At 42.7% G+C, this 144,179-nt stretch overlaps 1 protein-coding gene across 4 annotated transcripts; it reads right to left on the bottom strand.

Moving 5' to 3' along the window:
- Positions 1-22,974: 22,974 nt before the first annotated feature.
- Positions 22,975-142,877, bottom strand: AFF4 (ALF transcription elongation factor 4). Of its 4 annotated transcripts, XM_075856454.1 has the most exons (22): positions 142,482-142,876; positions 92,488-92,575; positions 62,712-62,838; positions 57,223-57,966; positions 53,427-53,471; positions 44,320-44,406; positions 43,725-43,761; positions 43,547-43,595; positions 41,996-42,050; positions 40,257-40,294; positions 38,798-38,960; positions 36,967-37,878; positions 32,955-33,037; positions 32,272-32,497; positions 31,636-31,724; positions 31,135-31,198; positions 30,029-30,165; positions 28,376-28,447; positions 28,003-28,096; positions 26,757-26,800; positions 25,003-25,223; positions 22,975-24,909 (listed from the first exon to the last, which is right to left on the bottom strand). In XM_075856454.1, exons 3-22 carry the CDS (start codon positions 62,832-62,834, stop codon positions 24,782-24,784), a joined length of 3,411 nt encoding a protein of 1,136 aa, XP_075712569.1. In that variant the 5' UTR covers positions 62,835-62,838; positions 92,488-92,575; positions 142,482-142,876; the 3' UTR covers positions 22,975-24,781. The 4 variants fall into 4 exon arrangements, with proteins under 4 accessions (XP_075712569.1, XP_075712570.1, XP_075712571.1 ...); XM_075856455.1 differs by lacking the exon at positions 62,712-62,838; XM_075856456.1 differs by lacking the exons at positions 92,488-92,575; positions 142,482-142,876 and having other exon boundaries at positions 62,696-62,766.
- Between the last annotated feature and the right edge of the window lie 1,302 nt (positions 142,878-144,179).

Here is a 144,179-nt window from a genome sequence, read left to right as displayed (position 1 = left end):
ACCTTTTTTGATATATTAGAATTTTTTTTCAAAAGGTTTGAGAAAATAATAGTAAAAAAATAAGCTTTTTTAAGTTTCAGCTATTTTTTTCCAGGTAATTCCATAGTTTTACCCTAAAATAGACCTTTTATTTGTGATCGTCATTGTCTACCGTAAATTTTAATATATTACATGTCTATATTAGGGTAATTGGGTCAGCGCTAGCGTTACAACAATGATTGGCGTGGGGAACGTTTTTTTTGGGGTGGGTATTTTCTGTGTATTTATTATTTAAATTTTTTTTTTGCACTTTACTTTACTAATTTTTTATTACTATGGTCTGTCCCTCAAAGGTCAAAAAAGACCTTTGGGAAACTTTATATACTTTTTTTCTTTCTTTTACAACAGGCTTTTCCCCTGTAACTGGGGCTGCACTGCAGCCCCAGGTACAGGGGACATCAGCCCTCTCATAGTGACGATTGTCACTAACTGGGCTGTGCTGGGTCTAGTTAGACCCAGCAGCAGTCGGTCAGTAACGGCACCCGGCGATCATGTGACCAGTCACATGATCACCAGGAGGAATAGAGACAGCGCCGCTGCTGTCTCTATTCCTATACACAGCGTTCATTGAGCACTGTGTAAAAAGACATCGGAGAAGACAGAAGCAACGAAAGCTGCTTCTATCCTCTCCTCAGGGTCCCCGGCAGTCACTGACAGCCAGAGACCCGACATTCAGCTGCCCGATCGCGTGGGCAGCAAATTAAAACCCGAGGCGTAAAAATACAGCCAGCGGTCGGGAACCAGTTAAAGGGAAGGTGTCATGAAATTTTTTTTTTTTTATCATATTGCTTTTAAAATGATATTAACATAAATTTTATTTATTTGTGTTCTCATAGTCCACTTTTTACATTGTTCTTACTTTTACTTCTCTATGGGGGCTGCCATTTTTTTTCATCTCTGTATGTGTCGATTAACGACACATACAGAGATGGAATACGGCAGATACAACCCCATAGGGAATGCGAACAGGAGCCGTTCCATTCTCAGAAGCGTACGCCGTCTGTTTGGGAACGGTGCACAGACCAAAATGAAGCTCGTTCGCAGAGCGAAATCCATTTTCATGTGGACCGGAAGCCGCTGCCGGACAGTCAGATGACTTCTGGCGGCGGCTTCCGGCCATATGTTCAGGCGCAAGCAATAGGAGCGTAGACCAGCGGAGGCGGTGGCAGTTAATTTATGTTCGTGTATGTGATGTGTGTATTATGTTCGTGTGTTACGGTCTGCTGAGCCCTGTATCTAATCCTCCTACACTGTGCAATCGCTCAGAAAATGGCGGCACACAGTGTAGAAGGTTTGAAGATCCTTCTCTTGGCACTAGCCAGAAGATGGGAGGGGGGACTGTGTGAGGACACTAGAGAGAGTGTGTCCACCCCAAATTTGCAGCATAAATCAATGAGGTTGCTTTACCACAGTGACCATGCTGCAATTTTGGGAACTGCTCCCTCTAGTGCCCAGCACATGGAAATGTTATAAATTAGAATCTAATTTATAATATTTCCTGACTTGTGAAAAAATTAAAACAATGTGTAATCACTTAAATACTAATTGTTTAACTGAAAAAAAAATAAAAAATTCTAGCGACACATTCCCTTTAATGACCACCATGAAAAAGCATGTTGGTGGTCAATAAGAGGTTAATATATCATTGACAAGGTTAGCAAAGTGCTTGACTAATCTAGAGAATCGGTTTACAACCCAACAATGTAGACTGTGTAATCTGATCCTGCAGTCAGGTATTATGACCCTGCTTCTTGCTACCGGTTACTGTAGAGGAATCTGTGGTCAGAGCAGGTTATTATAATTCACACACGTACAGTTGCAAGAAAAAGTATGTGAATCCTTTGGAATTACCCAGATTTCTGCATTAATTACTAATAAAATGTGGTCTGATTGTTTTCTAAGTCACTATTATACACAAACACAATCTAAATAAACTAATAAAACACAAACATTGTACTGTTCATGAGTAAACATTCACAGTGCAGGGAGAAACAGTAAGTGAACCCCTGACTATAATAACCTGTAGATCCCCCTTTAGTGACAATCACACCCAAACGTTTCCAGTAGCAGATAATAAGATTTCCATCATGTTGAGGAGGAATTTTGGACCATGCCTCTCTGCAAATGTATTTCAGTTCATCAATATTTTTGGCGAACCTCGCATGCACAGCGCTCTCCATGTCACACCACATCATCTCGATAGGGTTGAGGCCAGGACTCGGACTTGGCCATTCCAAAACACCATTCTTTTGGTGATTTACTTGTCTACTTTGGGTGATTGTCTTGTTGCATCACCCAACGTCTCCTCAGCTTGAGGTCATGAATTGCTGCCCTTACATTCTCCTGCAAAGTATTTGGATACACCTTTGAATTCATTCTTCCGGAAAGGGATCCAGGCCCTGAGGCAGCAAAGCTGCTACAAACCATGAGCCTCCCTCCACCATGCTCAACAGTTGGGATGAGCTTTTGGTGTTGGTGTGCAGTTTTCTTTTTTTTCTCCTAACATAGAATTGTGCAATTGTGCTAAAAAGTTCCACTTCTGTCCATGGAACATTTTCCCAGAGGCATTGTGAAACATTCAGGTGGTCTCAGGAAAAATTGAGACAGGCTGCAATGTTTTTAGTGGGCAGCAGCAGCTTCCGTTGTGGTGTCCTTCTATGAACATCATTCTTGTTCTGTATTTTTCTAATAGTGGACACAGGAACAGAGGTTTTTGAAGTTTGTAGAGTCTCCCGTAGTTCCTTTGCTGTTAACTTTGGGTTCTTTCTCACCTCTTTCTGGATTGCCCATTGTGCTCGTGAAGTGGTCTTAAAGGGAAGGTGTCATTAATTTTATTTATTTTTTTATCATATTGCTTTTAATATGATATTAACATAAATGTTATTTATTTGTGTTCTCATGTTCTACTTTTTACTTTGTTCTTACTTTTACTTCTCTAATTCTCAGAAGCGTATGCCGTCTGTGTGGGAATGCGCATGCCGCGCTCCCACACAGATCAAAACATAGCTCGTTCACAGAGCGAAATCCGGCGCCATTTTCATGTGGACCGGAAGGCACTGCCGGACAGTAAGATGATGACTACCGGCCGCGGCTTCCGTTCATATGTTCAAGGAAGCGAAGGCGCAAGGAATAGGAGCGGAGGCAGGAGAAGGTAATTTATGTTCGTGTATGTGATGTTTCTCACCGCTGCGGTCTGCAGAATGTCCCGCTGGGCGCTGTAGCTGTATCAAAACAGCTGATCGCTGCCGCTAGGCGCCCTGCATGCCAGACGTCAGCAGCAGCGATCAAAAGAAGGCAGGAGTCTTGCGGCGGTGTTCTCACTGGGATCGATGCCGGCACGGGAGTGGACCAGTCCAATCAGGTGACAGGTCAGGGGACTGGACTGGTCCACTCCCGGGCCGGCATCGACACCAGTGAGAACGCCGCCGCAAGACTCCTGCCTTTTGACAGTGAGTGAAAGAGTGGAGAGTGGCAGCAGTAGGGCCGGCTACCTCTTACAAGTGGGTTGTGTTGCACTACCTACAGGGAGCGATCTACAGGGGGGCTGTGTCTGGCGCTATCTACAGGGGGGCTGTGTCTGGCGCTATCTACAGGGGGGGCTGTGTGGAGCAATCTACAGGGGGGGCTGTGTGGAGCAATCTACAGGGGGGGCTGTGTGGAGCAATCTACAGGGGGGGCTGTGTGGAGCAATCTACAGGGGGGGCTGTGTGGAGCAATCTACAGGGGGGGCTGTATCTGGCGCTATGTACATGGGGGCTGTGTGTGGCGCTATCTACAGGGGGGCTATCTACAGGGGGGGCTGTGTGTGGAGCCATCTACAGGGGGGGCTGTGTGTGGAGCCATCTACAGGGGGGGGCTGTGTGTGGAGCCATCTACAGGGGGGGCTGTGTGTGGAGCCATCTACAGGGGGGGGGCTGTGTGTGGAGCCATCTACAGGGGGGGCTGTGTGTGGAGCCATCTACAGGGGGGGCTGTGGGTGGAGCCATCTACAGGGGGGGCTGTGGGTGGAGCCATCTACAGGGGGGGCTGTGGGTGGAGCCATCTACAGGGGGGGCTGTGGGTGGAGCCATCTACAGGGGGGGCTGTGGGTGGAGCCAGCTACAGGGGGGGCTGTGGGTGGAGCCATCTACAGGGGGGGCTGTGTGTGGAGCCATCTACAGGGGGGGCTGTGTGTGGAGCCATCTACAGAGGGGGCTGTGTGTGGAGCCATCTACAGGGGGGGCTGTGTGTGGAGCCATCTACAGGGGGGGCTGTGTGTGGAGCCATCTACAGGGGGGGCTGTGTGTGGAGCCATCTACAGGGGGGGCTGTGTGTGGAGCCATCTACAGGGGGGGCTGTGTGTGGAGCCATCTACAGGGGGGGCTGTGTGTGGAGCCATCTACAGGGGGGGCTGTGTGTGGAGCCATCTACAGGGGGGGCTGTGTGTGGAGCCATCTACAGGGGGGGGCTGTGTGTGGAGCCATCTACAGGGGGGGGCTGTGTGTGGAGCCATCTACAGGGGGGCTGTATCTGGCGCTATCTACAGGTAGCTGTGTGTGGCGCTATCTACAGGGGGCTGTGTCTGGAGCTATCTACAGGGGGGCTGTGTGTGGAGCTATCTACAGGGGGGGCTGTGTGTGGAGCCATCTACAGGGGGGCTGTGTGTGGAGCTATCTACAGGGGGCTGTGTGTGGAGCAATCTACAGGGGGCTGTGTGTGGAGCAATCTACAGGGGGCTGTGTGTGGAGCAATCTACAGGGGGCTGTGTGTGGAGCAATCTACAGGGGGCTGTGTGTGGAGCAATCTACAGGGGGCTGTGTGTGGAGCAATCTACAGGGGGCTGTGTGTGGAGCAATCTACAGGGGGCTGTGTGTGGAGCAATCTACAGGGGGCTGTGTGTGGAGCAATCTACAGGGGGCTGTGTGTGGAGCTTTCTACAGGGGGCTGTGTGTGGAGCTATCTACAGGGGGGCTGTGTCTGGAGCTATCTACAGGGGGGCTGTGTGTGGATCAATCTACAGGGGGGCTGTGTGTGAAGCGATCTACAGGGGGGCTGTGTGTGAAGCGATCTACAGGGGGCTGTGTGAAGCTATCTACAGGGGGGCTGTGTGTGGAGCTATCTACAGGGGGGCTGTGTGTGGAGCTATCTACAGGGGGGCTGTGTGTGGAGCTATCTACAGGTGGGCTGTGTGTGGAGCTATCTACAGGTGGGCTGTGTGTGGCACTATCTACAGGGAGGGCTGTGTGTGGAGCTATGTACAGGGGGGCTGTGTGTGGAGCTATGTACAGGGGGGCTGTGTGTGGAGCTATGTACAGGGGGGCTGTGTGTGGAGCCATGTACAGGGGGGCTGTGTGTGGAGCCATGTACAGGGGGGCTGTGTGTGGAGCTATCTACAGGGGGGCTGTGTGTGGAGCTATCTACAGGGGGGCTGTGTGTGGAGCTATCTACAGGGGGGCTGTGTGTGGAGCCATCTACAGGGGGGCTGCGTCCGGCGCTATGTACAGTGGGGCTGCGTAAGCCGCTATGTACAGGGGGGCTGCGTGTGGCGCTATCTACAGGGGGGCTGCGTGTGGAGCTATCTACAGGGGGGCTGCGTGTGGAGCTATCTACAGGGGGGCTGCGTGTGGAGCTATCTACAGGGGGGCTGTGTGTGGAGCTATCTACAGGGAGGCTGTGTGTGGAGCTATCTACAGGGGGGCTGTGTGTGGAGCTATCTACAGGGGGGCTGTGTGTGGAGCTATCTACAGGGGGGCTGTGTGTGGAGCTATCTACAGGGGGCTGTGTGTGGAGAAATCTACAGGGGGCTGTGTGTGGAGAAATCTACAGGGGGCTGTGTGTGGAGCAATCTACAGGGGGCTGTGTGTGGAGCAATCTACAGGGGGCTGTGTGTGGAGCAATCTACAGGGGGCTGTGTGTGGAGCAATCTACAGGGGGCTGTGTGTGGAGCAATCTACAGGGGGCTGTGTGTGGAGCAATCTACAGGAGGCTGTGTGTGAAGCAATCTACAGGGGGCTGTGTGTGGAGCAATCTACAGGGGGCTGTGTGTGGAGCAATCTACAGGGGGCTGTGTGTGGAGCAATCTACAGGGGGCTGTGTGTAGAGCTATCTACAGGGGGCTGTGTGTAGAGCTATCTACAGGGGGCTGTGTGTGGAGCTAAGGGGGGCTGTGTCTGGATCAATCTACAGGGGGGCTGTGAGTGAAGCGATCTACAGGGGGGCTGTGTGTGAAGTGATCTACAGGGGGGCTGTGTGTGGAGCTATCTACAGGTGGGCTGTGTCTGGCGCTATGTACAGGGGGGCTGTGTGTGAAGCAATCTACAGGGGGGCTCTGGTGGATGATTTTTCCATTGACCGGTAGCAGAGTTACACAACTGGAAAAAAAAAATCCCCATCATGTAACTCTGCTACCTGTCAATTGAAGAGTCATCAACCACAGGGTCTCCCTCTTGACTTTCAGTGTTCTCAGCCTTTTGATTTGTCCTGCAGCGGCTGCCGCCGTTATGAGCAAATGTTATACCCAAGATAGGAAAAGTAACATAAAGACCATATAACCGGATCCCTAATATCTGTGATATCCAGACAGTCTAGAGATCCACAGTGACAATGTGCGCTTGTTATTTGCAGAAGGATCTGGCCGTGATTTGATGTGTTTATGCGGGATATTGGGCGTGGCTTAAAATGTCCCTCTTTTCCGAATTCAAAAGTTGGGAGGTATGGTGTATGTTAGTGTTATACTATCTGCTGAGCACTGTATCTAATCCTCCTACGCTGTGCAGTCACTCAGAAAATGGTGGCACACAGTGTAAGAGGTTTGAAGATTCAAACGCCTCCTTCTCTTGGCACTAGCCAGAATAAGGGAAGGGGGATTGTGTGAGGACACTAGAGAGAGTGTGTCCACCCCAAATTTGCAGCATAAAGCAATGAGGTTGCTTTACCACATTGACCATGCTGCAATTTTGGGAACTGCTCCCTCTAGTGGCCAGCACATGGAAATGTTATAAATAATCTAATTTATATTTCCTGACTTGTGAAAAAATTAAAACAATGTGTAATCACTTAAATAATAATTGTTTAAAAAAAATATAAAAAATTTCTAGCGACACATTCCCTTTAAGGGTGCAGTCACACACGGCATATGTGCCCTGTGTTTCCACGGCATAAGAATACGGTGTGGAATAATTTACAATCTCATCACCTTACATGAAACACCTTTTGACAATCAGCTCTTGGAGAAGTCATTACCACAGGTTCACTTACCTTTTTCTCCCTGCACTGTGGATGTTTACTCAATAAAAGACTTTGACCAGTACAGCTGAATTCACACACAACAGAAATGCTGGAGAGTGTTTGTAGCAAAATCTGCATCATGTGTTATGTGCAGAGTTTACCTCTTCTACATTGAAAACCGCAGTAAAAATCTAGAACAGAATAAGGCTGGGTTCACACGACCTATTTTCAGACGTAAACGAGGCGTATTATGCCTCGTTTTATGTCTGAAAATAAGGCTACAATACGTCGGCAAACATCTGCCCATTCATTTGAATGGGTTTGCCGACGTACTGTGCCGACGACCTGTCATTTACGTGTCGTCGTTTGACAGCTGTCAAACGACGACTAAAAATACAGCCTCGTCAAAAGAAGTGCAGGACACTTCTTTGCACGTTTTTGGAGCTGTTTTCTCATAGACGCCAATGAAAACCGCTCCAAAAACGGACGTAAAAAACGCGAGTTGCTCAAAAAACATCTGAAAAGCAGGGGCTGTTTTCCCTTGAAAACAGCTCTGTATTTTCAGACGTTTTTGGTCACTACGTGTGCACATACCGTAAGGCTGGGTTCACACGACCTATTTTCAGAAGTAAACGAGGCGTATTATGCCCCGTTTTACGTCTGAAAATAGGGCTGCAATACGTCGGCAAACATCTGCCCATTCATTTGAATGGGTTTGCCGACGTACTGTGCAGACAACCTGTAATTTACGCGTCGTCGTTTGACAGCTGTCAAACGACGACGCGTAAATGGACTGCCTCGGCAAACAAGTGCAGGGCACTTCTTTGCCACGTAATTTGAGCTGTTCTTCATTGAACTCAATGAAGCACAGCTCAAGATTTACGAGCGTCTCAGAGCGTCTCAGACGCCTCGTAAATTACGAGGAGCATTTACGTGTGAAACGAGGCAGCTGTTAACAGTCTGTCTTTTCACACGTAAATGCCTCATCGTGTGAACATACCCTAAGGGTATGTAACACGCAGTGTTTTCAGACGTAATTCGGGCGTTTTACGCCTCGAGTTACGGCTGAAAAAGCTTCCATAATACGCCTACAAACATCTGCCCATTGCTTTCAATGGGTTTTACGCTGTTCTGTTCCCACGAGCCTTAATTTTACGTGTCACTGTCAAAATACAGCGCGTAAAAAGACGCCCGCAAAAAAGAAGTGCATGTCACTTCTTGTGACGGTTTTGGAGGCGTTTTTCATTGACTCCATTGAAAAACAGCTCCAATAACGGCCGTAAAATACGCCGCAAAAAACGAGAGTTGCTACAAAAACGTTAAAATCAGAAGCGATTTTCGTCTGAAAACAGCTCCGTATTTTCAGACGTTTTTGGTCATTGCGTGTGAACATACCCCAAGTATAACAAAAACATAGGTCCAACACCAACACGCATAAATGGATCCAGTTTAGGTGCACGTCTCTAAAATCTTGACTCCTGATCCCAGAACGGTCATTGACAACGAAAAAAAGTTTAACCCGCACTCCTGGTTCAAAAAAGAAAAAAAATTGTGTTTATTAACCCATGCAGCGCCGTTTTAGCCTCACACTGGGGCTTCTCTCAATAAAGAGAACAGCCAGTGTGTGAGGGCTGAAATGTCGCTGCGTAAGCATAGATTGTAAGCTCTCGCGAGCTGGGTCCTCACTCCTTGTTTGAATTTTACGATTGTTTGAATTGTAAAATATTTTTGTCACTATGTAATGTCTGATATTGTCCGTACATGTTCCCTCTGAATTGTAGAGTGCTGCGAAATATGTCGGCGCTATATAAAGAGTATTAGTATTATTAAGCCACAGTGAGAGGGCTGAAACGTCGCTGCATAAGCCCCAGTAAAGGGCTTAAACATCTCTACACGGGTGAATAAACATCATTTTTGTATTTTTTCTAACCTCGAGTGCGGTTTCAACTTTTTTGTGGTCTAGAATAGAATGCGTCAGATTTTAAATCCGCCGCATGATCTGATTTACGTCTGGAAAATGTTCAGCAGCATGTGGATGAGATTTGTTCAAAATTCATCCACATCGCTGGGGAATTTCCACACAAAAAAAAAAAAAATCGGCAGCATTTCCGCCATGTGAATTAACCCTTTAACTGATTATCTAAATCACAATTGTAGACCCAATCAGACCACATTTTATTAGTAATCAATGCAGAAACGCAGGTCATTCCATAGGGTTCACTTACAACTATATACACGAGGGGAGACTTCTGAACATTTTATCTTCGAGATCCCTTCCTGCACAGCCACATCAGTGAGAGGTAGGGAGGGGAATCTCAGACACACATGCTCTAGTGCTAACAGAGAAGAGGGGGGCGGAAGAATGCTTCACTCAAAACACCCGAGCTCTAAACTGGCCTCTCCACAAGCAGGCATGTTTAAACACTTCTCGCTGCAGGCATTTTTCAGATTTTAATTTTTTCCTCCCCACCTTCCAAAAGCGATAACTTTTTTAATTTTTTCGTCTATATAGTCCTTTGAGGGCTTGATTTTTGCGGGATGAGTTGTAGTTTATCATGGCACCATTTATTGTACCATGTAATGCACCTGGAAACTGTAAAATTTGTGGGGTAGAAAATGAAACAGCGATTCATCCATTGTTTTTTTGTGGGTCCATAAGATTACGGCGATACCAAATATATATTGTTTATTTTTTTATATTTTACTACCTTTACAAAGAAAAAGAAAATTTATTTTGTGTAACCAAAATCTGAGAGCCATAACTTTTTTATTTTTCCATTAATTGAGCAGCATGCAGTAATTTTTTTTGCAGGACAAGTTGTCGTTTTTAATGGCACCATTTTGGGGTACATGCAAGGTTTTTATCATTTTTTTATTCAATGTTTTTGTGGGAGATGAGGTGACCAAAAACAGCAATTCTGTGGATTTACATATTTTTTACGGCGTACGCCTTGCGGGTCAAATAAGGATATATTGTAACAGTTCAGAATTTACGGACGCGGCGATACCAGTTATATTTACTTTTTACAATGCTTTAGGGGGAAATTGGAATAATTAAATGTAACCTAGGGGACTTGAACCAGCGATTGCTTGCACTATGTACTGCAATACTGATGTATTGCAGTATTTAGTCTTTCTGACAGACTTCTACTAAGCCCTGCGGGAGGCAGGGCTTAGACCCTTAACGACCGCCAATACACCTTTTCACGGCGGCCGTTAAGGGTACTTATGCCAGAGCGTCACCATTTCACGGCACTATGTCATAAGCCCGGCACGGGTGTCCTGTGCCGCTAAAGCGGGTGTCGGGCGGTCTAAAGACAGCCGGGCACCTGCTCTAACGGGCGGGATCAATTTCAACATCGATCTCACCTGTTTAACCCCTTAGATGCGGCGCTCAATAGCGATTTAGGATTAGTGCCTAAAACAGCGCAAACTATAAATACACCCTTGTTTGCAATCATCAGCAGATCCTCCCTGAAATGTATAACTTTATTTGTATTTTTCTTGTAAAAAAATAATTCCTGCCTCCATTCCGTCTACCTTAGCTTCTCCGTCCACGTCTCCGTTTTCTGCATTCCTGCTGCCAGATTACTCTTGTTCCCGAGTTGAAACCCTCCTGCTACTCCTTTACAATAAAATGTCTAAAATATATATATATATATATATATATATATATATATATAATTATTGAAGGCATAATTGATGAACCAACTAAAACATTTCTAACTATAGACCATCCAGTGACTCCCAATCTTTATACTTTATCCAAAACACGTAAAACACTTGTACATCCACCAGGACGTCCAATAGTGTCGGGTATAGGGTCTATTTTCTCTGCTGTGGCCATCTTTCTGGATAGGAATCTCAGGACCTTTGCAACAGACACCTCTTCTTATATCAGAGACACTATTGACTTCTTACTCAAAATTAAACAGGTGACTGTCCCCCCAGGAGCTATCTTAGCTTCATTCGACGTAGTCAGTCTATATACATCTATTGAACACCAGTGGGGCCTCAATGCTATTGACCAATGTTTGCAGAATAGTAGTTTATCATGAAAATGTAGGTTTTTTTTCTCTCTCCCCTGGCCATCATTTTGCGATACTATTACTTCACATTTCAAGATGTATTCTATATACAGCAACAGGGAACAGCCATGGACTCTAATATCGCACCTACATACACTAACATTTACAAGGCTATGCTAGAAAAATCATTCATTTACCCCTCCCCACACTTCTCTCAAGTATTGCAATGGTGGCACTATATTGATGATATTTTCCGGATTTGGACAGGCTCCACTGATGAGTTATCTACCTTTCACATGTTCCTTAACACCATAGACCCAAGTGTAAAATTGACGCTACTCATCCTCTTCAATTTCCTTCCTTGACACCTTGGTTTCCATATCTGACAATCATTTATCTACGGACTTATTTGTTAAACCCACAGATGTGAACAACCTTCTGAGGTTCGATAGTAGTGACCCACGAGGCATGGTGCGCTCACTCCCCTACATCCAAATATTCAGAGTGAAAAGGATAGTCACTGATGATTCAACTGCCACTCTCAGACTTAGGGAGATGGGCAATAAGTTTAGGCAGAGGGGTTACCCGAAATCCATTGTAGAAACCAACATGGATAGAACCACTACCATCTCTAGAGACACACTCCTCCCTGACAACACAACTACTACAGTGACTAAAAGATTAACTAGAGTCCCATTTATATCCACTTATACTGAACAAAGCAACAAGATTGCCAACATCATAAGGAGACATTGGCCTATTCTTCACAGCAGCCTTAGACATGTACCTGAATTTGAGATTCCACCACTATTCTCTTACAGACGTTCAAAGAATTTCAAAGACAGACTGGTTAGGGCATCCTTTGAGCCCAAGGTCAAAAAAACAGGACAACGTTTCTTGACAGCAAGTAACACAGGGTGCTATCCCTGTTTATCCTGTTTGAATTGCCACTATATGATTAAAGGACGCTCCTTTACACATCCCATTACGGACAAGATGACCCAAATCAAGCATTATCTCACCTGTAACTCATTTGTGATTTACTTACTGGAATGTCCCTACGGACTGTGGTACATTGGGGAGACCACCCTAGAACTAAAGGTACGACTCAACAACCATCGTTTCACCATTAGAAATAAAAGGTTAGACTTGCCTGTTTGCAAGCACGTCGCTGAAGAACCATACGGAGAGTTAAAATTCAGTATAAATCGACCACATCCCACCCCTACGTTGGAGGTGGTGACAGAGTGGCTTTTTTGTTTTTAAAAACGGGAACTCGAATGGATATTCAGGCTGAATAAGGCCATAGGGTCTAAGGGTAATGTTGATTTCAAGGTGGGCGCTGATGGTTTAGGTTGAGGACTCCTTTGGATCCCACTGATGTGCTCTCTTACCTTCGCTTGCTAATGGTTTAGACATGTACTGACATTCTTTACATTGCTGTTATCAAATTGTATTTTGTTATTCAATATTTCTCTATTATTTTCTAGGGATTCGTTTTCCCTGCTTGCTTCCAGGAGTTTAACCCTCACCCCCGTTGGACACACATACAAGTTATGTTTCCCCCCCCCCCCCCCCTCTTTTTTCAGTCTGGCAACTGTATTCATTTTTTTTGTCACCAGATATGCCGTACCAGGACCAAATAGTTTGCATTATAATCATTATTATTCTGTTTACGGTAACTCAATAATTAAAGCATACTTATTACACTTTGTCTGTTTTTGCATTCTTGAATTGTAAGTGCCTCCACAATATCTACACTACCACCCTATACAGACACTGGAAGTTGGGATACTCACTTGTGTATACGAATGAGTTACCCCTTTTTCCTTTGTACCCCTAGGAGTGAACCCCATCACGTGGGGACCCTGGGACGGGTTGTGTTCTATTCAATTGGGTCTTGGTTTTTAATAAGTAATAGGCCTTCCTAGGGTGTCCCCGCTTTTTGCCATTTTCATAGGACATAAGTGTTATAGTTTTAAAGGGGAATGTCACCCAGCTTTCCCTGACTCCTGAATGGCAAATCTGCCTAAGTATGCAGGAATACCGCAGCCGTTAGTAGCATTGTCTCGAAAATTGGTTACGCACTAGTTCCGATTATTTACCTGGTCCTGTTATCCGCCGTTCTTGGTACTCTTTCTTTCCTCTTTTACCCTGCCGCACTGAAAACATCATATTAGTGGTGCGCATGCGCAGTACGTTCGTACTGTCATCGCCCGTCTCCTCCCCTTATGCATCACGTGCGTGCATGCTCATACGTGAGCCGGGGACGCTGATGTAGTGAGTTTCACTTCATGGAGTGTCGTCCAACGGTGAGTATCGTCTTTCCTGTACTGTACATTTTATTGTAAATCTGCCACTTCACCAATGTTTACTAAACCCTGTATACACTGTACTGCTATACACTGTTATAACAGAGGGCTCTCTGCGCAGATGCCTCACGCTCACTTAGGTTGTTATGCAGTAACCACTAATCGATCACCTATTCCTACTTGTTAACTCAGGTTGAATCACTGATTGTATTACCACACTGGGTTATATATACCCTGTTAAGATTGTTGGTCATTGCTTGACAAAGATCCCATCGAGACAGAACGAAACGTTGCCTGCCTGGGATGAATAAACACACCACTTTTTTTCACCAATTTCCTTGGAGTGCTGCCTCTTCATTTTTTTGGGGATTTCATTAACAAGGGTTCCTAGCCTCAACCTAGGAGGCCTGCACCCACTGCTGTTGCTTTGCTGCTTTATTCTTTTTCTCATTATATATAGTGTATAAAGAAAACATGCACATTTTATATTAAATTGATTACACATCTCAAAATTTGGTATCCCCTAATCTAAAATAACCCGTTATCCGCACCACGACGCACTATTGCGTCATGATGTTTGGAGCGGGCTCATCCACTGTGTATCATCCGCAGCTGACACCCGGGACTTCCTGGCCAATTAACCCAATCAATCATGATCGCAGGATTTAAGTAGTTAAAAATAGGGAGGCACCACCACCCCCCCCCCCTCTGACAGCTCATAATGAAGGCCCCCCAGGGCTGTCTCTCCATCTCATTTTTACAGGAGCCTGTAAAAAAGACAATATACTGCAATACATTAGTACCCGCAACTGAAAATCAACAAACACGCAGCATAAATTGACACGCTGCGGATTAAAAATCTGCACCGCAGGTCAATTTACTAACATTTTCGCTGCCTTTTTTTTCTGCAGCGTGGGCATGAGACTTTCAAAATCTCATCCACTTTGTTGCTACTGTAAATGCTGCGGAATTTCTGTACACAATTCAATTGAGGAAATTCCGCAGTGTTTAAGGTGCACAGGAACCCGGCCATAGGCCACCAAAGCAACGGCCACAATTCATGGAAAATTTCGGCATTACCACAACTTGTGAAAGACTTCCATGTTTCCTTATGGGAACGTTAGGCTTTTGGTAATGGTCCGTGCAACTTATTTGCACACAGAGAATAATTTAAGTCACCCACATGTCATGGTAATGCTGAAGTTTTACCCTGAATTGTGCCAGCCTTAATTGTAGGGAAATTCACTTTGTCTCAAAATTCTCACTTTAAAAAAAGTTGGTCATTTGCATGTACCATCCAATACTCTCCCCCCCCCCCCCCACACCCCGAAAAACACAAAATTTTTCAATACAGAAAATCTATGATATTTATTAAATGTAGTTTCTCCAGTTACAGTTTGCATTTTACAAAGCATTTTAATGACAATTAAAAAGGTTTTCTTTTTTACAAATTGAAATGCAATACCCTTTTCTCCCAAGTATTTGAACTGCCATACATTTGTTTAAAAATACACATTAAAACTTATGCTTCGGACACTCTAAACTTCCTATATTCTCAAAAACCACAAAATACATATACTATACAGGCGTGGGAGAGAAAAATTCTAGTTAAGTATACATTGCTTAACATTACAGCTTTGTGATGTGAAAAGCTCAAAACGCGCATATAAATTGAAAATTTGAGCGCATAAAGTACATTTTGTAATTTAAAAATGTATTGCAACAAATAAACAATTTTAATTAAAGATTTGGTTAAAAAAATGACACATTTTGGATTGAAGCACAGTACAAAATTTGGATTAATAAACATAATAATAAAAGCTTTTTTTTTTTATTCTGGAGTACCTTACTAAATAAATGTAATTTTCAGTGGTAAAAATTAATTACTAAATAAAAATATGTATACTACATTTCAACAATAAAAATGATTTTTTTTTAAATAAATACAGACACATTCCCAAGCCCTGATTTGACTGGATTTGGGAAACATTCTAAAATACATATTAGAAAACGTTCAGGGAACTAGAAGCAGATCACACATTTGAGTGTCACCAATAAAAGTCCTCCCTTTTACGCATGGATACCTCCATTACTGCAATACTTTGTTGGTGTCAAGTGGAAGGGGTACTGGGTGTCTGTGTGAATGGGCATCATGAGATCAAAATGGTGGCAAGCTCTTTATAACGGAGGATACCTTCAAATGAAGATATGCTGCAATACACGAAACCACACACCAAATTAACCCATTACAATATTGCTACCAGAAATAACACTGGGGCACAACACTTTGGAGGCCTGAATGGCAAACATACCTCTAAACACATGATGACCAGTATGAAGCATCTACATGTGCCTCAAGGGGTCTTCACCTTTTCCAATTATTTTGACCATGAAGGTGCATTTTGAGGTCACACATTAATAGTATTTTGGTCTTTAAACTTTGAGTCCTTCAAGTTCACTTGATGCCTGCAGTAAACAGAAACGGCTATTTCTTGAGCTACGATCGAATAATCTGAAAAGTCAACCAGTTGTGGCAGGTGACATTGATGGCTCATATGTTTACTCAGTTCTTCTGTAATCCCTATTAACTTTAATTTAGACATAAGTGGGGAACATGCAGTGGTGACCTACTGGTCAGTAGACGCTGTGATCAGAAAACCGATTTAGATATTTTTAAAAAACTTTGGACAAGAATGGTGGACAGACTATTCCCATGATGGCTGCATTCAGTGAGGTCATATATATGGACTACAAAAATGCCATTTCCATGCGCTCAACCAACAGGTGAACTAAAAAGTTTAGGTAGAAGACAACCAAGCTGGAAAAAATTACCACACACAAAGCAGAGTTCTTTATTAACACTGCCAAATCGGTAAACCATTAACTGTGATCTTCAGACTGAAAGCTTTATGGTAGTAGTTCACAGTTGCACGTCACCTCGAGGTATAGAGTGAGGTCCTACCAGCTTCCTCAAGACCTAACCATACAGGTTTTAATGTAGGAAAGACTGTTCCAATAACTGCAGGACAAACCACGTAAAGTGAAGTGAAAATTTACTACATGACAAGTGTTATGGACGTGGAAAGTCTAAGACAAGATCAAGAGTGAAAGTTAAGAGAGCACATAAACCATTTTATTTCATGATATATGAACACTGGAAGAGAAAGAGAGAACCAGAATCATTGTATAGACATCTACTTCCCCAGACAAGAAACATGCACCCAAGTTATGGTCTTTGCTTTCATTCATAGATAACAGGCATAGTCTACGCTAAGCGAAAAGGGACAGAGTCATGGGTCCAGCAGCCTATGAAACAGCTTTGACTGTTAAAAATATCAATCCCAAAAAGAAGACCGCCAGTAATAACATAACGTGACAACGCAAAACCAGAGCATTCCATAAAAAGTATTAATATTGGTATACATGAAATTGTAAATAATCTATAAATTTGAAAATACTTTTTAGTTAATGCTAGTTTCCTGCAGTGGAGATATTTTGCCACATTGTAGCAGAGAAAATGAGAAAATATGGGAGACAACTTTAAGGTGAATGTCTAATCTGTTTTAGTATAAAAAAAAAAGTCCAAAGTTCTATGCTGATTAATTTTGATATATGGATAGATATATATATATAAATATATATATATATATATATATATATATATATATAAAACCATTAGAGCTCTATAGTTCTGGTACACCGCTCCAAAATGCCTACAGACATTTATTTAAATTAAAGCCTCCAGGCTACCACTAACCACCACTAGAGGGCGCCTTAGAGCTTAGTGCATACAGGCCTATTATTGAGTGCAATGTGAAGCCAGTATGCAACCTCCTGGGCTTCCTCTAGTGGTGACTGCAGGCAGCCAGCATGTTCTCTTTTAAATCTATAGTTATGCAGGGGATTTAGACCTCTATCAGAGAAAGCACCTACATTAGCACAGAATTTTGGACCTAAAACGGACTGTGCTAAAAGGTGGACATTCACTTTAAGTATTGTAGAGATCGACGTGGAGCTGCTGTTCTGTACTGAACAAAATGACAGTACGGAATCACTGTTCCACGGGGAGGCAGAGACTCCTAGCATTAGAAACGTCTAGTGTCAGGAGTCCCGTTCACCTGTACCGTGGTCGGGCCGGAAAATTCGGCCGAGACACGGACCGATTTTCACGGCCCAATATCTGTTGTGTGCAAGAGCTGTTAGCAGGTCTCCATTAGATGCATCCTGGGACTTGTACTTCAACATTTGTAAGACCCATATATTTTACCTGTGATCGATCAAATAATCAGATTTATGGTCATCTTTGTGTACAGTACAACTTAAATACTGAAAACCTTAATAAAATCAGAACTTAAAAAGGCAAATCGCCAGCGCAAAATACAAATAACTGCAGGTAGCATGTTACCGACAAGGAACATCAATGCAGAACAGATAATTAAAAATCCCTTCGTCCATAGAGTATTGTGTAAAATTACATTGTCCATACACATGGAAGGATACCCAATTATAAATATATTCCTTTAACAAACAAACAAACCAGCAATTAAGCCTCAATCTATAATAACATTGCACTTGAATATTGATCTGCAGAAAAGGCAGTGAAGAAACAGCCTTATTCCTGCAATAGTAATAAATAATGTTATGGTTGGCTGAACCCAAGTTCTAGAAAGGATTATCATCCACCAAGATTCTGCAACCATATTAAAAACAAGTACTATACACACTGCATACAACAGTAAAGACAAAAAAAATATATAAAAAAAAAAAATGCATTTGACAGCCTTGGTGTATTTTAGGAGCTTGGTCCTAACATCTTACGTTAATTTAGTTTGGGCTGGACTACCCGCCCGAGAAAACTTTGTGGAGTCCTGGCCCAAGTTTCAAGCCAATGATTTGAAGCACCTTCGAAAAATTATATTTCTACAAAAAAAACAAGATAAATAAACCCATGGGACAACATTTTACAATAACATCCTCTTACCATGGTTACCCTTCTACTATATATGTTTGACATATTGGAAAGGTACCATGTTCTGTCATTTGTTGCACAGTCCACTATACAGGTGGGGCATCTTGTAGTCTTCTATTTTGGGTTTACAGTATAATCTGGAGATAATTCCATACGTGCACTTTACTTATTCCAGATTATTCTTCTGAATCTGTACATCTGACTATATATGACTATGTTATGATAGCAAAATAAATCTGTATAATCCTATAGGTCATGATTTTATAAGATCATTTGCTTGCGTAAAAAATAATCTAAGTTTATTCAATGGATAATTTATTCACAATGTAAACAAGCTAAAATGAGCTCATTCTACGTGGTGTTGGTCGGACTACACAAATTGAGCAGCTGATCTCTCCAGTTGGCACAAGACACCACCTCAGGATAGAGATGTGTAATGACCAACCCTGATGCTGGTAGAGGGGGTGTCACTAACTACTATGAGGAGAAGGAAGCAGGACATGTATACAATAGAAGCAATGTGTCCGACAGTGACTAAGTGGGTGCATCAAAAATCAAGATACAGCAGTTTCATTACTTGCATTCAATTATATAATCTTTTCCTTACCTACCTCATTGGTAGATATTGGCAGCAGAATCCTTATAAAAAGTTTTTGTTATGGATTAAATGGACCCCCCACGTACCCATCTGTATGAAAAAGGTAATTGAAGAATATAAAAATATTATTGATGGCACAATGCCACCAAACAGGAGGAAAAAACTTAAAAGGTGTTGTCCAGGCACAGACAACCGATTACCTATCCACAGGATCGGTCATCAGTATATGATTGGTGTGGTCCGACACCTGGGCCCCGCACGATTTCCTGCTCTGGCTGCCTCCGGATGTCGTTGCTGGAAGCCGATGGCTCCGACTACTGCATAGCGGCCGTGCTGCAGAACAGTAACTCTGCTCCTATTCACTTGAATGGGAGCAAAACTGCAGTACAGCAGCTCGACCGCTATTCCGTGACTGGGGCCATCTGTTTCCGGCAAGGACATCCGGTGCCCGGAGGCAGCCAGAGCAGCAGATCGGTGCGGGGCACAGGTGTTGAACCCCAACCGATTATATACTGAGGACCGATCCAGTGGACAGGTCATCAGTTCTCTGTGTGGACAACACCTTTAAACATAAAAGGGAAGAAAACACTAAGTTGCTCACTATACAGTCCCTCATGGTTCTATGTAATGGGGGTCTACACTAGTGACTAATGGTTTATAATACTGTGAGAAATAGCATGAAAAATTGCATTATGGGTGTAGTTATTGCCCGAGAGATTACAATAATATCAAAAAGTCAGTGGTGAGGACTGTCGTGAAAAGGATCATGGAAAAAATCTGATGTTAAGAAATGTAGTTTTTGATAACTATACCCATAGCAATGACCATTTCCTTAATGCTACTTGAAGAGTGCAGCTTCTCTTAACTTCCTTCATATCAGGTATGGAGTTAGCAGCTTCTTTCTGGAACACTGGGATGTAACTAGACAATGGGAAATTGTACACAGACCAGAACAGTCTACACCAAGTCGCTGTTATATGATGAATTCCCCCAATGGTGTGAACAACTGTCCACGTAATACAGAAATTGCCTTCCAAAAGGAGTCATTGTGTTATTGGCTAACAGTCCAAGTTCTAGAAAAGATACTGAGGTAAGGCACACAAGAGGCTAAATACGCAGCCATGGTTTCTCTCTCATCTATAAGGGGCCCACACAAGGAGTAGTATTTTATGTTATTGTTACATATGACGGACAGTCAAACCTGAATAGAAGGGTTTTATATGCGAATGTAAGGACTCTATGTGTGGGCACCAGAAGATGCACCTTCTTGTGATACTTTGGATGAAAGCACTTTGATAGTCCTCCCATATTGAAGAGTCCCCTGCAAGGTGAAGTTAGAAAACACTGATGGTGCATTCAAGAGAAAAGGTCTAGAAAACAGACAATACTGCCTACTATGCCAGCAACCAAACGTCAGGTACTACATAACAGAGTTTTGGCAAAATGCCACCTTTTGTAACTTCACTAACAATAAATTTGATGCATGTGCCATTTTATACCCCATGTTGACTACAAAAAAAAAAAAAAATTTTCTACATGTACCATGTAGATCACTGCAACAAAGTCACCCTCTTCAAGAGTTTCATATTAATTCCGTTTTCTAAGGGATAAAGAAGCAGTAAACCAAATATACCATGAGCTAAAAGAACAAAACAAAAAAACAAAGCCTGGGTAAATGCCCATTTTATGAAGTGACAAGGATGTGCGGAGACATTAAAGAGCAATTTCACCTGCAACGTATATGGATTCATTGAGGCGCCATGTTTCAACAAAGCAATTGAAAAAGAGAACATGACAAATCTGCCTGTTTTATGGTCCTGAAATTCAGGACCATAACGCCATGCTTTGAGGCCCATCATCAAGCACCCCCTATCCCGAGGGGCCTGCAACTTAGTTTATATTTCTGTGACACGGAAGGGAGGTGACAATCATGGCACTCGCCGGTAACATATTATAAAATCTTTATTTTCAGTGCTTCATAACAGGAATTGTTTGAGAGACACATGTAAGTGCGGCTGTTTCACGTCAACAGATGCTCCCTCAGGCCTTGAGAAAGCCTTCGGTGATGTGACACGGCTACTGTGACGACTACATGCGTCTGTCTCCTGGAAAATTCCTGTTCTGAAGCACTGAAAATAAAGAATTTATACGATTTGTTATCGGTGATCACCGTGATATATTCTTCTCCTTGGATATTTTCCCAATTGACTTATCATTTGCACGGAGCACCCCAGACAATGGATTATTGTGGAAGCACTGGTCCCAGCAGTCATTTTGGCGATCTCCATTTCCATTTTTGGAGCAGTGCCAACAGTTTTCCCTCGCTATTGGACATCCGTCAGGATGTGTCTAGTTAATTTACTGCAGAAGTACAAATAAAAAAGGTGCATTTTTAACGCTGTTTTAGGCAAATGTCTATGTTCTTTAATATTGGGAAAGCGACATTTCTATTTCTATAAGTAATTGTCCTCAATGTAGCGATCTTGTGTAAAATATTAGGAGTTACAGTATATGGCTATGAAACAAATAAAATCTATTATTAAAGGCAGAATTAACCTGTAGATATCTGTCCTCCCCACGGCCAAAAATGATTGTGGAAGATGATCGCTGACAACCATTACTGGTTGACCTGTGCGCGCTCAGCTTATGACTGCACTGACTGGTTGCGACATTGCAGGAAGAAACGCGTTCACAGACTGTTATGAAGCGTGTGAACAGGTTTGATTTCTCTCCAATTGCTAATTTTCTGTTCCATGAATCAAAATGCAGCCAGGATCAATATCCCGGTCTGAATTGGCTAATATGGCGGAGTTTGCACTCAGCACTGGAAGCACTGCTACTAATAAGGAACCTTGATGTATGAGGGTAAAGACAAAGAGCGGCCGAAGCAACTAATGGATTTCTTGCAAATCTGAACATTTTTAAAAATTCTTGTTACTGTCCGCACTACTAGTGTTTACCCGCAAAAATGGGCAGACAAACATCCATTTAAAAAATGTGCCGATTTACAGTAAAACCTCATGTCGGCTGTGTTCGCCCACATAGCGGCGGCTACATGTGTACTTACCTTTAGTCTTACTTCTTTCTATGTAATCCTTTCTCAATTAGCAGTACCCTTAAAGAGGCTCTGTCACCAGATTCTCAAATCCCTATCTCCTATTGCATGTGATCGGCGCTGCAATGTAGAGAACAGTAACGTGTTTTTTTTTTAAACTTTCATTTTTGGTTCAATTTTATATATAAACAAATGAGCTTTGAAATGGACAACTGGGCGTGTTTTGTGTTTTTAACTGGGCGTGTTTACTTGTTTTACTAACTGGGCGTAGTGAATAGAAGTGTATGATGCTGACGAATCAGTGACCAATCAGCATCATGCACTCCTCTCCATTCATTTACACAGCACATAGTGTTCTTACTAGAACGATGTGCAGCCACATACACAGACATTAACCTTAATCAAGTGTCCTGATAATGAATATACGTGACCTCCAGCCTGGACGTCATGTGTATTCAGAATCCTGACGCTTCTGAATCTTTTCTGTGAGATTTCCAGCAAGGGAAACGAAATCTCGTTTACCTCGTAATCTCGCGAGAATACGCGTGGCTTGCTGGAAATCTCACAGAAAAGATTCAGAAGTGTCAGGATTCTGAATACACAGGACGTCTAGGCTGGAGGTCATGTGTATTCATTACAGGACACTTGTGTATGTGGCTGCACATTGTTCTAGTAAGAACGTGATGCTGCTGTGTAAATGAATGGAGAGGAGTACATGATGCTGATTGGTCACTGATTCGTCAGCATCATACACTTCTATTCACAACGCCCAATTAGTAAAACAAGTAAACACGCCCAGTTAAAAACAATACACGCCCAGTTGGACATACGAAAAAAACACGCCCAGTTGTCCATTTCAAAGCTCATTTGCATATATATATATATATATATATATATATATATATAATAGCTCATAACTTGGCCAAAAATGAAATTTTTTAAAAAAACAAAACACGTTACCGTTATCTACATTGCAGCGCCGATCACATGCAATAGGAGATAGGGGTTAGAGAATCTGGTGACAGAGCCTCTTTAAGCAACCTACATAAAAACCTACAATAAAAAAAATAAAAAATAAAAAGGTTTCCCGAACGTCCTCATGTTAAAGCTAAGTGGTCTATCTAAAAGCGGTTTGTGAGATCCATATGTAGAATTACCATGTAAAGTATTAAGCGCAGAACCAGGCACTGCTGCAGACGTTCACCAGGAGATACTCCACAACCCTTCCCTTCTGAAAAGCAGAACACTGTATACTTTTACAATTATACATCCATGTCATAAAACCAACAACATCCTTTTCTCTTATATAAAAACAAATTTCGCTAAACTTTAAAGACGGTCAGATTAGACCTTAAAAATTCCTTGGCACCAGAACTAAAATTTTGTAGGTCCATTTAGTCAAGAAGGACTTGCAGACCTCCATGTCAAAATCCAGAGGATCCCATTTCATGGGCTAAACACAGAGAAGCCTTGCTTCACATTAAACAATGCGTTTCCCTGCCATCCGCTGAAAACCAGCTACACTTCTGTACTTCTTCGTTTTAGTACCCTACAATACTGGGGAATTGATTCAATACTATAGGCCAGTCACGGTGCAGGTTATTCCATCGTATTATATTATGTCAACTCAATCATACCCTGTTTACCCAGTCTGAAGATTCTATTTCATACAAGCTACGTATCCTACTGATTGTAAAATAGTGTTTTCTCACATGGTCTAGAGCGTCTCTGGACAGTCCATAATACTTCTATATTTCATATATTTATATATAATGTCTCTAGAATTTCTCTTGCTTATAGGAGCTCTATCGGATGTGCGTGTTCCGTTCTGGATCATTTCACAGCTGTTTTATGCCATGTATGAAAAGTACCTAACGCTACACTAAAATGCACTGCTTTTAAACCTCTTCTAACCCGGTAAGACAGTACAAAGCCCACAAACCATTAAAAGAAACAAGAAATGCATATGTTGTATCATAGAAAGTACTTGGAAGGTTAATTTGATAGGTGATATATTTAAAAAAACTGCACAACCCCCTTTCGTAGTAGAAAGACCGGATATAAGATGTCACATACTTACTCCGTCCAACCCTGTGACACGCCACAGCATAGAACACATAGATGTTGAACATACTACGGACTACACGCGGAGACACAATGACCCCCTACACGGACGAAGGTTTGACCATAGATAAGGGAAGGACGCGGCCTTCCTGTAGATTTTACATATGCAATAAGCTTTAGAAAATAAATAGTTTTAAAAAGTTATCGTGCATGATATCAGGAATATAGATTCCTCTGTAAAATGATGGAAAAATTAACATTCATAATGCTATGAAAAAATAGTTTAAATAAGTTTCTTAAATAAAAAAATGGAACCTTCAGCATGTCCCTTAGCAAGACGACGAGGAAAGTGTTAAATGGATATGGCTGAAACAAAAGTTGTGCAGAGCTGTTCGTCCTCAGCGCCAGCCAGACAGTATGTTATGGCAGTCTTCCTTCTAAACAGGACACAGTGTTGTGGAAAAATTTAGAGGCAGCGAGAAAATATTCCGGGTCCCATTAATCAGGTCCTCAATGTTTCAAACCGGCATCTAAGCGTAACCAATGCAGGCCTTGACGGGTATAGCGTACCAGTTCGGTCATGGTGCTCGAGTTAAAGATCAAAGGGCCCATCACTTTATCCAGTTCTGTAAAAAAGTCTGAGAGGAAAAAAACAAAAACAAGGTGGTTTCAGAAACGAGGTAACGACCAGCGGAAGAGCGAAGCGCGTGTGAATTAGAACAACAACGTACCACTCTGCTCTTTACACAGCTGCTCAGCTTGGTCCCAGATCTCAGTGGCATAAAGAAAGTTGGATGTGACCTGGACATAGCTGGCGGCCATCTGATGAATCCTCTGCGGAATAGTTACGGATGATGTACCGCCTGATGAACTAGACACACTGGAGGTATAGTTGTTGGAACTAGCAGGAGACAGCTTGGGAGACACTGGAGAAGGCATGCTGACCGACTTACTGTTCCGAGAGAGAAAGATGGAAATCATGAAAACTTCAAGCGTCAATCTGAGAAAGACCTAAGCAAATCGGTGGCATAACCGCCTTATATGGATTGTTTTATTCCGGATTACAATATATATTGTGCATAAGATATTAAAACCATTTGGTGTTCAGTTAGCGCTCGAACATATTCCAAAGCATAGAAAAATTCCAGCCCATCTCCTATGAAGTAAAACGCTTCATGTATTTTATGTAAAAGAGGACCAATATCTATTTAACCCCTTCTTGACCAGCCTATTTTAGGCCCTAATAAATGACCAAGCTAGTTTTTTTTTAAAGTTTTTCTATAGTTGCATTCAAAGAGTTAACTTTTTTTAGTTTTCCATCTACATAGCTGTATGAGGACTTGTTTTTTGTGGGATTAGTTGTACTTTTTAATGGCATCATTTTAGGGTACATATTTTTTGATGAACTTTTATTCACTTTTGGGGGGGGGGAATAGAAAAAACCCCTGAAATTCCACCTTTGTTGTACGCATTTTAAATTGACGACGTTCACTGTGCGGCGTAAATAGCACGTTACCTTTATTCTATGGGCCGGTACGATTACACTACATATGTAGAGGTTTTTTATGCTTTACGACTTTTGCACAATAAAACCACTTTTGAACTAAAATTTAGTTTTTTCATCGTCGCTTTCCAAGAGCCGTAACTTTTTTTTATTTTTCTGCAATGTAGTGATTTTTTGGGCTTGTTTTTTTGCGGGCCGAGACGTAGTTTTGATTGGTACTGTTTAGGGGTACATGGGACTTATTGATTAACTTTTAGTATGACTTTTTTGGGGGGCAATGGAAAAATAAATATCAATTTCATAGTTTTTTGCGTTTTTTTTGTTGTTTTTTTTTTTTACTGTGTTCACCTTGCGGCTTAAATTACATTTTAACTTTGTTTGGGTCATTACGGTCGCGGCAATACCACAGAAGTGTAGTTTTAGTTTTTACTTTATGGGAAAAAATGGTTTTATTTTTTTACTGAAATTTTTATTTCACATTAGTTACTTATTTTTTTTTAGTCCCACTAGGGGACTTTACTTTGCAATCTTTAGATCGCGCCTATAATGCTTTGGTATACTTCGTATACAGAGCATTATTGCCTGTCTGTAAATCTGCCAAGCATCTATTAGGACATGCCTCTAGTGCGTCCTAATAGGCATATGCCCAGGGCAGACCTGGGGGCTTTTATCAGACCCCCGGCTCCCATGGCACCCTACCGGAGGCCCGCAATTGCTTTTGCGGGCCGCTGATGGGTGAGAGAGGGAGCTCCCTCCCTCTGTAAAATATTTATATGCCACGGTCGAAGTAAACTTCGATCACTGTCGTTGGAGATGGAGCTCGGCTGTCATCAGATAGCCGAGCCCCAGCTCCAGCCTGCACAGGATACCCACCCAGGCTTAGACTGGGCCGCCGTGAAAAGGTGTATTGGTGGTTACTAAGGGGTTAAAGAAAACATAATAAACACCATAAAGTCAGGAATTAAAAAGCAACTTCCTTACCTTCCGATACCCGGCGACGGAGCTTGTGAATTATTGTAAGAATTCTGTAAACAGGATAAGAACGTATTTAGTGCACGATTTGCACAACAATTTACATTACTGGGCATCTTCCTACAGAGAAATCAAGTTCTTTCCCCACTTCTTACATTTTAATGGATAGAACCACAGATATTTGAGGCATTATACCCTTAAGGGGCTTCACTAGAGTCCTAAAAGACTACTGACACCTTTGACATGCAAAAGATTTTTTACATAGGTTAGTAATTAGCTGGAGCGAATTAAAAAATAAAATAAAAATAAAAAATTGGACCAAATTTTAGGATATAACTCCATTCCTTTATTCATGTCAGACCCCCCCCCCCCCCCTGTAGTGTAAAAGCTCCTACCCATCCCCCTCCCTGCTGGTATAACAGAGAGAAGGAAAGGGTAGAGAAGTGAGAGCGGAGGACGTCGGGCTATCACAGCCAGGAGCAGGTTTTTTTTTTAGGACCCACGTTCGAAACATGGACCTAACAAAATAGGACATTTTTAATGAAGACTATTTAGGAAGTTGCTTAAAGTGTCAGTAAAGTTCTACTCTACCGCCCAAATTAACATTGGACATGGAGATGCTGGGCAGTAGTGTCGCCATCGCAACCGTACAATGCCGGGAGTGTATCGTACACAGGTCCACCTAATCTGAACTTGACCCATCCACGACTCTCCAGGCTTCGTACAGTTGCCACAGCAACAGTACCGCCCATCATGCATGAGGGTCTCTCCACTAAGTGATTTCGGACTGGGGGGGGGGGTGTAAGCATTTCCCACCCCCGGGGGTTGTATAACTGGACTGACACTTATTAAGTTAACAAAAATTCAGTGCAAAAGTGTCGTCCATAGCCCTTAACACTACCAAAACCATGTTTGACTGTCACAAATATCTCTATTAAAATATATATATTTTTTATTAAGGATTATTTTCCCTTTATAAATAGAATGGAAAAAACTAATTTAACCTAACAGTATAAGAGTGCGGTCTTGGACATAAGGCAGTAAAACAAATAAATAGACCAGCACTATCTGCATCGGCTATGTTCACATCACATTTGGGGTGTTCATTCAGCGCCAGGAAATATGCCCGGTGCTAAACGGATGAGAAAAGAGTGTCCCTTTTGGCATCCGCTGGGCAGGCATCCGCAAGTATGTCTTTTTTCTGAACAGTGTAAGAAAGTGCAGCGATTCTGGCACAGATGTCGGTATGACTTACTTTTAGGTGCTCAGTTAACGTTTTCGAATACTTCAGTGCACTCTCTTTCTTCAGTTTAAACAATCTCAAATACAGAAGGGACTGACATCGGAGACTATAAAAACCGAACACAAGAATATGAAGTCAAACATTTTTCAATTCTAACATATGTATGCATGTAATTTATACATATGACCACAAGTCTTCCTTATAAACGGATTTGAGGGGCTTATGGGCTTGTGAGATTGGTGCAAAGTGGAATATAGGGAAGAAAGGGGTGACGAGAGGGTATTATTCCTGTGATAAAACGTGTGGATGAGAGTATTTGGACAGAGTTTCCTTTTAGGCATGAATAACAAATCTTTAAAAGACACAAAATTGGATCTGTACCTACCAAAGAACCCCCAGTCTTTTATCAGCGGATGTAGCATCCGGTGCTGAAGAACTTTTCAATTTCATAGTATACCTAGGAAGTAATGCCGGATACATCAGTTGTGTATAGGTAAACATATGTTATGTTCACATCTTATCTACACTTTTTTTTTAATGGGTAGATGTGAACTCATGCTTCTAAAGAACATAGAATATTAAATATGTTCAAAATCGAAGACATACCTTAATGTCTTAAACAAAAATACACAAACTGAATAACCTAAAGAGAAGATCAGAATAGGCAGAGCAGGAGCTATAGACACGAAATAGCCGCTTGATCATTCGGGTGACAGCTCTCCCTCCTGACTTATCAAGCAGAGAACCACAACCAGAACAATTGGACATGTTGAAATCCAGATTTCTCCTGGCATCTGCCATCAGAAGGCCCTGACACACATTAGATTGCCTGAAACTAGCCGGTTAGGACAGCTTACCCAACGTGTATGGCCAGAGTAGCATTTACCACCAGGCAAAACATTTTAACACCAAATTAAATCAAGGTTCTGGGAACAACTTCCAACAGCACGTAAAAAGTGGTTACTGCAGGAGACGGAAGCCACAAGAAAAATAACCTGCTTTATTGACATTAACTGGTTGCCAACAAAGGAAGAGTATGCTCGTCCTGAGCGGCGAGCACGTCGCCCATTAGGACGAGCATATTTGTCCTGTGTGACAGCTGTCTGTGCGCGCGATCGAGAGCGGGGCAACGGCTGTAATACCGTTAACCCTTTGAACGCCGCGATGACAGCTGATCGCGGCGTTCAAAGAGGGGGGACTGCACATTGATCGCGTCACAGAAAATAACTGACGCGATCAAAGCCCACAACTCATATGGCCAGACAGCCCAGGGTCCACTGAAGGACCCCAGGGCTGTCTGAACATATTTCCTGTTATGGCATACTGAGGTGTGCCCTAACAACTGCCTGTGTACAATCAGTAACAGGCTAATGTACTGGCATATAGATATATGCCAGTAAATTGCAGTTACAAAATCAAAATGATAAATCCCTTTATGGGATTAAAAAAAAAAGTTAAATAAATGTAAAAAAAAAATGTAATGACAAATAAATAAAAAGTTAAAAAAATACAGACATTTTTTTATAATAAACTTTTTAAAATATAAGTCCCAAAACATGAAATAGACATATTTGGTATCGCCACGACCGTAACAACCTGTACAACAAATGTATAACATTATTTATGATGATCGGTGTATGGTGTAAAAAAAAAAAAATATTAAAACTGCAGCGGAATTGCTTTTTTTCTGCATTTTCGCCAAAATAAAAATTTATAGAAATTAAACGATTATTTGTACCAAAATATGGTACCTACATAAAGTACAACTCGTCCCGCAAAAAACAAAGTCTCATACAACTACGTCGTCCAAAAAATAAAAGTTATGAGCGTCGGGATGCAAAGAGGGAAATGTAAAAAAACTGCTCTGTCCTCAAGGCCAAAATTGGCCGTGTCCTTAAGGGGTTAAACATAAAAAAAAAGTCTGAATTCCGCCTATAAATGCTGATTTCTTCACAGCTTGCCTTTGACATTACTGTAAGCAATACAAGAAAGGGTTGAGATTACGATCAGAAATGAATGAATAAAGCCCAACACATACTTAATCAGCTCCACAGTCTCAGCGTACATAGGAAAGGGGGATTTAGACTCTTGCACGCTTTTCTCCAATGCATTCCCACACTCTATGAAGGATACCACGGCATCAAGGTAGTATACGGCTTTTTCAAATCTGTCAGACTACAGAAAGAGGAAACGGGTCTGTCAGAACAATTGCTCAATGTGTTCTATGAAGAGAACATATCAGTTGCATACCCAAAAACGGCTATCTAGTAAAGGCAATACCAACTATTATTGTAAGATATGTGCACAAAACTCGACAGAAGCCATGTACGTTACAAGATAGGACTCCGGTAAAGGAGTTGCCGGTGTCCCTTTTTCAGTCTAGATGATGCGCGCAATAGAAATAGGGTTAATATTACACTGTTTCTCTGTTTTATGTTGATCAAATAGCTTTATGTAAAACCCCCTTTAGAGGAGAACTCCCACCATTTTTTTTATTCTCTGGCCAACTAGAGAATTGACAATTATGTAAATCCGGTGAAGATAATCTTCCTACCGGTGGCTGTATTTGTGAGTTATCCACTCCCTTCTGGTCCTCCGCTATGTCATGTGACCAGCAATAGGACTCTCCAACTGCCACAGCGCCTCATGTGTGGACAGGGAGTCAGTTTCTCCATTCATTCCCATATGAGCCGCTATGACAGTTGGAGAGTCCTATTGATGGTCACATGACATAGCGGAGGACCAGAAGGGAGTGGATAACTCACAAATACAGCCACCGGTAAGATTACCTTCACCACAATTTACATAATTTTAAATTGTCAATTGTCTAGTTGGCCAGAGAATAAAAAAAAAAATTGTGGGAGTTCTCCTCTAAAGGGGGTTTTACATAAAGCCATTTGATAATTAAACATAAAACAGAGAAACAGTGTAATATAAACCCTATTTCTATTGCGCGCATCATCTAGACTTATCTGGCACTCAAGTTGGTATCCGGTTTGGAAAATGCTCTTCACATACGTGGGCACATAGCCTAATACTGGATTCTACGATATGCCTACTCAGCCGACCTGTACAAGAGCCATCTTTCTGTGCTTATTTACAGTTTACATATAAAACTATGGCATCACTAGGTCAATCTTTTACCAAAGCGTCCGCATTGTGCTTGAGCTTCTTTGCTTCTTGCAAATAATGGTCAGCCGAATGATTTCTGAAGGAAAAAGAAAACCGTACAGCTGAATTATAAAGTATTCCCAAAAATATAAAGTGGACAAAAAACAAACAAAAAAAAAAAGACAAAAAACAGAAACCTGCTGCAGGTTGAGAATGAATCTTTTCCTTTAATGCAAGATGAGCTTAGACATCAAGCCCAGCCAGCCTGCTTCAGGATCTACAATACAGCCCCATTCACATGAATACAGCTGTGGTTTGAGGTTCCCTGCACAGCGGTTAGCTGAAAGTAAGACACGGTAAAGGGACCTCAGTGCCTGCGTTCTCTGGATCAGCAGGGGTCCCACAGGTCAGACCGCCAAATTAAAATGGATGGGAAACCATGCAACTATTGTGCAATTAATTGACGCTCTATCATTTTGAAAACTCGTGTAACAATACTCAAAATATTGTTCATTACAAAAAAATGTGTGTTACCTGTCTTCAAAAGTCAGCTTTGCTCTTCGGGATTTGTTATCAATTGGTGGTATAAAGGCAACAGCAGCAGAATTATTTGAAGTTTTCTCCTAGAAAGTAAAGATATTCCATAACTGTTATAGAAGATATGCCAAACCCCCTCAAGGACATTAAACCTTGCCTACCCACTCCCTGACCTTTTAAGTCCAGTTCAAACAACTTTTTTAGCGCTGATTTTGACGAGGAAACTAAGTTTATTCCTGCCTTATCTTAAAGCAGTATCCGCCTTTGAAAATTGATAGGAGGCATTAAAAAAAACGTGCCGCTCGTTTGAAGTTTGTTTTGTTATTTTTTACCAAAAAACGCCCATGGATTTTTCATTTGATTCATTAAAACAGCCTTAAAAAAAAAAAAAAAAAAAAAAGCAATGCTGGCATTTCAAAATATGCCTCAAAAATCCTGAATTAATTTTGAGGCCAATTTTTTCTGCCTGGCAAAAAAAAAAAATCAAAAAAAAATCTGTGTGAATAGGGCCTTATACTAATGCTCAGAAGGACAAATGGTATATCACTTGTTGATGGGTTGACAAAAAAGCTAAAAACCGTGTTTCTTTACAATAATATTACCACCACCAGAGATGACAATTTTCTTCCGTACCTTGGGTTCCTTTGTAGTGTTAGAGGACTTCCCTTCAGTCTTTCTTTGCTTGGCAGAAGAGTTACTTTTGGTGCTGCTATCTTTAGTGCTGCCACTGCTGCCCGATTTCAGCGATGACGACTGACTTACTGTTCTCTTACGCTCTGTCTTTGATTCTTTCTGTAGTGCAGGTGGAGCTGGAGAGGGAAGGGGATCTTTTTCCTTTACTGGATTAGGTTTAGTAGACCTGAAACGAAAAACACATACATTTAACTTAACCTAAACTTCATAAAGCCACATACAAAAGTGAATAAGCTTACACTCTACAATTCGGCAAATATTTGTCTCGAGATCAGATTACGATGGTGTGCATTTGTGCATAAACTGATTACACGATTTTCCGATAGGATATGAACAAATCCTTGATAACATTGATCGCAGTTTGACAAATCAGAGGCCATTCATTTCAATAATGATGACCTAAAGCGACAGTCCACACACAATGCTAATGCCGGCCTCACAACAATGATTTTCATTACTTGAAGACCGGCACTAGAGTGAATTTATATGTACGGATTATCACTATGTGAAATTAGTCAGATTACAGGAAAAATCATAGCAAATAAATCCACCAATCCCAAGTGTTTACAAGATCGGGGCGCTCCTACATGCACCAGGCCCGCAAGGACAGAGAAGTGACTTACTCTCTGTTAGACGCTTTGTGGCTAGATGACTTTTCCTCTAGTTTCTGTTTCTTGCTCTCACTTCCCCTGACCTCTTCTTCATTCTGTAAGGAAAATTAACAATTAAAATCTCTAAATACAGTAAAAAATAGTTTGTTATCCAGGTTTTCCAGTAAGAAAATCCAGAGGACTGTAGTGGAAACATGAAAACATCAGCACCCGGTATTATGTATACAAATGTTTTCTTGGAAATTTAACTAGGGGAAGAAAAAAATAATATTCACTGAAAAAGCAAATCACTTGAAAAATGACATTAGCTTCCATCATTACTTCTTCTAATCGGAATAATGTCTCAATAAACGAGAATTGCCATATCGCCCAAAAAACGCTCAGTACAACAATGTATGAAAAATCAAAAAGCAATGTCTCATCCATCCTATTTTTCTCCCTCCCTCCTGCGCAGTTAGATGGTAGAAAAAATTTGCGCCGTGAGTTATGTTATTTATTTTTGCAGCGTCAATGTAGGAAAAAGCGATTTTCATTTACTTATTTTTTTATCCCGATAACCGGGTACATTAAGTCCTCAGGTTATTACAGTCGTGTGAATACCTAATAGGAGTAAAACATTTTTGTTTTTATGTAATGTATGGGCAATAAAATGGGTTTTATTCTAAATATATTTTTATTTTTTTGTTCCATTTGCTTATCACTTAAAATGTATAACTAATTACAACTTTATTTTTTACTTCTAATGTATAATGCTGATACATTATACGGAGTCACTATGACAAAGGCTGCTATTAGGACAATAGTGTGCCCTAACAGCAGGCTTATAGAGCAGACAGCCCTGGGGTCCTTTCTAGGTCCCCAGGGCTTACTGGAGAAGGTTTCCCTAGTACTTGATCAAGTCACCAGTATTCCAGTGATGCGATTGAAGGAGTACCCTGTGATCATGATGATCGTGGCGATCAAAGGGTTAAACAGCTGGGGTCCGTTCTTTCTAATCCCAGCTGTGTTCAGCAGGATTTCTAAGTTAAGGAGCGGTTATAGGATGAGCACTCAGTAGCCTCTTCTACAGTGACGCCAAAAGATGTCGCTCTAGACTGGAGACCTGCACTGCCTGCCGTCAAGACAGCGGGCGGTCATTAAGGGGTGAACAATGCTACCATCTAAAATTATTAAAGATGTAGCTTGACCATTTCAAGCACTTGTCCCACAACTAAACAACCAGATTGCTTTGGGAAAATAATCCTGCTGCTCGCCCTTGGAAACTGACAGCAGTTCATCTCCACTCTATTGTCATACACGTGACCCAACAGCTCAACTTTAACTGTTCTCAGGAAAAAAAAAAAAATCAAGAGAACAAAATTAGATTTCATTTAGGATAACAAATTTGAGATTGATCATGGAACAGAGGAAAATTACCATTTTTCCAGCAACTATTTTTAGTAACTCCTCAAAAGCAACTAAAAATCTGTACAAGAAAAGCAAGGCCAAAAAACAAGAAGTTTTCCTATTAAACTAAAAAGGAGCCTGAACTTGTGAAATGCCATTTGCTAATGTCCTTTTCCTGATTTCCCAACAATTGTAATGTAAATGCTATGCTGGCTCTGGGGTTACCATGGTAGCAGCAACCGATTTCTATACATGAACGTCCGGTCATGTGATCTCTGCGCCACACACAGAATAGTTACACCAGGCTACAAACAAACATCTAGTGGCTCACTGGATAAATATGACTGGCTAAAATATCACACAATAGTACTACTTATTCTGCATATCTAAGCTTACCTGAATTATCATGGGATTAGATACACTGGCTCAGTAGCACACACAATAGTACTACTTATTCTGCATATCTAAGCCTACCTGAATTATCATGGGATTAGATACACTGGCTCAGTAGCACACACAATAGTACTACTTATTCTGTATATCTAAGCCTACCTGAATTATCATGGGATTAGATACACTGGCTCAGTAGCACACACAATAGTACTACTTATTCTGTATATCTAAGCCTACCTGAATTATCATGGGATTAGATACACTGGCTCAGTAGCACACACAATAGTACTACTTATTCTGTATATCTAAGCCTACCTGAATTATCATGGGATTAGATACACAGTTTAACAATAACAAGACTGAGCGGAGACACTGCGACTGATAGACTGACTGCAGAGCATACAAGCTTGGATACAAGTTTGGAATTTGTGGGCGTGTCCTATTTGAATGCAGCACCTCTCGAGCTGGCTACCAGATGGCTCTCATAACATGACTGTATTCTTCCAATTTCACCAAAAAGGCAACTCAAAAATGACGGCTAGCAAGTTACGTGTTTTTAGATTATTCTAGTTACTCTATGTACTCTAGAAACAAAAACGTTTTAAATTGTGTGACGTATGTACAGCCCCAAAATAATAATTCTGTGCATGGACTTATTTTAAATGATATTATAATAATTTAATCATTCTTCTTTTAAAACACATAGCTTCATAGATTTTAAATGCACATAACCTAATTGAATCCCTCCATTTTAAAGTGGATTTATACTGAAAAAATATTAGTAAATCAGAATTAAGAGCGATAGAAAAAGATCGGTCATTTTATTTGTTTTGTTGCAGAAAAAGGTGACCACAAAGTGTAGACTTCTTAGCGTCCTAGAAACGCATGGTAAACGGTTATTGACTAAGCGTGCTGAAAAAATGATAAAGTAATAGGTTTACCGTTAGTTTCTGAAAAGTTACTACAAAAGACATTAAGAGGGTTGTCCCACGAAAAACATTGGGACCTGCAGCCATCATACATTTATCACCTATCCTGTGGAGAAGCGATAAACGTTTATCGTGCGAGAACCCCATTAAGTGAATATTTATTTAAACACTACATTTTAAAGTTTCCCGCCACCTCCTACTATTTTGTGCCAGAGGCATGTTCTTCACCAGCCGAGTCCTGTGACCTATACATGACTGAAAAATAGCATGCACTAGTGGAAAGAAACAACATGAAGCGGAGCTCAGTAATAAGTTACCTCTACACTGCAGACAGCCATAACAGAAAACATCACCACCACCTGAAGTCAAATTCATTGCTTGCCTAGCTACTCATGCAAATCTATACAAAGAAAGGCATTCTAGAAACCATTTAAAGCTAAATACCAGACAAAAATAACAAAACAAAAAAATCTCTTTTGGCCAGTCACATGGTGCACTCAAATCTGTAATTTGCTGAATGTTGTAATTTCAGAGCAGACTATTGTCCTCTACTAGGCCGCAGTAGAAGCCTGAGGTGGCCTTGACTTGACAGCCACACTGGCATGAGCAACCGAGCAGACCTCAGAAAACACTGCAACCATTTCAGTTTGTCGTATTTCTATGCAGAATGTCAGGTGGTTCAGGCCAGTGACGTTCAGTGGTCAAGGCCTCCTCAGGCTCCAGCTGTGGTCCAGTACTGGACAGTAGGTGAACGGCAGCATTCAGAGAAGTAACTTTCTGGGAGACAGTGAGCTCCAAGTCAATGGCCAATTGCTGAATTTTCAATTTGTGACTAGAATTTCACTTTACCGTAAACCTCCAGTTATGAAAACGAACAAAAAAAAGTTGAATATGTTGAAAGACGACTTAGTACAGTGAAACCTTTTTTTGAACCCAACACCCAAAATTACAACAAATAATGGTCTTCTAGGGGGTGGTCCTCTCAAAGAAGAGGCCAATATACACAGAATGTATGAGACCTGAAAATCCATCATTAAAAAAAATGTGGTCTAGACAAGGGGGTGGTCTTCAGGATAGGTTTCACTGTACACATCCTGGCACTTGGGGCTTATGTTACTTTACTATGGACCACTAATCCTCCATACCTCCCCACACACTTACCTCTGAAGGCCCTTTTAAATGAATACTAGTAAAAGGAACAAACACAAAATGATGCTTAGAACGGACATCAGTATCCAGACTATAAACATAGCACTAAAGTGACTGGAGCAAAAAAATAAAAATAAATGTTCAATAAATAGCTACTGCGGACTAACCTTGTGTTTTCTTTTTCCTTTGCTGGAAGGTTTTTCTGACTGTTTCGGAGTTTCTTTCGGATGTTTCTCTGGTGCAACCTTTTCAACCTTCGGTGGTTCAGTCTCTTTAAAAGGCCTCCCGGGTATCCGTGATAACAGGCTCAAGTCAATTTTAACAATAAGTGGGTATCTGTCCTCAGGCTCACTTAAGGGGGAAAGAAGCTCTTTCTCTTCCATAGGAGAGAACAATCGTTGCCGAAAAATTGTATCATCCTCCTCAACGGAGGGTTTTGCTGGAGGAGTCCTATTGCTCTCAGAATATTTGGGGGTTTGGGAGGAAGGAGGAAGGCTTTCAATTTCAGAATCAGAAGATGAGGTATCGGTTTCAATAAACTCCTTGGATTTTTGAGAGGGTTTACTTGAATTCTTGTTGTACTTTTTCCTTTCTGCTGCAGGTCGAGGTGATGACTTGGTTTCTTTTTTTATATTGGGTTTTCTGGAACCTTTCGTGGCTGCTTTATGGCGATTAGCAGGTAGATTGGTGGTCATTTCTGCTGTTGTTACACTTTCTATTTTGAGTTCTCGTCTTGGAGCCTCTACAGTTGTCTTTTCAAGTTTTTTTGGTTGTTTTTTACCAACATTTCTTCTCTGAGATGTACTTTCACTTTGAGCTGGAGACTTCTGTCTCCCACGACTCCCCTCCGATCCTTTTTGGGCTGCTTTGGAATCTCTTATTTGGGTAGAATTATTAGACTCCTTGAGCCCACTTGGTTCTGTGTAATTTGCTCCGGTTACCTGCTCTTGAACATCCTTTTTGTATCCTTGTGATGATGGAATATTACTCTCTACTGAAGATGCAGGAGACACTTTATGCGGATTGACTTTATTCAGCCAATTGTCCAATTGCCATTTATTTGACGGTGGAGGCTCAGGCTTAAAAGAAAAGTAGAAATTTATCAGTAAAAAAACTCCTATAGGTAGTAAAGCATTCAAAGAGACAAAAAAAACACAAAAATGGCTCCTATAAAATTATAGCAACACAAAAAGCACCTCCTGTCACAGCCACATTATGTAAATGATCCTTTAGCCAATAATCCATTCAAAAGATGCCTTAGAAATATGCAAATCTCTTAGGTACTACTCGGCAAACGTACACAAGTCAAATTTGACTACATTATAGACGAGATGTGTAAAAGATGAGAACTATACAAAGCAACATTCTATCAGTTGTCCAAAGGTTCACAAAATCATTCGATTACCATTGGCTGAATAAGATGATTTAGGGAGGCCTGGGCTACTGACTTTGATCAGAGTCCCCAGTCAAACGCCAAATTGGCGCTGAGCCAAGAAACAGTATAGCAATAATAAAGTATCCGACTCGACTACCCCTCCGGTTTGCTAACTAGCTGGAAGGTGCTGCAAGGGAAGATCTACATATAAAATTTGGGGGTGGGGGAAGAGTTTTGTACATTCTGAAGTCCTGTTAATTCAGGACTGTCAAAGTGTGCAACCATCCAAGGATAACTACTGTTGTCAGATTCCTCTTTCCACCAACGGGCACATAGCCAACTACTGACTTCAGGCACATAGAGCCTGGTAAAAACAGCCGAGATGCAGCATTTGATACAGAATTATGACAGTAATGGCAATGAAGTGTGTGTTTCTATAGACTTGTTTAAACAGCCTCATGCCTAATCCCAGCTGTGAGAAGTTTCATTTTTTTTTTTGAGCATTCTTAACATACTGGAGTTTCTTTTTTACCATAGACCCATGTATGGCATAATTTCGCCACGTGAGCGGAATTGATAAAATGGTTTTGTATTCAGCACTAGTGTGTAGACTTCACTGTTACCTCAGGAGAGGCGCTGCGGGATGGTTCATTAGCCTCGCTATCACTAGAACTGCTTTCACTTTCAGAATCGGATCCGGAGCTGCTTTCTGATCCACTGTGACTGCTTGAATCATCCCTGGAATTCTCTGCTCCTTCGCTGTTAGTCTGTGATGGCTCAGAGTTACTGAAGATGAAGGAAAAAACACAACGCATTTCATATACAAACGCTCATCTTCTGGCCAGCTAAAACACAGAAAAGAACAAAACTTTTCACAGGATTGCAATAAATTGAAATATTTGTACCAACTGGAAAAACGTGCCTGAAATGACTGCATGTGACTATTTAGAAGAGAAACATGCCGTAAAGCAATGTGGTTCCTTCTCCTTTATGCGAAGATCTGCTCCAATTTTTGAAGAAAACTAAACGTACGGAAGAGCAGACCTGGGGGCAGGCAGCTAAGTCTGTACACTATTTCATTTGCTATAGCAGCAGCTTGCAATCCAGAGCTGCTCTTCCTTCTGTAACTGGGGGCAGGAAATGATCAGCCACTTTAGAGGGTTTAGAGAACGGCTTTATCACCCAATATGGTGAATTAGACAGAAACTTCCCTTTGTCTATCTGGTCTCCCTTAAGGTTTGCATTACAGGGTCCCGAGTCCCCACAAATTTCAATGATGGGCAGCAGATTGGCAGTGAACAGCTAGTTATACTGTTAGTAAGCCGTGACATTTTTTAAATATTTTTCCACAATGCACCTCATGAAAGGCTTTCTGAAAAAATAAATTAAATAAATGGAGATCCGCATAAAGGTGCGCAGACCGTAACGCATTCATCCAAAATATGAACAGTATTAACTAAACTGTAAGCAGTCCGATTAAGATCTTAATCTATCACAGATAAATCCTTTAGGTCGTCTTACTGAACAAAAACATGTGTTCAATACTACCTTCTTACATTTCTATAAAGAAAAGAAAAAAAAAAAGGAGGAGAAAATAAAGGCATCGCATTAAGCATTTTAGTCACAAAAGGTCATTAAAGCAATAAATAGGGGTTCTCAGTCTAATACAACTGAAAGGCCTGCAATTCCTTTAAAAGAGTAGAATCAAAATGTTGAAGTTTACAAGTAGTGCAGTTTTTTATAATATGCAATCACTGTAATCTGTAAGAATATATAGTTTTACGAGCAGACACATAGCCAGCCACTCTGGTGGCTGCAGAACTATGCATGCTGCCCTGGAGTACACCACTTGCTGTAGTTTAGGATCATTACAAGATAGGCAATATTTTGTTTTTTTGCTACATTGCAATACTCTATATGTAAGGTTTAAAATGGTGTACTGAGGTGAACATATGTAGTGAACTACCATAGGTAAAAAAAACTTCGTCTAACCCATAACATAGCAGAAAATCCACCATTCACAAATAAAAAATAATGGAAACCCGATCCCTATAATGAATTGATAAAACTTGGCACACATACCTTCCTGGTGTATTGGTTGGTACAGTTTTATCACAGTCCTGAAAAGAACAAAAAAAACAGTGCAGTCTTGTAAATAACCAGATCGATTCCAGGACAATGTCAATTACAGAAGTAACAAAGAGGTGTATTACAGATCACAACTAATAAAATAACCATGCTACTAGTAATATCACGTCAAGCAGCGAAATGCGTTATTCTAAACATAATGAACCGCTGCTGGGCAGTTTAGTGGGCATATGCACAGCTACGCTACAATTTCCTACGTAAAAATGTGGGAATGATGGAGTCCGGAATGTTTCTGTAGCATCTTGCTACATTATAATGAGATGTGTATATATAATGAAAAGGACAGTAGCATGATGGACCAAGATTCCACAAATACACCACAACACGTCTTTATAAGACAATAGAACATGGAGACTGGGAAGAGTTAAAAAAATCTTCTCGCTTTACAGAACCCTCTGTCTGTGCATTACATATACAGCCCCACTGATTTCAATGAGAACTGGGTAATGCTTCCTTTCCGGTGTAGCACCGCAGGAATATTAAACACTTGCTGCTTTACTTTACAGTAAAACCGCTCAAGAAAACAATTGAGGCTCCAACATAGAATTTAATCTAATGGTCTTCTCCTATAAAATATCATGTTGACTTCGTTTGACACATTGCATAGGCAGCTGCAAGGGTGGTGGTCTTTCCATTTAAAGAGGACCTATCTGCCCAAAAACCTGCAACCGACATCTCCATGGGATTCCCGGCGCCACACAGATATTGGCACTTGTCTTTTTTCTAGCCCCCACCTTTCCTGAGATATCAGTACCGTTAGTTTTGGTGCCAATAAGCAAATGAGGACTTTGTCAAGTTGGTGGTTTCCATCGGTCACTTGCCATGGGGTAAAGGCCGTCAAAGGCCTCATTTGTATATGGGGCCTTAAAACTAACGGTACCGATAACTCAGATGGCGGGGGCTAGGAGAAAAAAAAAAAGCAACAGAATCTGTGAAGCGCATGCAATTCAATGGAGATGTCAGCTGCAGTTTTTTGGGTAAATGACAGGACATCTTTGAGATTTTATCACCAGAGGACACAGTCACTAACCCCTCTCCTATAATGTAGCAGGACTAGGGGAACAGTCTACCTTGTTGTAAAGAGCTTTTTAAAATACAGGCATTTTGGTAGCGTTTTTTGATGCGTAATTAGGACTCCCATGGTCTATGGGAATTAGGCACGTTTCCTCGCTACCACCGGAGGGGGCTCTGGTGCTAGTGACAGCCACATTCACTTGTGTGTGCGTCCGCAGGAGGGGCGGCGTGGCCCTACCTACCAGGGGAGCGGTGTGGCCCTACCTATAGGGACAGTGGTGTAAGAGAGGGATTCTTTCATTGATGCCTATAACTGTCTATTTTACTGCTGTACTTGTAATATTATAGTATTTAAAAAAGGAATTAAAACTAATTTAAAATACGTTTTCTTATTCTCTTATTTAGTCGCTATATTAGCGTTTATTGGGGGTATTACTTTAGGTCGCCCACCATTGATGGGGACTTGACCTCCTCCTTAACTGGTCCGCTCAGGAGGTGTCAAGACCTAGAGGAAACATTGGTCGTATGCACTACAATGCATTTTCCCATTGATGTCAATGGGAAGCTTAAAGCATGCGGTTTTGATGCGTTTTTTCGGCGCGTCAATTACACGCTTTGTATTTTTATGAATTTTATGCCTTGTTCACAAAGAAAGATACCTGATCTCCATCACTATCTTCACTGCTGCTCAGCTTTAAGTCCTCCTTCAGCAGGCTGTAAAAGAAAGGTTAATTAGCTAAAGTAAAAACACAAAAAACAATAGGAGTTAGATTTATAAAGCACCAACTAACAAAATAAAGATCAATTAACCAAGATTTGCGTTACCACTTATTTTCTATAACAGCAACCAAATTATCATGACCAGCTCTGTTAAAGGAACAGTGTCACGAAAAAAATTTTTTTACATCAGTTTGATTTTAGTGTTTTATTAAAAACTTTTATATTTGTGTGTTTGTGTTTTACTTTTTTTATTTTTTCACTTTTTCTTCCCTATGGGGGCTGCAATTTTTTTTCCCATTTCTGTATGTGTCGATTAACGACACATACAGACATGGAATACGGCAGCTACAGTCCCATAGTGAATGCTAACGGGGCCCGTTCCATCCACTATGCTGTACGCCGTCTGTGTGGGAACGGCGCATGCGCCGCTCCCACACAGTCCAAGTTGAACTGTGCGCCGTCCGGCGCCATTTTCCTGTAGACCGGAAGTCGCGGCCGGACAGTAAGATTACTACTTCTGGTCGCGGCTTCCGGACTTGTGCACTTGGAGCGGCGGTAGCAGACGGAGCGGACGGACCGGAGGGAGCGGCGGCGACTAGAGCAGGTAAGTTATTTCTGTGTATGTAAGTGTTTTACTGTGTGTTTACTACTGTATGTAAACCTACTACACTGTGTGTTAGCTAAAAAAATGGCGACACACAGTGTAGGAGGTTAGACCGTTCAAACCCCTCGTTTCTCCCGGCACTAGCCAGGATAAGGGAGGGGGGATTCTGTGAGCACACTAGAGCGAGTGAGTTTTCTCAAATTTTGCAGCATAAAGCAATGTGGTTGCTTTACCACATGCAATGCTGCAATTTTGGGAATTGCTTCATCTAGTGACCAGCACTGGGAAATATTATAAAATTAGCATCTAATTTATAATATTTCCTGACTCGTGAAAAAAATTAGAACAATGTTTAATCACCTATACACTAATTGTTTAACTAAAAAAAAATATTAATTTTTTTCTAGCGTCACATTCCCTTTAAGTTTGCAGAATAAAACACTCATTCTAAGTGTAAACGGCTTAAAATGTGAAAGTTTAGCGGGGGTCCCACACTTTTTACAAAGTTGTTAATTAAGCAATAAAAATTAAATTTATTTTAGGACTAAATTTTTTTTTATTATTAAAGTAATGATCAATTTAAAAGGGCAAATCTACACTTGGAAATATAGGAAAACCAAAATAGAATTACAAATACAAAAGATATTAGTGGGTTAACTTGCCGTCGAGTGTTCTTTAAGGATGCCGGGCTGCTGCCAGCTTAGTGGCATTAGGAGAACTCCCCGTGTGCTATTTATACTCCTCCATATAATCCTGTACCACACAACACTATCCCAATAACCTGCAAGTTAGGACTTGTACTGTTCCACTTCTCCTCTACAGACTCCGGTTCCCATTCTTTTTATATGACTATTCGTGCACAGAAAAGTTATTGGATGCGACTTACGATTTTGGTGGATGACCATTGGATGCTTTAGTAGATGCATTGTATCTCTCTGTGAAATTAAAATAAATACAACATTCATAACTGCGAGTCAATCTACACAAACGTAAGGTAAAGGTCTGCACAGGATTAGAACACATAACAACCCCCCTTCCCACATACAAGAACGACGTTTACTTACTTTGATCAGTATTGGAGAAGCTGGATTGTTGTGATTCCTAAAAAAAAAAAAAATTAGAATTAGCAGTTAGAACATTGTGGTTTTTGTTTTAGTTTAGGGAACCGCTCTTCCATACTATATACAAATATATAAAAAATAAAAAAATAAAGTTTTTCCATCAAAAAATGTTTAGAACTGTATTATTTGGGAAAAATGGTTATAGTCACTGATACCAGCCCTGGATATTCTCAATGTAATACATAAGTGAAGAAAGATTATGAACTGGAAATCCACATGTCTGTCTGGGGGCATTCTGTACCAACCTTCGAAGAACGAGTATTAGCCAGTCATCACACTCTTCAGCCAAGTTTGGCATAGCTGGTATGGGTCAACCGTTACCATTATGTAAAGCCACTCCAGCTATCAAAACGCCTGACCATTCAAATTGGAGTTACTTTTTGCAGAAACAATTAAATATTCATTCTAAAGATAAACTTGTATTTACTCCCCTGAAGCCATTTGTGCTATAATACACTTACAAATTGTTACCTAAAATACGGTCAAGGATTATAGGCAAGGATGAAAGCAAAACATCACATGAAAATTTAACACAAACCTTTGTTGGGAATGGAAATTTTGAAGGCTCAGTTTTGCATGGGGTATGTATTGCAGTCAGAGGGGGAGGCCATGAGTGGGTCATCTCCTGCAACCAAAAGGCATAGATGTCAGAACGTCAGAGAGGTGAAAATGAAACGTTTAGAAGAGCATTTTACGGTGTAGTATACCTTTACATATTAGGAGGATTTTTTTTTATTTAAGTCACTTTCACCCTTTTTGGTCAATAATTTGTATCAGTATTTGTAAAAACCGGTTATCACATTTGTCATGTACAGTTCCTTGCAAAAGTATTCACCCCCTTGGTGTTTCTCCTGTGTTTTGATGTATTACACCCTGGAATTAAAATGGTCTTGATAAAACAATCCAAACTGTTAAAGTTGAATGAAAAATACCTAAAACCTCCAAACCCCCCCACCCCCCAAAAAAAAAACTAAAAAGTTGTGAGTGCACAAGTATTGATATCAAGCCACTAAATAATGCCCGATCAAACCAATTAAACTTCAGAAGTCACACAATTAGTTGAATAAGATTCCCCTGTGTGCAGTGTCACATGACCGGTCACATGAGGTCAGTATAAATACACCTGTTCTGAAGGCCCTTGATTCTGTAAACCCACTAAGCAAAGAAACAAAAAGTCAGACCACGGAGCTCTGAAAATCTCAGAACACCAATAAATCCATTACAGCAAAATGGAAAGAACACGGTACAAGTGTAAAACTGAGAAGGGAAGACAGTCGATCAAAACGGACAGACCGGGCAAGGAGGGCATTAAATCAGATTCAACAAAGACACCAACCATAAAACTGAAGGAGCTCCAAAGATCCACAGCGGAGATGGAAGCGTTTGTCCATAGGACAAATAAAACCTGTATCCTCCACGGAGTGAGGGTTTATGGAAGTGCGGCCAGAAAAATACCATTACTTATAGCAGAGGTGGAGATAGTCCAGCCCGCGGGCCGTATAAGGTCCGCGAGATCATCTAGTCCGGCCCAACCTCACAGCTGCCATGAAAATCACTACTTGGCTCTGTCCACCCAACTGCCTTGCATTTAGGAGCAGGAGAATGGCAGACAGAGCAAAGTATAGTGACAGCGGTGTTCTTGGTGAGGTTGGCGTGTGCCGGCCCAAGACTGGACCACTCCCGAAACAGCACGCCCCTACATCACTCTGACGGCCACTGCCGCCGTGTCATTCCCCCCTTTGGCTCCGTCTGTCCGCACTACTCACAAAGTGAGGTCAGGTGACAAGCGAGCTACATGGTTTTTTTCTTCATGTTCGTAAATCAGCCGGAACACAGAGAGGTAGAACGGGGTATAGGGGGCCCGTTATAGGGATGGGCGCGGGTCCCAGACATGGGACCTGCATCTATCTGACATTTATGACATATCCAGTGGAAACGTCATAAATATCCCTGATGGGAATTTAATTAAGTCGGAACAACTTACCGCTGCGAGTTCTTTTCAAAACGTACCAAAGAGTCGACTGCGCCCCAGACTGACCGACGCAGTAACAACATCAACAATACCGGCGAACATCACACGCCTCACCAAAGACAAGCAGTTCCAGCCATCACATTAGGGGGGGAGTTACTTCAATGTTTGACCAAATATAGCAGGCAAATTGTTAATTGTTGATAATTTTGTATGGCCCGTGAATGATGTTCTAAATATCCAAATGGCCCATGGCAGAAAAAAGGTTCCCCACCCCAGACTAAGGCCCCATGCACACGAACGTGCTTTTGTGGCCGCAACTCCCCCGAAAATCCACGGGAGAATTGCGGCCCCATTCATTCCTATGGGGCCATGTACACAACCGTGGTTTCCACGATCCGTGCATGGCCAAGGAGACCGGACCACAGAAAGAACAGGCAAGTCTTATTACGGCCGTGTTCTGCGGTCCTGGCTCATAGAAAATAATGGCCGCGTGCACGGCCTGAGAATTGCGGGCGGCTTGCGGGTGACACTCCGCCCCCGGCTGACCCGAAAATCACGGCCGTGCACATGGCTACGGTCGTGTGCATGAGGCCTTAAAGAAAAACATAAGAAAACACATATTAATTTCACCAAACAGCATGTGGCAGACTCCCCAAATACATGGAAGGTTCTCTGGTCAGAGACGACTAGAATTGTACATTTTGGCCATCATGGTAAATGCTATGTGTGGCGCAAACCCAACACTTCCCATCACACCAACAATACCATTCCCACAGTGAGGCATGGTGAGGGCTGCATCATACTGTTTTATCAGCAGGGACTGGAAAACTGGTCAGGATTGAAGGAAAGATGGATGGCAGTAAAAACAGGGCAATTCTTGAGGAAAACCTCTTTGTCTGCCAAGATTTGAGACTGGGACAGAGGTTCATCTTCCAGTAGAACAATGACCCTAAACACACTGATAAAGCTACACGAGTGGTTTAAGGTGAAACATTTTAAAGGGAAGAAGGTCATGAATTTTATTTTATTTTTATCATATTGCTTTTAATATATTTTCCAAAACGTTATTAAATTGTGTTCTCATGTTTTACTTTTTAATTTATTCTTACTTTTAGGCTATGTTCACACGGAGCATTTTGCAGGAGGAATATCTGCCTCAAAATTCAGTTTGGAAGTTTGAGGCAGATCTTCCTCTCCCTGCACGCCGATTTTCGCGCCGTTTTTCGCCCGCGGCCATTGAGCGCCGCAGGCATAAAACACCGCGAAATACGCTTTCTCTGCCTCCCATTGAAGTCAATGGGAGGTCAGAGGCGGAAACAGCCGAAGATCGGGCATGTCGCTTCTTTTTCCCGCAAGGCAGTTTTACTGCTCGCGGGAAAAAGACGCAGACACCTCCCATTAAAATCAATGGGAGGCATTTTAGGGCCGTTTTTGCGACGCGGTTTCCGCGTCACAAAACTCGGCAAAATACTCCGTGTGAACATAGCCTTACTTCTCTATGGGGGCTGCCATTTTTTTTCATCTCTGTATGTGTCGATTAACGACACATACAGAGATGCTATCCGGCACATACAACCCCATAGAGCCGTTCCATTCTCAGTTGCGGGCGCCGTCTGTGAGGGAACGGCGCATGCGCCGCTCCCACACAGACCAAAACGAAGCTCGTTCGTAGAGCGAAATCCGGCACCATTTTCATGTGGACAGGAAGCCGCTGCCGGACAGTAAGATGACGACTTCCGGCCGCGTCTTCCGGCCATATGTTCAAGGAAGCAAAGGTGCAAGGAATAGGAGCATAGACCAGCGGAGGCAGCGGCAGGAGCAGGTAATCTATGTTCGTGTATGATGTGTGTATTATGTTTGTGTATTATGTTCGTGTATGTTCGTGTGATACTGTCTGCTGAGCCCTGTATCTAATCCTCCTACACTGTGCAGTCGCTCAGAAAATGGCGGCACACAGTATAGGAGGTTTGAAGACATTGAAACCCTTCCTTCTCCTGGCACTAGCCGGAATAAGGGAGGGGGGATTGTGTGAGGACACTAGAGGAGAGTGTGTCCGCCCCAAATTTGCAGCATAAAAGCAATGAGGTTGCTTTACCACAGTGACCATGCTGCAATTTTGGGAATTGCTCCCTCTAGTGACCAGCACATGGAAATGTTATAAATTAGAATCCAATTTATAATATTTCCTGACTTGTGAAAAAATTAAAATGTGTAATCACTTAAATACTAATTTTTAACTGGGAAAAAATAAAAAATCAAAAATCCTAGCGACACATTCCCTTTAAATGTCTTGGAATAGTCAAAGCCCAGATCTCAATTTAATTGACAATATGACTTAGGCCTTATTTACACGAGCTTAGTTCACGTCCATGAAAATCACACACGTCGCACGGACCTATGCTAGTCAATGGGGCCGTTCAGACATTCCGTGTTTTTCACGCAGAGTGTCCGCTGCGTGAAACTCACAGCATGTCCTAAACTTTAGCATTTTTCACGCATCACGCACCCATTGAAGTCAATGGGTGCGTGAAAACCGCGCACGGCACACGGATGCACTTCCGTGTGCCGCGCGTGATTCGCGCTACAGTTGTAGAAATGAAGGGAATAATAAAACTACCTCCATTTCGGTTTATAAACATCAAAACCACGTGTCATAACGATGCCATTAGCGCAAAAAACACACAGCCACGCACCAAACAATGACGCCATACGGAACTGCAACGAGCAAAAAAACGCAGCGTTCGTGTAAATAAGGCCTTAAAGCCTGGCTGACTGCTGTACACCAACACAACCCTTCTAACTAGAAGCATGGGCAAACCCCAGGGCCAAGAGGTGTTAAACTAAAAGACATACAATACCCCAAGAAACTTGTATCAGCAAAATGTCACTTTCATGGGGTGAACACTTCTGCACAATAGAGTTCTCGGTTATTAGTTTTAATTATTGTGTGTGTCACAGTAAAACATATTTGGCACCTTTAAAGTGGTAGACATGTTGTGTAAGTCCAATGATAATCCCCCTGCCCTCAAAAAACGACCTACATTGTAATTCAAGGCTGTAATACAACAAAAACAGGAAAAACACCAAAAAGGAACAAATACTTTTGCAAGGCACTAAGAGTTTGGCATGTATGCCAGGAAAGGTCACCATATATACTCTAAACGTGTCCATAGGGCTCTATTAGACCATTGCAGGCCAAAAGAGTGTCCTTTTGGCCTGGTATACCGTGTGTTTGAGGTATGGAATAGCAAAGTAGTGTATGCTATTCCATACAAAAGGGATCCCGCAGATTTGTTTTTTTTTTAACATGGGAGCCTATGGGTGACAGGTGCCATTGTATGGCGTACGTTACAGAGATATGTTAAACTCATACGCAATGAGTTTTGTTACGACGTACTGTATACATGTATAAAGTCACAGTAGCCTATGGGTGACAATTGCCTTACAGTGGCGCCTGTCAGTCTTCGACTTCTATCTGATCCATTTAACGTATACGTCATGAAAGTTCGTAATGTATACGTTAAAAGTACCCACAATTGAACTGCTGAGCACGAGTGACCACAAACTTTGGACACATTAGGTGGACGTTCTGAGAGCGAATGAAAGAACACCAGGGGGCGCCATAACAAGTATGAAACAGAAATAGCTGGATACGGGAGCATCTGTTTTTAACCCTTTGAGGACATAACCATTTTTTGGATGTTTTTTTTTCCTCCCCACCTTCCAAAAGCCATTACATTTATTTTTCCGTCTAAATAGCTGTATGTGGTCTTTTTTTGCGGGACGAGTTGTATATTTCCACAGCACCATTTAATGTATTGGGAAACTAGGGGGAAAAATATTTGTGGGGTGGAATAGGAGAAAAAAAACAGCGATTCTCCAATCTTTAGAGGGATTTTCGCTTTTACGGCTTTCACCATACGATGGCATGTTAACTCTATTCTACTGGTTTTTTTATGTTTAAAACTACTTTTACAAGGAAGAAACTAATTGTTAAAAATAATTTGTGTTTTGTCACTGCATTCTGAGAGCCATAACTTATTATTTTTTCCGTCTTTTAAGCGGTATGAGGGCTTATTTTTTGTGGTGCGAACTGTAGTTTCTATTGGTACCATTTTGGGCTACAGGAGACTAATTGATCACTTTATTTCATTTTTTGTGGGCTATGACATGACCCAAAAAAAAAAAAAAAATGCGATTCTGGCAGTTAATTATTTTTTTTTATAACGTTCACCGTGCGGTTAAATAAGGTCATCGTGTAATAGTTCGGACTTTCACAGACGTGATGTTACCAGATATCTTAATGTTTTATTACATTGTGTTTGGGGGAAAATTGGCATACCCCCCCAAGCGTCCCGGTTTCAGCGGGACAATCCCAGATTCTGGGCGGTGTCCCGCTGTCCCGGGCTGCTGATGGTATGTCCCCGTGTCAACTGTATCTGCGTCCTCAGTGATTTGGGCTTTCAACTATGGAGTCCCCGGCCAGAGAAACGCAAGCTCTCTAGCCGGGGTCCCCTGTCTTGGGAAAGCCCTTGATGTCCTGGAGCGGAATCCCCGGAAACTGCGTGGCCATCACTCTGTCTGGGGATTCCGCTCCTAGGAGAGAACCCCAATGGCACCATCTACATGGGCCAAAAAAAAAAAAAACAGATTCTGGCAGTTTCTTTTTTTAACGGCGTTCACCGTGCGGATTAAATGGTATGTTGTAATCGTGTGTACTTTATTTTTTTTATACTACTATAGAGGAAAAATGAGAGGGGGAGTTTTTTTTTTACACATTGTTAGTCCCCCTAGGGTACTTGAACTAGCAATCATCAGATCGCTGGTACAATACACTGCAATACTAATGTATCGCAGTATATGGTCATTTTTACAGGCTCCTGTTAAGCCAGGGCTTAAAGAGGCTCTGTCACCAAATTATAAGTGCCTTATCTCCTACATAAGGACATGGGCACTATAAAAACGTAGGTGACAGCAGTGTTTTATTTAAAAAAAAAAAAAAACGATCTATTTTTACCACTTTATTAGCCTTTTTAAATTTATGCTAATGAGTTGCTTAATGCACAAGTGTTTTTTTTTTTTCACTTTAGACCAAGTGGGCGTTTTACAGGGGAGTGTATGACGCTGACCAATCAGCATCATGCACTCCTCTCCATTCATTTACTCAGCGCATAGGGATCCTGTTAGATCCTTTTGTGCTGTCTTATACTAACACATTAACGATACTGAAGTGTTTAGACAGTGAATAGACATTCCATGGGATGTCTATTCACAATCTCTGCACTTCGTTAATCTGTTTGTGGTAGTTACAGCAGAGCAAGCGTGATCTCGCTGTAGATGACAGGTTACGAGATTACGCTTGCTCTGCTGTAACTACCACAGAGTAACGAAGTGAAGAGATTGTGAATAGACATCCCGTGGAATGTCTAGTCACTGTCTAAACACTTCAGTATTGTTAATGTGTTAGTATAAGACAGCACATAAGGATCTAGCAGGATCACTATGCGCTACCTAAATGAATGGAGTGCATGATGCTGATTGGTCATACACTCCTCTGTACAACGCCCACTTGGTCTAAAGTAAAAATACGCCCACTTGGGCATTAAGCAACTCATTAGCATAAATCTAAAAATTATAATAAAGTGGTAAAAATAGATAGTTTATTTAAATAAAAAGCACTGCTGTCACCTACATTATAGCGCCGATCTCCTTATGTAGGAGATAGGGCACTTATAATGTGGTGAGAGCCTCTTTAACAGGAGATGAAGAAAGGCAGCACTGGGGGCCCTCATTGGGCCCCTGGGATGCCATGACAGCAAACGGCACCCATCGATCTCGTCGTGGGCGGGGGGGGGGGGGGGGGCAATGAGCTGTCAGAGGTGGCGCCCTCCTTTTTCTAACATCTTAGATGCTGCGATCGTGACTGACCGCAGCATCTAAGTAGTTAGACTGATAGGAACAGCTCGATCACTAATACACAGCGGACACCCGCTGCGTACGGAGCGGGCGAGCCTGCTCCCAACATCCCCCCCCCCCCCCCACTGCGACGTTTCATTATGTAGTGGTGCGCTTTGGAATTTTTTAAACCCATTATTTAAACCCAATTGAAAGATGGTTAGGTTTTGCGTGTTCTAACAGAGCAATGTAGTTTTTAATCGTGGGACAACAAATTATACAGTTGTACCATAAACTTGTCGTCATGGACAGTTCGGCTATATATAAATTGACTTAAAGGCTATTAACAAATTTGAGGGCATATTTTTTTTAATAAACAGATTAGGGCCTGTTAACATCAGCGTTGGCTTTCCGTTCCGGGGTTCCGTCGGGTGAACCCCGCAACGGAAAGTCAAACTGAAACCACAGCTTCTGTTTCAGTCAGCATTGCTATCAATGGTGACGGAAACTTTGCTAATGGTTTCCGTTCGTCACCAATCGGTCAAGTTTCCGTTTTTTCGACGGAATCAATAGCGCAGTCGACACCGCTATTGATTGCGTTGTTAAAACGGAAACCTGCCGGAATGGTGACGAGCGGAAACCATTAGCAATGTTTCTGTCACCATTGATATCAATGCTGACTGAAACGGAAGCTGTGGTTTCAGTTTGACTTTCCGTTGCGGGGTTCACCCGACGGAAAGCCAACGCTGATGTTAACAGGCCCTTAGTGTAACTTTGTAATTAGTCATTAAAACACAACTTACAGCGATACAGTGGTTCTGTATTCTCTATACAGAACAGCTGTATTGTTGGCTTTACACTGAATCCGTCAGTACCATGGATCTGACAAGTTCGGACTGTGACCCAGGAGACGCGCACCCTCTTGAAAATTTATCCTGTGCTGCTGATCTACACATATCGATCTGACAAGTTCGGTGTCAGCGGGTCCTGCGTGTCGATCCACCTGTAAACGATCACATCTAAGTTATGAACTTAGATGTGAACGTTCAAATGTGGATCCTCCGTGACCCGCCGACACTGAACCTGTCAGGTTCGCGGTACTGACTGATTCAGGGTAAAATATGGGGGTGGCTATGTACAGGGGGCCGCCCGTGGCACCCACTACAAGAGGGCAGCGCATGGCAGAAAACGTACAAATGAAATTCATCAGTTTTTAAAAACGGATGCAAAACTGGTCAAAATCGTCCGTTAAACGCAGAAACACGGCCCGGAACAGAAGCAAAAATGACAGAGAAAACCGGACCAAAATGGCCGTTTTTAATCGGCCTACACTCGGACCCTGTTGTGTGAATAGAGCCTAACAGTACACAGTGGGCCGAGCATTTTTAACTTCTACTTGGAGGAACACCTTAACAGGCTTTTCCAAGCTCTAGGTGGATTCATAAAAAAAATAAAAGCAATGTAGGTGGAAAAATATAGATTTTTTCAAAAAAAATATAGTTTTCAGCGCTGCGGCCTTCTCCTTAACTCGCCGCAGGTCATCCAGGTAGTGACATCACATCCAATGAGAAGTCACGTCACATGTGCAAATGATGGCACAGCTTAGTGGACTCAAAAGTACAGGATGTGCCATGAAGGTTGCCATGGTCATGTGATGCGAGGTCTTAATGAAAGTTTAAGTATGATTTTTATTTCTCTACAGCAGGCACAGTAAAGGGGTTTTCTGAAATGCCCACAGATTTTCCAATCATTATAACATTTCTAATAAAATAACTTACTTTTAGAATTTCATCCACACAGCTAACGTCACCAGATGCGGAGGCCTGAAATACAAAAGTGAAAGCTACTGAAAAACATAATTAGGAAAAGGGACGATCGTGGCAAGAACTTCATTTCCTAGTGTCCTTTGTAAGGCAGAGACATTTGTGGATTCTGTTTTAAGATACGAATAAAGCCAAAATGTGTAATGCCAGAAAACAAAGCTTTACATTTCCAAGTTTTAAGTGGGGAAAACAGTGTGAGAAATGGTGCAGACTATTCCCATAACACCACTAACGCTTCACGCTGTTATTCAATATACAGCAGGTAGAACCATTGTTGGTTAATGCAGAGCTGATCCACCATGAGTAATATTAAGGGGGAACTATGGGACAGTGACGTGTTCATTGGCCCTATAACCGCTGTACAGCATTGTGCAAGGAAACTGCGTTGAGCACTGAAACAATTGCAAATTATTATTGTATTCCTGCGATGATCAAATATACAGCGTTTTACTGGCTACTTCCCCCAATTCTGCATCATCATCTGGCTTACAAGCAGAACTGGTTGACTTGTACCGTACATATCCAAGGCTAAACCTCAAACTACAAGTAAGAGGATCCACAGTTTCTGCCGTCCATTAGGAATGCACATCGAGAAGATAAAACGGAACAAAAGATGGTGCACACATTGGACCTCAAGCAGAAAACATTTATGCAAAAATAATCTGTTATCCACAGCAGCAAACCAGAACCCTACAAATCTACACGGAGCCTCTATGGCAATGCAAGGAGTCTGTACAAAGGGGCACTCTGCATGACCTTAGGCCCCATGCACACAACCGTAAAAACGCCCGTAATTACAGGCCCATGGACTTCTATTGGGCACGTGTACCTTCCGTTTGCGTACGGGAAGGTGCCTGAGCCGTTGAAAAACATAGAACATGTCCTATTTCAGGCCATAATTACGTCACGGGCAGGCCCATAGAAGTCTATGGGGCTCTTGTAATTATGGGTGGCTACGTGTGTGCACCCGTAATAACGGGAGCGTTGCTAGGCGACGTCAGGGGATTTACATTTTTGAATAAAGAGAAGCAGAGAAAATTGCGTCTGAGCGATCATGTGACCCTTTTAATGGGTTTGGACAGGATTGGGACATCACATCCAGACCACTTTTTTTACGGGTCCGTAAATACGGGTGGAATACGGATGACAACAGACCCGTATTTATGGGTACGGGTCCGTAAATACAGGTTAAAAACGGGTGACAAAGAACCCGTATTTACGGGAGGGAAGAAATATGGTCGTGTGCATAGGGCCTTAGTTTGTGCAAAAGATCTTTGTGGGTAAATAGAGCATGTTCACACGACGCTCAAACAAAACGACGTGTAAGCATGGCCAATACGCTAGTTTTTAGTGAAGCGCTTTTTAAAACACAGGCGTTTTTCGAGTGTTATTTTACACGTTGTGCGTGCTTAACTATGGGAACATTTGGCACATTTTCAGCATCGAAGAATTGACCTGCCATTTTATTTTATTTTTTTAAATATGCTTGCAGGAAAAAAACACCATGTAGTAAATGCACACTTTCCCATTGTTTTCAAAGGGAAGCTTAATAAAGCTTTGATGCCAAAATACGCAAATCCAGAGTGTTAACAGGGCCTCAGGTGAATTGCAGCGGATGGGAAAACACATACATGCGTCTGCGTTTTTGAATCGCATTGTGGTATCGAATGAACAATCGATGTTGTGATTCTCCCCGCTGAAGTCAATGGAGAAAACCGTGACAGAACATGTTGCCATTTTAGAACCTACAGCAAGCTACAAAAAGTGCCGTTTTCAAACTCAAAATGTAAAGCGGTGTTCACATCAGTATGTGTTTCGTTGAGGTTTCCGTCCGGTAACCCCGCAGCGGAAAGGCAAACCTAAACCTCAGCTTCCGTTTACCTCAACATTGAACTCAATGGTGACGGTAACCTAGCGAATGGTTTCCGTCTGTCACAGTTATGACAGGGTTCCGTCGTTTTGACGGAATCAACAGCGCAGTCGACTCAGCTATTAGTTCCGTCAAGAACAACGGAACCCTGTCACAGCGGTGACAGACGGAAACTATTAGCTAGGTTACCGTCACCAGAGTTCAATGGTGAGGGAAACTGAAGTTTCCATTTGCCTGTCCGTTGAAGGGTTAACCTGACGGAAACATCAGACGGAACCCCTCAACGGAAGGGCAACGGTGCTGTGAACAGGCCCTAAATGAGATTGTTTACAACACAACCGCATTAATGGCACGAGTATTCCGACAGGACTGGGCAGAACCTGGCAGAGAATTTTCTTCTGTCATCGCTCTAGGGCTTCATGCACACGACCGTAAGGATTTTATTGTCCGCAAATACGGATGCATGTCTGTGGCAGATCGCAATTGCGGAAGCACCCATAGACTTCTATGGGCGAGTCCGTGGCACAATTGCAGACGAGATTATGATATGTTCTATATTTTGCAGATCATTTCTACGGCCCGGACACACATCCATAAATATACGGAAAGGAGTACTTGGCCTATAGAAATGAATCGGTACGCAATTTCGGTCGTGTGCATGGGGTCTAAACCAGGGCTTCTCGATCCTTTTCTACTGGGCCCTCACCAGTCAGAACAGGATGATGCCTCGGCTTCAAACCTGTGTTTTTTTTTTTTTTAAATTACCTTATCTCCTCAACTCTGTATAACATTAAATGTATAAAAAGGAGTCAATTAACTGCTCCAAACTACAGGCACTAGTTGTGCTCTTACAGGGGTGGACCAGTTTCTAGTCAAATGTCTAAAACACCCTACACTGCAGTGTTCGGACTAAAGATATTCTATCCGTAAATAAGCGCCGATCAACAATTCAGCATGTTGATTGGCACCTGTTTGTTCCATTCAAGTAAGTAGGGGGGCGAACGTTTCTCCACATACATTTTGCATCTTGCCAGCAGCACATCCGCGGTTTACACGGTGAGATGTGCTTCCGACAAGCGACCATTTTTCTGTCGACATAAAAGATGCAATAAGCAGACGAACAGGCGTTTGCTTTTTCTTTTGGCAGCTGAACACGACCCAGTTTACACAGGGCAATGATCAGGAACAATCGTTCATATGAACGCTCATTTGCCTGATAATTGGCCAATGTAAAAGGGTCTAGAGGCGACTGTAAATACCCTCATTGCATTCCAAGGCTCCTGCTCCCCTGGATAGGCTGTATAAACAATGTATGGCGGTGGTGAACCAGATCATAGGTTTCAAAATAGCGGCGGTCACGTGATATCCCCAAGTGGCCGGTTGCCTGCTGTACTGGCGCTGAACAACGGCTGAATGCATTCAGCGCATGTGCAGACACAGGAGATTCTGCTGCCTGTGTCTGCGCTGAACGCATTCAATGACGACACAGAAGAGCATGCAACCGCCATCTTGAGAGTCAAGGACGGGATCACCGCCACCGTACACAGCTGATCCAGGGGGAGCAGGGGGCCTTGAAATCCAGCAACAGCTGAGCTTTCCCTTTTCAGTCAATCTTTTGTAAACCGTGAGTACTGACCTACCACAGCATGTAGGTTAGAATGTGGACTGACTATCAAAATAAATGGCTCCTATCATTTTTAGACTTTGGAGCCCTGAAGTGATAAAACAAGTGACTGACGTAGTAGTGTAAAAAAAAAAACCTGAATCTGGAAACTGACAACATGCCATGTAAAGGTGAAGTGGTACAAAGTTTACAAGTCAGGCAACCTGTGTAGTAGGGCCACACGTTGGGTTTCAGAGGGCATGGAAGAAGTGACTTACATCCAGTGGCTGTGAAGGGATCTTCAGTTTCGTTAAGTGTGCTTTAGAGGACTTCAGTTCCGTCATGCTATTGCCTTGAGACTGACTGCTGTAGTGTTCAGTGGACAATTTTGGTTCCATAGATTCTGGCCCATCCATGGGCCGTACATAAGCCGTAGGTTTCTGCAACATTGAGCTAGACTTTGACATCAAAGACGGTGGAAATGCTTGTGAGGAGTGCTGTCCACTTGAGAATGAAGGTGCTCGTGAAGGGGAGTCCCAGTTCACATCTGGGTCTCTTGGAGATTTAGAGCGTGGACGATCCTTGCTGTGGTGATCAATCCCATGAGAACGGGAATGGCTAGAATTTAAAGCAGCCTGTTTTGCTGGGCTGATGGACCGTGATTTTGAGTGTTCTGACCCGTGTTGCCCCTTCTTCCGGCTACTGCTGTGGGACTCCCTATCATGCCTCTGACTGCTGCCACTGCTTCGGCTGTGCCCTCCTTGTGCACTTGAGGAACGTTTCTGGGACTGAGAAGTGCTTGGTGCAGGCCCTACAGGAGTCCATTTACTGCTCTGGTGTGAAGTACTATGTCTCTGATCAGCATAAAAGTTTTGTCCAGATTTATCATCTGATGGAGGAGGAGGAACGGTGTGCTTGGAAATCCCAAGTGACAAAGGGGGGTCAGTTATCATATCCTTCATTTCATCGTAGTTCCCCAGCATACTCTGGATTCTGCTTGATAATTTATCTTCCTTGCTTGTCTAAAACAGGGGCACAGACAAAAAGATTAGTAAGAAATACTACAATGAATGTCTCCAAATAAAACAAATCAAACACGAACAGTCACATCACTTGGTAACAAACCAAAACAAAAAGTTATACGATCAACAACTATTTTTGAAAAATTGCTTCTGATGGGAACAAAACTATGGATACAACAATAACAATGGAAAAGAGGGGGATGAGTAAATTGTATAATGGAGGTTAGAGCCAAAAGGTCCATCACATCACAAACCACTTATTTTATTACAGTGAATGTCCATTTTTGAGGAGCTTTGTGAAATAAAAACAAATCACGGCACTTGTCTTTAATATCATGATTGATGACCAAAGATTATATACACGCACAACAAGAGAAACAAAGCAAGGTCTGCGAAATAAAGACGTTGATGGCTTATTTAGGCTATTTACTTTGTACCGGTAACTTGAGACTTATGGCAGGGCTATAGGACGACTTTGGTCGCGTGTCTTGTCCACAGGGTAAAGCATTGGTATGTCATGAAATGGAAACGGTGCACGTCTTTCATCAAAACAAACGTGGCGCAACAGTCGTGTCACACCAAAGCAGCATTGATCTGCAGTTTAAGCACAAATAGAAGTTGCAGAAGCATGAATCCGCACAAAACGTGCGACTCAAGTCTATGCTATGGAAGCTTAAGTCGCGTGACCAAAGTTGTGGTGTAGAACTAGTATGAGGCGGAATTCAGATAGCCGTACATTTAATACCAAAAACAGGATTGGATACCATCCGAAAATAGTTTCCAAACAAAACCTTTGGGAATGGTCTAATTTATTTGTCCCGACAACATGTGACTGTTCTTGGTGCCAAATATATAGCTCCGATACAGTGTTATATTATGGCCAAGTAAATGCAGTAAATCTATTCTACCACTCCGGTGCGGCCATCCTCATACCCTCACATCAGAATAACCACCCTGCTACGAGTTGTGCAGACATTCCCAGGTTGTGGCGCGTCCCAGAAGAAATTCAGAGAACACAATTGCCCCTGCAGTATTACATTTACAGCCCACATACTTATTGTAGATTTTAGGAGCCAATATAAAATGTCTTAGTAGTCCTCAAAAAGAACTTCCATAGTCAACAGAAAACTAAAAAAAAAAGTTGGGCACCAGCAGCACATTTCTAGGCGCACTGGCTACCCAGTTATTGGGATTGCCCATTCTTGAAATCTCCAGCACTACGTGGGTGAACACAAATCTGAATTGCTAACAAGGCCATGAAAGTTATTTTATTCACAATTTCATAGTTATTTTGGGTTCATATAAAGCCCTTATCTTGAATGGCTTCTAAACACTACATATACTATAATGTCTGGCGTAACAACTCAAGCAAACAAAACAGCAAGACATACTTCCATATTGACCGGATAGAACACTTCCAGTAAAACTAAATCCATTCGGACATAAAACAGACAGGCGTATAAATAAAAATCAGAGACGGGAGCTCAGCAGTGAAGTAAAAAAATGTTTCTAAGAAAAAGGTTACGTGGTCACGTACGTAGAGTATGCGTCAGAGGCGACAAAAAGTACTGAACAGATACAGATCACAACAGAAGGAAGTGGTTTTTGATGAGACCCTGGAAACTCACATATGTAAAGCCATTTTTTTCTTTATTTTATTTTTTTTCAACAATGCGAGTGGCCATCACTGAATGCCTTTTCATGCAAATCTTCCAAAACTTCTTGACAATCGTAGGTCCTTGGTTACAACATCTAAACTATTTCCATATATCTCTACGTGAATAGACACACTACTCACAAGCAGGAGAGGTCCAACAGGGCATGGAGGCTGCCAGGAATGCTTAATCCCCGCAGCTTCCCGAGCATCTTATCAGAAACAGTATGTATCACAAAATCAGGAGTCTGCTGCCATATACCTAGAATACAGGATGCGGCAACCTGCATTTGACAAATCTTTGCACAGCAGCGGCGGGAATTAAATATTCTTGCAGCTACATTTCTCAGGTTGGATTGGGCAGGTATTATAGTGGTGTAAATTGTAAGATAACAGAATTCAAAAGACCACCTATATAGCCCCCTGATTTTGGCCTTAAAGGGGACCTGTCACTAGGTCATACAAAGTGAACTAGCAGTCTCACCTTTCTACTGCGGTCTCCTGGACTCCAGCGATGCTTATATTTATTTCTTCAGCCCCCTGTTCCAGAAAAATGGCCTCCCAATTTTTTGTGTGACAAATACGTTAATGAATCGCTTACTAGCCAAGAGGGTGTCAACAATAGAGATTCTCCCCCACATCAAATAGCCATATCTCGGGCTGTGGAGCACCTAGAACAGTTCTGGTGGCATGTGAAAGGTGAGATTCTAATCTTTCATATGCCACCAAGATCGCAGTTCTAGAAGTGACACAATCGGAGATATCACAGTATGGAAATGGAACAGGTGGTACATGAAAGATAAGAATCTGATCTTTCATATGCCACAAGAACCACTGTTTTAGGTGGTCTACAGCCCAAGACATGACTATTTGAAGTGATCCCCTTCCCTCCAACCTAAGTCTCTCACAGTGACCCTCCAGAGATCCCATTGAGCTAGAACTGTGTGTGAAGCAGCATCATCATGCCGATAGGGCAGAGTCAGAGGCGGCGAGGTAGCTCCACCTAAGGAGAACTGCTGGCGTTAACTCCCTCTTTTCTAGTAAGGGATTCATTACCATATTTGGCAAAAAACACAAAAAACTAAACGGGGGCCATATCTCGGGAACGGGGGCGTAGAAATGAAAGCACCGCTTGAGTCCATGAGACAGCAGTAGTAAGGCGAGACTGCTCGTTCACTTTCTCTGACTTAGTGACAGGTCCTCTTTTAGGACCAGAATCATTACATTGTTTTTGCCTACAACGCGTTCCGACATTTATAAAACTTTAGCCTTAGACTTTTATGCAGGGAAAGTTGTAGCCCTTTTTAGAGCCATTTCAAATGAAGATATAGTAGATATAGAACTTGGGGTTTCATTAATATTCATCATGAGGTGAACATTTGATGCTGTGGGTTGGCGTCACAATATTGTTTTTAGTTCCATTAGGGAGCGAACAGTTTTCTAACATACTGGCTGTTGGCATGGCCACAGGACAGCTCTTGGTGCCTTAGCCAGTGAATTCGGACATTGATAGGTTTCGCTTCAGAATTGAAACACAGCTAAACAAGAGAACTCCGAAGGTTAGGTATAGAAGGATAAAATTAGTTAATATTGGAAAATAGCAAAAGGTATTTGAGTGACACCACACTTGCACAATACAAAAACAAAACTCGTTTCAATAAAAGAAGGGCTGTGCCATGAAGACAACCCCTTTAAAATGGAAGCTGGCCGGGTAATCAGCCAGGTCTATCAGAAGGGCACTCCGTTTTTAGCTCAGATGTGGATAACCAAGCGGTGAATCTCCCTCTAGGAAGCCAATATTCCATAACAGAAAATATGGACAGTGGTTGTCGTCGTAATGCAAATCATTTCAATAAAAATCAGACATTAAGCTCATATTATTCTCAGGGTATTTAAAAAAATAGTTCAGACAGATCCAATAGTTCAGGTTTCTCGTCTGAAGGGGTTTTACATAAATATAAAATAGAGATTTCTCCCCCCGATTTTAGAAGTCCTAGGCATTCTTCATGGTTAAAGTGCAACAAAAAGTATAGTATACTAAAAGAGTGTTCATTCAACTGATTTTTCTGGCTAGACTAAAAACTGCTCGTAATTGGCTGACTATTAAGAGCCCTCACCCAAAGAATGGATAAACACAGCAAAAGCGCTAATATCATACGAAAAAAGGAAAAACCGCATCAATATGGATAGTTAATAAGATATAGAAGGAGTAGTATTAGGCAATGCTACTTTTTGACTCTCCTCTGCCCAAGTATTGGGGTGGGAAACATATATAAGAACACTTAATAAATGTTTATGAATGAAGGATGAGAAAAAATAAAATAAATCATCAGTTGCATTACAAAGCTATGTTTTAAAGGGCAGGGATCCGAAGTTCCTGCAATGACCAGCACCACCACAGGAGCGCGGTTGTCGCTGAACAGAAAACTGGAAAGGTGAAGGCGACTTGCTAGGGCTTAAACCTCCGCTTTCTTTATTATTCACATCTAGGCTGTGTTCACACTGAGTTTTTTGCAGGAGGAAAATTCCTCCTGCAAAAACTGCTCCAGTAGGTTTTTGCACAGTGGTTTGACAAAAACTCGTCAAAACACTCGTCGAGGTTTATTTTTCCTCTTTCTGACTGATTGAAATGGGGTTTTGGCGGTAAAAAAAACTCGTCCAACTCCCATTGAAAACAATGGGAGGCATTTTCGGGCGGTTTTTGAGGAGTTTTTGGGCGCGGTTTCCGCGTCAAAAAAACTGTGTGAACAGGGCCTAAAGATGAGAATCTCTAAGTCTCCAGTGTAATAAACAAATGATGCTTAATTCAATTATTCTTTAATCCGGAAGCAATTACCTCATTAGTCAGTCAAGTTTGGCGAATTTATTACTCAGACAACACATTTACAAGCCAGGGCATGTGACGAGAAATACAACCAATACGGATTCCATTACTGAAAGGAACTCTTTGGAAGCCATGCCTCCAAAAGGGTTATGGCAATTCATGCGAAAAGTCACTGCCCACTGCGGGGAGCACATTACAAGTACATAGTCAGCAGATGAAGACTTGCACTGGGAAAGCAGAAATATCATTACCGTGTAGCACACTTACAACTTTATAAGGTTCAGCAAAGAGAGGAGAGGTAGATGGAAAGGCCTCTTCGCCCTGCTGGATTTCTTGATTTCGCCTTTCCCTTTCTTTCATACGCAGCACGTTCCGTTCTTCACGGTTCATATTGCTACAAAGAAAGACGTATACAAAGTCAACATTTCAACAGATAACTACACTATTGCATCCACAATATAAACCTATTTTGGAATAGGTCATGGGATTTCATTCAACTAAAAGCAGGAGGGAATCCTTTGACATTGAGCAGGCTAAATATACACGTATTAGAAGGGAGCGAGGCCGGTTTTCCTGAAGGTTGAAAGCCAATTATTGATATTATGTAATGCCTGTAGCTTAGATAAACATGCACTTGTCTATGGAGGTTGCTAAGGATGAAAGATGAGTAAGGATACAGAAATGAAAAAGCAGTAGATCAAGTTCATGAAATTACACTCTTACATTCCACCAGCATCAAGCACTTTTTTCCAGCAAATTAAACCAGTTATTAACGAACAGTCGAACCCAACTATAAAAGGGTCTGGCACAGAGGAAAAAGGCCCCCAAAGTAAAGCAGAAAACCATCAACTTCCTGCATCTTAAGCGGATTTTAAATAGGGCGATGTAATTATGTAAATTATATGTGAGTCAGCAAGATGCCATTTAAAGCAACATTTACATTCAAACATTTCAAATGGTTGAACTGCGGTAAGAGTTATTACTTACTAAAGTGCTGTCTGTAGCTGAAATGCCTCTGTATGCCAGTCTCACATGAATATGTTCCTGGTGTTTATTTCCTGCTTGTGTGACATTCTGTATAATACAGGACATCACAAACCAAATGCCTCTTATCTCCACTGCTCTCCATTATCCTTCCCGGTCTCTGAACTATCTACTGGCCAGCATGTGAAACACAATCCCTTCAGAGTATAGCAGCAGAACAGCACTGCGGTGCCAGTAGCAGACCCCGTGTAGAAGTACACCACTACCTTACACCTTGTAATGGAGGGGCATGCAGGCAGATGTAAATAGAGGCAATTTATGTGAGAGAGCGGAACCACGGGAACTGTAGTCCCTTACATGGTTATCCTGCCCACAGCAAGCCCTGGTGAAATGAAATAAGTGCTGCACAGAGGTGGGCAATAAAATGAAAAATGCTATAAAAAAAAATAAAAAAAATAAATAAATAAATACTTCTGAGCTGTTGAGGATTTACCTGTTGAGCATTCAGACAGATATAGATATTTGTGCTTTACATTAGTTCTGAAAACCCCTTTAATGCAATATGAAATGTGTACATCTGCTCACATTTAGAGTTCTATTCTGAATATTGAGGATTTGCTGTTAAACAGAAACCAGATCGAGGATGACAGCTACAATGTTAAAGAGAACCTTTCACCTGCCCATACGTGTGCAGCATGTAATGGTCAGGGCTGCACAAACACTGGCTCACGTTACACTTTTTTCAGATCTTCCTCCGTTATTTACAGATCGGTGCCGTTATATTTGGCACCCGATGTGTAAATAAGCCCCTGCACTGTCAATGGGGCGTTTCTATCTAACTAAATGGCAAGGGGGCGCAATCTCTTAGCTTGGACACTGTCCAATCAGCTACGGACAGTGTCAGGGCGGCTTGCGATGTGTTCCCTCCCGCGATAACACAGACAGAGCGCGCTCCCTGCAGAACCACCAGCCTGTGTATGTTCTCACGGGAGGGAACAAAACAGTTCCAGAGCGAAGCGATCGCGTGCCCTTGCCATTTAGATAGAAATGCCCCATTGACAGTTCAGGGGCTTATATACATATCGGGCGACCTATATAACGGCACCGATACGTAAATAACTGAGGAAGATAGGAAACTTTTTTAAAGTGTGCCAGTGTTTGTGAAGCCCTGACCATTACATGCTGCACATGTAAGGGCAGGTGAAAGGTTCTCTTTACAGATAAGCAGTTAGGACATATAACCAAGTAGCAGCCATCAGAAGTTTAGCTGTCACTTTTCAGGTAAATGAAGATATATGAGAAATCAAAATATGTTTAATTTTGTTACTTTAAACCAAAGAAATCAAAGCCTTATTGAAATGTAAACATTTTTAAAAAAAGTTGAGCCCCCCTCCCCCATTTACCATAGTGAGTAAATTATTTCAGAATAAGCTGTCAAATGTGTTTGTACCTAAGGGAATAACTGGTCATTATAGGACTGCACTTATTACCAGGTTTCCCCTCTGTAGGCTCTATGTCAAAGTGCCAGTTTTCCCCGAACTCCTCTCCAGAGTGGACGGAGACTAGCTGCTATATAGTCTCCTATACACAGAGCACAGGAGAGACACTGCTCGTCCATATCGCTCACACAAAGGAGAAACATATGGGGACATTATACAGAAGTAATGAGCAGTGTAATCTGCTCTCTCAGTATAGCGGATTATTTGTCTGATAAGTAGAGAAAGAAGATCTATAACAAACTCTAATAGCGCTTGTACTATTGATTAGGAAACATTTTTTGGAAACTATGTTAACACTATAAAAAGCAAAAAAATTCTAAATTAATTAACTAAAAATAAACAGAATATCCTCTGCTCTAGTGCTGGCAACTGAGCCATGTTATTGCCAATAATTTAGTGCAAGTAATGGGCCTCATGCACAGGAGCGTAGCCATGTGCACGACCGTGATTTTCGGGTCGGCCGGCTGCGGTCTGTCACCCGCAAATCGCGGGCTGTGCACATGGCCGCGTCCATTATTTGCTATGAGCCTGGATAACACGGCCGTAATAAGACATGTCCGTTCTTTCTGCGGTCCAGGCTCATGGGCCATGCACGGATCGTGGAAACCACAGTCGTGTGGTATGGACCCATAGGAATGAATGGGGCCGTAATTCTCCCGTGGATCTTCAGGAGAATTGCGGCGGCAAAAGCACGTTCGTGTGCATGGGGCCTAACTGTGATAACATGTATGCATACAGCATGTGACTATTGTATTATGGAAAATTACATAGGATCAAGATCCTGTTTCTTTAAACCTGAATGACAGCCAACTAAATAACCAGCTTGAACGTATTGTATGGAACACATAATTATAAGGGTGTGTAGCCACATTGTGCGTAATAACATTGTTATTCTTGAAATGAAATGCACAGAACTGCATAAAATGTGCGGCCTAGAAAGAAAAAAAAAAAAAAAAAGATCTGGGCTGTTTCGATTTTTTTGTGCGCTTTTTTGCAACACCAGTTCCACAATGAAGTCAATGGGGAAAACTTGCCACACAAATAGTAGGGAGAGAGAATGTTGTATTCTATACAAATGTCATTTATCCCTAGTTTATCTGTACCAATGCACATACATACACTTTTTCAACCACATTGGAGCACATTTATCAGAACTAGTGCAAAGGAAAAGCAGAGGAGATTCCACCTTTCATTTTGCGGAGGTCCTTTGGAAAATGAAAGAAGAAAATCGGATTAGTTGCCGTTCGCAAATACTACACTTTTCCTTTTCACCAGTTTTGATAAAACATTCCTATTGTGTAAAGGGGTATTCAAGAATTCTGTTAAAAATAAGTTAGCATCTGGGTGCTGTAGTAAGATAAGACACACGCACACAAATTCTAGAAAAAGCAAAAAAAAATAATAAAATAAAAACTTGACCAAATGATGCCTTTAAAGGGTCCCCCCAAAGTTACTTTCCCATCCGGCGTGGAGATTCGTAACTGCGCGACAAACTCCAGTTGCCGAGGCAACCGTACGACGCCCAGTGAGTATCGTGCACAGGTCCTAATTAATAAAAATATGACCTGTGCACAATACCCGCTGGGCCTCATACAGTTGCCAGTAACTTCGGGACACTTTAAAGAGATTGGCTGGTTTGGAACGGTGATTTCTCTGCATTGAAAGAGTGATTCTGTTAATAAAGTTAAGTTGTGGTTCACTGTCCCCCAGGCATAGTCAGCAGAACAGACTCAATAGAACAGCCAGTATTCTTTGAAGGGACCCACACACAAAAGGCACGAATACTCCGTAATACAGTCCGGGACAAATCTTAATGGGTACTCCTACTAAAAAATGTGGAACCATTAAAAGGTATTCCATGTGTCAGTCTCTTACAAGTTCATTTTTTTGCTGCTTCTATCACTATAGATCACACCAAGGTTGTTACAGAAGTGTGAATCCGGCTTCATTGATGTGCAGTTTCTACTGGAGTCTATGGGAATCTATGTGTCACTCATACAGCCAACAGAACTCACTGTATGATGAAATAACGCGGACTGTTCTCCACAGGGGGGGGGGGGGGTACAATCTATCACAGTTACGGATGACCAGACCGGTTCCGATCACACAGAAGATCAGTTTAACCTTCCTGACTATATACACTTATAATCTCATATTATATAGGGGAATATTAACAAACGTATGTTCATTGTACTCCCAGCAGGCAGAGACGGTACGGCCCCTATCCGAGGCATCATGGTAAGGGAGGCGGCTGTTCAAGATGGTGTTGGATACGTGGCAGACTGGACTGCAGGGAAGGGAGTACAATATTCATAAAAGAAATGCAGTACTGGATCAATAAACTGGTGGGAGGGGGGTGAAGTGATATAAAGTGGTTTCTGCTGGAGGTCTTCAACAATTTCTAGAGACCGCATCAAACAGTCCAGGAAACACGACAAACCGTTCAGCGTCATGCACTCCTCTCCATTCATTTAGTCAGCACATAGGGATCCTGTTAGATCACTATGTGCTGTCTTATACTAACACATTAACGATACTGAAGTGTTTAGACAGTGAATAGACATTACACGGGATGTCTATTCACAATCCCTGCACTTCGTTACTCTGTCTGTGGTAGTTACAGCAGAGGAAGCGTAATCTCGTTGTAACCTGTCATCTACAGCGTAATCTCGCGAGATTACGCTTCCTCTGCTGTAACTACCACATACAGAGTAACGAAGTGCAGGGGTTGTGAATAGACATCCCGTGGAATGTCCACTGTCTAAACACTTCAGTATTGTTAATGTGTTAGTATAAGACAGCACATAGCGATCTAAAAGGATCCCTATGCGCTGAGGAAATGAATGGAGAGGAGTGCATGACGCTGATTGGTCAGCGTCATACACTCCTCTGTACAATGCCCACTTGGTCTAAGGTAAAAACACGCCCACTTGGGCATTAAGTAACTCATTAGCATAAATCTAAAATCGCTAATAAAGTGGTGAAAACAGATCGTTTTTTTAAATAAAAAGCACTGCTGTCACCTACATTATAGCGCCAATCTCCTTATGTAGGAGATAAGCCACTTATAATGTGGTGACAGAGCCTCTTTAAGGATGGCTCCATTGCAGACACAAACCACATCCAAATGCGGTGCCCAAAATCCACAAAATTTTGCCAATAATATTGTGGCCAACACATTTGGGCATGGGTTCACCTCCATGCAGTCGCCGGAGCTTGGGGGAATGTACCCTTACAGTACAGTGGGGCTGGGGCTACACAGACTTTTTATTCTATGGAGGTGTAAAAAAAAAAAAAAAAAGTAGCAACCATTTTTTAAAATATGCTCCAAAACCCCAGCATGTAACGATTAGAAATCACTAGCGACTCGCTTGACCAAAGGAGATTTTCAAGCTACTTAATGCATTTCTATGAACAGCAACTTCAGAACGTTTTTTGTTTTTTTTTGAGTTGGCAATAAATAGTCTAGGTGTAGACTTAGCCTCTTAGAGCGGTGTCTTGTAACGAGACGTGCACCTATGTGTCCATCACATGACCAGAACAGATTTTTATCCCCATTGGAGTAAACAATGAACATTTCTATTAAATGAACGCAAGCAGAGTTCTTGAAAACAGTGTGGAATGGATACAGAAAGCATATTGGAATAAGGTATAACTTTTGCATATACAGGAAAATAAAAGTTTTATTTGCAAAATCCAGAATACCCCTTTAAAGAGGCTCTGTCACCAGATTTTGCAACCCCTATCTGCTATTGCAGCAGATCGGCGCTGCAATGTAGATTACAGTAACATTTTTATTTTAAAAAAACGAGCATTTTTGGGCAAGTTATGACCATTTTTGTAGTTATGCAAATGAGGCTTGCAAAAGTCCAAGTGGGTGTGTTTAAAAGTAAAAGTCCAAGTGGGCGTGTATTATGTGCGTACATCGGGGCGTTTTTAATACTTTCACTAGCTGGGCGTTCTGATGAGAAGTATCATGCACTTCTCTTCAGAACGCCCAGCTTCTGGCAGATCACGCTGTGACGTCACTCACAGGTCCTGCATCGTGTCAGACGAGCGAGGACACATCGGCACCAGAGGCTTCAGTTGATTCTGCAGCAGCATCGGCGTTAGCAGGTAAGTCGATGTAGCTACTTACCTGCAAACGCTGATGCTGCTGCAGAATCATCTGTAGCCTCTGGTGCCGATGTGTCCTCGCTCGTCTGACACGATGCAGGACCTGTGAGTGACGACACAGCGTGATCTCTCGAGAACACGCTGTGTCTGCACTGCCAGAAGCTGGGCGTTCTGAAGAGAAGTGGATGATACTTCTCATCAGAACGCCCAGCTAGTAAAAGAAGTAAAAACGCCCCGATGTACGCATATAATACACGCCCACTTGGACTTTTACTTTTAAACACACCCACTTGGACTTTTGCAAGCCTCATTTGCATAACTACAAAAATGGTCATAACTTGGCCAAAAATGCTCGTTTTTTAAAAATAAAAACGTTACTGTAATCTACATTGCAGCGCCTATCTGCTGCAATAGCAGATAGGGGTTGCAAAATCTGGTGACAGAGCCTCTTTAATAGTAAACACAGAAGCGTACCCTTCTCCCATATAGTAATAAAAATGGTGTTCCTCACTAGAGACACAGCCCCTCTTCACTTCATCAGTAGTCCCAGGAGACCCCTCGCATAATCCCAGCAACCCCCCTACTTCTCCAGCAGTCACAGCAATTTCCGCTCGTCAGTGTTAGGACTGTGGTTAACCTATAAATTAATCAGTATATACAATATGGGTTTGCACGAACATCTGTACTTTTGACAGCTCTTGCCAGACAAGGGGAATTATGCCAACTACTAGATTAGGAGACTAATTGATACTATATATATATATATATATATATATATATATATATATATATATATATATATATATATAAAAAACGTAGGAGACCTACAAGGACCATTTTAACCTTAGACAAGCAGGTGCAAGCAATAAACTATACTTAACATTAATGTTTTAGATCACAGCTTCTGAAACATTTGGTCAAAAATAGAATCAAAATCAAACAAAATAAGTGCTATGAATGTGTCACACTATTGGTAAGGGGATCAAGGTGGCATCTAGGTACAAATTGAAACGTTCAAACCAAGTCGGTTATACTATAACAAATGGCATTAGGGAAAGAACCTTCAACTGTTCCATGTGTAGATTGTAATTAGTTATATAGAGGAACTATTACAGTGCAGGATTTTGCTAAATAGTCCTTGTTTAGTGGGTTCTGCTTCTAAATAGCAGCACAGACCGGCTGTAATGCATGCTGGGGCTTGCTCATATGGCCCCTTTCACAGTGCATTTATTCCTTCTGTGTTCGGTACGAAATCAGGCTGCCACGTATCCCACTGTATAGGCATACAGTAGTATACATCGGCCGAAACCCCTGGGCAGAAAACTACCTGTAGGGTTGTGCCAGGGGAAGCACCAGCCCTCACTGTCCATATATGGACAGGGATGTCAGGAGTTTTGTGATGCCGGAGTCCCCGACTAGAGCGTTGGTAGAGCACTGGCCTCTGGAGACTGCTCCTGGGTAAACTCCGGACTATCTATGGATAGTCACATCACTAGGGCTACCCCACAGAAGCTGAAGGGAGGTAGATTCCCCAGCAGAGATAATAGCCGGAGACTGGCTGCTTTGAAAGCAGCCAGGGACTCCGGCTGTAAAGGTCTTGTGTTCACAGGGAATAGGGCTGCCGTGCAGGGTAGCCCCTGATGTGTCGGGAAGCTCTGGCGATAACGGTCTATATATGAACAGTTAAGTCACAGAAGCTTCCGGATGCATACGTGTAAGGGAGGCCTGTGAAGGGTGACATACAGTGGTATCAGTCACCTATAGGCTCCATGTTATAAAAACATATACTGCACAGTATACTTTTTATGGCAGGATCGTATTACTTATTACATCCTCCAGTGCTTGTTCCTGTACTGGACACAGGAGCCTAGGAGACCGAGCAGGACACTGCCTATTGCATGGTTATTAGCAGCCTGCAGCACAGACCACAGCCGCTCTTTAATAATTCTTCTATATAAAGTTAGGCGGGATTCACACGACCGGGTCGGGTCCGAGCCCGATTGCCGGCCGGTAAAATCGGCCATTCTGCCCGGCCGGTTTGCATAAAGTTATGCATCCGTGCCGGGCCGGGCAGATCCGGACAGTGACATCAGCAGCAACTCCTGAAGGGGAATCCCCATGTGTTCGGGGATTCCGCTTCAGGAGTTTCCCCTGATGTCACTGCCCAGATATGGACAGAGACATCAAGCGCTCTGTCCAGGAGCGGAATCCCCGAACACACGGGGATTCCGCTCCTTCAAGGAGCTAAAGTGCGGCTAGCACATAGCAGAGCGGGGAGATACCTCCCCGCTCTGCTATAGTGGCGTCGCTACAGTAGTAGCAGCCGCAGCTGCTGCTGCTACTAGCGGCGCCATCAAAGGTGTCGCCGGGCCAGGGCGCTTTTAAAACAGGAGAAGGGAGCCAGCGCAGCGCTCCCTTCCACCTGCTGTACACCCCGGCCCTGCCACACCGTGTACAGCGATGCCATTCGTCAGAATGGCATCAACTCCTCCTCCTCACATGCACTCTGCGCTGTGAGGAGGAGGAGATAGAGCGCAAGAGCCGGAAAACCCGGCCGTCACTCGGGACACATCCCGGTGATGGCCGGGTATTACCCGGCCCCATAGACTTCTATGGGAGCCGGGCGGCCGGGTACCCGGGCGAAAATAGAGCATGTCCTATTTTTTGACGGGCGGTTTTCCCGGCCGTCAAAAAATCGGTCGTGTGAATAGCCCCATTAGGGGTCTATTATTCCTAATGCAGCCGGGTGCCGGCCGATTTATGAACGGCCGGCACCCGGCCGGGAAACCCTGCCGTGTGAATGAGGCCTTCTGCTTCTTGTTTTCAAAATCCTGCACCTTTTTTTTTTTTTTAAATATCCTTTTTATTGTCAATTTTCACATTTTCTTACAAACATTTCACGTAAAAGTTACATCATGAGTGCGCAGCACTCAACTGTCATTGAATTAACTTTGAATTAAATTCAACATAACAACATGGCATAAGTGTCGATCTTCATATGGACCGAAAACATAACTTCCCCCAACCCCGACACGACCTAGGTCATCAATGAGCATCTACTTATCATTTATCCCCCACCTAGTTCAAAGTTGCAACCCCCCAAAAGTGCCTGCCAAGAGCTGTGTGCAGTACCACTTTGTGTGCTGGAAAGGCTTAAAGGAACAGTGTTACCACAATTTTTTTTTTAATATGTTAAAGATGTTAGTGCTTTATTAAAAACGTTTGGATTCATTTGTGTGTTTGTGTGTTACTTTTTCTTATTTTTACACTTTTTCTTCCCTATGGGGGCTGCCATTTTTTTTTCCATTTCTGTATGTGTCGATTAACGACACATACAGACATGGAATACGGCAGCTCCAGTCCAATAGGGACTGCGAACGGGGCCCGTTCCATCCACTAACATGTACGCCGCTGTGTGGGAACGGCGCTCCCACACAGTTCAATTTGAAATGTGCGCCGTCCGGCGCCATTTTCCTGTGGACCGGAAGTCGCGGCCGGACAGTAAGATTACTACTTCCGGTCGCGGCTTCCGGACTTGTGCACATGGAGCAGCGGCAGCAGACGGAGCGGATGGACCGGAGGGAGCGGCGGCGACTGGAGCAGGTAAGGGATTTCTATGTATGTTTGTGTTCAGTGTGTGTTTACTACTGTATGTAAACCTTCTACACTGTGTGTTAGCTCAAAAAATGGCGACACACAGTGTAGGAGGTTAGACTGTTCAAACCCCTCGTTTCTCCCGGCACTAGCCAGGATAAAGGAGGGGGGGGATGCTGAGAGCTCACTAGAGCGAGGGCTTTTTACCCAATTTTGCAGCATAAAGCAATGTGGTTGCTTTACCACATGCAATGCTGCAATTTTGGGAATGGCTCCATCTAGTGACCAGCAATGGGAAATATTATAAATTAGAATCCAATTTATAATATTTCCTGACTCGTGAAAAAAAATAAAAAAATTAGAACAATGTTTAATCACCTACACACTAATTGTTTAGCTAAAAAAAAAAAAAAATCATGTTTTGCTGGCAACACATTCCCTTTAACAATTTCCGCTATTTCGGCTGCTGTACAATGCGATTCTTTGAATATTTGCCACTTATCAAATAGCTTCTTGGTTCCCGTTTCCTTCCGCCTTTCCACCTCCACCCTCTCAAGAACTAATAACTGTTTCAGCCGTGACACAATCAGTTCTAACCCCGGCGTGTCTGCCTCCAACCATTTACTCAGCAGGCATCTCAAGGCTACCAGTAAAATAGTGTGCACCAGCGCTGGAGGTGATCTCACTCCTCGAGCACCCTCTTCCTCTGGCGGCCTCGCCTGATGGAATAGTAGCGCTTGAGGCGTCAGTGGGAGGTTCCCTTTCCAATGATCCTCAATATATTTTTGTACCATCCCCCAAAATCGTTTTGTATGTACGCACCTCCACACTCCATGCCATAAATTCGTCAGAGGTGTATTGCATTTGGGGCAACACGTAATGCGGTCAGGGAAGGATTGTGAAGACAGAATATTAAAGCCATATATAGCTGAATGCATCAACTTAAAATAGGTTTCCCTCCAGCTCTCATTTATAACGCTGTTCCTTACCGTCTCCCAACCCCCCAGTATGATCTCTCCTATACCTGGATCTTGGGTCCACCGTTCCCAGATTTTGAAACTAACCCTTGATTGCGGACGAACAAAACCATCTCTCAGTGCTCTATACAACCCTGAAATGGTCTCCCGCCCCGTTGTTGGACCTATGACCTCATCTAGAGTGTGCGAGGTAGCTTCCTTACACAAAAAAACTGAGCCTGGAGGTGCAAAATGCTCGTACCTGAAGTATTTGTAAAAAATTGACCCTACCTTCTATGGGTCTGAGTTTAGTGGTAATTTCCTCCCCAGTTAACCACCTCCTTTCCTCTATGTGCATAAGATCCCCTGCGTTGTCAATGCCTACCATCCCCCATGAGGCAAATCCGTCCCCCTTGCCTACTCCCGGTAAAAATTCCGGGTGTCCGCTCAACGGCATATATTTCGATACCAGGTGAGGTAACCCAAACTGCTTACTTACCACTTTCTAAGCTAGGACTGTATCTCTCAATACAATGGAGGTTTTGAGACGGCACGGAAGAGAAACTACTCTACAATGTAACAGAGCTTTCAGGTTCCAGGGTGAAGCATACTCCCCCTCCAGATCTAAGTTGGAATAATTGCTCGTTTCGTGAAGCCAATCTACTACATGACGAAAAAGACAGGCCACGTTATAACCCCTGACATTCGGAAAGTTCACACCCCCTTCTTGTTTGCCCATCATGAGCTTGGTAAGTGCGATGCGAGGCCTTTTTCCTGCCCATATAAATTTAGTGAATGAGGTCGTCAGTTTAGACATCCACATGCTTCAATAAGAGAGGGATTGTTTGAAAGAGGTATAGCAATTTGGGGAAGCTAACCATCTTAATTAGGTGGCACCTTCGCAGGAGGGACAACGGCAATTGGCCCCATCTAGTGAGTTCCGCTTGTATTTTTTAATTAACGGGGGATAATTTAGGCCATACAGGGTGTCCGGTATCCTTCCTATTCTGATACCCAGATAAGTAATGCAATGTTCAACTGGGGATATCCCACACCCCAAGGATTGCCAAAAGGTCTTAGGCAATGGCCTGCCCAACTCCAGCAGTTCGCTTTTAGCTAGGTTGACTTTAAATCCCGAGCATTGCCCAAATTCCTGCAAAAATGGAAAAACCGTCCTTAAATGTTCTTGAGGATTTGACATAAAAAGTATAACGTCATCAGCAAACAGGGCTAACTTCAATGCCCGAGACCCTACTTGAATGCCTCTGAACATATCCGATTCCTCCTGAAATCTAGCCATAGGTTCCAATGCGAGATTGAACAACAGGGGCGACAGGGGACAACCCTGTCGTGTTCCTTTATGTAATTGGAAGGGATCCGACAGGAACCCTGAGGAGTGAACACGTGCCTGCGGGTTATTGTAGACACCCTTCAGGAAGACCCGGAAGTCTCCCTGAACGTTCATTTTGTCCAGCACCATCCCCAGCCATTCCCATTGTATGTTATCAAAGGCTTTCTCTGCGTCTAACGCTAATAGTGCCGGCCGGGTACCTGGCTGGGGATCGTGCCTGACCGTTTCTAGCACCGTCAACACTTTGCGTAGATTCGTCACTGCTGCCCTGCCCTTTACAAATCCTACTTGGGATTTTCCCACCAGTGTGGGTAGATACATAGCCAGCCGATTGGCCAAAATTTTTGTGAGCAATTTCTGATTTGTCTATCAGTGAAATGGGACGGTAGGACCCCGGGTCAAGAGGATTCTTCCCCTTCTTGGGTAACACCTTTATATGCGCTACTTTGGCCTCTGCTGGTAAAGCACCCGTCCTTCGTAAAATATTATAGTATGCCACCAAGGTAGGGCTGATTTCTTCTCAGAGATTTAAAAAAAACTCTCCTGTGAATCCATCTGGACCCGGGGCCTTTCCGTTAGATAAGGTCTTAATGGTGCTCCGAACTTCCTCTAATGTAATCTCTGCGCTCAAGTGACCGTTCTGCTCCTGAGTGAGCCCTGGCAGCTTCACCTTCTCCAAAAATTCCCTCCCTTTTTGGAGATCTATGGGTGTTTGAGTACAGGGCTTGGTAGTATTTACTTAATATGGTGTTGATTTTTTTTGGGTCTGAGGTAGAAGTTCCGTTTGATTCGTTAAGTGTTGAAATGTGAGACGGTGCATACCTCCCCTTCGCTAATCGCGCTATTTGCCCGCTTTATTGACGAAACGCATTAGATCGGCATCAAATTGGGACTGGTAAATACTCTCTTTTGTCTAACCACTGATCAAACTGTCGCTTGGCTTCCCTCCATTTCTCCCCCAATGGCGGTGATGGAGAATGTAGAAATGCTGTGTATGCACACCGTAATCTGCCGCTCGATGCCTTGTATCCTTCGGTCGTTTTGCGTTTAAGATTAGACATAAATTGCATAACTTTCCCCCTTATTACCACTTTGGCTGTACGCCAATACAATGACGGTTCCGAGCGATGCGATACATTATCCCCATCAAATTCCATCCACCACCCCTTAAGCTTCTGTATAAAGCCCTCATCCTTTGCCAGAAAGGCGGGAAACCTCCAGATAAAATCCGTTCCTCTAGCTACTGTGTCGGCCAAGGTAATGGTAACCGGGGCATGGTCCGAAATAACTAGATCTTCAATCGCCGATTCACGTAAATCGGCGCGATAATGCGTCATTAACTAGCAAGTAATCAATACGCGACCATGACTGATGAACATGGGAGAAATGTGTATATTCCCGCGCATCTGGGTGTAGACTCCTCCACGCATCTATTAGGGCCGTGTGTCTTAAAAATTCGGGCAAGATCCTATGTCTATTTCTCTGCGAACTAGTCCCTGCGCTCCTATCTTCCCTTGAAGACCTCACAGTGTTAAGGTCTCCCCCCAGAATCAAAAACCTAGTGCGATCCTGCTGGAGTTGGGTTTCCAAATGACCAAAAAACCCTGTGTTAATCGTATTTGGGCCATACACATTATGAATACTGATAGTTTCCCCTGCATGCTCCATCACTAGATGGATCCAACGACCCTCGTCATCCCGTTCCTGGGACACCAGCGTAAACGCAAAATTTGTATCAAAATTATAACTCCCGCCTTACCCTCCCTTGCTGACGAGCCAAAAACCTGACCCACCCAGAATTTTAGCAAATACTTAAACTCTGGCTCGGCAAGGTGAGTTTCCTGTAATAGGGCCACATCTGGGTGCAATCGTTTCATGTGTCGCAAAAGTTTGGTCCGTTTCTGTGGGGATCTCAGCCCTTTAACGTTCCAAGAGACTATTTTCATGTTATTGGGCCGTGCATAAGATGAGCTAAAATGCCTAAAAGTCGTGATTGGTTCGGGGAGTCAGATCCGCCTTTTTCCAAGAGCCATGTATAAACATTAATAACATAACCAAAACCCGGCTTATAAACCAGAACCAAACTCCATGTCAAGGCCATCCGGCCCTTATCTAACAAAACCATAAAATCACCTACGGCAAGGGTTATCAGCCCCTTAATACCCACTGGTGTAAGTGACTTCACTTTTTTCTGTTGTGTCAAAACAACCTCCGCAGAGAAATCCTCAAAAAGTAGCACTTTCATGCCCATTATTTCCAAAGGACGCGATCTGCTGCGGAAAGCTTTCATAAGTGCCACCTTGTCATTGTAATCCAACAGTTTAAAGATTACTTGTCTGGGACGAAGCGAACTGTGGTCATCTGTTGCTGGGAGGTTTCTGGGGTCCGGCCCCACTCTGTGCGCCCTCTCCACCCGGCAGGGACGGGGAAGACCTAAAGCTGCTGGCAATGTCCTCTAACATAGTCGCTGTAAATCAGAAGATATCACCGCTTCCTTCAGCCCCACCAGTCGCAGGTTGCTCCTCCTGGAGCGGTTCTCCAGATCCACCACCTTGTCCCCCAACTGCGTAGTAACAGACAGCACCCCTTTCAGTTTGGATTGCAGACGCTCATTTTCATCCTCCAGCAGCGTCATACGCTGTTCTAGCTCATCAGCTCTGGTAGTGACTTGTGCCAGCTCCGCCTGCACGCGGTTTAGGGAATCTTGCACCGTTTTTTCCAGCGCCTTTTGCAGTTCTGGCGCTATCTGTTTGGCTACTTCACGGGCCAGGGCTACATAATCAATGGCTGCAGGGTGAGAGGACATTATGTGTTCTGCCGGGCTTGAAAGCTGGGACTGATGGTGTTGCAGCTCATCTTCCTGTGTGTATAGCAGGGTCGCAGTGGCGGGAAGCGCCGCCATCTTACCTCCCTTTACCACGGCCGCGGCTGAATCTTCCATGGCAGGCTTCTGCGCGCTTCTGAGGAGGTACCTGTCCATACAGGCACCACCGGGTATGTTTCCGTGTGCAGGGCTGGTGGCTTCACCGCTGATTGTCGTCGCCGAAGCGACTATTGCGATCAAACAGGCTGGACGGGAGTGGGAGCTCAGTCACTCGCGTCCTGCATCGCCAGCGCCGGAACCGGAAGTCTCAAATCCTGCACCTTTAATTTTTTTCTATACAACTGGAGGTACACTTTTACATGGTTTACAGTCCGAAGTTATTCCAGATTGTAGCGTTGTTCAATGGGATAACTCACAGGTGGTCAGGGAAAAACATTTTGTTTATTGCTTCTTTAAATAGCCTAAAATGGTTACTTTGGGCAGAACTACTATGCTATGTTCACACAGTTCTTTACAGGCAGAAAATTATGCCTGGAAAAGCCAGCTCCGGTTTATTTGAAGTGGTTTTGCACAACAAGCGTTTCTCGGACGCGACTGACGCGTTTTTTTACCCATTTCACAGGCAAAGGGGAAAACCCGCAAGTGGTTTTTAACATAAAAACTTGTCAAACCGCGACGGCCGTTCGCGGCCTTTTTTCCGTCTCCCATTGATTACAATGGGGTTGATCAGCAAAGAGACAGAAGATTTGAAATTTGCCAGCCTTTTTTTTTTTTATTTCAATGGGGTTTTGGAGACTGAAAATGCCTCAAGATAGGGCATGTTGCTTATTTTTCCCATGAGCGTTTTTGTTTCTGCTCACGGGGAAAAACCGCCTCCACTTCCCATTCAAAACAATGGGAGGCAATTTCGGCCAGTTTCTGCCATGGTTTCCGCGTCAAAAAAAACTGTGGGAACAGGGCCTTAAAGTGGATAGGTCATGGTGACCTCTTTATAGATGTATTCCCATCTTAAAGCTCTTTTATACGGGCCGAAGATCAAGTGAACAAACGCTCATTCCCAATCATTGGCCCATTTAAACATGGCAGTGATCAGCCAACAAGCACCCCTTATGCCACCATAGAAATTGTCATCTGTCAGCAGCGCATCTCACTGTGTAAACAGAGGTTGTGCAGAAGGATAATTTGCAAACTGCATGGGGATGAACGATCATATTAATGATCCTAAGTCCCTATATAGCCACATTCATTATTCCACCTGTAATCGACCAGATCTAAGTTAGGAACAGCTCCAAAGGTGTACATGGCCAGCAGCAAATAAAGCACCACGTAGAAGTCAAAACTATAGAACGATGCAATACATACAGCACAAAATACATAAAAACAGGCCATATATTCCGAAGCGGATTTGAGATTTTAAAAATGACACGTGTAACATTATGTTAAACTCAACTATGGTACAAGCTGCATTCCACCAATGTTCTGCGGTAGTGGCCAGAGGGAAACCATATACAGCACAAACAGGCACCGTCCTACATACACAGAACAGACATGCCATGGATTCCTTGCATGTTTGCTGCACCTTCAGTCTCATTTGTTGCAAAGCTATCCATCTCCACATGCATGGTCAAATGTATCTACAAGAAATCCAGTTCACAATATTTGGAGCATTTCCACCTAAAACTTAATGGAAATAAACGGTAATTAGAAAATTGATAACCCCGTTTCTTTTACTTTATTATTGCCATTTTTCTTTTTGGTCATAGCCATTTAATCAAGTGACAGCAGGAAGTGCAGCCATATCCGGTGTAATGTTTCATGAGCTTTTCAGAAACTGGTGACAATGAATATGCCTGAACGTCCTGTTGTCACGTATGCAAAAATGGCTGCCACAGCTGGATTGCAATATCCACGTAAATAAATTAAAATAACTTTGGCTGATGCTCCAACTTCTGATTTAAAGAGGCTCTGTCCCCAGATTATAAGTGCCCAATCTCCTACATAATCTGATCGGCGCTGTAATGTAGAGAAGTGTTTTTTAATTGGAAAAACATTTTTGAGCAATTTTAGATATATGTTAATTCGTTTCTTAATAGACAACTGGGCGTGTTTTTACTTTTTACCAAGTGGGCGTTGTACAAAGGAGTGTATGACACTGACCAATCATTGACCAATCAGCGTCCTACACTTCTCATTCTTCAATGAGAAGTGTAGGATGCGGATTGATCATTTTTCAAAATAAAAGCCACTATGGTTATCTACATTACAGCGCCGATCACATTATGTAGGAGATAGGGCACTTATAATGTGGTGACAGAGACGCTTTAATGATATATGCCCATTTTCACGTTTTGGGTAAAATCTTCCAGTCTTCACCTACAACGTGACCATTTAACAGTGACACGTTGATATGGTGTCCCCCGTTTATAGCATAATTCCCTTCTTTTCAGTCATGTTTCAACGTCAGCCATATTGTTTACACTGGCTTCTCTCTCAGGAGTCCCTGCTTCCATTGCCAAGTTATGTCTATGCTGTGCTCAGTTCTGTGACTGAAATCTAAGCAATGAGCTGCTGGTCACCTCAGTTACATACACTACAGGCTCTAGTCCATGTGCTTCTTCAGAAGTGTATAGTAACAAAAATAAAAAATAAAATTGTACAGGGCTTCTTTTGTGAGAAGAATTAGGTCTGAAGTTACTCATACGTCAGCAGATTCCGCCAACAAACTAATGTATATGGGGGTTTCCCCGAATAAGAAAACAGGGATTGGGTATTCGAAAATGCAACATGGTTGAACCTTTTCTGGTGTCGAGCAGCTCTGGTCTCCCGCTCTCCTACTGACTAAACCCGCACACAGCCAAGTAATGTGCGCACGATAACCGGGAGGTATCTATTGGCCGCACTTAGGGGGTTATTTCAGGAGTCCAAGTGTAACCATCAGTTCAGCATTATAAGGTCATTCGGAAGATCAGACCTGTGTCTATATCCTGTAGAAAATGCAAGCAATGGCATGTGCACAACACCTCCGTTGAAGTTCACATAAATGGGCCACCTCATGTACATTATACCGTAGGTGGTGCAGGATGCGATATTCTATAGTTTGTTTTATACACATAGCAGTGCAAAACAAAAAAGGTGCATTGTTAATAAGGGTATTCTAACAGAAAGTAAAGGTTATATAGCTAGGATACGCCATTACTTTCTGAGCGGCGGGTGCCAACTGCCGGGGCCCCCACAGATCCAGAGAACGAACGGGCTGAAGCGTTGCTTTAGCACTGCGGACCCTTTAAAGTTTTTCCTCCACACAGCAGAACTTCCAGCTAACAGATATGAGGGTACTACATCACAACCCCACTCACCTGAATATTGAGGGACTGCGATTTGCCTGCATGGATTATGGGGTTTTTATTTACATGTGTTTTGAGTGGAGCTTTTTTTTTTTTGTTTTTTTTTTTTTTTAAATTGTGCCTTTTTGACACGTGAATTTATTTATTTTTATTGAAAAAAACATGACAGGCCTGAACACCTTTAGCATACAGAGTTTTGATAAAACGTTAACTCAAGACATTGTGTATACAGACATGTGCCCCTGTACTGTGTGACAGGAAACTGAAATACCTGCAAGGCTAAGTTCACACTACCGTCATCTTCAGTTTAGTTCTCTTCCCTCAGAAGAAGGGATGACTGACAGCTTAAAAATGGAAAGCATCGCTTCCATTTGAATTACAGTTTATTTCAATGGTACTTTTTTTGTTTTAGTTGCATTCCATTTGCCTCCATTCGCAGACTGCACTTTTGCTTCTGTGAAAAAAAAACAAAAAAACGGAAACCTAGCGAATGGAGACAAACTGAATGCAACTGAAACAAAAGAATTACCATTTAAATCAAGGGAAATTGAAACAGAACCCATGCTTTCCGTTTAAGCTGTCGGTCATCTACTCATCTGACAGAAGAGACCTGAAAACCCATATTGAACACGGTTTGTGAATGCAGAAGAAGTGCTAAAAAAAAAAACACATAAATTGGAGAAATAAAAAATCCCCAACTACCCAAAAACAAAAATGTACACCTCTCCATACCTACACGCACCAGTAATATACATTCCACGTGACATAAAATAAATTACCCCCTATGTACTTTTGCGAAATCACAAAAAACACAGCACTTTTTTATTATCAGTATCAATATATAAAAGAGGGTATCGGAGAACATTGGTTGTATCATTGAACATGCTACCTTAAAGCGTACCTAACCTTTCAGGGGACTTCGCCGAATACGCTGTCATATGTGTGTACATGAGGAATGACACTATTTGTGGCCATGACCTGGCTTGTAGTCTGCATTATTTAGCAGTTTTCCCCTGTGCAGGCTCTCGCTCTAATTCTCAGTTTTCTCTAAACTAGTGGGTGGAGCCGAACTGCTATCATGTCTTCTATACATAGAACACATAGAGGAGAATCCTGCTCTCCTATTTATCTCGCTCCATCTAGAAGCTGCAGCAGTATGGAGGAGATTATGCAGTGTAGCTGAACCAAGCAGTGGGGTGAGATTACTTACCATCAAGGCTGTGTGTGTCTCGCTCTGCTCCCTCATCCTCCCCCCCCCTCCATTGACTTCTATTGGCAAGCAGTAAAGTTACACCTCCCCCCACCTTCTGCAGCCTGATAATTCTGCTCTGTAACCAGGGACAGACTGCTTGACAACAGGGGCAGGGCCAGCAGATTACAGGTAGGGAGACAGCTAGCGGCAGTAAATTCGCAGAGAATTGTAATAAACAAATTACATTTTGTCAGTAAGTAAACTACAAAGTTGATTGATATCAGATATACTATTAGAGAAGAAAAAAAAAAAAGGTTTGAAACGTCGTTTATTTAAAACAGAACGTGTCAAAAATGAGGCAAAGATAGATTTGACCATTTTTCCCTAAATAAACCCTACAAATTAAAAAATAAAATATATATATCGGCACTAGTTCTAAAAAAGAAAGCCTTAGGGTATGTTCACACGGCAGCGTCCGTAACGGCTGAAATTACGGGGCTGTTTTCAGGAGAAAACAGCTCCGTAATTTCAGCCGTCATAGCATGTTGAGGCGCTTTTTGCTGCGTCCATTACAGACGTTAAATGGAGCTGGTTTTCCATGGAGTCAATGGAAAACGGCTCCATTTACGTCTGAAGAATTGACAGGCACTTTTGACGCGGGTGTCTTTTACACCCCGCCTTTTGACAGCAGGGCGTAAAAAAAATGACCGTGTGCACAGAACATCGTAAGACCCATTCTAATGAATGGGCAATGTTTGCCAGCGCTATCGAGGCGCATTTTCGGACGTAAATCGAGGCGTAAAAGGCCCGAATTACGTCCGTAAATAAGCCGTGTGAACATACCCTTATGCATCGGAGAAAAAAAAAAAGTTGAGGGAACACTAAAATAGAAAAAAAAAAACATCACCTTTAGGCCTCGTTTACACAAGCGTGTGAGTTTTGCGCACGCAAAAAATGTGGCATTTTGCGTGCGCAAAAGGCACTTAACAGCTCCGTGTGTCATCACCATATGATGCGCGGCTGCGTGATTTTCGCGCAGCCGCCATCATTATGACACTCAGTTTGGATGTTTATAAACAGAAAAGCACGTGGTGCTTTTGTTTTCATTCATCCTTTTCACTGCTGTTGTGCGAACAGCTTGATTCGCGCGGAAGTGCTTCCGTGTGACATGCGTAGTTTTCACGCACTCATTGACTTCAATGGGTTCATGATGCGCGAACAGCGCACAAATATAGAACAGGCTGTGAGTTTTTTGCAACGGACTCACGTTGCACAAAATTCACGGACTGTCTGCACTGCCCCAGACTATTATAGGTACGTACGAGACACGTGAAAATCACGCGCGTCGCACGGACGAATAACACGTTCGTGTAAATGAGGCCTTAGGCAGGTTTGCCAGAGATTTTTTTTATTATTATATATATTTTTTTTCCTATAACAGCTTCTGAAACTCCGCTTTCTACCACAAAATTGGCCTCTGGATCTGCAGGTGGACTAGCCACATTATAATTCAATAAAGTTAATCTGCCATTTTTAGTGAGGAACCCCCGGCAATAATGAGCATGCTGTGGCATTTAACCTTCTCACGTCACCCGTCTATTTATGTCGCTGCAGAATTGTTAATAGACGTAATCCTCTTTAATGGCAGTTCGCCATTATAAAATACCCCGTTCATATGTATTTCCGGCAGAAGGTTGGCAGATTGTCACAATTTAGGCACAGAATTTGTGCTTAAATCCTGACAGAACTCTAAACGTGTGAATATGGCCTAATTCTAGGTTAGTGGAGGGAGGGTTCAGGCCCCTGATAGTAAGCCGAGCGGTCTGACTAGTGATTTACAGTAGCACTATGTTCTCATCATGTGCATTTATGCCCCTTTGATGTATCTCATGATCTTATTTGCCTTGGCAGCAGCTGCCTGACGCTGGTTGCTACAGTTAAGTTTACGGTCAACTAAAATGCTTAAGTCCTTTTCCATGTCCGTGTACTCAGTGCTTTTCCATTTAGCATGTGATGGTGACAAGTATTTTCCCTTTCCAAGTGCACAACCTTACATTTATCAGTGTTACTTCTCCAGATCCATTTGTGAAAGAATACGGTCCTGCTTTGTGTGAATTTAGTACCATCTGCAAAAAATTCTATTTTACTGTTCAATGCCTTTTATAAAGTCATTAATAAATTGATATAACAGCATAGGGCCCAATATTGACCCATGTGGTACTGAACTACTAACTGTGATCCAGTCCAAGTATGAATCATTAACAGCCATCCTCACTTCTTGTAGTAAAGCATGGAAATCGGGCAGGACTACAAGCAGCAGCCAGTCTTTAATAACGGCAATGGTTACCTAACCAAACTTCATGTACCACAGCAAAGTAACTTCCTTTGTTAATGGAAACAGGATGTTAATCAAACTGTACTATCAATTTAGTTTACAACAGCGTAATCTTCAGTTAACAGAACTGATCGTTCGAGCGCACGGATGACACATTTCCCCTCACAAGAACCCCGTTTCAGGTGCGGCTTCAAAACCCATTCAGAAAATCCATTCTTGAAACAATCTTAAAGCGGATTTGTCACCATACGACGACCAGCTCTAAGTGGATATGTTATCAGACTATACTGCCCTATGTAAAGGGCATCATAATATAGGGACAGGTTCGCTCTACTATTATACTAAACTGCATGAAAAAAGAAAAAAATAGTGCCCCTTGGCTAATAAAGATTACACAACCTCTAGTGATCAGTTCGGTATATTACGGAAGCACTTCTCCCGCCGGCGATTCCCCTCATGAATATACCGGACTGATAACTAGTAGTCTGGTGTATTCTTTGATGGATCCTTTTAGCCGAGCAGCACAATATTATTTCCGCGCCATTTTTGCTAATAGGAGAGCGAACCTGTCCAACTATTATGCTGCCCTTATATAGGGCAGAATAGTCGGATGACCGATCCGCTTTGAGGCTGGGTTCTCACGTAGCATAAACACTGCAGAATTTCCGCAACGGCATTCTGTGTGGGAATGTCGCAGCATTTACAGTAGAAGCAAAGTGAATAAGATTTGAAGAAACCTCATGGCCACACTGCGGGGGGGATTTGTAGCGAAAACTTCATTAATTGACCTACAGTGCAGATCTGAACCTGCAGCATGTCAATTTAAGCTGCAATGCATTTCTGTTGCGGGTTTTCCCCATTGAATTCATTGGGTATGCAAAACCAACAATTAGCCAAGTGTCGCGACTTGTGCAGCAGAAACGCAGATTTCGCCTATACTTACATGGGCGTTGTCATAGCGACGCCTTCTTCTGTTCGCCTTCCAGGCCGGCTTCCTGGTATGTGGTCCCATCTCATGAGGCTGCAGCGTCATCCCAGGAGGCCGGAGTCTACGATAATGCATCAACAGGACTACGGCCCGGGATAAGTATGCTAATAAGTACTACTAATTCAGTATACAAGAATACATCCTGCATCAGAACCGCGGCATGGGGCGCCCTGTGTCGTAGCCACATGATGTGAAATAGTCATGAACCTAATGCCATCGTGCCAATACACAAGTGAAATGGCGGAGTATTAGTAATGCAAAGATAATGGATTTGCATGGATAGATTTTCTATACTCAAAAAATAAATTAAATATATATATATATATATATATATATATATATATATATATATATATATATATATACACACATATACATACATACACACATACATACACACACACATAGAAGGAAATAAGTATTTGATCCCTTGCTGATTTTGTAAGTTTTCCCACTGTCAAAGACATGAACAGTCTAGAAAATCAGTCAAAATTATATATATTTATATGCATTGTGCACAGAGAAATAAGTATTTGATACCCTACCAACCATTAAGAGTTCAGCCTCCTCCAGACAAGTTACACGCTCCAAATCAACTTGGTGCCTGTATTAAAGACAGCTGTCTTACATGGTCACCTGTATAAAAGACTCCTGTCCACAGACTCAATTAATCAGTCTGACTCTAACCTCTACAACATGGGCAAGACCAAAGAGCTTTCTAAGGATGTCAGGGACAAGATCATAGACCTGCACAAGGCTGGAATGGGCTACAAAACCATAAGTAAGACGCTGGGTGAGAAGGAGGCAACTGTTGGTGCAATAGTAAGAAAATGGAAGACATACAAAATGACTGTCAATCGACATCGATCTGGGGCTCCATGCAAAATCTCACCTCGTGGGGTATCCTTGATCCTGAGGAAGGTGAGAGCTCAGCCGAAAACTACACGGGGGGAACTTGTTGATGATCTCAAGGCAGCTGGGACCACAGTCACCAAGAAAACCATTGGTAACACATTACGCCGTAATGGATTAAAATCCTGCAGGCCCGCAAGGTCCTCCTGCTCAAGAAGGCACATGTACAGGCCCGTCTGAAGTTTGCAAATGAACATCTGGATGATTCTGAGAGTGATTGGGTGAAGGTGCTGTGGTCAGATGAGACTAAAATTGAGCTCTTTGGCATTAACTCAACTCGCCGTGCTTGGAGGACGAGAAATGCTGCCTATGACCCAAAGAACACTGTCCCCACTGTCAAGCATGCAGGTGGAAACATTATGTTTTGGGGGTGTTTCTCTGCTAAGGGCACAGGACTACTTCACCGCATCAATGGGAGAATGGATGGAGCCATGTACCGTCAAATCCTGAGTGACAACCTCCTTCCCTCCACCAGGACATTAAAAATGGCTCGTGGCTGGGTCTTCCAGCACGACAATGACCCGAAACATACAGCCAAGGCAACAAAGGAGTGGCTCGAAAAGAAGCACATTAAGGTCATGGAGTGGCCTAGCCAGTCTCCAGACCTTAATCCCATCGAAAACTTATGGAGGCAGCTGAAGATCCGAGTTGCCAAGCGACAGCCTCGAAATCTTAATGATTTACAGATGATCTGCAAAGAGGAGTGGGCCAAAATTCCATCTAACATGTGTGCAAACCTCATCATCAACTACTAAAAACGTCTGGCTGCTGTGCTTTCCAACAAGGGTTTTGCCACCAAGTATTAAGTCTTGTTTGCCAAAGGGATCAAATACTTATTTCTCTGTGCACAATGCAGATAAATATATATAATTTTGACAATGTGATCTTCTGGTTTTTTTTTATATAATCTATCTCTCACTGGTAAAATTAACCTAGCCTAAAAATTCTAGACTGTTCGTGTCTTTGACAGTGGGCAAACTTACAAAATCAGCAAGGGATCAAATACTTATTTCCTTCACTGTATATATACTCATTTTTTTTATTCACCGCCTGGTGGTGAATAAACCAACATCTCCCTAACACTGAAGTCCTGGTGCGGTTACTTGCGCTCTGTTCTGGATATATGTATTTACTTATTTTTTTTGAGTAGCGTGCGTGTGTAACTTAGTTTTATATAATATTTTAGATATTGCTTGGATAAATTAAACCTGCAATGGTTGGGAAATCGTAGAGTAAAAAAAAGAAAAAGCCATCTTCTTCATTCGCTGCAGCATTCCTCGCAGTCACACGTAGTTTGTTATTGACTAAACAAAGCGCTAATCCATCCAATGTTTGCCGGCTCATCCTAGCTGAGCAGGAACTAATAATGGGCATGTGCTGATGCAGCTTTATTAACTCTTTAGTGCTTACCACCAGCTTAGTAGACAAAGCTTGCGTCTACCTCACACATAAGGCTCAGAAGATCACATTAAAGTCATGGCTTCTGTTACTTCTATGCCAAAATTGTTCAAACTGATACTGGAGAATTCAGACAGACTTCATGAGGATCCATCAGGGTTCGATAGTTTTGTTTTGGCAAGAATAGCGTTGCAGACTGCACTAGTCTGTCACAAATACCAGAAATCCATATGCACGGTGTGCAGGGGAACTCAAAGTCTGCGATATTCTTCAGAGCTGGTCAATAAACGTAAAGCTATTCTACCATAGGACAGTTATTTCTTCCATCTGTATAGAAGAGTTTGGCGACAGCAGCAGATGTCTCGACACATTGGCTACTTAGCTCCAGGGATTTGCTGGATTTACTATACAAGGCTATGTTCACACTGTTTTTTTTTTTGCAGGTGGAATTTCTGCCTCAAAATTCAGTTTGGAAGTAGATTATACTCTCCCTGCACGACGATTTTCGCCCGCGGCCATTGAGCGCCGCAAAATACGATATCTCTGCCTCCCATGTAAGTCAAGGGGAGATCAGAGGTGTAAACGCCCGAAGATAGGGCATGTCCCTTCGTTCTCCCGCGAGGCGGTTTTACCGCTCGCGGGAGAAAACCGCCCCCAGCTCCCATTGAAATGAATGGGAGGCATTTTAGGGCCATTTTTGACGTTTTGCGGCGCGGTTTTTCCGTGTCAAAAAACTGTGTAAACATAGACTAAACAAGTTGTGACCTGCCTGTTCCATTTTCACAATTATTGTTATCCTCCTTTAACATCACCAACATGAAACTCGTATTTCTGAAGACTCGCCATCTAAAATACAGGCATTTCAGAAGGTCATTTTCACAGCGTTTTTACATTTTTGTAAGCATTTAAGCGTCAATTGGAAATGGAAAAAAACTTTGTGAAACGGTTCCCGAAGTGACATGTCAAAGATAATTAAGAGGTGTTTGTTTTTTGTTTTTTTAAATTGAGCGGCTTAAAAAAGCGCCTCGTTTGAACTACATGGCGTATTTCCCATTGAAATCAATGGGAAGCCGTTTGCAGGCGTATTTCAAGTGCTAATGAAAGGATTAAGTTCACACTTGCATCATGACTTCCGTTTGTAAAGTAGCCATGGCGAATAGGACGGATCCTTTTGGTTTTTTTTTCTCCATATATCTACAAAGGATCAGCTTTGTTTCCGTCAGGTATCCGTTTACTTATTTTTTTATTGTAGATACAACACTGATACGATATTCTGACTGTCAAAAAGCAACTAAAGCCTGATGGGGGGAAAAAAAACAAAAAAAAAAACGGGCTTAGTTCACATCTGGGTTTCCGTCAATTTATGCGCTATTTCGCCCAACAGAGCCTCTGACGGATGCAGATGTGAACAGAGCCCAACGGAAGCCTGTGCAAGGCCTAAGATTATCCACTACCCACTGCGCGGCAGAGTTAATGTAAATCAAGACTTAAAATGGTTTTGCTTATGCAAAACTTTTAGCAACAGGGATAAGGAAGAGAAAAATAGTGACAACACAACAGTCCGGACTTAACTATGTAGAAGAACCAACACACAACGAGTAATATACGCAAGTATCTAATCATAAAACACAAACCTGTATATACGGTTGTGTGTATATAATAGATTTACATTAGATATGAAGAATTTCAACTTTTACAAAACGCTAAGAGATTATCTTGAAGCTTCCGTTACATCCGGGTGCATCAAAATACATCTTGAGAAGTTCAAATACAGCTGGATAACGTAAACTTAGACTACCTCGGATTTGTAACTTCCTGCAGTAATATTAGAAAGCTATTTTATACACTAGGAACGATGGGGCAGGTTCCTGGAAATATCTAGATGTAAATCCTTTTGTAGGATTTTGGTATGTGCTCACTCCTCCCCCACTAATCCTATGATATGACAATGTATAGCGTGGTGGCCATACACTGATAGAAGCAGCTGAGCGCCATCCAATCAGAAACCTGTACACACAAGCCTGGTCATTATCATAACTACCATATACTGTACGAGCTTTCTGTGCTCAATAGGAAAGCCTGCTTAATTGGAGGGGGCCGAGCTTTTAACTTTCTTTTAAACAAAAGCTATTTTCTGGGCACAAAGTACCTGCCATCGTATACGCCAGCGTGCATACGTTTGGGATCATGCAGCTCCAACTGTACAGAAAAGCGTAGTCTACTTTATTTTTTGCTTTAAAGAGGCTCTGTCACCACATTATAAGTGCCCTATCTCCTACATAAGGAGATCGGCGCTATAATTTCGGTGACAGCAGTGCCTTTTATTTAAAAAAACACAACTATTTTCACCACTTTATTAGCGATTTTAGATTTATGCTAATGAGTTGCTTAATGCCCAAGTGGGCGTTGTACAGGGGGAGTGTATGACGCTGACCAATCAGCGTCATGCACTCCTCTTCATTAATTTACTCAGCGCATAGGGATCCTTTTAGATCACTATGTGCTGTCTTATACTAACACATTAACAATACTGAAGTGTTTAGACAGTGAATAGACATTCCACGGGATGTCTATTCACAATCTCTGCACTTAGTTACTGTTTCTGTGGTGGTTACAGCAGAGGAAGCGTAATCTCGCAAGATTACGCTGTAGATGACAGGTTACAACGAGATTACGCTTGCTCTGCTGTAACTACCACAGAAACAGTAACGAAGTGCAGAGATTGTGAATAGACATCCCGTGGAATGTCTATTCACTGTCTAAACACTTCAGTATCGTTAATGTGTTAGTATAAGACAGCACATAGTGATCTAAAAGGATCCCTATGTGCTGACTAAATGAATGGAGAGAAGTGCATGATGATGATAGGTCAGCGTCATACAAGCCTCTGTGCAACTCATTAGCAGCATGTGAAGTGGTGAAAACAGATCGGTTTTTTTAAATATAAAGCACTGCTGTCACCTACATTATAGCGCCGATCTCCTTATGTAGGAGATAGGGCACTTAAATGTGGTGACAGAGCCTCTTTAATAAAATTTCTTTATTTATTTATTTTTTAATTTAAAAACAAGGTAACAATACATTGATCAGATATTATAATTAAAGGAACACTAAAACTGGAAAAGAATAATAAAAGTAAACTGGGGATATTTCACTGTTTATCAGTCTGCCGGATTTTCTGAATGTTCCGGAATCAAACAGTCCTGTAAAAATCTGCAGAGAACACAGGGGGTTAACGTTCCATTTTGGCTGGGGAAAAACGTAAGGGGCGGTGCATAACCACAGAGCAGGGATTCATCTTTTTGTCCTACTGCAGACAGGTGAGGCTCCTGCTGCAGCCAGTTATTTTATAGACAGACAAGACAGTGAGGAGGAGGGTTAAATGGCTGATCTCATGGGACACACTGAGAAATATATGAAGTCATTTTCCCTGTTTAAACTGTAATACGAGACAAAATAGGATTCAAAGGAAAGAAGGAGATTAAGGGAGGAATTGCTGGGATATTTTTTTATATTGTTCCTTTAATATAGTTTTCTAGGTTTAGTGTTCCCTTAATACCATTACATTTCCTCCACAATGCTTTTCGGAAGCCAATAATCACTCATTCAGCATCTTTCTTTATATCTTACATATGTTCTTTTTCTCGATCTTAACACCTCGAATTTACTCATCCACCTAGAACTCTTTCCCTGTCATTTATTGTCCAATGTGTGTTTCTTTTGCTCATGGAAACTTTTTCCCAGTTTTAAATTGGACTTTGAAATTTGCAACTTCATGTAAGGTCAGTATCCAAGAGTTTACAATTTGTTGGAGCAGATGACGCTGGTACATGGTCTGTACACACGGAAAATCAACAAGAGAAATTAAATTAAATTCCTTACAGGTCCTGATGTAGCAAGTTGTGCATCTAGATGTTCCGCTTCTTGTTCTACCCTGGTTAAATCCAGTTTGCCAGTAGTGGAAATCATATGGCATTTTCAGTTACTTGATAAAGCGGTTTAGTTTTAGCCATTTTTAAAACTTGGAATTGAACTTTAGGAACGCCAGTGCACTACATAACTTGCAACCCAACATATATTTGCTTTGTTGAATAGGACAGTGGGTTTCAGCGGTGTTAACACAACTGTAAGCAGCTCGACTGTGTATGAGCACCCTGAAGGTTTCTCTTGGGACTCATGCACACGGATGAGTTGCGGACGAAAAAAACTGCTTGTGTGCATGAGGTCTTTTAGCCAAATACATTTAAACATACAGCGGTGCCTAGACTGCATCACAGGTCAGCAATATGGTCCTACGTCACCAGTTGGTGCCCCTCTGACTTCTGAGGAAAATGGCTCAAAAACACAACAGGCAAATGGGAATACCAAAAGTTTTTCTTTTCCTCACAGGATCGATGAGAAAACAAGAAAACCAAAACAGGGTGTCTGCACATAAGCACACACATGTTGCTATATGAGCCCATAGTATGGTAGCATATTTGGAACACAGCTGTGTGTATAGGGTCTAATATTATTTGCAACATTAGCAAGAGAGAGACGTATGACTTTACCAGTTATCACCACCACTCCGTCTGTGTGCAGAATGAACGCCTGCGCTTCAACCATGCTTCTTGTAGTTGTGTTTTCCCACACTTGTACCTAAAGGGGACATTAAAAAGAAAACATGTCAAATCACACAATTCTTGTAAGAAAAGGACGGTTTAATCATCACTTACAGAACAATGTGGTCTACAGCTCAGACAAATAAACCGTGTCCTTTTGGGGGGGGGGGGTTTGCGCATGTATGAACCATTTGTTGCCAAAATAGTAGGAAAGCTGCAGCGAGTTATTAGTCACATAATGCACGCGGAACCCGGGATGTTGTAAACGGTGGCTTGTGTTCTGCTGACGCCGCACCTGACTAAGACACTTTACTTACAAAGAAAAAACTATTGGTTAAAAATAATAAATTTGTTCAGGTTAACCACATTCTGAGAGCCATAACTTATATTTTTCAATGGTTTGAGCAGTGTGAGGGCTTAGTTTTTGCGGGAGGAGCTGTAGTTTTTATTAGCACCATTTTTTTGGGTACATACGATTTTTTTTACCACTTTTTATTTAATTCATTTTAGTGCTATGGTGACCAAAAGACAAACGATTCTGGGGCTTTAAATTAAAAAAAAAATGACACCGTTCACCGAGTCAAATAATGCTCTATTGTAATAGTTTCGGACGCGATACAAATTTTTTTATTATTACATTGCGTTTGAGGAAAATTGGGAAAAGGTTATTTTTTTATCTCTTCAATTTTTACTCTCCTGAAAATGTATCTAACTTTTATTTATTTTTACACATTTTATTAGTTCCCCTAGGGGACTTGAACGAGTGATCATTAGTACAATACATGGATGAGTTACGGAAACAGCGTAACTCGCTGAGCTACGCAGTTTCCGTAACTACCATAGTAGAGAATGGCAGTTACAGAAGCTAATGTGTTAGTATAAGACAGCACATACCGAGCTAAAAGCATCCCTATGCGCTGTGTAAATGAATGGAGAGGAGTGCATGATGCTGATTGGTCAGCGTCATACACTCCCCCATACAACGCCCACTTGGTCTAAAGTAAAAATATGCCCACTTGGGCATTAAGCAACTTATTAGCATAAACCAAAATCGCTAATAAAGTGGTGAAAATAGATCGTTTTATTAAATAAAAAGCACTGCTGTCACCTACATTATAGCGCCGATCTCCTTATGTAGGACATAGGGCACTTATAATGTGGCGACAGACCTAAAATAGGCTGGTCTTAAAGAGGCTCTAAGGCCTCATGCACATGACCATGATTATCGGGTCAGCCAGCTACGGAGTGTCAGCCGCGAGCCGCCCGCAAATAGTGTGCATGGCCCCATAGGAATAAATGGGACCGCAATTCTCCCGTGGATTTTCGGGGGAATTGCGGCCGCAAAAGCACGTTCGTGTGCATGAGGCCTTAATGACAAAGCAATTCGCATTCAAAGAGCTTTAACTTTATTTTTCCATTGACGTAGCTGTATAAGGACTAAGGGACAAGTTGTATTTTTTAATAGTACCATTTTGGGGTACATATAATTTGATTAGCTTTTATTAACTGTTTGGGGGGGGGGGTGATGGGAAAACGGAAAATTCGCCATTCTCTCATGTCTCCAATTGTGGTATAAATTACAAAATAGCTTTATTTAGCGGGTTGTTACGATTGCAGCAATACCAAAATTTATATAGTTGTTTTTTGTTTAACTACTTTTACACAGTAAAAACACCTTTTAAAATGATTTGTTAGTTGCCATATTTCAAGAGCCATAACTATTTTTCTGCTGACATAGCTGTATAAGGGCTTATTTTTTAGGACATTTGTAGTTCCTATTGGTAGCAATTTGGCGAACATACGACTGGGCGCTTTTTAATCTACTTACTAGCAGGAGAAACAAAAAATAAAAAAATATAGCAATTCCGGCATGGTTTTTTTATTGTAACTTTTACGGCGTTCACCGTGCGGGTTTAATAATGTAATAGTTTATATAGTTGGGGTCATTACGGACGTAGCAATACCAAAAACGTGTAACTTTTTTTTTGTATTTTCATAATAAAAGCCTTTCATAAGGTGAAAAAGTGTGTTAAATCATTTTTTTTTACTTGGGAATTTTATATTACAAAACTTTTTTTTTTAGTCCCACTAGGGGATTTCACTATGCGATCATTTGATCACTTTTAGAATACACTGCAATACTTCCGTATTGCAGTGTATTATTGCCTGTCAGTGTAAAGCGGACAGGCACCCTCACTAAAGGCAGACCTGGTGCCTTTGTTAGGTCCGCAGCTGCCATAAAAACCATCGGCACACCCGCGATACGATTACAGGTGTGCTGATGGGGTGAGGGAGGGGGCCCCCTCCCTCTCAAACCACATAGATGTGGCTGTCGCTATAGACAGCCACATCTAAGGGGGTTAAACGGGAGGGATCAATGCGGATTTCGATCCCAGCCGCTAGACAGCCCGACAGCCGCGCTAGCCAGCATGGGACACCCATACCGGGCTTATGCCATAGCGCCGTCTTTTCATGGCGCTGGGGAAGAAGTCCCCGTAAGGGCCGACATGAAGACTTATGGGCGGCGTTAAGGCGTTAAATAATGTTTTTTTTCATGAGAACAAAAAACACTGCGAAGTAACTGGGTAATATCAGCATCAACACAAAAATCCAAGCTAAAAATAACATACAATGGAAATCACTTAACCCCTTAATGACCAGCCTATTTAAGACCTTAATGACCAAGCCATTTTTTTAAGTTTTTCCATCGTCGCATTCCAAGAGCTATAACTCTTATTTTTGCATCGACATAGCTGTATAAGGTCTTGTTTTTTGCGGGACAAGTTGTATTTTCTAATAGCACCATTTTGAGGTACATATTATTTATTGATTAACTTTTATTAACTTTTTTTTGGGGGGGGGGGGGGAGAATAGAAAAAACCCTGACATTAAGCCACGCTTTTTCACGTCTTAAGTCTACGCTGTTTACCGTGTGATATAAATAACACACTTTATTCAGCGGGTTGTTACGATTGCAACGATACCAAATTTGTATAGTTTTTGTATGTTTTACTACTTTTACACAGGAAAAACGCTTTTTTTTCAAAATTATTTGTTTGTGTCTCCATGTTTGAAGAGCCGTAACGTTTTTATTTTTTCGCCGATGCGGTTGTATGAGGGCTTTTTTTTTTGCGGGAAGACTTGTAGTTTTTATTGGTACCATTTTTGAGTAGATGCGACTTTTTGATCACTTTTTATAACATTTTTTTTAAGTCAGGATTCACAGAAAACAGCAATTTTTCCATAGTTTTTTATTACATTTTTTACGCCGTTCACCGTGTGGGTTAAATAATATAATAGATTATAGTGGGGGTCGTTACGGACGCTGCGATACCAAATGTGTAACTTTTTTAATTTATTTTGGTTTTTTAATAGTAAAGCATTTTGTAAGGGGAAAAAGTGGGTTTTTCATTTTTTTCACATTTTTTTTTTAAATTAACTTTATTCAACTTTTTGTTTACTTTTTTACTAGTCCCACTAGGGGACTTTAATATGCGATTCTCCGATCGCTATTATAATACACTGAAATACTTTTGTATTGCAGTGTATTACTGCCTGTCCGTTTAACACGGACAGGCATCTGCTAGGTCATGCCAGAGGCATGCTCTAGCAGGCATTCATTACAGGCAGACCTGGGGGCCTTTATTAGGCCCCCGGCTGCCATAGAAGACACTGACACTCGGCGATCGTATCGCCGGGTGTCGGTGGGAGAGAGAGGGAGCTCCGTCCCTCTCTCCAAAACCACTCAGATGCGGTGCTCGCTATTGCGCACCGCATCTGAGGGGTTAAACATGTGAGATCGATACTTATATCGATCTCACACGGAAGAGCAGGGACGCTCCCAGCCCTCAGCTGCCTCTGGCAGCCGAGAGCAGGGAGATTTGACGGCTCCCTGCTCTGTTTACTCATCCTGATGCAGTGCCGTAAAAAGGCACATGCATCATAATAAAGCCTGTTAGTGGCCGCCGTTAAAAGGCGTATTGGCGGTCACTAACGGGTTAATGTACACGACTGTGGTGATTACGCGGTCCGCAAAACCACGGATCGGTTGCAGTCCATTTGTCAGCAAAAAAACAAAAACATTCTGTAGTGAATCCATGTGTCATTAGTTTGCACGAATCCCCAAAAAATAAATTAAAAAAATTCAGGGATGGTCATGCACGATGGGCAGGTCCGTGCCACAAATAAGGACCGTAAAATGACAGGTCCTGAGTTTTTGCATACTGAATTCACAGCCCCTCAAAAAAAAACAAAAAAAAAAAAAACACGGGGAACATTACGGTTGTGTGCATGGGGCCATAGAAATTAATTTGTCTAAAAAAAAAAACTGCAATTGTCACTTTTTGTGTTTTCTTTTTTTAAATCAAAACCGCAGCATGTTTGAAGTAAAAAAACAAAACACCCATGAAATACAAGGAAAAAGCGGATATAAAAAAAAAAAAAAAAAAAAGGGTCTAATAATATAATATAATGTAATATATATATATATATATATATATATATATATATATATATATATAGTATTTTCAAATACTGTTCCGGTCAGGGATTGGGAACGCCCAGTTATCAATTCATACATTTCCAGGAGGAATAAGAGAGGAATAGCACAATACAATGTTTTATGGAAAGATGTGGCAGAAGTATGTAGTGCAGCTTGCAGGCCTAGGGCTACCATAAATTCATAAACGCCTGTACGCATAAAGTAATAAACTAAAAATGCTGGAGCACGCGCCTATGATGAGACAGATTCGTTTCAGACTCCCATTTAGGAGTGCTAATAAAAACAAGCAGCAGTTAAGGTAGTGACATCAGCTTCAAGAAACATGTGGGCATATGAACTCTATAGCAGCAGCAATGAAAGACAAAACGTCATCAGTAATGGGTTAAGCTGCTATGTGTAGTTCAAGTCAGCAGCTACATTGACGCACATTGGCCATATTTAAAGAGCACCTGTCATGCCCATTATGCTGCCCTCACTGAAGGCAGCATAATCTAAGCGGTCGGTCACTGGTCTGCCAATAAGCTGGGCAGCATCAGCAAGTACTCGGATAAGTACGGAGTATTCAAGAGTAGCCACTAGCTCCGCCCACTCTCCAGTGATTGACAGGTGGCTCCCTGTGGATAGGTGATAAAGGGGTTTTCCCTCAATGAACATTTAACTAGGGAAGTGTCCCGAGTCTGACTGTAACACCCCCCCCCCCCCAACCCCTTCCCTCAATTGACGTCTCGATCAGTCTCCTGAAAAAGAAAAACATATGACCACCTCCTCAGGCAGCGGCTGATCTCCAGTCGGAACAAACGACAGGCCATGTTGAAATCGAACATGTGCGAACCTTTGTGTCAGGTGGGCCACCAGCGGTTCAGCAGAGTTTGGTCTAACGTTAATGTTAATGTTACATGCACATTGTCATTCCAAAGCTAAAAATCCTCCAATGTAAGATTTAAAAAAAAATTGAAATGACGCATCATATGCCGGCTTCCATTGTTGGGTAAAATTATGCCATAGTGTTCGGAAACCTCAGAACCCCTGTAATCTGTAGACAGATCTGACATCACAGCGGACATGGAGCATGTGCGTGCAAACATCTCTGGAACAGATATTTTATAAATTAATGTGGGCAACAACTCTAAGGAACGGTAACTGGACCATAAAAGCCGTATCTAGCGGCAGCATTCGCTGGCTCCCAACTCCTAGCTCGAGAAACCAAAGTGTAACAGTGACATTTACTCATAAAACATGACTGCTGCTAGCTAGGAAAATAAAGTGCTGCGCTGCAATTCCAGTTCATGTTGGAATGAAGCCCACCACAACCAGCGCTCGGCAGCCTGCCCGGAACAAGCCACAAACATTCCTGTGTTTCCTTTAGTCGACAGGATACAGTTATGGCAGCAACTCCCAGTCTCAAATCTACCAGCAACCCTGATTCCTCAGCTCAGCCATCGAAGCCTCAAGTTTCTAAGGAGTTTAATAATTAAAAAAGAGAGAGAGAAACGCACACACACACACACACTTTCCAACACCATACATACTCCCTCCCCATCCAGGAGAAACAACCACATGCCTAAAGGGGGAGGGGTCTTGATGCTTGTAAGAATTAAAAGAAAGGGTTAGGCCTTATTCACACAAGCGTGTGAATCGCGCGCGCAAAAAACGCTGCATTTTGTGTGCGTAGCAGTTCCGTGTGGCATCAGTATTTGGTGCGTGCCTGCGTGATTTTCGTGCATATTGCATCGTTATGAAACAGTTTTTATGTTAAACAAAAGCAGGAGGTGCTTTTTTTTTTCTTCTTTCATTTAATTTAAAACCGTAGCACGAATCACGTGCGGCACATGGAAGTGCTTCCGTGTGCCGTGCGCGATTTTCACGCACCCATTGACTTCAATGGGTGTGTGCTGCGCAAAAAACGGGCAAGTATAGGACATTGAGAGTTTTACGCAGCGGCCACACGCTGTGTGAAAATCACGGACAGTCTGAACGTCCCCATTGCCTAACATAGGTCCGTGCGACGCTCGTGATTTTCATGCGCGTATCACGGACGTAAAATAAAAAAAGTTTGTGTGAATAAGGCCTTATAGTGATATATAGCGGTCCACAAGCCATTAGAATACTGAAAGTTAATAGTGGCATTTCGGCAAATGTCCTTAGAAAGGTCCCATGGGTACCCAAGTCATAATGGCAAACCCTGACAAATCGCACACTAACAGACCACCACAGACTTACTTTATTGGACTTTCCGGCTAGATTTGTACCCTTCCAAGAAGGTAACAGCCACATCAAGTAAGGGTAGGGACACTTAAAGAGGCTCTGTCACCAGATTTTGCAACCCCTATCTGCTATTGCAGCAGATCGGCGCTGCAATGTAGATTACAGTAACGTTTTTTTTTTGTTTGTTTTTTTTTTTGGTTTTTTTAAACAAGCCTTTTTGGCCAAGTTATGACCATTTTTATATTTATGTAAATGAGGCTTTCTAAAGTACAACTGGGCGTGTATTGTGTTCGTTACATCGGGGCGTTTTTACTTCTTTTACTAGCTGGGCGTTGTGAATAGAAGTGAATGATGCTGACGAATCAGCATCATCCACTTCTCTTCACAACGCCCAGCTTCTGGCAGTGCAGACACACAGCGTGTTCGAGAGATCACGCTGTGACGTCACTCACAGGTCCTGCATCGTGTCGGCCACATCGGCACCAGAGGCTACAGTTGATTCTGCAGCAGCATCAGCGTTTGCAGGTAAGTAGCTACATCGACTTACCTGCAAACGCTGATGCTGCTGCAGAATCAAATGTAGCCTCTGGTGCCGATGTGTCCTCGCTCGTCCGACACGATGCAGGACCTGTGAGTGACGTCACAGCGCGATCTCTCGAACACGCTGTGTCTGCACTGCCAGAAGCTGTGCGTTGTGTAGAGAAGTGGCTGATACTTCTCATCAGAGCGCCCAGCTAGTAAAAGTAAAAACGCCCCGATGTACGCACATAATACACGCCCAGTTGTACTTTAGAAAGCCTCATTTACATAAATATAAAAATGGTCATAACTTGGCCAAAAATGCCTGCAATACGAGATAGGGGTTGCAAAATCTGGTGACAGAGCCTCTTTAAAGGTCACGGTTGTACTGCTAATCAGCACGCTTTATAATTTAGTTTATTTTTAATTTTATTTTAAATTGGTAATGTCCCAGCATTTTTTGCAGAGGTTAGCATACCATACTAGTGGTGGCACCAAACTTTTTCTGTCATCTTTTCTTTAAAGAGGCTCTGTCACCACATTATAAGTGGCCTCTCTTACACAATGAGATTGGTGCTGTAATGTAGGTGACAGCAGTGGTTTTTATTTAGAAAAACTATCTATTTTCACTAAGTTATGACCTAAATTAGATTTACGCTAATGACTTTCTTAATGTCCAACTGGCATTCACAATCCCGACACTTCGATAACGTTTGTGTGTGACTTACACAGCACATTGAGATGACGCTTGCTGTGCTGTAAGTCCCACACAAACGTTACAGAAGTGTCTGGATTGTGAATAGCCATCACGTCCTGGCTGAAAGCGATGTCTATTCTCTCAAGACACTTCAGTAACGTTAATGTGTGAGTATGTGACAGTAGGGATGCACGGTGCATCGAAACTTCGATACTATTTCGATACTGTGCATCCCTAAACGGTTCGATACCGCTATTTCCTGTATTTCGATACTGAGCTGCGCAGCCACACAGCTCAGTATAGTAATACATGAATGTATGGGAGCGCGGCTGCGGCTGTGTAATTCAGCCACAGCCCCGCTCCTCAGTCATGATAAGTGCGCGGGGTCAGGATGATGTGATGCGGCCAGCGCTGCACTAATGAGCGGCAGCAATGGAGACAGAACATGGCGGGCGCACACTAAACACCCCCATGTTCTGTCTCCAGTGCCTGAACTGCCGCTCATTAGTGCGGCGCCGGCCACACCTCCTCATGCTGACCACGCGCGCACTTCCTGTCAGGAGCGGGGCAATGGCTGTATTACACAGCCGCAGCCCCGCTCTATAACGGCGGAGATCAGAGAAACCTCTCATCTCCGCCGTTATTCCCCTGAATGCTGCGATCACAGCTGACTGCAGCATTCAGGGAAAAATGAGAAGGGGGGATGCCCCTGGATCGCGTCTCAGGGAATTCCTGTGACGCGATCGAGGGCCATACCATATATGGGCAGACAGCCCAGGGTCTATTGACGGACCCCAGGGCTGTCTTGACATATTTCATGTTGTTAGGACATACCCAAGTATGTCCTAACAACTGCCTGTGTGCTATTCGTCCACAGGCTAATGTACTGGCACATATCTGATATATGTCTGTACATTAAAGTTTAAAAATAAAGTAAAAACAAAGTAATGTTAAATGTAAAAAAAAATACACATTCACCTTTTTTACAATAAACATTAAAATAAGTCTCAATACATAACATATACACATTCAGTATTGGCGCGCACAACAATTTTTTTGCATCATTTATGATGTGTACGCTGTAAAAAAAATCAATAAACACGGCTTTCTATCACTTATTAATGTGAGGCGCGATGAATTTAACCTCCATGTTCCTCACATTAATAGTAATTAACCCCATCATGTACTTTGCACATTATGACTGAGAAACATGATGGGATTAATTACTATTAATGTGAGGCGTGTTCAAAATTCATCACACGTCGCGCCTCACCTCAGAAAACGGAAGAATTTTTTTTTTATTACTGTTGGCAAAGTATCGAAATCGCAATACTAAACGAAGTATCGGTATCGAAGTCCAAATTCTGGTATCGTGACATCCCTATGTGACAGCACATCGTGATCTAGAAAGATTACTATGTGCTGTGTAAATGAATGGAGAGAAGTGTATGACGCTTATTGGTCAGCACACCTTGCTTGTGTTACAAAAATATATATTTTTATTATGGATGCCAGAGACTGCATGGCGCAGCGCCAACACAGAGCGGTAAGCCGCCGATTACTGACGACAGCAGCGCTATATACGCATCATATTTTGTACCGATCCAGTCCCCAGCACGGCTCAGTGCCCGACGAAGGTCTGTCTGACCGAAACGTCGACGTCGCACATGCAGTCTCTGGCATCCATAATAAAAATATATATTTTTGTAACACAAGCAAGGTGTGCCGAGTACAAATTCTTAACCTACACCCGGGTTGGGACCCTACCTCGAGCACCCAAAGAAACCAGTGCCATCTGAACACAACCATATATGCTTATTGGTCAGCGTCATACACTTCTCTCCACAACGCCCTCTTGGTCAAAAGTAAAAACACACACAGTTGTCTATTAAGAAAGTCATTAGCATAAAGCTAAAATAGCTCATAACTTGGTGAAAATAGAGTTTTTCTAAATAAAACTGCTGTTACCTACATTACAGCGACGATCACATTATGTAGAAGATAGGCCGCTTATAATGTGGTATCAGAGCCTCTTTAATATCGGTCTCACATGCTAAAAATGTGAGACCTATATGAAATAATTATTTTTCATCCGTCCACGTACCCCCCTGAAAACACTCTGGCTGTTAGGCAACTAGTTGTAGCAGGAGCTCTACCCCACTGCTCTGTCAGATATATGAGATCAGGACGAAACCAGCCCATGTTCTAGAACACACTGCGGGCAAGTTTTTCTTGTATTTACGCTTATTTTTACATTTACTTTTTTGTTTTTTTCTCCTCCAAACCTTAAGAAACATTTTATCTTCATATTTTTCCCCAGAAAGATTGCATAATTCACTTAAAATAGCAGGCAAATTAGGATGGGCACTTTCCTTGTTCCCAGCTTCTGTAGTTGCCGCAATCTCCGATTTAGCAACATAACGGGCCTCTTTTTGTGCTTCTTGTAAGCTTATACTCGGTTTAGGAGACAAATTCTAACAAACGGAGGACATTTTTATTTTATTTTGACAGACTATGAGCAATGGTGAGGCCCCAATATAAAAAGATTGAGAAGCCCTGGTCTGAACGGAAGCCTTTTTAAAAAAGGTACAAGCTGAGTTTAGGGCACCTCTTACCTACAGTATAATAATAATACCTGCTTCTTTCCAATATGAGGTTATGAAGTTTGTAATGAGCGATAAAGCTTCATATTCCATTAGACTGAGTAAAGCAGTTATGGTGTATGGCTTTAATAATTGCGAGTCAAACTCATGACTAAAAGCTATAAAATAGGACCATAAAAACCTGGCTATGCACAGTCTGGGGTCATACCAGTGCAAGCTTATTACGCTCCGAGAGAACCCATTTATTACTAAGAAGAAAAAAGGAGTAGTCTCATCAGACTACTTATGAGTCATGCTAAAAGTACCACTTACTAAACATATTCTGGTTGTTATGTATGTAACAAATAGCACTTCTTATAAATCGGCTGTTTTCATTTACATTGATAGGGCATGACACCCCCCCCCCTCCATCAGTCAAAAACCACCCAGGAAGTTAAAAATGCCTCCAGCTCCTATTGAAATCAATGGAAGGAGATTTGGGCCTTTTTTTTTTTTTTTAAGAACCAATTACAACACGTTCCCACGTCAATCAGAACAAGAACACAACGTGTGAACTGGGCCTAACTGTATGGCCACAAGAACAGAAAAATATAAATATTGTGCCGTTTGGTTAATAGAGTCTGCTGAATTGATCAGGAAAGTACGCCACCTCTCCCTTGACTGATGCCCGCCATGCATACAGGAAGATAGTCATGTCAATATGGGAAGGAGGCGGTAAAAGAAGGGGAAGCTCCGCTCACGAATAAAGCTTAATCTTCAACACAGCACAAGAATATTTTGCGACATTTGCGCGAATAATGCAGAGGGCCTGACCCTATATTACGCTGCCCTTAAATATTATGGTCACAGCATATTATGCAGCAGGAATTGTGGTACGAAAGATACGCACCGCAGGTGAATTTCTGGTCGGAAATTTTACGCAGCGTGTGGATGAGATTTGTTAGATCCCATTCACTTTGCTACTACTGTATTCCGCTGCATATATGCAGTCGGCAACTCCGGAAAAAACACAGCAAGCCCTATCCAAGAGACATAGCGGGGCAGACATTTTATTAAAGATTTGCCAGAATGCTGGCTGAAATTGGAAAGCATTCAGGCGCACATGTGCCACGTTAACACACTTTCAGACGGATCTGGCAAGGGGGTATGGCTTAATATGCCCGAAATTAAAGGGGGGGGGTCAGACTTCTGAACAGGAAGTGTGTGACATCCTCTTTATTGCCACAAAAAAAAGCTATATATCAATATAGACTTTGCAGAATACTTTTGGAAGTCTTCAATGACTGAAATCTGAATATATATATATATATATATATATATATATATATATATATATATATATATACACACACACACACACATGCAAATAAAAAAAAGGGTATTGTTACCAGGAAAGCCTTTCCCAGAACTCTAAAAGACAGTAAGTGCTTCCCAATGTCGATCCCACCAGACCAAGCTCTGCGCAGACCAGAAAGATTGAGAGGTTAAAGCTGGGTTCACACTACCTATTTTCAGGCGTATTATGCCTCGACTTACGCCTGAAAATACGGCTACAATACGTCGGCAAACATCTGCCCATTCATTTGAATGGGTTTGCCGGCGTACTGTGCCGACAACCTGTCATTTACGCGTCTATGAAACGTAATTTGAGCCGTTCTTCATTGAATTCAATGAAGAGCAGCTCAAGATTAGGGGCGTCAAACAAAGACGCCTCGCATAATGCGAGGAGGAGCTTTTACGTCTGAAACGACGCAGCTGTTTTCTGCTGAAAACAGTCTGTCATTTCAGACGTAAAAGCCAGCTATCGTGTGCACATACCCTTAACCTGTTAGTGACCGGCCCATCGTGTTTCTACGTCGGTCACTAACGGGCCTTATTCCGATGCCATAGACTTCTTACGTCGCGGCATCGGAATAAGTAAACAGAGCAGGGAGCTGTCAAATCTCCCTGCTCTCAGCGGCCAGACGTAGCTGAGGGCTGGGGGCGTCCTTGCTCTGCCGGGTGAGATCGATATTAGTATCAAGCTCACTCGTTTAACCCCTCACATGCGGTGCACAATAGCGAGCACCGCATCTGAGTGGTTTTGGAGAGAGGGAGGGAGCTCCCTCTCCCACCGACACCCGGCGATACGATCGCCGAGTGTCTGTGTCTCCAATGGCAGCCGGGGGTCTAATAAAGGCCCCCAGGTCTGCCTGGAGTGAATGCCTGCTAGATCATGCCGCAGGCATGACCTAGCAGATGCCTGTCCGTTTTATACACTGCAATACAGTGTATTATAAATGCGATCGCAGAATCGCATATTATAGTCCCCTAATGGGACTAGTAAAAAAAAGGTTTAATTAAAAGGTAATTTAAAAAAAAAAATGTGCAAAAAAAATGAAAAACCCAGCTTTTCTCCTTACAAAATGCTTTACTATTAAAGAAACAAAATAAAGTTAAAAAGTTACACATATTTGGTATCGCCGCGTCCGTAACGACCCCGACTATAAATCTATTACATTATTTAACCCGCACGGTGAAATCCGTAAAAAATTTAATAAAAAACTATCGAAAAATTGCATTTTTCTGTGAATACTGACTTTAAAAAAAATGTGATAAGTGATCAAAAAGTCGCATCTACTCCAAAATGGTACCAATAAAAACTACAAGTCGTCCCGCAAAAAAAAAGCCCTCAAACAACCGCATCGGCGAAAAAATAAAAACGTTACGGCTCTTCAAATATGGAGACACAAAAACAAAATTTTGAAAAAAAAAGCGTTTTTACTGTGTTAAAGTAGTAAAACATACAAAAACTATACAAATTTGGTATCGTTGCAATCGTAACAACCCGCTGAATAAAGTTATTGTTATTTATATCACACGGTAAACGGCGTAGATTTAAGATGCGAAAAAAAGAGTGGCAAAATTTCAAGTTTTTTTCTATTTCCCCCCAAATAAAAGTTAATCAATAAATAATATGTCCCCCAAAATGGTGCTATTAAAAAATACAACTTGTCCCGCAAAAAACAAGACCTTATACAGCTATGTCGAAGCAAAAATAAAAAGGTTATAGCTCTTGGAATGAGACGATGGAAAAAACGTAAAAAATGGCTTGGTCATTAAGGTTTAAAATAGGCTGGTCATTAAGGGGTTAAGCTCTGCAAGCCGGCAGAATTGTAAGGATCAATACAAGATTGCAAAAAATGACAAAGCTGAGCAGGGAGTATAGTTGTCCGGAGCGATCGTATCATCTGCTTGATGTCACATCTGTCCACTAGCTAAACTTACCATTATATTACATCTTCAATTATCATGTTCTGCATTATGTCTCCATCCAAAAACGGCTCATATAGTTCTAGCTGTAGTTCCCCTTTAAGACTTAAATGGTGTAGAAATTACAGTTTAAATGAATGCACAATAGAATGAACCCAATGACCTTTCTCTCCTTGAAAAGAAGACACGTACGTCACTTCGTGATTTAAGATTACAGTGTTAACACACGGGCCAATGAGCGTTCATATGAACGTTTGTTCCCAATCATTGACATGTGTAAACAGGGCACCCATCAGCCGATGAACGGGGTAACGCTTGTTCATCAGCTGATCATATTGTTTATGCTGCAAGAAATATTATCGTTGCCGGCAGCACATCTCTGTGTAAACAGAAAGATATGCTGCCGGCACGATGGTAATGTATTAGGGCGAGCGATCATAGTAACAATTTCTCGCCCCTATATATAGCTAGGAACCAAACTTGCTAATGTACAAACATACAAGACCCCATAAGCCAAGAATGGACAATTCACAAGAGCCGACGATCAAAATAATTTATCACTGACTCTTTTTTTTTTTTTTAAACTCGTTTTATTGAAGGAGATACATAAACACCATGATACAAGACATTTCTGGGCCCCCGCACAGCGGACATGCCCTACATTAAATACAAAAGTGCGTGTTACAATATCATATCAGCAATGCATGGCATTACAATCTCTTTCAAATTTAAACAGGTAATAAACTAAAACATAGTATACAAAAAACCTTTTCACAATCGTTCATAGTGCATGGTGCTCCATATTTTAGAAGCAATAATATATCACCATATGCAGAAGACAGAGATCCCACAAATCTCGATTCCATCTAAGCGATCTAGGGTACCTATAATATCGCATCTCATCTTAAAGCTTATACATTACCCAAACAGATAGGAGAGGCAACCTCCTCCCTTCCCTTTACAACACACATTAAGTGGGGGCTGCTTCAAGAGCCCTAGATAAAGCATTGTTGGAGTAGGATGTGAGTTCAGAATTACACCACTGATCCCACACCCTATGAAATTTATCCGGACATCTTCTATTAACATACACAATTCGTTCATAAGGTATCATGGAATTAATCATTTCTATCCACATAGATTTAGTGGGAGTACGAGGATTCATCCACCTAATAGCAATAGCCTTCCTAGCTATAAATAACGTCTCTCGAAGGCACGTACGTGTTGTATGAGCATACATCCCATCCTCCACCAATCCAAATAGACAAACTCCTGGTTCCAGTCTAACTGGAACTTCCAATACCCGGGATAACAGGTCAGTAACTTCAGTCCAGAAAACCTGAAGCAGAGGACATTCCCATATCATGTGATGAAAATCCGCAGGTTCATAAGGACACCTATGACAACTGGGGTTAGGCCGTCTACCCATTTTAAAAAGACTGACCGGGGTAAGATAGCTCTGGTGTATGATGTAGAGCTGTATAAGCTTGTTGTTAATAGCAGGAGAGACGAATCTATGTGACTCTAGTAGATCCAATCTAGAATCCTCATCTAGGGATGGGATCAAGGTCTGCCACCTGCCCATTGCTGGGAGATCCGCTTTATTTGCCTTCGCATGTATAAGGTAAGAATAGATAGATGAGATTAATCCTCCAGGTCCCTGTGATCTAATAACCCCAATCAAGGGATAGGTGGAAATAGGTGTTTCTCTTCCCCTATACTGGGTCAGTAGTGAATGGCGCAATTGTAAATACTTATAGAAAGCTCTTCTCGGAGCTTGATAGGTTTCCTCAACTTGAGTAAAGGACAGCATCACATTATTCAGAAATAGATCTCCCACCGTATTTACCCCTAGTGTCGACCAAAATGTATCATCCTGTGAGGAGAGTAACTGATCTAGTGCCTCATTCTGCCATAGGGGTGTTTCCGCTATTATTTGGTCTTCTCCTGAGATCTTAAGTGCCGCCGACCAGACATTACGAGCCACCCTATGTATCGGTAAAGATTTCCTACTAAGGGGAAGTGAGGGTTCTAATACAGGCCAGAGTTTAGGAATATCTAAGTATTTTGCCAGACATAGTTCCAATCCTTCCGGTACTTCAGGTGACACCCAGGCAGCCATATACTTGAGCTGACCCGCCAGGTAGTATAAATATAAATCAGAGAGGGCCATTCCCCCTAGATCTCTGGGTCGTTGCAATTTTGCTAGCTGTAGCTTAGATCTAGAAGATCCCCATATGAATTTAATTAGTTGCGAGTCTATTTCTTGGAAAAATGCCCTTGGGATATATACAAATATGTGTTGCAGAATATAAAGACATTTAGGCTGAACCACCATTTTGATAAGATTGATACGTCCTGCTACGGAAAGAGGTAATCCTGACCAAATCTTAAATTTGTCTCGAAACATCGGTATTAGGGGAGCAACATTTGCCTGTATCATGTCAGCATCCAATCTCGTGATTTGAATTCCCAAATACTTAAAACTAGGAACCACCCTCAAACCCCCTACCAATGATCCCACCATACCATTTCTGCGCGGGGAAAAGTACATCAGACACGACTTGCCCCAGTTAATGGACAGTCCAGAAAAATCTCCAAACCTATCAATTATGGTCATTGCTTCATCTAGGGACTCATCAGGAGATGACATAAATAGCAACAGGTCGTCAGCATATAATGCCACTCGGTGTTCCGCAGAGTCTAGGGGTATACCCCGGTAAACCACATCCGATCTAAGTCGAATAGCTAAGGGTTCTACAGCGATTGCAAATAATAAAGGTGAAAGCGGACACCCCTGTCTGGTACCACGAGCCAAATCAAAGTATGGGGAGAGCTGTCCGTTTAAGAACACCGCTGCTCTGGGATGAAGATACAATAAGGAGACCCAATGACAGAACACAGGGCCAAATCCAAACCTCCGCAGAACTTGAAGTAGATATGGCCATTCAATAGAGTCAAAGGCCTTTGCTGCATCCAAAGATGCCAAGGCCCAGTCCGCACCCTGCCGCGATGCAATCTGAGAAACAATTTGGACTCTGCGTAGGTTGTCCGACGTACTTCTCCCCTGTATAAACCCGGCCTGATCAGGATGGATAATAGAGGGCATAATACCATTAAGTCTATTTGCCAATACCTTAGTTAAAATTTTATAATCTACGTTAAGTAATGCTATAGGCCGATAGGAAGAACAGTCCAAGGGATCTTTATCTGGTTTAAGTATCACCACTACTGTGGCTTCATAGAAGGAGTCGGGCAGGGACCCCGCTAACAAGGATTTATGGTAGGTCTGAAGGAGTTCTGGGAGTAACTGCTCTTGGTATTTCAAATAAACTTCTAAAGGTATTCCATCCGGTCCCGAGGCTTTCCCCTTAGACATATCAGTCACTGCCTCATTCAGCTCTTCTATCGTGATCATACTATCAAGTAGGAGACTCTGTTCATTAGTTATAGAGGGGCAGGGGACAGATTCACAATATACCTGCAACTCTTCTGCCGTTTCCGTAGTTCTAGAGACATATAAGTCTTTGTAAAAATCAGAAAATGCAGAAAGTATATCTGACGTAGCAGTGAGAATAACCCCATTAGGGCTTCTAATTTTCAAGATAGCTGGGGAGGAAGTATTCTGATGGATGAGGTGTGCTAACAGGCTGCTGGATTGGTTTCCCTGTTCAAAATACTTCTGGTTTGCAAAGAACATTTTACGCTTGCTTTTTTCCGTCAAATACAGCAAATATTGTCTTCCCGCTTTTAACCAGCTGACCCTATTGTTCTCCGATGGGTCCGAGACATAAGTGGCCTCTAGTACCTTGCAGAAGTTAGCTAGTTCCTGTTCCCTTTTAACCGATTCCTTTTTAATATAAGAAATGGAGGACTGGAGACAGCCCCTCAAATAGGCTTTTAATGCATCCCAGTAAGCTGAGTGATTTGTACCATTTCCGTTGCCCTGTGTGTAAATATGAATTTGATCGGGAATGCGATCCTGCTGGGTAAATTGAGTTAACCAAAATGGATGTATTTTCCTACAGATATGGCTCCTTCTCTGGGACGTGACCAATTTAACCATCATAGGGGAGTGGTCAGAAAACACCCGGGGTAAATGTTCTACAGATGAGAGCATCGAACATGCTCGTACATTACCGCAAATGTAGTCAATCCGGGACAATGCATTTCTCCCCGGGGTATAACAAGTATATTCTAGAACATCCGGCCACATATACCTCCATAGATCATGCCATCCCACCTCTTCCAGAAATAGCAATAAAGAAGGGGGTCTAGCTATACCGGGGGGATCTGTCCCCACATCCGGACGAAATCTGTCCAATGTAGGATTTGCTACAGTATTATAGTCTCCCATGCAGAGGACCGTAGCTTGGGGATACTCTGATGCAAATTTGGCTGCCTCATATAGTACCGCTAGGGATTGTGTCGGGGGAATATAAATACCCAGTATGACAAAAGGATGACTCTCTATCCAGGCATGTACAAAAATATATCTCCCATCTGGGTCTTTTTGCATAACTCCTGGCTCCCACCTTAGGGACTTGTGAATTAACAAGGAGACCCCCCTGGAATATGAGGAGTGCGTGGAGTGAGCTGACCATTGTATCCATGGCTTCCTCATAAATTTAATAGTGTCTGACATTAAGTGCGTTTCTTGCAAACATATTATTTGCGGGCCTCTTGCCCTGATCTGTGAGAAGATTTGATTGCGTTTACGTGGCTCTCCCAGTCCCCGCACATTCCAAGACATAACACTTAGAAACATCATGCACCGCTAAATGAACGATCCTTAAAATACAAAAGTAGAAGATTTAACAAAACAACAATAGTAGGAGGGTGAACTCAGTCGCCCTATCAAGAAAATCTTCCGAACTAGGGGAATATATCCCTTCTGAATCACGGGGGTAGCCTGTGTGAGACTGGAAACTCCACACAGACTATTACTCCAACTTCCCTCCTCCAGCGTCTCCAACCCACATAAGACAGGCATACAACCCGTCACATTAGAACCCGCAATAATATGGAGTATCTAGTCGCCTCAGATCGGTCTAGCAACCCATTCATGGACAATCCCAATCCAATATCAACAATATAAGCAAAAGTAAAATACAGTGGTTAGAGAGAGCATACATTCAATGAAAACGTATCAGATATGCATATATTATACCACAACGCAGCAACCTGGATCAACGTCAAGAGAAGAGGATAATAAAAGTTCCCGGAGCAGTCCTCAGCTCCACAAAAGTCCCAGAGTCTCCGTGTCCACGATTCTAGGTGTCGGATAGTAAAACCACAATCATGGTCTGGGGCCTAGGTTATTTCGGCTGTTCAGCCATTCGTCAGCCTCTCCCGGAGTATTGAAAAAGATAGATTTATCATGATGTACAACTCTGAGCCGTGCTGGGAAGACCATGGAGTATTGAATCTGGAGATCTCTCAACCGTCGTTTAATGCCGACAAATGTAGCTCGAGCTTTCTGGAGTGCTGCAGAGAAATCTGGAAAAATCGTGACCGTAGCGGCGTTGTGTGTGATCTGGCCTTTTTGGCGCGCAGCTCTCAAAATGGCGTCTCTATCTTTGCTGCTGAGTAAGCGAACCAACATAGGCCTAGGCATGGCCCCTGGCGGTGGTGGTCTGGCGGGAACGCGATGTGCTCGTTCAACCGCATAGGCCGCAGACAGTGTAGCATCAGGCAGCGTATCTTTGAGCCATTGCTCCATAAATGTCCCTGGATCTCTGCCTTCAGCACGCTCTGGCAGGCCCAGGATACGAACATTATTCCTGCGCATCCTATTCTCAAGATCATCCGATCTTTGCGCCCATGCTTCTGCAGCCCTTTCCAAGGCCCCGATTTGCCGCGCCACAGGAGCAGAATCATCCTCTATTTGCGAGATCCGAGTTTCGGTATCACGAACCCGGTCTCTTAGCTTCTGGAGATCCTGACGCATCAATCCAAGGTCCACCTTAACCTCATCTATTTTCCCAGTAAGAGAAGTAGTAGACTCACGTATAGCAGTCAGGAGCTGTGCTGTGACTTGTTTCAGTGATGGTTCCGGATCCTCATCTCCCTGAGGGTCCGTCTCGTCATGCTGCTGTCCAGGAGTAACGGCGCCATGATGGCTACTTGCTCTGGCGAACTCTTTAAGGCGGTCAGCGGCCGCCGAATTGCGTGTCTTGCTCATTTTGAGCTCTCCTCTACTGTGCCTGCGATTGCCCCACGTTCAAGAAGTTTTTGCGGGAAGTTTTACAGCAGGATTAATGCAGAAACACCGGAGCCGGGACGGAGCTCTCACAGCATGCGACTGCTCGCGGCGGAAGTCAGCCACGCCCCCCTATCACTGACTCTTAACTAAAAAAATAAAAAAAGTACGTACAACTGGCTCCTGAAGTATTCTAAAGGCCATTTTACACTGGCCAATTATCGGGCAAATGCTCGTTCATCGGCTCATCACTTTGTATATGCAGCAGAAATGATCATTGTCGGCAGAGCATCTCCCCGTGTAAAGGTAGGATGAACAGAAAACAGCAATTCTGGCATTGTTTATTTTATTTTTTACGGTGTTAACCGTGCGGGTTAAATAACGTAATCGGACGCGGCGATAACAAAGAGTAACTTTTTACTTTTTTTTCATCATTTGTATTATGTATTTTGTAAGGGGAAAAGGTGGGTTTTTATTTTTTATTTTTTTTACTTGGGACTTTTATTGATTTCAAACTTTATTTAACTTTTTTTAGTCCCACTAGGGGACTTTACTGTGCAATCGTTTGATCGCTTTTATAATATACTGCAATACTTCTGAATTGCAGTGTATTATGCCTGTCAGTGTAAAACAGACAGGCACCTGTTAGGTCATGCCTCTGGCATGGCCTTACAGGGAATCAGTAAAGGCAGACATGGGGGCCTTTGTTAGGCCCCCAGACTGCCATAGAAACCATCGGCACCCCACTATGCACACGGGATGCCAGTGGGGTAAGAGAGGGAGCTCCCTCCCTCTAAAATCGCTCAGATGCAGCACTTGCTATTGAGCACCGCATCTGAGGGTGATAAATATGATCGGAGACCACTGCTAGTGGTCTCCAATCGTTGCCTTAAAGCCGGAGGCTGTGAGCAATAGCCTGGGCTTCAGGAGCACCCCGCACAAAGCGGGTAAAGTTCACTTGTGAAGAATTACCCCAAACGGCCGATGTAAAAACACTATACGCCGGCCGATAAGGGGTTAACTGGCACTGATCGTCTCCATTTTATTTATTTCTGCCCAGTCCTGCCGTAAACATCTCATTATTTAAAATAGATCTAAGGCTGTACCTACATCTGCGTTGGAGGCACCGTGCTCTAAACCCGACAAAACCCATTAAAAATGTCAATTTGGTCCATCTGGCGCCGTTGATGTCAATCATGCAACGGATCCATCACAACATTAAATTCTGTTTTTCTGCTCCTATGACGGAACAGAAAAACAGAACTCCTAGTGCAGATGTGAACAGAGCCTAAACGAAGAGTGAGAAGACATCTGAATTTTGGTAGTAAAGATCTGCAGGACACTGCTTAATTGTTAAAAAGTCGACACCCTACTAAATAACAATTATAAAAAAAATTATGTGATCTAGGAGTACAAAGTAGAAAGCTCTCCTAAACGGAGTGTTACTGGGTACCTAAAAAGTTCACACATTGCAGTAGGGATGTCACAATACCAGAATTTGGACTTCGATAGCGATATTTCGTGTAGTATTGCGATTTCGATACCAAAACGATACTTTACCAACAGTAATAAAATGTTCTACCGTTTTCTGATGTGCGGCGCGAGGTGTGATAAATTTTGAATGTGCCTCACATTAATAGTAATTAATCCCATCATGTTTCTCAGTCATAATGGGTTAATGTGTAAGGTACATGATGGGTATATTATATAAATCACCCGAGGGCACAGCATAAATATTGCCACATACCCTGAATACCACAGTATGAAAACACACAGAACCGAATGGGTATGTATATGAGGCAAAAAAATAACATGAAATGACTAAATAAATAGAATTGTTTCTTACTTATAGAAAGTGAATACACCACATAGATAATAAAAACATTTAAAAATAGCATAAAAATGCTAAACAATAATCTCTAGCAGGGGGGGGGGGTACCCTGATAAGTGGCAAACAATAGAAACCCCCGCTCACCCACCTGAACCCCTCAATATGCGTTCTATGTATGAGACATGTAGCAAAAAAAGTGTTGCATCAAACCAGCATTTCCTAGTCCTGAACCATGAGGGGAAAAAGGGATGGTAAGCCCAAAGGTACATGATGGGGTTAATTACTATTATGTGAGGCACAGGAGGTTAAATTCATCACACCTCGTGCCTCACAATAAGGCCGGATCCACACGAGCGTGTGCGTTTTTGCGCACGCAAAAAAACGGTATTTTGCGTGCGCAAAAGGTACTTAACAGCTCCGTGTGTCATCCTCGGAAGATGCGGGGCTGCGTGATTTTCACGCAGCCGCCATCATTATGACACTCCGTTTGGATGTTTGTAAACAGAAAAGCACGTGGTGCTTTTGTTTCCAAACATACTTTTGACTGCTGTTGCGCGAATCAGTGCTTCCATGTTGCGGCGCGTGATTTTCACACACTCATTGACTTCAATGGGTGCGCGATGCGCGAAAAACGCAGAACTATAGGACCTGTCATGAGTTTTACGCAGCAGACTCACGCAGCGCAAAAATCACTGACAGTCTAAACTGCCCCATAGACTAGCATAGGTCCGTGCGACGCGCGTGAAAAACGTTCGTGTAAATCCGCCCTAAGGGTATGTTCACACGCAGTGGTTTCAGACACAATTCGGGAAATTTACTCCTCAAATTACGCCTGAAAAACGGCACCATTACGCCTCCAAACATCTGGCCATTGCTTGCAATAGGTTTTACGGTGTTCTGTTCCCACGAGGCTTAATTTTACGCGTCGGTGTCAAAACACGGAGCGTAAAAAGACGCCCGCGAAGAAGTGCATGTCACTTCTTGGGACGTTTTTCATTCACTCCATTGAAAAACAGCTCCAACAGCCGCCGTAAAATGCACCGCGAAAAACGCAAGTTGTTACAAAAACATCAGAAAATCAGGAGCGGTTTTCGCATGAAAATTGCTCCGTATTTTCAGAAGTTTTTTGCGAACCGCGTGAACATACCCTAAGTGAAAGAAAGCAGTTTTTATTTTATTACACATCATAAATGATACAAAAAATTGTTGTGATGGTCATTACGGCCGCACCAATACCCAATAAGTGAATATTTTATGTATTGTGACTTATTTTAATGTTTATATTAAAAAAGATGTATGTGTATTTATTTTTTTTTACTTTGATATATGCCAGTATATTAAAGTTTAAAAATAAAGTAAAATCAGATATATGCCAGTACATTAGCCTGTGTACTGATAGTACACAGGCAGTTGTTAGGACATACCTAAGTATGCCCTAACAGGAAATATGGTAGGACAGCCATGGGGTCCTTCAATGGACCATGGGCTGTCTGCCCATATATGGTATGTCCCTCAATCATGTCACAGGGATTCCTGTGATGCAATCCAAGGGGCATCCCCCTTCTCACTTCCTCTTGAATGCTGCAGTCAGCTGTGATCACAGCATTCAGGGGAATAACGGCAGAGATGAAAGGTTTCTCTGATCTCCGCCGTTATAGAGCGGGGCTGCGGTTGCGTAACAGTCATTGCCCCGCTCCTGACAACAAGTGCGCGCGCGGTCAGCATCAGGTGATGCAACCGGCGGCGCAGGCACTGAAGACAGAACATGGGGGTGTTTTGCAGTGCGCCTGCCATGTTCTGTCTTCCGTGCCGCCGCTCATTAATGCAGCGCTGTTCGCATCACAACATCCTGACAGCGCACACTTGTCAGGACTCAGGAGTGGGGCAATGACTGTATTAAACAGCCACAGCCCCGCTCATACATTCATGCCACGTGTTACTATACTTAGCTGTGCGGCCGCACAGATAATCGAGATACATGAAATAACGGTATCGAACAGTTTGGGGATGCACAGTATCGAAGTTTTGATGAATCTTGCATCCCTACATTGCAGTGTGGATGCAGGTGTAAGTTTTGCGCGCGCAAAAAAACGCTGCTTTTTGCGCCCAAAAATTCAGTGTGGCATCTGTATATGGTGCGTGGCAACTTGATTTTCGTGCAGCCGGCATCATTAACCCCTTCCCTCTTTAGCTACTTTTGACCTTCCTGACAGTCATTTTTCAAATCTGACATTTCACTTTATGTGGTAAGAACGTCGGAATGCTTTTACCTATCTAAGCGTATCGGAGATTGTTTTCTCGTGACACATTGGACTATGTTACTGGCAAAATTTGCTCGATATGTTGAGTATTTCATTGCGAAAAAATCCAAAAATTAGCATTTTTCTCAAATTAAATGTATCTGCTTGTAAGACAGGCAGTTATAACACACAAAATTGTTGCTAACTAACATCCCCCATATGTCTACTTTAGATCGGCATCGTTTTTTGAACATTCTTTTATTTTTCTAGGACAATACAAGGCTTAGAACTTTAGCAGCAATTTCTCACATTTTCAAGAATACTTCAAGAGGCTAATTTTACAGTGGCCAGTTCACGTGTGAAGTGGCTTTGAGGGCCTTATATTTTAGAAACCCCAAAAAAGTTCACCCCTCAAAGTATTCAAAACAGTATTAATTTTTAATCCAATTTTCTTTATACCACAAAGTTTTACCAGAGAAATGCAACTCAATATTTTTTGCCCAGGTTCTGCAGTTTTAGGAAATATCCCACATGTGGCCGTAGCGTGCTACTGAACTGAAGCACCGGCCTCAGAAGCAAATGAGCACCTAGTGGATTTTGGGGCCTTATTTTTATTACAATATATTTTAGGCACCATGTCAGGTTTGAAGGGCTCTTCCGTGCCAAAACAGTGAAAATCCCCCAAAAGTGACCCAATTTGGGAAACTACACACCTCAAGGAAATTATCTAGGCGTATAGTGAGCATTTTGACCGCACAGGTTTTTTACAGAAATTATTGGAAATAGGCCGTGAAAATTAAAATCTACATTTTTTTCAAAGAAAATGTAGGTTTAGCAATTTTTTTTCTCATTTCCACAAGCACTAAAGGAGAAAAAGCACCACCAAATTTGTAAAGCAATTTCTCCCGAGTAAAACAATACCCCACATGTGGTAAACCACGACTGTTTGGACACACGGCAGGGCTTAGAAGGGAAAGAGCGTTATTTGCCTTTTGGAGATCACATTTAGCAGGAATGGTGTGCGGAGGCCATGTCGCATTTGCAGAGCCGTTGAAGGGGCAAAACAATGAAAACGCCCAAAAAGTGACTCCATTTAGGAAACTACACCCCTTGAGGAATTGATAATTTTGACCCCACAGGTGTTTCATATAATTTATTAGAATTGGGCAGTGAAAATAAAAACAATCCTTTTTCTTCAATAAGACGTAGCTTTAGTGCAAAATTTCTCATTTTCTCAACAAATAAAGGATAAAGAACCCAACATTTGTAAAGCTATTTCTCCCGAGTACGGCAATACCCCATATGTGGTCATAAACTGCTGTTTGGGCAAACGGCAGGGCTCAGACGGGAAGAAGCGCCATTTGGAGTGCAGATTTTGCTGGATTGGTTTCTGGGCGCCTGTGGGACCAAAACAGTGGAAACCCCCCAGAAGTGACCCCATTTTGGAAACTACACCCCTCAATGCATTTACCTAGTGGTGTAGTAAGCATGTTAACCCTGCAGGTGGTTTGTAGAAATTAGTGTGCACTCCATGTTGCAGAGTGAAAATTGGATTTTTCCCATAGATATGCCAATATGTGGTGCACAGCTTGTGCCACCATAACAAAGACAGCTCTCTAATTATTATGCTGTGTTTCCCGGATTTAGGAACGCCCTACATGTGGCCCTAATCTTTTGCCTGGACATTCGACCAGGCTCAGGAGTGAAAGCGTACCATGTAAAATTGAGGCCTAATTTGGCGATTTACAAAGTATTGGTTCACAATTGGAGGCTCTGATGTGAAATAATAATAGAAACCCCTGAGAAGTGACCCCATTTGGAAACTACACCCCTCAAGGCATTTATTAAGGGGTGTAGTGAGCATTTTGACCCCACAGGTCTTTTCCATAAATGAATGCGCTGCGGATGGTGCAAATTAAAAATGTATATATTTTTCCCTAGACATGCTATTTCAGTGGCAAAGTCAATGTCATGCCCAGCTTATGCCACTGGAGACACACACCCCAAAAATTGTTAAAAGGGTTCTCCCGGGTATGACGATGCCATATATGTGGAAGGAAACTGCTGTTTGGGCACACTGTAGGGTTCAGAGCGGAGGGAGCGCCATTTGGCTTTTGGAGAGCGGATTTTGCTTGGTAGTAGATTTGTTTGAGTATTGAGGGTGTTTCCATTTATAATGTGGGGGTACATGTAAGCTGGGCAGAGTACATCAGGGGCATAGTCAGGTGGTATAATAATGGGGTAAAAAAAACAATAACATAATCCATAGATGTGTGTTACGCTGTGAAGCAATCCTTGCCGGTGTCGCACTGATATATGGCGTCTTTTCTTATGCCCCTTTAGGTCCACACTTCGCACCTTTGCAGTTTGGGGAATTTTGCAGGGAAAGTGTTGTCCTGGAATAATACGGGCACCCTCGCTTCCAGCAGATATGTTTGGCCCTCCCCTCCCTGGTTTCCTAATTTTACATCCTTGATAAATCGCCTCTTGAAAAACAGAAGAAATGTTCCCCTCGGGCCGGCACAACTGCATATTTTTTATTTCCTGACTTATTGGAGGCTTAACTAATTTTATTTTTTCATAGACGTAGCGGTATGAGGGCTTTTATTTTGCGGGAGCTATAGCGATTATTGGTACCATTTTGGGATACATGCGACTTTTTGATCACCTTTTAGCCTATTTTTTGGGAGGCCAGGTAAACAAAAACACTGCAATTCTGGCATAGTTTTTTTTTATACAGCGTTCACCATGCGTTATAAATTACATGTTAACTTTATAGTACGATTCCGGCGATACTCAATTTATAGAACTTTATGTTTTACAACTTTTTGCACAATAAAATTACTTTTGGAAAAAGAATGTATTTCGCCAAGTTGTGAGAACCATAACTTTTTTTTGTCGACGGAGCTGTATGAGGGCTCGTTTTTTGCAAGATGAGCTATAGTTTTTATAGGTACCATTTTTGGATACGTGCGACTTTTTGATCACTTTTTATTCCAATATTTGTAGGGCAAAGTGACCAAACAGAAACTCTGGTATAGTTTTTTTACGCTGTTCACCACGTGGAATAAATATATTTTGATACCTCAGGTCGTTACTGTCACGGCGATACCAAATACCCATGTTTTGTTTCTTTTCAATTAGAAAGTATTTGATAACAGAAAAAGGGCGATTGTGTTTTATTTTATTACTTAAAACTTTTATTGTTTTCAAACTTTAATTTTTTTCACTTTTATTACACTTTTTTTCAAGTTCCACTAGGGGACTTGAAGGTCTAACTGTCTGATGTTTTTTTTGCTAATACATTGCACTACCTACATCTTGCCGGCGGCTACGAAGGCCGATCAGGCTCCGCCCCTGGGCGGGTCCTGACCGGCTTCCGTGCTATGCAGACAGGGAGGCCAGTATTAGGCCTCCGGTTGCCATTGCAGCCACCGGAACCCCGGGAATTTCATTGCTGGGGTTCGGATGAGAAGCAAACACCTTAAATGTAGTGATCACGTTTGAGCGCTGCACTTAAGGGGTTAATGGCGTGGATCGAAGCTAATTTTGGTCCCCACCATTACAGCCGGATGTCAGCTGTAAGATACCACTGAGATCCGGCGATGATGGCACCGGCTCAGCTTCTGAGCTGGTGCCAAACATTTGGCGTATGGAAACACGGGCAAGTATAGGACATGTTGTGAGTTTTACGCAGCGGACATACTAAGCGTGAAAATCACGACCTGTCAGAATGGCCCTATTGACTTACATTAGTCCGTGCGACGCGCATGATTTCCAGAACGGACGTAAAACACGTTTGTGTGAAGAAGGCCTTAGGGTACGTTCACACACAGCATAAAAACTGAGAATTTTCCAACCGGATTTTCTGTGCATAAATTCTGAAGCGTTGTCGCAAGAGAACTTGCAAGTTAACTGACGCACTTTTATGCGTATGTTTCCCGCAGTGTGTGGATGAGATTTGTTTGAATCTTCACTTTGCGGCTACTGTATTAGGCCGAATTCAGGCGACCCTAGTATACATCCGTGTGATGACCGTTAAACCAATGGCCATCACACGGACGCATGTGTTTCAATGGGGCCGTTCACACAACCGTTGTTTCAACTGACCTTTGTGAAGGGTCCGTTGAAAAATAGAACATGTCCTATTTTCTTCTGTTTTCACAGATCCCTCGATAGACTCAAGTCTATGGAGATACGTGAAAACAGGACCCGCATGGGGACAAATCGGTCAGAGCTTCCCCAAGTTCGCCTGAATTCGGCCTGATGCTGCAGATTTTCAACAATGAAATCCATTGCGGAAAATCACCAGCTGATCCACCCCATGTGGACATAACCTAAAAGCTGGTTGACCCCTCTAACAGGGGCTTTGTCTGCCGGAGAAAAAAAAAAAAAAAAAGGATTGTTTATGCTGAAATCCAACGATTTTGGTGATCACCCAGTGATCCAATGTGTATGGGGACCACTCTACTCACAATAGAAAATGTCAGGGTAAAGAAGGACATGCACACTTGGACAAACAGAGTGTGTATGTATATAGGGGAGTCTGGAGAAAGAACGGTCAGGCGAAAGAGCGTACGGCTGAGTTATTTCAGGTGTATGGCAGTTTATACCAATAAGACATTGGATGAACTAGGCTTGTGTCTGTACTCAACATTACTAACCTATGTGGCTATACAAGACCATGAAATAAACAAAAACACATGTATAAACAATAGATTATCGCGTCTCTGAGTCAATTTACTAAACCTAAGCCTACCAGGTCAAGTAGATAATGTTCCCATAAAGAATTTGAGATTACCAGAAGCAAAGAATAATTCCTAGCCGTCACGTAAGCAGCGTGTACTTTGCAGTATGACAGAGTTTAGAACTATTCAATGATATTATTATTTGCAGAATCTCATTCACAAGTACCAGAACTTTTTAATCACAAACTACTGGCAAAACGGTGGAACATCAAATCGAAGGGTATCCATACGCATTAGCTTAAAAGAGGTTATGTGGGGAGCGAAAAGTATTAGAAGTATACTCACTGCAGTAACTACATAGAGTACAGCGGGGCTGGTCACATGACGAAGAGTCGTGTAGTCATGAAGGAAGACTGCGCAACTAGGCATCCAGTCACCCGCCAGCGCTATAAAGATGGAATAAAATTTCATAAGCGCGATGCGGAACGTATATTAGAGAGTGCACTCACATGCGGCAATACTATTTGCTCCCCATATGACCTTTAAAGTCGGCGGGACCAGCTGGATAATGTGTCTAGGGGTGTACGGACGCTCCCCCAAAGGAAGATGACGAGGGGGGTGGGGAAGGATTTGGCATGTTGGACCCCAACTTGAACAATCCTTTGGGGTCACAGGAGACTGCGCAACTGCCACTCTCCATTCAAAACACGTGGTCGGGAGGAAAAGCTGTCAGCCGAACAAAGAGCTATCTAAATCGTATGGCCACTTTATAGGCTAGGCTCCTTGGGGGTGAACAATCTGCGTTGGGAGAAAAAAAACAAAAAACTCCCGACATAAGTCTTTCATTACCCCGATCTTATGCCAAGAGTGCTCTTTTGAAATACATGTGGCCAGTAACCCTCAAATTATTTTTCAATAAAAGGTTTGCAAAAAAACAATACAAAACCATTTCAACCCCAGCCATAAGGAGAGGATAGATCAGTATAAACATAGGTGACAAACCATGCATTTAAAGTTACATATTACATGAGAGACGACCTCCAGCGGAAATACAACTGTCCATCACTGCAACCACGTGCAGAGCTGGATAAGTTATGTATATTGTACTCCCTTTCCTGCAGTCCAGTCTCCTGCCTGCTACAGATCAGACGCCATGTTGAATTTTAAGGTCACCCAGCCTTCTCTTCCTTTTTACTAGGATGCCACAGCAGATCACCACTTGAGCAATTAAGACGTAGTCATAGACCACGGCTCTGAAGCGCAGATAAAAAGGAGCCAAGTACTGAATGAACAGCAGATATGTCCTAGTTCATATGAAGTTAAATGGAATATGATTGATCTACACGCATGGAAATGCCCCCGATGTATAGTGGCTTCTGTCACCATAGACTATATTGGTATCCGTTAAACAGATACGTTATGAATTTGGTTCATAGAATATCCGCTAAACGGATACCGGTATAGTCTACTGGTGACGGCTGCCACGGTTAGGGCATCAGTTTAAAGTAGCCACCGCCTATAGACTATAATGGTATCCGTTTAACGTATACGTCATAAAAAGCTCATGAGGAATGGGTTTAAAATATGGCTGAAATGTATAACAAAAAAAATAGAAAAAAAAAATAGGTGTGCTTTGTGGTTTTTTTTGCGGGATTCTGTTGTAGGAATAGTGTAGTCTGCTAAGCCAGTCCATACAAAAAAATAAATAAACACTATTGGCCCGTCGGGCTAACATAGCATCAACGCACACATTTAGCGTGGACACTGGGAGCTTTCCAGTTGTATGCGCTAAACGTAGTGCAGTAATAAGATGTGAAGGAGGCCGAAGTATAACCTATAGGTGCTGAATTACATAGGATTTATGAACTCACAGCTGCTCATCCGTAGAAAATGCTCAAATTTTACAATCTGAATTCACTGACACTCAGTCCCAGGTAGATATACACAGTACATTGGGAAAGTCTTCAGATCTTTAGTTTTTTTCACATTTTGTTATGTTGAGGCCTTGTGCTAAAATAAAAACATAAAAATCAAGTTTTTCCCCATCATTTTGCACTCAATACCCCATAATGACAAAGTGAAAACAGAATGTTAGTAATCTTTTCTAATTTACTGATAAGGAAGAACTCAAATATTGCATGGACATAAGTATTTAGACCCATTACTTGAAGCACCTTTGGCAATGATAACAGCCTCCAGTCTTCTTGGGTATGATGCCACAAGTTTTGCACACCTAGATTTGGGGGATTTTTTTGCCATTTTTCCCCGCAGATCCTCTCAAGCTCTGTCAGGTTGGATGGGGACCATTGGTCTACAGACATTTTCAGGTCTCTCCAGTGATGTTCGATTGGGTTCAAATGAGGGCTCTGGCTGGGCCACTCAAGGACATTCACAGAGTTGTCCCTAAGCCACTCCTGTGTTGTCCTGGCTGTGTGCTTTGGGTCATTGTCTTATTGGAAGGGGAACCTTTGGCCCAGTCTGAGGTACAGAACACTCGATCAGGTTTTCGATAAGAATATCTCTGTACTTTGATCCATTCATCTTTCCCTCAACCCTGACCAGTCTCCCTGTCCCAGTTGATGAAAAACACCCCCACAGCATGATGCTGCCACCACCATGCTTCACTGTAGGGATGGTATTGGTCAGGTGGTGAGCAGTGCCTGGTTTCCTACAGAGATGACGTTTAGAATTGAGGCCATCAAGTTAAATCTCGGTTTCATCAGACCACAGAATCTTGTCGCTCAGTGTTTTTTGCAAACTCCAGACAGGCTTTCATGTGTCTTTTACTAAGGAGAGGCTTCTCTCTGGCCACTTTGCCATAAAGGCCAGATTGTTTGAGTGCTGCAGTAATTATAGTTGACCTTCTGGAAGTTTCTCCCATCTGCACACAGGATCTTTGGAGCTCAACCAGAGTGATCATTAGGCTCTTTGTCACCTCTTTTTTACCAAGATGATTCTCCCGATTAGTTTGGTGGGGCGGCCAGCTCTAGGCTAAGCCCTGGTTGTTCCAAACTTCTTCCATTTAAGAATTATGGAGGCCACTGTGGATTCACACGACCGGGTCCCGCCCGAGCCAGAGTATCGGCCGGTAAAATCGGCCATTTTTCCCGGCCGGTTTGCATTATTTTTGCATCCGTTCCGGGCCGGGCAGATCTAGACAGTGACATCAGCGGCAACTCCTGAAGGGGAATCCCCATGTGTTCGGGGATTCCGCTTCAGGAGTTTCCCCTGATGTCACTGCCCAGATATGGACAGAGACATCAAGCGCTCTGTCCAGGAGCGGAATACACACACACACACACACACACACACACACACCTTTAGCCCTCGTCCCGTAAGGTAGTCACACACATTACATTAAACCAAGGCCCCATGAACACGAACGTGCTTTTGCGGCCGCAATTCCACCGAAAACCCACAGGAGAATTGTGGCCCCAATCATTCCTATGGGGCCATGCACACGACCGTGGTTTCTACAGTCCGTGCATGGCCCAGGAGCTCGGACAGCAGAAAGAACGGGCAAATCTTATTACAGCCGTGTTCTGCAGCCCAGGCTCATAGCAAATAATGCGGATGGCTCGCGGGTGACACTCCGCCCCGGGCCGACCCGAAAATCACAGCCGTGAACATGGCTACGGTCGTGTGCATGAGGCCTTACGGTTTTCTAGCAGTCAAGTTACATGAACCATAATTCTAGCTGTGCTTTAAACATAATGGATAATTATTTTTTTTTAATCTGTTATCACTGGAGATCTAAAAGTCTGCCACAATACTTACTTCAGACCTAATGAAGCTGTATAAAACACAAGGATTTCATAAGAATATAGAACGTGAGCCATTGTAGATCGAGCAAAACCCCAAGTGACGTGAAGCAGTGATGCTCAGCATAGGAAAACAGAAGTGCACTAGTTATAACCGAGGACTTCTACACAAGGGGTTACTAAATTTTTACGCGAGAATTTTTTTATTTTTTTTTAATTCTAAAAACAAAAAGTAGCATATTTACAAGACACAACTACACCACTGCAAATACACTAGGAAAACTTTTAAACCAGACAGCCCCAATCTGCAAATATTCTAGCATGGTGTATTCACACGTGAAGGTTTTTTTATGCCGTTTTTTATGTCAAAACCAGGCGTGGATCATGAAGGTAGAGCAAGTATAAGGGTATGTTCACACGGCCTATTTCGGGACGTAATTCGGGCGTTTTTGCCCCAAATTACATCCGAAAATAGCGCCTCAATAGCGCTGACAAACATCTGCCCATTGAAAGCAATGGGCAGACGTTTGTCTATTCACACGAGGCGTAATTTACGCGCCGCTGTCAAATGATGGCGCGTAAATAGACGCCCGCGTCAAAGAAGTGACCTGTCACTTCTTTGGCCGTAATTGGAGCCGTTATTCATTGACTTCAATGAATAGCAGTGCCAATTACGTCCGTAATGGACGCGGCGTTCAAGCGCCTGCACATGGCGTTACGGCTGAAATTACGGGGATGTTTTCAGGCTGAAACATCCCCGTAATTTCAGCCGTTACGGACGCCCTCGTGTGAACATACCCTAAAGGACAAGCTACTTCTCTTTGAATTTACTCCTGGTTTTGGCTTCAAAAATTGCATATTAAAACCTGGACATGTGAATACACCCTTATGAAATGATGACGGGTCCCCTATTATAGATCCTCATCTAATAGCCAGAGCAGAAAGCAGCTACAAAGAGCGTCTGACATATTACTGGTAAGAATAGTGCAGCACTTCTGTCATTCGCAGGCAGAAAATACTGAACAGTAGATTTTAACATTAGTTTGAACCGTCCATCAATGGATGACTGGCACCGATGTGCAGGAGCACTTGGATAAGCCGCTTATCTCCAAGCATAAATAAAAAGTTGTGTTTTATTTTCCATTATGACAAAGCTTACATATCCTACGGAACTCAATAACCCTTGGGTATAAAACATGCTTAGGCCTCATTCACACATTTAGGTCAGCATTTTGCATCAGTATCTGTAAGGCCCTCCTTAAATCGCGCTTATAAAAACTACATTCATCTTGAAAGCTCCCGACGTGCACGCTAAACGTGTCCATAGGGCTCCATTAGCCCGACTGACCAAGAGTGTGTCCCTTTTGCCTCAGTCAGGCAGGTATACGGGTTTTTTTTGGGATTTTTTTTTTTGACTGAAGGAATAACGTAGTAGACTTCACTATTCCATCCTAAGGCTGGGTTCACACAGTTTTCTGCAGGCAGATTTTGCTCTGCCTGCACACCATTGTGCGCCACGGGCAAAAAAAACGCAGTGAAGATACGCTTTCTCTGCCTTCCATTGATATCAATGGGAGATCAGAGACGTAAACGCCCGAAGATAGGGCATGTCGTTTTTTTTCCTCTCGCTAGAAAAATACACCTCCGCCTCCCATTGAAATCAATGGGAGGCATTTTTGCCCGTTTTTTGGCGCCCTTTCCGCATAAAAAAAAACCTCTGAACCCCTGAGGGATACTGCCAAAAAAATTTTGTTTTTTTTTTTTTTTCAACATGGGAGCCTTTAGGTGACAGAAGCCACTGTAAGGCCCCATGCACACAACCGTATTTTTGTCCACCCGTAAATACTGGCATAAATACGGGTTCTTGGTCACACGTATTCGACCCGTATTGCACCAGTATTTACAGACCCGTGCCCGCAGGAGAGAGAGAAGGGACAGCCCTTTCCGTAATAAAAGTAAAATTAATTCATACATACCCGGGACTGTCTTGGTGACGCGTCTCTCTCTTGACATCCAGTCAGACCTCCCTGGATGAAGCGGCAGTCCATGTGACCGCTGCAGCCAGTAATTGGCCTGTGATTGGCTGCAGCGGTCACATGGGCTGTAACGTCATCCCAGGAGGCCGGACTGGAGGAAGAAGCAGGGAGTTCTGGGTAAGTATGAACGGTCTTTTTTTTTACAGCTTTATCTATATTGTGATCGGAAGTCACTGTCCCTGGTGCTGAAAGAGTTACTGCCGATCGTTTAACTCTTTCAGCACCCTGGACAGTGACTATACACTGACGTCGCCTAGCAACGCTCCCGTAATTACTTCTATGGGGCTGCCCGTGCCGTAATTACAGCCTGAAATAGGACATGTTCTATATTTCTCAACGGCACGGGCACCTTCCCGTAAGCATACGGGGAGGTAACCGTGGCCAATAGAAGTCTATCGGGCCGTAATTACGGCCTGTGATTACGGGCGTTTTTACGTTCGTGTGCATGGGGCCTTAGGCTGTGTTCACACAGTTTTTTTTTGCAGGAGGAAAATTCCTCCTGCAACAACTGCTCCAGATGTTTTTTGCACACAGTGGTTTGACAAACTCGTCAAGGTGTTTTTTTCCCTCTTTCTGACTGATTGAAATGGGGTTTTGGAGGAGGAAACCGCCTCAAGATGGGTTATGTCGCTTCTTTTTACCGCTACACGTTTTTTTTACTCGCGATAAAAAAGCTTGTCCAACTCCCATTGAAATCAATGGGAGGCATTTTCGGGCGTTTTTTTATGTTTTGCGGGACGGTTTCCACGCCAAAAAACTCTGTGTGAACAGGGCCTTATGCATCCCTCATAGGTGTAAGTTAAACGTATACATCGGGAAGCTCCAGTGACCAAACTGTCCATATATGTGCAGTTACGTCGCTGGAGCTTACTGCATTGCCGTTCTGCCCGGGGACTCCAGCCCTGGGGAAGCTCCAGACGTCTGTCCATATATGGATGGTGACATCAGGAGTTTACCAGGGCCAGAGTCCCTAGGTGATATATGCTGCTTTATGCCATACAGTGGGATACACTGCAGCCTTGTGTTGAAAGTATACGTGCAGACATATAGCTCCGACAGAAGGCCAAAAGTCAATGTAAAGAGGGCTTAAAGAGGCTCTGTCAGCAGATTTTGCAACCCCTATCTGCTATTGCAGCAGATAGGCGCTGCAATGTAGATTACAGTAACGTTTTTTTTTTTAAAAAAACGAGCATTTTTGGCCAAGTTATGACCATTTTTGTAGTTATGCAAATGAGGCTTGCAAAAGTCCAAATGGGTGTGTTTAAAAGTAAAAGTCCAAGTGGGCGTGTATTAGGTGCGTACATCGGGGCGTTTTTAATACTTTTACTAGCTGGGCGCTGTGAAGAGAAGTAACATCCTCTTCTCTTCAGAACGCCCAGCTTCTGACAGTGCAGATCTGTGACGTCACTCACAGGTCCTGCATCGTGACGGCCACATCGGCACCAGAGGCTACAGTTGATTCTGCAGCAGCATCAGCGTTTGCAGGTAAGTTGATCTTACCTGCCAACGCTGATGCTGCTGCAGAATCAACTGTAGCCTCTGGTGCCGATGTGGCCGTCACGATGCAGGACCTGTGAGTGACGTCACAGATCTGCACTGTCAGAAGCTGGGCGTTCTGAAGAGAAGAGGATGTTACTTCTCTTCACAGCGCCCAGCTAGTAAAAGTATTAAAAACGCCCCGATGTACGCACCTAATACACGCCCACTTGGACTTTTACTTTTAAACACACCCACTTGGATTTTTGCAAGCCTCATTTGCAGAACTACAAAAATGGTCATAACTTGGCCAAAAATGCTCGTTTTTTAAAAATAAAAACGTTACTGTAATCTCCATTGCAGCGCCTATCTGCTGCAATAGCAGATAGGGGTTGCAAAATCTGGTGACAGAGCCTCTTTAAGCCATAACCAGGAGTGGCTCCAGAACACAAAACGGTGCAAGTCGTTCCATTAGAATTTATCGATTGCTGATGAAAAATACAGACCAAAAACTGCCATGTGAATGAGCACTTACTAACAACTAACATGGGCTCATCCACACTGGCAAACATTGCTCCAGGACCCAAAAAAAACAATTAGGAATCCCAATGACCCAAAAACGGATGTGAAGAACTGTGGCAGCAGAACTATGGCATGTGAATGGGGGGGGAAATAGCACATTATCTACAAGGGGCTGCTTGTTGTAAATCCTACATGTCCCACAGAATCCCTGCCATGCACTATTAAAAAAAAAAAAAAAAACACATTCACACATGAACCTAAAAAATAATTTACTACGTTGCTATGAAATGGGCAATAGCCAATTACTAGAGTAGAGAGAAGAAAAAAAAAAAAAAAAACCACTAGCACAGATATACACCCACATATATACAGGAAACCACTGCCTATACTGCCCAGCCATGGAAATTTCCCAGCACTGGAAGATCCACATTTTTACAAGCTTAAATCACACAACCCGGGTGTATTAATAACTGCAGTAAAACACTCAGTAATGTGCACATGACACGGTCATGCCGATCATAAACCACATAGGTCTACCAGAGGGAAGAGGAACTCACAAAGCAACCAAAGCGCAGCGCAGATATAAAAGCTGCTCTCCGATTGGCTGCAACAAAGCAATCTTTCCTCAAACACTTCTTTCTTAGGAGGTACAATATTTCTAGATGAAACTAAGTGAGCCGGCCATTATAGATAAACCTCACATCGTAGTCCCCTCAAAGCCAGCGTCCTGCATTGTAACTTGAAAGCAGGACATTATAGTTCTTAGTGGGGGGCTATGGTTCTCCAGCGTTAACAGTGATGATGGAGCGGGGCACTTTGATTTGCCCTGTATTGAGTCCAGCATGGCAAGAACCTGCTCCATTAGGTAGACATAGCCTAGGAAGGCATGTAGCTGCCAAGCCATGGTGGACAACCAGCTGGGGTACATTGCTGGAGGCACTAAGGAACCAAAAGTCCCATGGCTGTATCTCCCGCCATCACTTATGGAGACCAATCGAAACACAAAGCTGAAACTACCCCTTAATAAAGCCCACTAGGGCGCAGGTCAGGTTGGCAATGACTTCTAATACTCTTACTTTTAAAATTAAGTGGCTTTCTGACGCCGCTGGTTACCGGGGTACCTGCTACTTCCTGTTGCCATCACAGGACAACTTAATGTTGTTTGGCACCATGTGACTATGGCGACCAATCTATGACCATAGTTGTAACAGCACTGCAATGACAACACGGAGTGACAGCTGACTGACAGCATTTTTATTTATTTTTTTAAATAATTTTCAGGCACTTGCAAATTTGTAAGGGTCAGAAAATTCCCTAAATGTCTCCATAAGTTCTTATTCCTGGCAATCAAAACAAAATCAGTCTGTTTCCGGAAAGTTATAAGGGACTCCCAAGTGTGCCAAAATCTGGCTACGCCCATCTTTGACATTTATGGCTGGTGAGAGGTTTTACCGCCATTGTATGCGCGCACATCACTTGGGCAAAAGTGGCTCAACACAATTAAATGTCTATGTGAGATCAAGAGCAAACTATCAAAAGTGCTTGCAATACCTTACCAGGACAAAAACAGCGCTGCAGAAAGAAGAATCCGAAGGCTGGGTTCACACGACCTATTTTCAGACGTATACGAGGCGTATTATGCCTCGTTTTACGTCCGAAAATAGGGCTACAATACGTCGGCAAACATCTGCCCATTCATTTGAATGGGTTTGCCGACGTACTGTGCAGACGACCTGTTATTTACGCGTAAAAATACAGCCTCGGCAAAAGAAGTGCAGGACACTTCTTGGGACGTAATTTGAGCCATTTTTCATTGACTTCAATGAAGAACAGCTCCAAATTACGGCCGTAATTGACGCCTCGCAAAACGCGAGAACGAGCAATTACATCTGAAATGCAGGAGCGGTTTTCTCCTGAAAACGGCTCCGTGATTTCAGCCGTAGTTGTCGATATCGTGTGCACATACCCTTACTGTATTGGTGACCATGTTGTGTCATTACTCATTCAACAGACACTATCACTTTGGTCATTGGTAGTGTGTCTGTGGTACTGAGGGCCGCTCTAGATATAAAGAGTAGCAAACCCCTCATTACATAAGCTAGAAAGACAAGGGAACCACTATACACAAGTGTAGTGGTGGAAGCAGCCCCCAAATATTCTTTATTTCCATAGTAGGCCCCTAAATACCAAATACTGATAAAGTATACTGGGGGGAGGGGGGGGGGGGGGGGGGGGACTGCCATCAACTGAGATATGAAAGGAAATGTTCCGTCTGCACAACGCTGCATTAGGCCACACAAGTTTTACTGCGGCCCGTTGCATGCCTGTCAGGTTAGACTAGGCACATGCCAGTAGGTCAAGAGGACTGCACATAACATAAAACAGGTCAAAATAGCGGAGAGGGTAATGGCTTATGATTCTCTGGCGCACCTAAACAAATATGCCTTTGGACTACATTTAGAATGTGTAATGATTCATTAGCATCTTTAGGCCTTGTTCACACAGTGCAAATTTTGAATGCATTATTTTTTTTTATTTTTTTTTAAATATGCATCAAAAGCGCAGGCAAGTTCTGCACTTAGTGCGTTTTTAGGTGCAGTTCTCACATATTGATGCGGAAATAGGTGTTTTTATTAAGCAGATTTTGGTGCGTTTAACCCCTTCCCGACATTTGTCATATGAGGTCATGGAAAGCTAGTGCTTCCCGCATTTTGCCACATCCATACGACAAATGGCAGACACCGGCCCAGAAGCGGAGTCGTTGCCACCATCCCCGGGCGTCGGCTGCATGTTATAACTGACACCCTGGGGTAGGACCGAAGTTTGCTCCCATCCCCGTCATTAACCCCTTAAATGCAGCAGTCAAAAGCAATCGCTGCTTTTAAAGAGGCTCTGTCACCAGATTATAAGTGCTCTATCTCCTACATAATCTGATCGGCGCTGTAATGTAGATAACAGCAGTGGTTTTTATTTTGAAAAATGATCATTTTTTACAAAGTTATGAACAATTTTAGATTTATGCTAATTAGTTTCTTAATGACCAACTGGGCGTGTTTTTACTTTTACAACCAGTGTCCAATCAGCGTCATAAACTTCTCATTGTTCCAGCCCAGCTTCCATCACTGCACAATCACACCGTGCACAAACAATGAAATTGCCGGGGTATCAGTGGCTGCAAAGGCAACCGAAGGCCTAACACTGGCCTCCCGGTATGCCTAGTACGGAAAACTTTCAGGCCCCCTCGATTGGAGGCGGGGCCTAAAAGGCCTCCTCAGCCGCCGGGAAGATAGCACCGGCTCAGGAGCTGAGCCAGCGTAATCAGCGGTGACATCCACCTGTAATGGCAGGAACTGGAGTTAGCTCAGATTCCTGCGATTAACCCCTTAGATGCAGCGACCAAAGGCGTAAAAAAAAATTAAAAAGTTGTCAAAAATATAAGTTTCAAGTAATAAAATAAAACACAATTAAAAAAAAAAAATAAAAAATACATATTTGGTATCGCCGCGTCCGAAACTAAGATTGTTATTTATTCCTCGCAGTGAATGGCGTAAAAAAATAAAATATAAAAATAAAAAACAGTCACAACTGTGATAAGAAAGTCGTGTGAATCCAAAAATGGTACCTAGAAAAACTATAGCTCGTCCCGCAAAAACAAGTACTCATACAGCTCAGTCGACGAAAAAATTAAAACGTTATGGTTCTTACAACACGGCAACAGAAAAAAAAATACATTTTTACAAAAGTAATTTTATTGTGCAAAAAGTTGTAAAACATAAAAAAGTGCAATAAATTTGATATCGTCGGAATCGTACTGACCCGCAGAATAAAGTTAACTTGTAATTTATAATGCATGGTGAATGGCGTTTTGGTCACCTTGCCTCCCAAAAAAATAGAATAAAAAGTGATCACAAAGTCGCATGCACCCCAAAATGGTACGAATAACTACAGCGCGCCCCGCAAAAAAACAGCCCCCATGCCACTACGTCTATGAAAAAATAAAATAAGTTAAGGCTCCAATAAGGGTGAATTTACACGAACGCGATATATGTCCGTGCAACGCGCGTGATTTTCACACGCCTCGCACGGACCTATATTAGTCTATGGGGCCATGCAGACAGTCCGTGATTTTTACGCAGCAGGTGTCCGCTGCGTAAAACTCACGACATGTCCTATATTTCTGTGTTTCTCGTGAATCACTCACCCATTGAGGTCAATGGGTGCGTGAAAAATAACGCGCACCACACGGAAGCACTTCCGTGGGACGCGAGTGATTCGCACAACAGCAGTAAGAAGTATGATTGAAAACAGAATATTTACAAATATACAGTATCATAATGGCGGCTGCGCGAAAATCACGCAGCCGCGCATCATATGGTGATGACACACGGAGCTGTTAATTGCCTTTTGCGCGCGCAAAACACCGTGTTTTTTGTGCGCGCAAAACGCACACGCTCGTGTAAATCCTACCTAAGTCTGGAAATAAAATATAACCAGTAGTGCAGCCCGAGGGGAATATTTCTTCTGTTTCCAAAGGCGATTTATCAAGGCCTTAAAAATTAGGGAACCAGGAAGGGTAGGACCCAAACATATCTGCTGGAAGCGAGGGCGCCCGTATTATACCAGGACAACACTTTCCCAGCAAAATTCCCCAAACTGCAAAAGAGTGTGGACCATAAGGGGGATGAGAGGGGACATAATTTATCAGTGACACTGGCCTGTGTATAAAGGATTGCTTCACAGCGTAACACATCTATGGATTATTTTACCCCATTATTATACCACCTGACTATGCCCCTGATGTACTCTGCCCAGCTTACATGTACCCCCACATTATAAACCGAAATACAGTAAAAATCCAAACAAAACTACTACCAAGCAAATCCCCGCTCCAAAAGCTAAATGGCGCTCCTTCCCTTCTGAGCCCTACAGCATGCCCAAACAGCTGTTTACTTCCACATATATGGCATCGCCATAACCGAGAGAACCCTTTTAACTATTTTTGGGGTGTGTGTCTCCAGTGGCACAACATATTTGCCACTGAATTGGCATATCTAGGGAAAAATTAATTTTTTTTACTTTGCACTATCCGCAGACCAATCATTTATGTAAAAGACCTATGGGGTGAAAATGCTCACTACAACCCTTAATAAATGCCTTGAGGGGTGCAGTTTCCAAAACGGGGTCACTTGTGGGGGGTTTCCACTGTTTCGGCATCACAAGACCTTTTCAAACCGGTCATGGTGCCTAAAATATATGCTCATAAAAAGGAGGCCCCAAAATTTATTAGGTGCTCTTTTGCTTCTGAGACCTGTACTTCAGTCCACATCTGGGATATTTCTAAAAACTGCAGAATCTGGGCAATAAATATTGAGTTGTGCTTCTCTGGTGAAACCTGATTTACAAAAAAAAAATAAACTTTGACAAATTTTTATATTTTTTTTATTGCAGATGTCATCTCTACTTTGCTTTAATTCCTGTGAATTGTCTACTAAAGGGTTAAGAAGCTTTCTAAACGATGCTTTGAATACTTTGAGGGGTGAAGTTTTTAAAATGGGGTGACTTTTTGGAGGTTTCTAATATATAAGGCTCTCAAAGCCACTTCACAACTGAACTGGCCCCTGTAAAAATAGCCTTTTGAAATATTCTTGAAAATGTGAGACATTGCTGCTAAAGTTCTAAGCCTCGTAAAGTCCAAGAAAAATAAAAGGATGTTCAAAAAACAATGCCAATCTAAAAGTAGACATATGGGGGATGTTAATTAGCAACTATTTGTGCGGTATAACTGCCTGTCTTACAAGCAGATACATTTAAAATTTAGAAAAATGCTAATTTTGGTGTTTTTCACAAATACTAAATGTATCGAGCAAATTTTGCCAGTAACATAAGGTCCAATGTGACAAGAGAAAACAATCTCAGAATCCCTTGGATAGGTAAAAGCATTCCAAAGTGATTACCACGTAAAGTGAAACGTGGCAGATTTGAAAAAGGAGGCGAACAGGAAGGTCAAAAGTGGCCAAAGAGGGAAGGTATTAAAAAAAATATTCAGATAATTTGCAACTGGAAATGCAAGATCAATTTACATGCTGCGGATTTTAAAATACGCACAGGTCAATTTAGGTGCAAAAAAAAAAAAAAAAAAAAAAGCTGGTACTGTGTTACGCTGCGGATTTGCCACACGAAAATACGCACAGCAAATCTGTTCGTAATATGAATCGTGTGCATTTGGCCTAAAACTGAACATACACTAGAGTTTGGACAGCCGAAAAGCGCGATTTAGACCATTCGATTGACTATCAGTGCATTTTCGTAAAACACGAACGAGCATGACAGATTTCCACTGAAGACCGATGTGGGTGGAAAAGTTGATCTGCGGTGTTGGATTTTTCCGGTCGTTGTCGGGTGCAGTCCTGTAAAGTCATTCATGCCAAACAGGTCTGCATCCCATAAACAGAAGCCCAGACCAGGCCACAGATCAAGGCAGATATCAAGCACTGTCTTGTCGTTTTAAGTGATCGAGTGGTCATTCAAAATGACAACATTCACAGACCAACCGTGATCAGAAAACAGTCAGCTAAAAATTCCTAACGTATGGCCAGCTTAGACCAGATTCAGCGGAGATTACTGGAGACAATAGCGCAGCATGCTGTGCTACTGTCTCCAGCAAAATCGCAGACATCCCGACGTAAAAGCCAACGCAACATATTAAAGTCAATGGGCTTCTTTGCTGGGGTATGTTGTGCAACGGAACCGTTGCATTCGGCATTCCCTTGTTCTGCTCCTCGGAGGAGAACAACTGAATGTAACAATGCAGGTGTGAACATAGTGACCACAGACCAGGGCTGAACGAAATATACTTTAGACATAAGTACTGGTGGTGCTGCCAGCACAGAAAGAGGTCAGAGTGGATGAGGTCTCACCTTGCAGAGAGACATGACCGTGGAAGTCTTAAGTGGGGGGGGGGGTCCCAGCATTTGGACCCCAGTAATAAATACTTCAGACACGTTTATAAGACATATCAGAATAAAAAAAAGAAATAAAAAAATGCTACACTGTGATTTCTTTGTGCAGATACCTCCATCATGCGTCTCAGCCTTCATAAGCGAGAGGAGCAGAGGAGGTTGGCAAATGGGACAATTGGTAAGGCTAAAAAGCGCAAACAGCCCTCCCAAAAAATCCACAACAAAACTTTTAATGTACTTTCACTGGTTCCAACGTTCCTCTACACCATTGTCCAACCACTTTATAATGCAGACAAGTAATCAGGGATGGACAGATTTACTACAGAATCTAGGAGTCAGTCAAAATCAGGCCAGGCTTCAGTAAAATACAACAAAAAGATGCCAGCGACAGATTTCAAGCCTCATTGGCTACTGGAAGTGTAATACCGAGCCGTTGTGATGACCAACATATAGTGCAATGCGGTACAGACTCGTCACCCAGCACAGCACTAAAACGTCCACCCTGTCACTTCTACCACACCGACCCATTTACAGATCACTTAGACTACATAGTACATTCAGGCGAACGTAGCCAACCTCGCACGTGAAAAACGGCATTCCCCCATATACTAGTCTATGGAGGGAGGCGTAAAGCACAAAAAATAGGACACGTCCTATTTTTTCACGGACCCTTCACCCGCTCCGTTGAAGCAACGGTCGTGTGAACTGCCACATTGAAGTACATGTTTGTGTAACGGCCGTCGTACGGACTACATATACGCTCGTCCGAATGAGTCCTTGGGGCCTCTTCACATCTGCATTGGAGGCTCTGTTAGGGGCCTTAGTCACAGACTTAACCCAAAATACTGAAAATAGCGCAGAACGCTGCGCTATTCTTTTCAGTAAAGCAATGAAAACCAGGATGGAAACCCAGCGGAACCTATTAAATGGGTTCCATCGGGCGCTGATGGTGTCAGTCATGCAACGGAACCTGCGCTTAAGGTATCTTCATGTTCTACTCCTCTGACACAGCAGAGCAATGGAAACAGACGTAGACGAGCACAGGCCAGAAGTGGTTTGTGTTAAACATGGAGGTAAACAATCCAGTCACTACTTCCTGCTGCACTTTCCAGTCCGCAGTTCAGTCATTCCAAACCCCTGGCGTCTTCACTCGCTCCAATACATCCTGACGTCTGAACATCCACATCAGAAACTGCTTTGCACGGAACACCAGTACTTCTGTAGCCCCTTTAACCCCTTCCCCCTGCTTGCATTCTGGGCCCTAATGACCAAGCCATTTTTTACATTTTTCCATCGTCGCTTTCGAAGAGTTATAACTCGGACCAGTTGTACTTTTTAATAGCACCATTTTGGGCTACATATAATTTAGTCATTAACTTTTATTAACTTTTTTTTTTGGGGGGGGGGGGAATAGAAAACCTGAAATGTCACCACTTTTTTTGCACCCTAATTCTACATCGTTTACCGTGTGGTATAAATAACACAATAACTTTATTCACCGGGTTGTTGCAATTGCAAAGATACCAAATTTGTATGGATTTTGTATGTTTTACTACTTTTACACAGTGAAAACACTTTTTTTTCAAAATTATTTGTTCTTGCGTCTCCATATTTGAAGTCATAACTATTTTATTGTTCCGCCGATGCAGTTGTATGAGCCCTTTTTTTTTGCGGGACGACTTGTAGTTTTTGTTGGTACCATTTGAGAGTAGATGCGACTTTTTGATCACTTTGTCACTTTTTTTTAAGTCAGGATTAACAGAAAACAGCAATTTTTCCATTGTTTTTTATTTTATTTTTTACAGCGTTCACCGTGCGGGTTAAATAATGTAACCGCTTTATAGTCGGGGTCGTTACGGACGCAGCGATACCAAATATGTGTAACTTTTTTGCTTTATTGTGTTTTTTTAATAGTAAAGCACTTTGTAAGGGGAAAAAGTGGGTTTTTCTCTTTCTTCACTTTTTTTTTTTTTTTTTATTAACTTCATTCAATTTTTTTTTTCACTTGTCCTACTAGGGGACTTTCATATGCGATCATCCGATCACTTTTATAATACACCGCAATACTTTTGTATTGCAGTGTATTACTGCCTGTCCGTTTAATGGCATGATCTAGCAGGCATTCACGACAGGCAGACCTGGGGGCCTTTATTAGGCCCCCGGCTGCCATCGGAGACACAGACACTCGGCGATCTTATCGCCGGGTGTCAGTGGGATTAGAGGGAGCACCCTCCCTCTCTCCAAAACCACTCAGATGCGATGCACGCTATTGAGCGCCGCATCTGAGGGGTTAAACGGGTGAGATCGATACTAATATCGATCTCACCTGGTCGAGCAGGGACGCCCCCAGCCCTCAGCTACCTCTGGCAGCTGAGAGCAGGGAGATTTGATAGCTCCCTGCTGCTTACTTTATTCTAATGCAGCGCCGTGGAATGGTGGCGCTGTAGAATAAAGCCCATTAATGACCGCCGTGACAAGGCTTATCGGCGGTCATTAAGAGGTTAAACTATGACCAAAGTATTTGGGTCTTATTGACATTAGGCCATTTTATTATGACCTAGATTTTTGTTTTCTTAGAATTCATGAGCTCGCTGAAGAGGTTTTACAACTTCTTCCAGGACATAAAGAGCTTTATTTACAACTTTATTTTATACAAGGTGACGATTCGTGAAAACATGTTAATACTGAGTTTTGGCCTAGGACTACACATCGGAGTGCATGTAAATCCAGACTCCAACCTGATACTGGGGCTCCTCTTGCTGAAAACTCCAGCTATCAGCTGTTAGTGATGGGGGACAGCTGCTGTATCTCCTATTTATGGTGAAGTCTTATGGTGCTCATCCTCATCGTGTATGTTGGGGGGGGGGGGGGGGGGGGGGAGTCTTAACGTTTCAACAAACTTTGTATAAATTAGTGAATATAATAAGTGAATATAAAAAAACAACTTTGTAATATATCTTATTAGAGAAAATGCCTAGCTCTCCATTTATCAGGCTCTTCACCCACTCCCCCCTAGCTAGTCGCTCGTTCACTATGAAAGTTACTGCTAAATGTGTTTCCTCAAGACAAGACTGACTATCAGCTCACTGAGGCACCAGGTTACAGCTACCCATAGAAGTCTATAGAGAGGAGGGAAAAAAGTGAAAGAGCAGCTTCTAGTAGGTGATATATCTTACCCTTGTGCTGGATTCTCAGCTATGTTGCTGTGTGATCTCTGCCATGCCGCTAGAGCTTAAGAGGATGTGCTACAAAGACATGGATGTTCTCTTCTCAGTGTGTAAAGTGAGAAACAACTGTCTTAGAGACAACTGAGATGTAGAGGTAGAGTCTGCAGAGCGAAAACTGCTAAATTACGCAGAAAGCAAGTTATATAATGGCCAGAGATAGTGTTATTACTCGTGGAGAGCTGTTATAAAGAACATCTCGCACTCTGAAGGACCTTTCCTGTCCTTCACAGCACGAACAAACCATTGATTGGAATGGTCACTGTGTAATGCTTATTCCCCTGTGATTGAACACTTAGGGATATCTTACACAGGGAAATTATTGTGTAAATATAAAATATAAACTAAAAGTTTACAATTCATTGGTCGGTGCAAACATGAGCTGCGATTGCACGATCAGTGAGAAATTGCTAGTTTGCTGTTGATTGGATCGTTTATGATCTAAAAATTACCGCTTGGCGGCAGTACATCTCGTATAAACCGGTATCTATTAGTCATTAGAAGACGGGAAGCGTGGTGAAAGCTCAATGGAGCAAAGACAAGCAAATCGCAAAAGCAACTAAGATTCCTAAAAAAAAAACATAAGATTCATGTCTTTTGAAAGTTAGACTTGCTATATCGTCGAAAGGCACACGTGTAAAAGGCCCATACTGTCAGGTTTCCCCCTGGATTACAGCTAATTGCTGGGTGTCCCAGTTGGGGGAAACCATGTTCAACTTCTTGTCAAGGGACCCTTCTAACAAGTAGGAATTGGCCAAAGCGGAGAACCCCTTTCAAATCAATAGACTGCCAGAGCAGGGGGTGCTTTTTCATGGTAATAGAAAGGGTAGCAGAAGATCCCCCCCACTATGTCAAAAAGACCGAATAAGGCACATGTTCAGACAACTTCTAAGCGCAGTCCTACTCCTATCAGCTGCATTCCATGCATGTCTGCTGCTAACTGGCACCTGTCAGAATTTTACCAACAATTAAAGGGAATCTGTCACCACCTTTATGCCGTACTCTGAGGGCAGCATAAGGTTGTGACAAGACTCACAATGCTGAAATCCGCGTCTGTATGTCTGGTCGTGGCGTAGTTCATGTAAAACATACATTTGTTGCAGCACTTGCATTGCGCTTTGGGGAAAGAGTCCTTGATATTCATGCGCTGCTGCTAAACCCCCCCACGCCGCCGATAGGCAGTTTTCTCCCTATTACAGCGCATAGGGAAAAAAAACTCAATTAACGGCGGCCGGGCGGGGGAAGCGGCAGCTCATAAATATCGAGGACTCTTTCCCCAAGCGCTGCAACAAATAAAACGTAAGTACGCCACTGCTAGACAAGTCTCATGATGCTGAAATCAGCGTCTCTGTTGCGACCTTATGCTGCCCTCAGAGTACAACATAAAGGTGGGTACAGATTCCCTTTAAAGTTTGGAAAGTTCTACCTTGACCAGTCAGAAGAAAGGATTTTATGAGGGTCTGGCCAATTAGATTCCCATTGATCACTTAGAACGAAGGGGCACTTTTGGCATCTCTCCTGAACGCAGCAGAGTTAGGCCAGCTGGCACTGTAGAGAATTACAGCTCCTGCATTCTAGCAATTGGATGGGGTCTTGGCTTGTAGATACTCCCACAATATCATCGGTCATTTTGACATGTTAAAAGATAGAATTATGTTCACCTCGACCAATGTATCTTCCGAGTGCTGATGTGACAGTTATACCTCACTTTGAAATGAATGATCTTATACATAAAAACAGACTTTCAATCAAACCTACAATATACGTTTAACCAATCCCTAAATCCAAGAAGCTTCGGTGACAATCCATAGCAGAAAAAAAAAAAAAAAAACACACAACACAACTGCCAAATGTTCCATGTGGGAACGGAAGGTACTACTGTGCCGCCACTATTACAACTATCACTGACAAGACCGAAGCATCACAGTCACTCCGGGGAACAGAACAGAAAAACGGCTGGGCAGTTACAGGATAGAAAGGAACCATCAGAAAATCTTGGCAGCAGATTATGGTTATACAATCACTACTTGCGCTCCAGCATCCCCCCATCAGTGATGCCACAGACATGCTCACTGGACTGAAGTGGAGGAACAAAGCCCTGACGTCAATTACTGGAGCTTCAGCCCATCACAGGCCTGATCATCACAGGGAGGACAGAAAAACACTGCTAGGATGTTCCGGGAGGACACAAAAGGCAGAAAAACGGGGCCAGGCGGAAGAGGGAGCCTAGTGCTGGCCTGCCATTGGTAATCGGTGCCTCATTCACCCACATTGGGGGCTGCTACGACCACTATCACCACAAAAGAACAGTTAGGGCTTCATGAGCCTGCACATGAATGCACAGTCCTGTCATTATCCGTGGCCTCAAAAGGGTTAACAGGTCCAAGAATGATAGAAGGTGGAGGATGTCACACCTATACGTGTCACCACGCAGGCTTCCACCCATGACCCGTGTCACAGGAGTCAGGGAAACGTGCCCAATGATTCATTAGCAGGCATAGAACCCGTAAGGGACGGCCCAGGCCAAAAGCAAGAGGCTCTCCTGCCAAGGGTGACACATTCATGTGAGGGCTGAGCCGGTTATTAATAGGGTCTGGGGGAGGTGTACACATTACAGAACCTGATGGGGCAATCCAGTTATTGGAGGAGACCTCAAAGACAAATTAACACTTTGCATGCCAGACAGCACCACTCAACACCAGCGCCCAAATAGTCTTCATCATCACACAGGAACAATCCTAGGGAGGAGGACTGTCTAAGATAACAATCAGGTCCCATAAACACCAAAGAAAAGTACTTGTCAATCATGCAGACCTCCACATAACCTCTGACAAAGCTGTCACTTCTCAAGAGGTTCTGCAGCAGCAATGAACACAACAGGCCTAATGATGGATTACTCTAGGATGGTGGTGATCTGGCCCTGGGTTGTCACGTGATAGCAGATCCCATTCCAGTCAATAAAAATCTCAGTCCCCGATAAGAACACATGAGGTGGAGAAAGAGATAGACCCCCTGTAGGAAGGTGATGGGGTCAGAAGTAGACATGGAGGAGGGGCATGCGACCCTGGCAGATCACACTGCTGGGCAAGAAACACATGACAATACACACGGGCAAATAAACACAGGCTGGGGGGGGATGGTGATAATGAGGAGGAGGCAATGGAGGAAGGGGGTGATGGCGCAGGGTAGTGGCACAGACGTTCGTCCTGGGCTGGAGATCTTCTTACCTCCAACTCCACCTCCTGGAAGGCCTCTAGCCCGGGCGCTGCCACAGCAGAGACTTGCTGTCTCTCCCTCCTCCCCCACCGTGTGTACGGGGGATTAGCCCAACGTCTGTCCCTAGCGGCAACTCTGAGCCCCGGGTGCCTCTCCTGCGGCCAGGCCCATGTCTCTCTTGCCGGTATTTGATTTCGGGCGTCTCCTTTGTGTAATCAGCCAGCACTCGGTCTCTCTCCGGTGTCTCTGCGTCTCCCGGTCTCGATGTCTCTCACTGACCGTTGGGAGGGGCTCCCAAGCAGTCACGTGACGCGCCACAGGCGGAGCTTCGGAGTAGTTGGGGCGTAGCTGTCTCTCTGCCTTGGCGCGAGCCTCTCAGACTGCGTATAAGATCGCATGCGCTCTACTTTGGCCTGGTGACCGTTCATATATTGCTACAGCTGTGTCGCTATTAAGGCGTATGTAGCCATTTTGTTGGTGGTTTCTTGCGCTCTCTACATTTTTTTCCTCCCTTTTTTTCTATATGTAGCTCAATGTACCCTATAAATATTTCTGAGCAACTAATGAAAATGATAATCCAGTAATAATTTGTTTATAATAATTTCTGTGAAGCAACTGAGGCATGGTGTTTACGCCACCTACTGGTAGAACTATATATTACACTTTGTCAAACCACATATAGCCTTTCGCACCATTGGCATTTTTAGTCACGTGTGCTCTGTGATGCCCATGTCAATAGTGCAGTCTGACTAAGATCACATGATCAGTCTATGTCTTCCAATAGATGTCAATCGAAGTGTTGTTTAGAGACTGTCACCAGTTTATTAATTTCCTATCACCTAACTAATCTAATAGGCGCTTTGCTGCTGATAACTACAGTTTGATTTGTTTTAAAAAAAAAAAAACGTTTCTTATTTGCAGTTATAAGCTTTTTTCTAAATATGCTAATGTGGCTCTAATAGCCAAATAGGAGGTGACTTTATTGTCATTCTGGGCTGTGTAATGTTTTCTATATGACGTTGTCCAATCAGCATACAGCTACTCCCCCCTTCCCTGCCCAGCAACACAGAGTGATCATATAGTATACAGCTTCCATTCCTGACTGTGTTTTCAACTGGTGAGATAACTCCGGATGTGTCACAGCTAGAAATGCAATGTCTGCGAATTTCCTCTTTCATATGCCATCTGAACCGCTGTTCTAGGCAGTCCACAGCCCGAGATATGGCTATTGAAGTGATCCCCGATCCCTCCCGCCTCAGTCTCTCACACTGTGTGAAGCAGCTTCATGCTGATAGGACGGTGTCAGAGGCTGTTGGGTAGCTCCACCCCAGGAGAATCGCTGCTGTTACCTCCCAGTTGTCTAATAAAGGCTCATTTGCATATTTATAAAAAAAAAAAAAGCTCATAACTTTTAAAATAATAAACTTTTTGGGACACGATTTTCACCAGCATTATCAGTGTGAGCGCCTATCAGATTAGCTAGGAGATAGGGCATTACTAAACTAGTGACAGAGCCTCTACATTGCAGCGCCATTCACAATGAATAGGAGATAGGGATTTCAGAATCTGGTCACAGAGCCTCTTTAACCACCATATTTAATGTTTTCACTGGGTCTACTGAGTGCAATTGGATTTAGCTAGGGCAACACGGCCCTACTACACTTGCTGTTGCATTTAAGTCACATTACTATTTTAGGGTGCAATGTGGT

This window comes from Rhinoderma darwinii, chromosome 3 (genome assembly GCF_050947455.1).
Source record: "Rhinoderma darwinii isolate aRhiDar2 chromosome 3, aRhiDar2.hap1, whole genome shotgun sequence".
In the NCBI taxonomy this organism is placed as follows: domain Eukaryota; kingdom Metazoa; phylum Chordata; class Amphibia; order Anura; family Rhinodermatidae; genus Rhinoderma; species Rhinoderma darwinii.
The sequence above is the reverse complement of the archived record's forward strand: the minus strand, read 5'-3'. Positions and strand labels throughout refer to the sequence as shown.

Coding starts and splice junctions, on each gene's coding strand:
- AFF4 (XM_075856454.1), bottom strand. CDS start 62,834: ATGAACCGTGAAGAACGGAACGTGCTGCGTATGAAAGAAAGGGAAAGG. Junction 57,967..62,711: donor TTGCTGAACCTTATAAAGTT/GTAAGTGTGCTA, acceptor CCCCTGTTTTAG/ACAAGCAAGGAAGATAAATT. Junction 24,910..25,002: donor GCTGTGTAAAGAGCAGAGTG/GTACGTTGTTGT, acceptor TTTTCCTCTCAG/ACTTTTTTACAGAACTGGAT.